The sequence below is a fragment of the Hemitrygon akajei genome, chromosome 31, assembly GCF_048418815.1.
Source record: "Hemitrygon akajei chromosome 31, sHemAka1.3, whole genome shotgun sequence".
In the NCBI taxonomy this organism is placed as follows: Eukaryota; Metazoa; Chordata; class Chondrichthyes; order Myliobatiformes; family Dasyatidae; genus Hemitrygon; species Hemitrygon akajei.
Genome location: NC_133154.1, coordinates 17,512,381 through 17,656,559, shown reverse-complemented (window position 1 = coordinate 17,656,559; position 144,179 = coordinate 17,512,381). Strand labels below are relative to the sequence as shown.

Genomic DNA, 144,179 nt, shown 5'->3' with positions numbered 1-144,179 from the left:
CACATTGACTGGCTCAGACTCAGAGACTGGGATCCCACATTGACTGGCTCAAACTCAGAGACTGGGATCCCACATCGACTGGCTCAGACTCAGAGACTGGGATCCCACATTGACTGGCTCAAACTCAGAGACTGGGATCCCACATCGACTGGCTCAGACTCAGAGACTGGGATCCCACATCGACTGGCTCAGACTCAGAGACTGGGATCCCACATCGACTGGCTCAGACTCAGAGACTGGGATCCCACATCGACTGGCTCAGACTCAGAGACTGGGATCCCACATTGACTGGCTCAAACTCAGAGACTGGGATCCCACATTGACTGGCTGAAGCTCAGAGACTGGGATCCCACATCGACTGGCTCAGACTCAGAGACTGGGATCCCACATCGACTGGCTCAGACTCAGAGACTGGGATCCCACATCGACTGGCTCAGACTCAGAGACTGGGATCCCACATCGACTGGCTCAGACTCAGAGACTGGGATCCCACATTGACTGGCTCAGACTCAGAGACTGGGATCCCACATTGACTGGCTCAGACTCAGAGACTGGGATCCCACATCGACTGGCTCAGACTCAGAGACTGGGATCCCACATCGACTGGCTCAGACTCAGACACTGGGATCCCACATCGACTGGCTCAAACTCAGAGACTGGGATCCCACATCGACTGGCTCAGACTCAGAGACTGGGATCCCACATCGACTGGCTCAGACAGAGACTGGGATCAAGACACTCCCGGGCCTTTCCGCACCATCTGTATCCTGGGGATAACTGACCCCAAACTCCACAGGGCGAGTGACGAGGGAAAGGCAGAGTCTGGGGATCCTGCAGTGACCGGCTCAGCCTGTGATGTTACAGTGCCTTTCCACGGTCACTGGGCGCGTGTGTGGGATTCCTCTCCGAGCACATCACCCCTTAACCCTTTGGTTCCGTTTGGCATTTCCCTGCAGCCTGGATCTTCCTCCCTCACTGCCGCATTGCTCAGTTGCACACTCACTGTATAACGAGCAGTGTTACAGCCGGACATCGGCTAACTGGTGATGGGTTTATTATCGCCCCCTGCACTGAGATACGGTGAACATTTTTTTGCACGTCACCCATACTGACCGTGGCAAGCACAACTATATCGAGATAATACAAAGGGAATCACTTTACCAGAGTGCTGAGTCTCGTGTTGTGATTACACTTACGGAGGAAGTGCAATCCAGGTAGACCAATAAGAAGCAAAGACCATAATGAAAGGTCACGAGTTCATCTTGACCTCACAAGAGGTCTGTTCGAGAGTCTCATAAGGGTTGATGAACTAAAAGTGGGACTGACCTACCAAAGAGAATTGAGGGACTGCTATGCACTCTGTCTCACGGAGATGTGGCTTACACCAGCTCCACCTGACTGTGCCTCTCAACCTGAGGATGGACCGTATGGTGACCTCGGACAAAGCAAGAGGCGGAGAGGGTCTACTTCCTAAACAACTCTCCGAGGGGCTTGGATGCGACGGTCCTGGTGAGTTCCTGTTCATCCGACTTGGAATTTCTGACAGTGACGTGCCAGCCGTACCACCTGCCTTGGGCGTTTGCTTCAGCTATCCTGATGGTCGTCTACAGTACATCCTGCCCCAGGCAGGCTGCAATCAATGAACTATACTCTCTGGTCAGCAGCCTTGATATGGGACATTCTGAAGCCTAGCACATCATTGCTGGTGACTTCCTCCAGGCCAACTTCAAGAGTGTGTTACCAAAATACTACCAACATGTCTCCTGTCCCACCAGAGGCCCAAACACCCCTGACCATTGCTACCCAACCATCAAAGATGTCTACCAAGCCAGTCCGACCCATACCTTGGTAAATCAGACTACCAGGCTGTTCTCCTTCTCCCTGCATACAAACAAGCTGAAATGGGAGTAAGAAAGCCATACAGTGCTGGTGTGAGGGAACAGGCGAGCTTTTACGTGACTGCTTTGAGTCAATAGTCTGGCTCAATGTTCAAAGACTCAGCCAACTTAGATAAGAACTTTATCAGGAAGTATGTGTAGCAAATAAGTCAATCCGAGTGTTTTCAAATTGGAAAACACAAATAAACCGGGAGATCTTCATTAAGAGTTCATTAGGATTTGAGGAAATTCGGTATGTCACCAAAGATTCTAGCAAATTTCTACAGATGTACCTATAGATCTGTAGAACATTCTGACTGGTTGCAACACCATCTGGGATGGACGTGTCAATGCACAGGATTGGAAGAAGTTGCAGAGGATTCTAGACTCGTCTATCTCCAAAATGGGCACTAGCCTCTCCATCATAGAGGTCATCTTCAAAGGAAGGTCCCTTAAGAAGGTGACATCCGTCATGAAGGACGTTACCATCCGGATATGGCCTGTTCTAATAACCACCCAATAGGAAGAGGTACAGGAGCCTCAAAACACAATGTCAACGCTTTAGGAACACCTTCTTCCTCTCCGCCTACAGATTTTTAAACAGTCCATGAACCAACCTCACCATTTTTCTCTCTTTCTGAACTATTTTTATATACTTTCATTGTAACTTACAGTAATTTTATGTATTGCACTGTCCTGCTGCAACAGCATGACAAATTTTGTTACATACGTCAGTGATAATAGACACCAATTCAGATTCTTTTACTAAAGTCCAGGACTGCAGCTTTCAAATCAGATTCCCTGACCTATACAAGAGTAACTCTCGCTTCAGCTAGCAGCTTAACATAGGGGATGATAACCGCCCGGCCAAGCTTAAGAAATCTCGTTTGGGTGGTTGCTGTGCAATGTATCCCCTGTTACAAATCAATACCACAAAATAACAAGCAGTACACAATATGTGATTAAACGATTGAGCTTTATAATTCTTAATTTGACTATATAGTTAGCAAAGAAAACAAAAGAAGAAAAGGGCCCATTCTCATTAAACATTCTAATGCACAGCGTTGAAGCTCACTGATGAGGCTGATCATCGACCATCAACCTCCTCCAATTGTCGCTGCTCCGTCTGGCAGCCTACCAACTCTCTCCACTCGCGTCTTCTCTCCTCATCGCTCCCTGGCAAAAGACCGCGAATTCCCGGCTCCCAGACACACAAGAAAAAACAACATCCCTCTCATTGGCTAGTGTGCCTTGTTATCTCTAGTTATAACCCAAACATTGCTGCTGCAGAGAAACCATTACCTCAGCAGTGGAACATTACAGAGAAACCATTATATTAGCAGTGAAACCTTACAGTGTGTTGCACAAGAAACTGAGATAACAGCTCCCATAAGGCTCTCGGATGCCAAGGGACAACACCAGTACAAAATCAAGTCCCAGACCAGCTCCCAATTGTGGCAAGACTTACACACTATAATGCAAATTCAGGCAGTATTGCTGACTAAGTGCATTCCGTCCTGATAAGCTCAACACGGTCTAGCAGGTTTTGAACAGAAGGGGACTGGAATGTCACTACCCTCCCCAGTACACCTGAATCTACAGTCGCCATTGCAGACATGAGATCAATCTTCCTGAGTAAACACAAGGAAAGCATCTGGCCCAGGTGATGTTCCTGGTCAGGTCTTTAGATCCTGCACACATTAGCTGGTGGGGGTATTTGCAGATATTTTAACCTCCCCCTACCTCAGTCTGAGGCTTCTACCTCATTTAAGAAAACCACTATCAACCTGGTAACTAAGAAAATGGAAGTAATGCCTTAATGACTACCACCCAGTGATTCAAACATCCTCCTTCATGGCATGCATCAGCTCCAGCCTCCCAGACAACACTGACCCACTGCATTTCACCTCCTACCAAAGTGGGTCTATGGCAGACACCATCTCCCTAGCCCTACACTCATCCCTGGAGCATTTGGACAGTAGGGACTCTCATATATCGACTTTAGCTCTCTCTTCAATACCATTATTCCATAAAATATAGGAGCAGAATTTAGGCCATTTGGCCTATCAAGTCTGCTCCACCATTTCTTCATGGCTGATCCAAATTTCCCCTCAGCCCCAATCTCTCCTCATCCCTTCATGCCCTGATCAAACAAGAATCTATCAACCTCTATCTTAAATATACATGAAGACTTGGCCTCCACAGCTGCCCGCGGCAAAGAGTTCCACAGATTCACCACTCTGTGGCTAAGGAAATTCCTCCTCATCGCCATTCTAAAAGGACGTCCCTCCATTCTGAGCAAACCGGCCTCCAGACTCCTAGACCTGATGCTCAGCATCTCCTTCTGCAACTGGATCCTCGACTTCCCAACGAACAGACCGCGATCAGCAAGGATTGGCAGGCGGTGAACCTGTGGAATTCATCGCCACGGACGGCCGTGCGGGCAAGTCATCGGGTGCATTTAAAGCGGAGGTCGTTGGGTTCTTGATTAGTCAGGGCATCACAGGTTACGGGGAGAAGGCAGGAGAATGGGGTTGAGAGGGATAGTAAATCAGTCATCATGGAATGGTGGAGCAGATGCAATGGGCAGAATGGCCTCATTCTGTTCCTTTGTCTTATGGACTAACACCTCCACCACAATAAACCTCAAGAAGGCTGTGTCCTCAGCTCCCTGCTTCACTCCCTATGTACTCCCAGCCGTAGTGGTTTAACTCCAGCTACACGTTCACAGATGGCACCTCTGAATTTCAAATAACAATGAGTCAATTGAGAGTCATCTCCCTCAATGAGTCCAGGAGGGAGATGGAGAGCCTCGTGACGCGGTGTCATGACAACAACCGTTCCTTCAATGTCAGCGTAAGAGCTGGTCACTGGCTTCAGGAAGGGGGCAGGGCCCATGCTCCGGAGCTGAAGTTGAGAGGGGTGTCTAAGATGTGAACATCACCAGTAGCCACGATGACGCCACACCAGCACCTCTAGTTGAGGACAAGGAAATCCTGCAGGTCCTGTCGACCCTCGCCAATTTTTATCGATGCACCTCAGAAAGCGAAGTATTTAGCTTGGTTAGGCAACTGCTGTGTACACGACGACAAGAAACTACAGGGAGTGTGGAGACAGCCCACCACGTCTCAGGGAACACCCTCCCCACCATGGACTCTGTCTCCCTGACTCAGTAAAGTGGGCAGGATAATCAAAGACTGGACCCCCACACTGGGCAGTCTCTCTTCTCGCCCCTCCTATGGGGTAGAGATACAAAAGCCTGAGAGCACGGACCACCAGGCTCACAGATACCTGTCCTGTTGTTATAAGATTATCGACTGGACCTCTTGTACAATCAGAAGGCCTTTTGATCTCACAATCTATCTCGTCATGGCCTTGGCACCTTATTGTCTGCCTGCACTGAGCTCTCTCTGCCACTGCTCCACTCTATTCTGCATTCTGCTTTTCTTCTCTCTCGTATCACCTCGATGTATTGATGTGAAGAATCTGATGCACTGGGTGACCTGCTGGACAACGTTTTTCACTGACAAGAGAAAATCTGCAGAGGCTGGGAATCCAAGCCACACAGACAAAATGCTGGAGGAACTCAGCAGGCCAGGCAGCGTCTATGGAAACGAATAAACGGTCGACGTTTAGGGCGGAGACCCTTTGTCAGGGCTGCAGCTCGGTACACGTCACAATAATAAACCAGTTTTCTGATTTACGGTGCGATAGGAGCTGTCCTTGCTGGAGGTCTGGGCTTTCAGGTACTTCTGCCTGATGGGAGAGTATGTCTAGTGTGCAGCTTGGGTCTTCAATAACGTTGGCCGCTTTACTGAGGCAGCGAGGTGTAGAAGGAGTCCATGGAGGGGAGGGTAGCTCCTGTGATGTGCTGAGCTGTGCCTCTCGTGGTCATGGGCAGAGCAGTTGCCCTACCCAGCCGTGATGCATCCGGGCAGAATTCTTTCTCTGGTGCGTCGATAGAAATCGATGAGGGTCTTCGGGGACAAGCCGAACTTCCTCAGTCTTCTGAAGAAGCAGAGGCGCCGGTGAGCTTTCACGCAAAGGCACGTAAGGAAGAGAAACACACACAGCTGGAAGCTCTCAGCAGGCCAGGCAGCGTCCTGGGGAGTCGACGCTTCATCGGAACCGGGGGAATGAGCTACCGAGCTGCCGGGAACGGGGGGAGGGGTGAAGAGGACAGAGGAAATGTCTCTGATAGGATGCAGACCCAAGTTGTCAAGGTAACAAATTACTTTAAGTGAATGGTAGTTGGAGACCGATTAGAGAAAAGCCCTGAATTGAAACAGAAAGGCTGAGAGAAGGGCTGGCCAGCTGAAATTGTTAGATATTGAATCCTGGTGACTGCAGTGTACCCAGATGCTGTTGCCTGAGGTTACACTGACCTTCGCTGGAGCAACGCAAGAGACTGGAGGGAGGAAGGTCGAAGTGGGAGTGGAACGGAGAATTAAAGGGACAGGCGACTGGATGCTCAGGTACACCTCTACAAACTGAAGTCTGCGCACTGCAGAGGAGTCACTCCAACTAACTGAGGTTTCTCCCGTGTAGAGGAGGTCACAGAGTGAAACAGACTACTCTGGAGGAAGTTCAAGTGAATCCCTGCTTCGCCTGGCAGGACTGTTCAGGTCCGTGGTCAGCGGGAAGGGAAGAGGGGAACGAATAGATGCCGCAGCTTCCATGGCTACGTTGGGAAGTTTGGTGGGAAGGTGGAGATGGAAGAGTGGACCAGCAAGTTGGACAGGGAACGTGGAAAATTGTGGGGAGGAAGTGTCAGATCAATGGCAGAACTTGTGGAGGGTGATGAGGAGAAAGGTGGGGAAATCCGTCCTTGCTCTTGCAGAGTGGGAGTGAAAGCTGGGGTAAAGCGAATGAAGGTAATGCAGTTGAGGTAAATGAGCAGTCGCTGTTTCGGGCTGAAAACTGATGAATTCTCAGCCCGAAATGTCAACTGTTCATTTCCTTCCGTCGACCGACACGCTGAGCTCCTCCAGTAATTTGTGTGTGTGTGTGTCGCTGAAGGTTTTCAGCATCTGCACCATCTCTTGTGTCTCTGTGATGTAGATGAAACACCTGGCGTCTCAAGTAGAGAGAAAAGGGAAGTCCGACTAAAGGAAACACAAGGAAATCTGCAGATGATAGGAATCTGAAGCAGCACACAAAATGCTGGAGGAACTCGGCAGGCCAGGCAGCATCTACGGAAATGAATAAGCAGTCGGCGTATCCGGCCGAGGCTCTTCCTCAGGACCCTTCATCTGTGCTGAACTGTCGGCCCGAAACATCGACAGCTTACTCTTTTCCAGAGATGCTGCCTGGCCTGCTGAGTTCCTCCAGCATTTTGTGTGTGTTGCCTCAGCTTAAAGGCAGTGACTTGGAAAGTCAACACAAGATACGTAGAATCATAGTTCTTGCAGTAAATAGGGTGAGAATAGGTATTGGAATTGTTTTTTATTATTTTCATGTGTACCAAGATATACTGAAAAACTTTGGGGGGTGACATCCATGAGACCATAAGACCATCAGTCATAAGAGCAGAATTATGCCATTCGGCCCATCAAGTCTGTTCTGCCATTCCATCATCATTGTGTATTATCCCCCTCATCCCCATTCTCTTGCTTTTTCCCCAAAACCTTTGGCGCCATCACTAATCCAGACTGATCGTAAGTACAGTGATGTAGTTAGAGAAGAAACAGAATGCAGAATATAGCGTAGCAGCTACAGAGAGAGAGCAGGTAAACAAACACAGTGAAAGGGCCACGGTTGGGTAGATTGTGAGATCAAGGATTCACCTACAATACGTGGGAGATCCGCTCAAGATAGCGGCGGGATAGGGGCTGGTGTGGAGAAAGTGTGGTCAGGATAGGTGTGGGATAGGGGCTGGTGTGGAGAAAGTGTGGTCAGGATAGGTGCGGGATATTGACTGGTGTGGAGAAAGTGTGGTCAGGATAGGTGCGGGATAGGGGCTGGTGTGGAGAAAGTGTGGTCAGGATAGGTGTGGGATAGGGGCTGGTGTGGAGAAAGTGTGGTCAGGATAGGTGTGGGATAGGGGCTGGTGTGGAGAAAGTGTGGTCAGGATAGGTGTGGGATAGGGGCTGGTGTGGAGAAAGTGGGGTCAGGATAGGTGTGGGATAGGGGCTGGTGTGGAGAAAGTGTGGTCAGGATAGGTGCAGGATAGGGGCTGGTGTGGAGAAAGTGTGGTCAGGATAGGTGTGGGATAGGGGCTGGTGTGGAGAAAGTGTGGTCAGGATAGGTGTGGGATAGGGGCTGGTGTGGAGAAAGTGTGGTCAGGATAGGTGTGGGATAGGGGCTGGTGTGGAGAAAGTGTGGTCAGGATAGGTGTGGGATAGGGGCTGGTGTGGAGAAAGTGTGGTCAGGATAGGTGTGGGATAGGGGCTGGTGTGGAGAAAGTGTGGTCAGGATAGGTGTGGGATAGGGGCTGGTGTGGAGAAAGTGTGGTCAGGATAGGTGTGGGATAGGGGCTGGTGTGGAGAAAGTGTGGTCAGGATAGGTGTGGGATGGGGCTGGTGTGGAGAAAGTGTGGTCAGGATAGGTGTGGGATAGGGGCTGGTGTGGAGAAAGTGTGGTCAGGATAGGTGTGGGATAGGGGCTGGTGTGGAGAAAGTGTGGTCAGGTTAGGTGTGGGATAGGGGCTGGTGTGGAGAAAGTGTGGTCAGGATAGGTGTGGGATAGGGGCTGGTGTGGAGAAAGTGTGGTCAGGATAGGTGTGGGATGGGGATGGTGTGGAGAAAGTGTGGTCAGGATAGGTGCGGGATATTGACTGGTGTGGAGAAAGTGTGGTCAGGATAGGTGTGGAATAGGGGCTGGTGTGGAGAAAGTGTGGTCAGGATAGGTGTGGGATAGGGGTTGGCTTGTCACGGATATCAGTAGCTAACCTATTCCCTGGGATGGGGATAGGATGTTCAGAAAGGGAAGGGAAGAGTCAGATGTGGGCCATGTGAGAGTATGGGTATGCTGGAGATAAACAGGAGAGGTAATGAAATGTTCAAGTTGTGAATGGATGCAGAAAGCAGCACTGATACAGTCATCGGCGTAGCAGAAGGCCTGAGGGTGGGGGTGTGAGGGTGGGGGTGTGGGGGTGGGGGGGGTGGGGGTGTGAGGGTGGGGGTGGGGGTGTGAGGGTGGGGGTGTGGGGGTGGGGGTGTGAGGGTGGGGGTGTGGGGGTTGCTGTGCAGGCCTGTCACTGGGGTTGTTTTACACATCCAGTGAAGAGACAGGCAACTTGGAGCCGAGGGAGTTCCCGGAACTCTGCTTTGGACATAGTGAGTGGGATGAATGTAGGAGTTGTTCAATGTGGGAATGAGCTTGGCTGGGCAAGTGAGAGCGGTGGTGGAAGCAAAACCGGTTGGGCATCTTCTGGAGGAAGAGGTGGAGGGCTCCCGGACCCTCCTGGTTTGGGATGGAGGTGTAACGGTTTGGGCATCTGTGTGAAAATCAGCCGGATGAAATCAGAAGACCAGAACCTGTCAAAGTGGAGGATGGTATGAAAGGTGGCAGGGGTGTAAGTGAGATGGAATGGACGAGAAGGGTGTCAAGATAGGAAGAACAGAGTGTTGAAAGGGAGAGCAGACCGGAATCCTACCTGTGGATCCTGGGCAGGAAGCAGGTGTGGGCTGGTCCCCTGAGATCAGTGACTGCCCGATGTTCAGTGATGGGCTCACCGCCCTCTGGGAGGTTTCAGGAGGTGCCTGAGGGACAACACTTTACCTCCGTCATGTAATGTGGAGCATTCCATGTCTCTGGGCCAGTTCTCAATGGAGATCAGAAGGACGAGTGGAGACCTCATGGGAACACGCTGAATACTGAACGGCTTGGACTGAGAAAGGATGCTTCCATTAGGATGAGAGTAAAGTGCCTCCCCTTAAAACTGAGATGAGGAGAAATCCCTCCAGACAGAGGGTGGTGAATCTGTGGAATTTGTTGCCACAGAGAGCAGTGGAGGCCAAGTCATTTATTTGAGGCATAGGTTCTTGATTAGAAAGGGAGTTAAGAACATTAAGTTAATGTTAAGTACAGCACAGTAACAGGCCATTCAGCCCACAATGTTGTGCTAAAAAGCAAATCAAAAAAACACCTGAACATCAATCCCTCCTACCTACACGATGTCCATATCCTTCCATCTTCCTCACATCCATGTGCCCATCCAAACGTCACTTAAAAGCCTCTAATGTATTTGCCTCTGCCACCATTCCAGGCAGTGCATTCCAGGCATCCACAACTGTGTAAAACATTTGCCCCTCACATTCCCCTTGAACCTACTCCCTCTCACTTTCAATGCGTGCCCTCTGGGATTAGACATTTCAACCCTGGGTAACAGATACACCCTGTCTACTCTATCTGTGCCTCTCATTATCTTGTAAACGTCTGTCAGATCTCCCCTCAGCCTCTGCCGCTCCAGAGAAAACAACCCAAGTTTATCCAGCCTCTCGTGATAGCACATGCCCCCTAAACCCCTTCTGCACCCTCTCCAAAGCCTCAATATCCTCCCTCTAGTGGGGCGACCAGAACAGTACACAATACTCCAGATGTGGCCTAACCTGAGTTTTATAAAGTTGTTACATGACAAGGGCTACCATAAGACCATATGGAGAGAAAGCAAGGGAATGGGGTTGAAAAAAAATCACAGTGGAGCAGACTCGATGGGCTGAATGGACTAATTCTGCCCCCGGCGACTGAGGCAGAGGACGGTACACCAAGGGACAACAGTACCATCATGGTCAGCAGATTGGACAACAATGTGGGGGCTGGTCCTTGCAGAGTGGAGCATCGTAGCTTCAGGGAGGGTGGGGTTGGGGAGCGTGGGTGAGGACTGTGAAAAAGCATTTGCAGTCTTTTAGTGCAGATACATATATAAAGTCTGTCAGAACAGATGGTGTGTTTTATCTTGCCTCTGTCGGTTCTGCTTGCAAATCAAAACTGTTGGTACGTTACATGCGAGTTAATGTCACCGTTCTCATCAGTATTCTTAAAGCAGCGTACGCACATGTATAATAGATATTGTCAGCTAATAATATCCCCTACAGTTAAGACAATGTCATTTATATAAGCATTGGCTGGGGTTGGTTTCCGTGGACCCCACCGTGCACTACCTGCCAACCACGAGGCTACTGGTGACCCACAAAATCTTTACTTCGTGCCACCAAAGTGACCTTTCTCCAACGTGCCGCTTTCCCTGAGATCACCTGGGATGTTGCTTATTTGATCAATGAGGGGCTCGTCAAGCACTTGGTGAAGATCAATTATCCTCCATTAGATGTTCCGCACTCAATCGACATCCAGGCACGGCCTCAGCTGCACCGACTATCCTTGATTCACCTCTGTCTGTGTGTCTGTTCCTCAGGAACTATCGTCCCACCACCCTCTCAGTCTGCTCCGCACCCCGTCACCACCCTCTCAGTCCTGCAACTCCAGTGCCTGCACCCTTTTCCCTGAGCCGTACCACACAGAAACGGGTGCTTCAGCCCCGCTCGTCCGTGCTGACTGCGATACTCATTGCCGTCCAAACCTCCTCTATCCTACGGGGCCGCCTCATTGGTGAGACCCTTCAGGAATCGGGGGGGGGGGGGGCCGCTTCGTCGAGCGCCTCGGCTCCATCCACCAAAAGTAGAATTTCACGGTTCCCATTCCCTTTCCGACATGTTGGTCCATGGCTTCTTGTGCCACGATGAGGCCAACCTCAGGGTGGAGGAGAAACACCTCATATTCCGTCTGGGTACCTCCAACCTGATGACATGAACATTGATTTCTCCTTCTGGGAAAAAAATTCCCTGCCCCTCCCCTCTTTTTCTATTTCCTATTCTGCGGTCTTACCTCTTCTCACCTGGCTATCACCCCACTCCCCCGGAACCCCCCTCCTTCCCTTACTCCTATGGTCCACTGTCCTCTCCTATCAGATTCTTTCCTCTCCAGCCCTTTACCCATCTGGCTTCACCTATCACCCTCTAGCTATCCTCCTTCCTCCCTCCCCACCCTGCCTTTTCACTCTGGCATCTCCCCCCTTCCTTCTCAGTCCTGTAGAAGGGTCTCGGCAAGAAACGTCGACTGTTTATTCATTTCCATAGATGCTGCCTGACCTGCTGAGTTTTGTGTGTGTTACTTTAGATTTCCAGCATCTGCAGAATTTCTCGTGTTTATCATCTACTTTTCTAGATGGCTTTTAATCTATCTATCTCACTAATCTGGCTACCTCCACCACAATTTCTGGCAACTCATTCCAGATACCCACCACCCTTTGTGTGAAGAAGCTGCCCCCTGATGTCCCTTTGACCTTATATTTATGTCTTCTTGTTTTTAATCATCCCATCTCTGGAAAAAAAAGACTGCTTTTACTTGAAGAAGGGTCTCGGCCTGAAACGTCGACTGTCTATTCATTTCCATAGATGCTGCCTGACCTGCTGAGTTCCTCCAGCATTTTGTGTGTGTTACATGGATTTCCAGCAGATTTATTCTTGTTTGTGCATTTACTCTGTCTATGGCCCTCTTGATCTTGTATACCTCTGTCAGGTTACTCCTCAATTGCCCGTATTCCAGGAAATAAAGTGCTAGTCTATGCAACATCTCCTTGTAACTCAGGCCCCCAAGTGCAGGCAACATCCTGGTACTCTCAACATCCTAGTCCTTCCAGGTGAGGCAACACTTCACTTGTGAGTCTGTTAGGGTAATCTATTGCATCCGGTGCTCCCGATGTGGCCTCCTCTACATCGGCGAGACCCGACGCAGACTGGGGGATCGCTTCGTCGAGCACCTCCGCTCCGTCCGCCACAACAGACAGGATCTCCCGGTTGCCACCCACTTCAACTCTGCTTCACATTCCCATTCGGATATGTCCATACATGGCCCCCGCTACTGCCATGATGAGGCCAAACTCAGGTTGGAGGAGCAACACCTCATATACTGTCTGGGTAGTCTCCAACCCCTTGGTATGAACATCGAATTCTCCAACTTCCGGTAAGTCCCTCCCTCTCCCTTCCCCCATCCCACTTTCACTCTGTCTCCTCTTCCAGCTGCCTATCACCTCTCTCATGATTCTGCCTTCTTCTACTACCCATAGTGCTTTCCCCTTACATTCCTTCTTCACCTCTCCCGCCTATCCCCTCCCTGCTTCTCCTCCCCCACCCTTGATCTTTCCTCTGATTGGTTTTCCACCCTCCCCCCCCCACCTTCTTTACACGGCCCCTGCCCCCTCCCTCTTCAGTCCTGACGAAGGGTCTCGGCCCGAAACGTCGACTGCTTATTTCAACGGATGCTGTCCGACCTGCTGAGTTCATCCAGCTTGTTTGTACGTCTTGATTTGACCACAGCATCTGCAGTGTACTTTGTGTTATCCTGGTACTCTTTCTAGTTTAATAACATCTTATAACAACGTGAACAAAACTGTGCACAATACTCGAAGCACAGCCTCTCCAATGCCTTACGTAACTGCAATACAAGTTCTCAACGTCTATAATCAATACCCGTGTGCCAAATGCCTTCTTATCGACCAGTGATGCCACTTTCCATGAACTATCCCCTTGCACTGCCTGCTCCCTCTTTTCCCTGACACTCCTCGTAGCTCTGCCATTCACTGTCTGAGTCGTATCCTGATTTGATCTCCAAAATGCACCTACATCTTGAGTGTCAATCCTCAGTCCAGCTACCGAGCTGATCCACATAATGTTCTACAACACCACGTATTTCAGTATCGTCTGCAGACTTGCTAAATATGCTTTGTATGTTCACATCCAAATTGTTTATATATGTTGCAAACAGAGGTCCCAGCACTGACCCCTGTGGTACACCACTAAACGCAGGCCTCCAGTACAAGAAACAGCCCTCGACTATCACACACAAAATGCTGGAGGAACTCAGCAGCACCTTTGGAAAAGTCGATGCTTTGGGCCAAGACCCTTCGGTAGGATCACCTTCTGCTTCCTACCACTGAGTCGATCATGAATTCAACCCGCTTTCTACCTCACCTTAGACCAGCCTATCATGTCAAAGCCACATTCTGCTATAACATCTTCCTCACATTTTGTCATCATTTCTTGGACCAATATTATCACACTCCCTCCTGTCTCACAGCTTGCCTCAAACGCACAGAGAGTGCTAGAGGAATTCAACTGGCCAGGCAGCATCTGTGGAGAGAAATGAACAGTCGACGTTTCTGGACGAGACCCTTTATCTGGGGTGAGGAAGTTGACATACAGCCTCTCATGCCTGATGTGCAATAGTATTTCAGAAACACCTGAGAAATATTGTAAATATATTGTTTGATTAAGCATTTATTACAGGTTATATGTAAAAGTATGTGAATGGCATACGTCATCACGCCACCGTGTCATATGCGTGCGCCTCACTGAAGTGAAACGAAGTAGACGTGCGTCACCCGGCATGTTTTCCTTTCGATTCGTTTCTGGAGTTACAACACATAACACTGCCCATGTTTCAACAAAGGCTCTTGTGTCACACTGTGCTCTCAGTTCTCTCAATTTATTACTAAGATTCCTTGCATTAAATTAAACCAGTTAACCACTGCCAAAAGAACATTTCCTTTTCCCCTCTGTCTTCCAAACTCATTCCTCAGTTTCCTAGACTTCTTCACTAAACTCCCAATCTTCCATGTCTAGCTTTGGACTTCCTTCTTCTGAAACTGCCCTGAGGTTCCCTGCCCCCTATCAAACAAGTCAAAACTCTCCCCAATGGTACTAGCAAAACTCCCTCCGAGGTTCTCCATTGAACCTTCTAAAGCCAAAAATTATCCCAAAGAGCTTTAACAAATAAAAGGTGGCTCAGAGCCAGGTAATACCAGGACCGGTGTTCAAAAGCTTGATCAAAGATGAGGAGACAGAGAGATTTAAGGAGTGATTACAGTTTAGGAAGTCAAGTAGGGGTAAGACATATACACTGAATGGTTGTGCATCAGGGAGTATTGAGGAACAGAGGAACGTTAGCGTTCCAGTCCGTAGAACTTCAAAGGTGGTGGCATGGGAAGGTATGGTGGTGAAGAAGACACCAGAATACTATACTTCATTGGCTGGGGAGAAGCTTATCAGAGCGAGGAAGCAATGGTGCAACTTTACAACCCATTGCTGATATCACAGCAGGAATGCTGCAAGCTGCTCTTGGTCTCCTTGCTATGGAAAGGACACGATCGTATTGGAGAGGTTCATCTGGACGTTTCCCAAGTTGGAGCGTTTTCAGTCCCGAAGAGAACCTGGACGGGCTGAGTTTGGAGCGGAGGAGACTGAGGAACCTTGTAAAGGTGTATAAAATTACGAAGGGCTTGGAGAGTGGACGAGGCATGAAACCTTCTCCCCACAGCAGTGTGCCTTTCAGCAGGCGGCGATAGGTTTGCTTAAGGTGAGGAGGCAGAGGTTTACAGGAGAGCTGAGGAAGAAAGGTTCCACCCAGAAGGTGATTGGAACCTGGAACACGTGGCCTGAGAAGGTGATGTAGACAGAGACCCTCACAGCACTGAAGAAGCCTATAGTCCAGCAGTTGAATAGCTGAGGCACTGAAGACTATGAACCAGGTTCCACAACCCAAGAACCTCACTTTCAAGTACTCTACAACTTATGTTCTCAGTATTATTTATTTACTTTTTTTTCCATTTTTAATTATTTCGTTGTATTTCTTCCTCTTACTGTGAACGCCTGCGAGAAAATGAATCTCAGGGTTGTACATGGTGACACAGACGTACTTCGATAATAAATTTACTTAGAACTTTGAAGAAAGTTCTGGTAAGTGGAATCAGTGTGTGGATAAATGCTCGCTGGTCAGCATGGATTTGCTGGGCTGAAGGGCCTGTTTTGTCTTGCATGCGTCTATGAATTCTGCAGCTCAAAGCTAGTGGGCGGACGGCTCAGCCCTTAGTGGCGGTGTGAGGCAAGGGGGAGGAGACAGGAGGGGCCAGATCCAGAGAAGGGCAGCTGTTCTCCCAGGGCTCCTGGACTGCCTGAGGTGACCCTAGGAAGCCAGGGTAACACCACCCATCGTCAAGGGCTGCCTGTTCCCACTTGCACAATAGAGGGAGGAACGTCAGGCAGAAGGCCTTGCCACTGGCTCACAGTCTGTATGACGTATTAGTCTCGCACAGGAAGGGAATTAAAGATGCACAAGTTGGAAAAGGGGGATAATTGAGAAACTAATCTCACTGATGTCACAGTGGCATATGGAAGCTGTCAGATGTGAGAACCTTCGTTACTGTTCAAAGCGTTTCGCCGTACAGTTACAATTGACACTGTATCAGCCCAAGATTTAATGACGTGTAATCATGACTTTACTAAGCCCAGCAGTGACAAATAGAGTCCCAGCAATGGCATTGATTCTATCCCGCAGCTAAATACAGAGGCAGAAGTCAAAAATAACCTCTTACTGAAATGGAAACTTCCCTCTAAACTGCTTCTTTACACATGCAAAGGTGCCCGTCTCTGTACTGCACATCTGTATGTCGGAGTACATACTCCACTGTGCCTGTACCTCTGTGAATGTGTGCATGACAGCAAAAACACGTGTGTCTGAAAGATCACAAACGAGAGACGATCTGCAGCTGCTGGAAATCTGAGCAACACACACAAAATGCTGGAGGAACTCGGCAGGCCAGTCCTAATAAACTGGCCACTGAGTGTATGCTCGTGGTCTTCTGCTGCTGTAGCCCATCCACTTCAAGGTTCAATGTGCTGTGCATTCAGAGATGCTCTTCTGCACACCACTGTTGTAATGTGTGTTTATTCGAGTTACTGTCACCTTCCTGTCAGCTTGAACCAGTCTGGCCGTTCGGCTCTGTCCTCTCTCATTAACAAGGCGTTTGCGCCCTCAGAAATGCTGCTCACTGCATGCTCTATTTTGTTTTCCGCACCATTCACCGTAAACTCCAGAGACTGTTGTGCATGAAAAACCCCGGAGATCAGCTGTTTCTGAGACACTCGAATCACCCCATCTGGCACCAACAGGTCCAAGTCACTTCAATCACATTTCTGATGTTTGGTCTGAACAACAGCTGAACCTCTTGACCATGTCTGCATGCTTTTTTTAATGTATTGAGTTGCTGCCAAATGATTGGCCGATTAGATATTTGCATTAACGAGCAGGTGCACAGGTGTACCTAATAAAGAGGCTACTGGGTTCATGTGTTTATGTGTGTGACCGTGTGTGTGTGTGTGCGTGCATTTATACATTTGCGTGTTTGTGTGATGGTGGAACGGAGTCACAGAGTCATAGAAAAGTACAGCACAGAACCAGGCCCTTCAGCCCATCTCATTCCTGCTGAACAATGGTTGTATTAGTTGTGGAGTAGCCAGGTTACAGGACTAACAATCTAAGGACCTAGGTTCAAATCCCACCACGACAGCGTGAAATTTAAATTCTGTGAAGAGCAACAATTAACCATATTTATCCGACCACAGAAACCACAGGATTGTTGTAAACCTCCTTGGTTTAGTAAGGGAGACCCAGGAGGCCGCCAGACGCTGGAATCTGGAGCAACAGGCAATCTACTGGAGCAAGTCAGTGGGCCATGGAGTCAAAGAGTAATACAGCATGGGTACAGGCCCTTCAGCCCAGCAAGCCCATGCTGACCATGGTGCCCTCCCAATTTCCTGTATTATCTCTCTACGCCCCACCTATCCACATGCGTCCTAAATGATAGAGCGGTGGCTGCCTCTGTGTGAAAGTTTTGCCCCCTCAGGTCCCTCTTAAATCCTTCCCTCTCACCCTAAACCTCTACCCTCCAGTCTCGGACACCCCTGCCCTGGGGAATAGCCCATACACACCATCTTATGTGCGTCTCTCACTGTTTTAAATGTTTCTCTGAGGTCGTCCCTCATGTTCCTCCGTTCCAAGGAACAAAAACCACGCCTGGTCGACCTTTCCCTGTAAGTAAAGCCCTTCATTGAGGCAACGTCCTGATGAATCGTTGCTGAACTCTTTGCAGTTTAACCTCGGGAAGGGTTTGTGGGAGGAAAGGATTTAAAGGCCCTAAACCAAGGCTTCAACCTGAAATGTCGCCCATTCCTTCCCTGCCCCACCCCCACAGACAATGCCTGACCCACAGAGTTCCTCCAGCAGATTGTTTGTTGGTTCAGTTACAATCTCTGGTCCTTATCCTGTCTGGGCCCACAGACTCTCGGGCACTCTATGAAAAGGGCAGTGCTATAAAACAGAGTCTGGTACAATGGTCACCTCTATCTATATCTTTGGTAGGTCGTATTAATGTTGTTAAAATGTATGTTCTCCCCAAATTTTTATACTTATTTCAATCTATCCCAATTTTTATTCCTAAATCTTTTTTTGATTCCTTAGACTCTATTATTTTGTCATATCTGTGGCAGAATAAGCGCTCTAGAATTAATAAAATCCACCTCCAAAAATCTAAAAAAGAGGGTGGCATGGCTTTACCTAACTTTCACATATTATTGGGCAGTTAATATACGTTGTGCTACCTTTTGGTCTTTCTTCCACGGCCAACCCGAGTGCCCTAACTGGGTGGTAATGGAGTTGAGCTCCACTAAAGAATTATCTATCTCTGCACTTCTTGGCTCTGCACTCCCTAGTAGTCTGCCCAGATCAATAGCTAATCCTCTGGTCAGACACACTTTGCGTATATGGGCTCAGTTCAGGAAATGCTATGGTTTCCAGGGGTTTTCTGTTTCCAGCCCTGTCGCACATAATCACCTTTTTTTACCTACTACGTACGATTCAGCATTCCATGTTTGGTATAGGAAGGGCATTAGACATTTTGAAGATCTTTTCATTGATAATCGCTTCGCTTCTTTTCAGCAGCTCTCTGTTAAGTTCAATCTGCCTAACGCTCATTTTTTCAGATATCTCCAAATCCGATACTTTATTGCTCCTTTAATTCCTAACTTTCCTGAAATGCCTGCGAAAAATGCTATGAACCTTTTTCTTTCCATTAATCCACTAGGTAAAGGCTTAATATCAATTATCCAAGATAAACTAGCAGCCTTACGACGGGCCCCTGTGGATAAAATTAAAATGGCCTGGGAGCAGGATTTAAATATCTCCTTATCCGAGGAGAGCTGGGACTCAGTTCTCAAATCGGTTAACTCAACCTCTCTTTGTGCCCACCATTGCCTTTTACAGTTTAAGATTGTTCATAGAGCCCATATGTCTAAATCTAAACTATCTCGATTCTACCCTGGCATTAGTCCGCTCTGTGATAAATGCAAGAGGGGCGTGGCCTCTCTCATCCATATGTACTGGCTCTGTCCTAGCTTGGAGAAATTCTGGAAAGATGTCTTCACTACGTTATCGTGTATTCTGAATCAGCACCTAGAACCAAACCCCTTAATTGCTCTGTTCGGTTTTTGGGGCGAGACAGATTTATGTCTGGGTCCGACCAAATGCCGAATACTATCCTTTGCCTCTCTCCTGGCGAGTCGCTTGATCCTCCTTAGATGGAGAGATGTTGCCCCGCCCACTCATGCGCAATAGCTTAACGACATTATGGCCTGCTTGGACCTTGAAAAAATTCATTATTCAGTTCTTAATTCGGATCTAAAGTTCCATAAGGTCTGGGGACCTTTTATCGAGTACTTTCATAACCTTCCTCTTGACTAGGGTTTTTTTCTTTTTCTTCTTTTCGGTCCCTTGCTTTCAGCTCCCTTTTTTTTCTGGTAGTAGGCATTATTGTCCTCTGTTGCTAAGTGTATTCACAGTCTGGGAGTTTGACTGTCCTGACCTATACTCTTTATATTGTGTGGTGGTTGGTCTGGAGGTGTTGTTGTTTTTTTCTTGTGTTGTGGGGTTTGGGGAGGACACTAAGCTCACTTGTCTTTAATTTAGGTGCTTTTTTGTTAAATTCTCTTCCTTTGTAGCATATTGTTATTGTATGCTTAATTTTGCACTGTATCAATGTTCCTCATTGGGATTTGGGGCTTTTAATTTGTAAAATGTTTTGGAAAACTAATAAAAAAAAATTTTTAAAAAAGAAAAGGGCAGGCAAGGCACTTCCACTCACCTCTTCCATAGGCACCGTCATTATGTGCCGTTTCACATGACATCATCATTATGTGCCATGCCGGATGACATCATCATTATGCGCTGTGTTGTATAACTTGAGCCAGCTGGTGGCATAGAGGCATCAGTGCCGGACTTTGGAGCGAAGGCTCCCGAGTTCGAATCCAGCCGGCCCCCTTGCAGGCTTTCCATCCGTGCTGGGTTGAGCATCGAGCTAGCAACTCAGCCTTGTAAAAATAAGAAAGCCTGCTAAAAAAATGCTGTCATGATGGTGTCCCGATGACTCCACTCAGAGTTAAGGACTTTCTTCTTCTGTATAACCTGGGCGATCATTGTCTTATCCATAACCGTGATTGTTCTTGGAAAATTTTTCTACAGAAGTGGTTTGCCATTGCCTCCTTCTGGGCAGTGTCTTTACAAGATGGGTGCCCCTGGCCATTATCAATACTCTTCAGAGATTGTCTGCCTGGCGTCAGTGGTGGCATTACCAGGAGTTGTGATCTGTATCAGCTGCTCATATGACAATCCGCCACCTGCTCCTGTGGCTTTACGTCACCCTGACCGCAGGGGTGTGGGGGGTCGGGAGAGGTGTCTGAACAGGTGCTACACCTTGCCCAAGGGCAAACCGCAGGCTAGCAGAGTGATGGAGAACCTTACACCTCCACCCCGCCACCCTTTCCATCAGGTAGAAGACACACAAGCTCCTGAAAACAACCCAGCCTCTACCCTGCTGCCATAGTTCCCTAGTATGATAAATTGGGCTCTTTACTTCACAATCCACCTGGTAGTGATCTTGCACCCCATTGCCTTCCCGGAGCTGCTACACTTTGTTCTGCATCTGTTATTACAATGAACTGTGTAACTTCATGAAGGATCCCACCCACCCTGCTCAAGGACTGGTTGTCCCATTCCCATCAGGGAGGAGGCGACGTAGCATCCACACCAGGACTGCCAGACTCAGAAACATTTACTGTCCACAAGCAGTGAGGGAACACTAACCCACCATCACTACTTCATCATTTCATGTTGGTCACCTTTCGTGCAGACGCTCCTGTGCCTAGCATCACTTAATGGGCAGACAATCAACCTATGTGTATAAGCTAACATATATATTTATGATAACTGTTTTTTATTATTGTGTTCTGTGTCCTATAGTGTTCTTTTTGCTGCACTGGATCTGGAGTAACAATCATTTCATTCTCCTTTACACTTGTGTAGTGGAAATGACATTAAACACTCTTGAAGCTGGAATCTTGATTGCTTTGATCTGTAGGAACAGTGTGTAAGACAAGCTTTTCACTGAACCTCTGTACATGCGACAATAATAAGCCAGTTCCAAATCCAATCCAGTTGTAGGTGACTCATCGGTCCCTTCTGAAGGGCATTTCGGGGTGGTTAATAAATGATGGCCTTGCCATTGACACATAGGTTCCCGAATTATAGACTTAAAAGGTCATTGGAGTGATAATAATCCCGAAAGAGGAAAAAAGACCAAGCAAAATCCGATCCCAGAGTTTTAAAAGAAACGGCTGCAGTAGTAGTGGATGATCAACGTTATCAAATCACACAACACAAGGACAGGCCACTCGGCCCATTGAGTCCATGCTGACCATCAAGTGCCCCCCCCATCCGCTAATATTACCACGAGATAATATTGCTGCTCTGTAAAGCTCTGGCTAGACCATGCTTGGAGTATCGTACTCAGCTCTGGTCGCCTCATTATGGGAAGGATGTGGAAGCTTTAGAGAGGGTGCAGAGGAGATTGACCAGGTTGCTGCCTGGATTGGAGAGCACGTCTTATAAGAAAGGGTTGAGCAAGCTGGGGCTTTTCTCTTCGGAGTGAAGGAGGGCGAGACACTGCTTGATAGAGGTTGTGTTGGCGCGTGGCCAAGTGGTTAAGGCTTTGGGCTGGCGATCTGAAGGTCGTTAGTTCGAGCCCCAGCCAAGGCAGCGTGTGTGTCCTTGAGCAAGGCACTGCTCCTGCACGGTTATAGCCCAGTGGTGCAGTATGGACAAGACAAGAGGTGGATAAGGTTATGAGAGGCATAGGTAGACCAGATCTTTTCTCCAGAGTGACAGTAGATACTACAGGAGGGAATACTTCTATGCTGATTGGAGGAAGGTATAGGGGGGGATGTCAGAGGTAGTTTATCACTCAGAGCGAGATAACACATGGAAAGTCCGCACTCTGCCAGGAGTGAAGGTGGAGGCAGATACATTGAGGACATCGAGGAAACTCTCAGACAGGTGTGTGGATGAAGGAACAATGGACGGCTATGAGGGAGGGAAGTGTTGGACTGATTTTGGAGTAGGTTAAAGGGTCAGCAGAACATTGTGGGCTGAAGGGCCTGTACTGTGCTGTTCTACATGTTCTATAACCTTATTCTCATCAACAGCCTCCCCCCCCCCCGCCCCGATTCTAACACTCACCTACATGGTGGGGGCCTCTTATAGCAGCTAATTAACCAACCAAATCCACACGTCTTTGAGATGTGGGGGGAAACTGCAGCGCCCAGAGGAAAGTCATGTGATCACAGGGAGAACGTGCGAACTCCACGCAGTCAGCGCCGGAGGTCAGGGTTCAACTTGGGTGTCTGGAGCTGCTCTACCAACTGCACTTTACTCGTCCCAACGCATCACACCACCCTGCGTGTGACCTTCCGAAGTTCCCTTGGTCCGTGAAGGGAACCAGCAAAGTAGAAAGCTGCAGATGAAAAGCTTGTGTCTGGAGAGGAGGGTGACTGAAAACAGGAACTCTGGCTTGTTAGCCCGATGTCATTCCCTTCAAAAATGCCTATTTATTTAGTTATTTAGCTAGTTAGTTAGTTAGTTAGTTAGAGATACAGTGCAGAGTAGGCCACTCTGGCCCTTTGAGACTCACTGCTCAGCAATCCCCCAAATTTTTTTTAATGCTAACCTATTCACTGGACAATTTACAATGACCAACTAACCTACCAACCGGTACGTCTCTGGACTGTGGGAGGAAACCTGAGCACCCGGAGGAAACCCACGCGGTCACGGGGAGAACGCGCAAGCTCCTCATATGGATACTAAAAACATTATCACACGATTCAGTAGCAGCAACGCAGGAGAAAGGGGAGGAGGCGATGGGCGGGTGAGGAGGAGAGAAGGGGTGAGAGGGAAGCCAGGATGGGGAATGGAGAAAGAGAGAAGGGGGAGGGCCGAGAAATGACCTGAAATCGATGTGATGCGTCTACTGTCAAAGTAAAGTTTATTGTCACATGCGCAAGTGCAAAGGGACACTTGGTCGCAGCGGCCCAGCCACATGGCATCATTCGCAAAGAAAAATCACAAACTACACAGAAATTATGCACACCTAAACAATAAAGAACATACTTAGAGCACCGTTCAGAAGTCTCTAAGCACATAAACTGTATAAAGCCAGGGTGCCTAAGACTTTTGCACATTACTGTACTGATTTGATGTACTGCTGCCTAACACAAAAACAAATTCCACGACATGTGTGAGTGATGATAAACCCGATTCTCTATTGTGAACTGGGAGTGGGAAGGGGCAGGGAGAGGGGAATCAGGGTTGGGAAAATGGGGAAGGGAGCGGGAAGCACCAGACAGACATTCTTTAATGATCAATAAACCAATAGTTTGGAATCAAATGACCTTGCCTGGTGTCTCAGGCTGGGCGTGTCTGCACCCGTGCCAACCCCTCACCACTGGCACTCCCTCTCTGCCACCTGTCCCACACCCCTTCCGCGGCGCTCCATCATCACCATTCCCAACTTCCTTTGCTCCCGCCAGATTTACAGAACTGGCTTCCGCTTCTTATTGATAAATACAGTATTGTGCAACAGTCTTAGGCACCCTAGATATATGTGTGTGTGTGTGTGTGTGTGTGCGCTGAAGACTTTTACACAGTACTATAGGTTAAAAAAAACAAAGTGCAGATTGGTTAAAGTGGCCGTCCTGTTGCTGCCCTGAGGTAGTGGTTAGGATAGTACAAATAACTGAGGAATTGGATTGTTGGCCCTTAGTACAAAGGATCCAGGGAAATCTTGCTGCAAGGTGACACCACACCACGAGCAGTGTAGTGGGTCTTTTGTCTAAGGAGAGATAGACCAGCACTGGGGTATTGGTGCAAAGTGATCATTGAGCTGATTCCTGCCTTATAAGGAAAGGGAGAGTACACCGGGACTTCTCACTCTGGGGATTCGAAGAATCGGTGGTAGTCTTATAACCACTTAACAATTACAGCACGGAAACAGGCCATCTCGGCCCTTCTAGTCCGTGCCGAACGCTTACTCTCACCTAGTCCCACCGACCTGCACTCAGCCCATAACCCTCCATTCCTTTCCTGTCCATATACCTATCCAATTTTTTTTCTAAATGACAATATCGAACCTGCCTCTACCACTTCTACTGGAAGCTCATTCCACACAGCTACCACTCTCTGAGTAAAGAAGTTCCCCCTCATGTTACCCCTAAACTTTTGCCCCCAACTCTCAACTCATGTCCTCTTGTTTGAATCTCCCCTACTCTCAATGCAAAAAGCCTATCCACGTCAACTCTATCTATCCCCCTCATAATTTTAAATACCTCTATCAAGTCCCCCCTCAACCTTCTACGCTCCAAAGAATAAAGACCTAACTTTCTCTGTAACTTAGGTGCTGAAACCCAGGTAACATTCTAGTAAATCTCCTCTATTTTGTTGAAGTATATGTGACTCTGGGGGTGCGGGGGTGGTAATTGATGGTGAGGGAGTGGATCCTAGTGAGGGTGTGTGGAGCAAGAATATAGATTCAGAATGAAGTCACCCATTTGTATTGTAATTGGTCTATCGTTGCAACATGTACCAAGATACGATGAAAAGCGGCCCTGCAAGCTGTTCATACAGATCAAGTTAGAGTGCATCCAATCAGAATAATATAAAACAGTAACAATGCAGAATAAAGTGTGTTACGAACTCCGTAACTGAGTCACTTACCAGCAAAGATAGATATGTCTGCTGAAGTCTGATGGTACTATTTTTAAACGTTTTTATTTATAAAGGGGCACAAAAGTAAGGTTAATACAAACATTCAGCTAATATAAGTCGTCACTACTCAATCTACAGCACAGGTATAGTAATAATCAATCAGAAATAAGCTCTATCATTGTCTAGGGGATAATACTGAGTCCAATTGAAATATAAAGAGTCACTCAGAAGTCTGCAGGCTTTTCCCTTTTGGGAACCGCTGGGGTTTCACGTTGTGGAGAGAGAGAGATGGTTGAGAAAGGATAAACACTTGCCTGTTGTCTTTACGGAGCAAATCCTTGGAATCAGGGGAGCAGGCTTCCCCGTTGTTAGTTAAAAGCGGTCTTCCGTTGGTTCCAGCCACAGATTCAAAATTCGGAATCTAACGCATGTGGCTTCCTTCAAAATGGCTTCCCGCTCCCACGGGAATCGGTATCGTGCTTCCTTGGTGTCTCCTTGGTGCGTCTGAGGCCCCGCCTCGGCAGCCCACCTTTTTATCTGGACTGGCAGGGTTGTAGATGTCCATCAGGGTAGGGGGGCGAGGCAATCCTTCCCCCATCACCCATCTCACATTGCCCTGAGATTTTGCACGTAGGCCAATTCCTTATCCCACAAAGGTGTCTCCCAAGACAATGGCTATGTCCGAGGCTTTTGTCTTGTTGAGAAACCAGCCCACTTTGCCCGAGGGCTCTCTCTCTCTTGCAATTCTCCCAAAGGAGGGGGCTGAGGTCATAACAAGTGTAACAGCTACAGAGAGAGGGCATTGCTGGTAGATGGTAAAGTGTGAGATCGTGATGAGGTCGATTGTGAGGTCAAGAGTCCGTTCAGGAGTCTGGTGACCAGAGGGATAGAAGCAGTCCTGGAGCCTGGCGGAAGGAGAACTTCCTGTCAGTGCGTGGAAGTTTGGAATTCTCTGCCCCAGAGAGCCATCAAATATGTTTGAGGCTTGAAGAGATGTTTAGAGTGATGGGGAGTTGGTGGGATCAGAGATCACAGTTGTATTGTAATGAGACGATGGTGAGAGAGTGACTGCCCTCCTGCTCACAAGCCTCTTGGTCTTCCCTGGACCTCAGACAAAGATGTTGGACTGGGCCCGGGCAGGTTGCGTCCAAGAGGGGTGTGAGGTGACCGGGGCACTGGCCCACTCCTGCGGAGAGGCAGGAGCTGTCAGCGGCTTCTTCTCTGCAGCGAAGGCAGAGGGAAAGCTTGGCAGAGGTGCTGGGAATGGCGAAGGGGAGTTTGGTAGGGTTAAGAAGGTGGCGGTTTGAGCACAGAGGTTGAAGAGCAAGAAACAAGAGAAGCAAGCCGATCGCCTTCTCTCAGAAGGCCGGTGTGGTCTGGGGATGAGCTGTTCACTCCTCATCCCAGGTTCCTGATGTTGGGACGGGGTGGGGGGGGTCCATGTGCATGCCAGTCTTTTTACCTTCTCTGACCCCTCCCAGATAGACCATACTGAAGGCCTCACCTGGGATGGCCCATGCAGCTTTCTCAAACACAAGGCTGTCTCTCTGATCGAGGTGTGTGCCGGACCGTCAGCTGGGCTGGGAGGAAGGGAGAATGCACGACACAAAGCGTTTATTGAGCCGGCTGCAATCAGTGTATAAATAGCTGGGAGCAGAAACAGCGTGGTTCAGAGATAGACACGGCCCAGATTTACGTCCCCGTGGATCTGGACTAGATCAGCACAGCAATTATTCACTGTTACGTGCTCCAGTTCAAGGCAAAACAAAGAGACAGGGCATCAAGGGGGGGAGAACAGGCCTTGGAGCCAATTGGCTGGATTCCGTGATGCTTCCCAGAGATATGTAGGGACAGACCGATCCTCACCACTACTGTACCCATGAATTCTGAATCCCAGACCCATTGCCACCAGTACTGTACCCATGAATTCTGAATCCCAGACCCATTGCCACCAGTACTGTACCCATGAATTCTGAATCCCAGACCCATTGCCACCAGTACTGTACCCATGAATTCTGAATCCCAGACCCATTGCCACCACTACTGTACCCATGAATTCTGAATCCCAGACCCATCCCCACCAGTACTGTACCCCAGTCTTATACAGACACGGACCCATCACTACCAGTCCTGTATCCCAGTGTTATACAGTGATAGACACTTCCCTACCAGAACTGTACCCCGGTGTCATACAGTTCCAGTTCCATACATGCTAGTACTGTACCTGTTACTAGTGACAGATCCATACATGCTAGTACTGTACTCGTTGTCGAACAGTTAGAGATCCTCCCACGCTGATACGGTTCCCCGTCGTTAAGCACAGAGCACCTCCCAAACCCGTGACCTTGATCTCTAGAAACCTCGGGCACACAGGAACACCATCTCTTAGAGCAGCAGTCCCAACCAGGGGACTGCGGACCCCTCAGCTAATGGTTGGTGTCCGTGGCGCAAAAAAGGTCGGGGACCCCTGACTTAGAGTTTCCCGCCCACGTGGCCCACCATCCCGACTTAGAAACAACTGCGCAGAACTCGCCGACTTCATCAACTCCGCTACCTACTTCCACCTCATCATCAAATTGACTTGGACACTACTCTCCCCTTTCCTGATCTCTCTGTCTCCATCTAAGGAGAGGGAGTACTCAGTGACACTTACTACAAACCCACGACTCCAAGCACCCCCTGGACTCCTCCTCCTCCTGGCTCTTGTAAGGTTGCCATTCTCATAAAGCAGTCTAGATGAAAGGTCTCAGCCTGGAACATCGGATGTCCATTTCCCCCACTGGTGCTTCTGACCCATTGAGTTCCTCCAGCAATTTGCCTTTTAGTTTAGTTTAGATCTGTGGAATTCTCTGCCCAACGAAGCAGTGGGGGCCACCTCAGTAAATACATTTAAGACAAGGCTGGATAGATTTTTGCACAGTAAGGGAATTAAGGGTTATGGGGGAAAAGGCAGGTAGGTGGAGATGAGCCCATGGTCAGATCAGCCATGATCTTATTGAATGGTGGAGCAGGTTCGACGGGCCAGATGGCCGACTCCTGCTCCTATTTCTTATGTTCTTATGTTCTTCAACCTGTCCTCACGGTTGAAGGGTTAAATTCCAGGAAGCCTCTCCCAGCAACGCTGTGGGAGCACCTTCACGAGAAGAGGTGTCCGAAGGTAGCTCGCCATCCCCTTCTGATTGTTAAGGATGGACAATAAACACTGGCCGTCCCACTGGTACCAGCTTCCAAAATATAGACAACCAAAGTAGGAAACGATCCTACAGAGTTATATATGTCCCAGCCGGTCAATATGAGTTTATTGTGATGTGCATATGTACAGGTACGATGGAAGATTTCCTTGCATCAGCTTCACAGGCTGATGGGTACAAACAACACATAGACTTCAATTAGACAAGACAGTGAAGAAAAAGATTGTGCATGACAAGGCAGTAGTGCAAAATTACGACTAGAGATACGTCTATAATAGTGCGAGAGGTGGTCCGAAGTGTTCTGTTGCTGAGGCAGGTTTTGGGCAGTTCAAGATCCTGATGGCTTTGTAGACAGCCGTCCCTGAACCTGGCGGACACACACAAAATGCTGGAGGAGCTCAGCAGGCCGGGCAGCCTCTGTGGAAAAGAGTAAACAGTCGACATTTCGGGACGAGACCCTTCATCAGGACTGGAGGAAAAAAGATGAGGAATAACATTAAAAGGTGGGGGACGGGGACTGAGAAACACAAGGTGAAAGGTGAAACCGGGAGGGGGAGGGGTGAAGTAAAGAGCTGGGAAGTTGATTGGTGAAAGAGATACAGTGCTGGAGAAGGGGGAATCTGACAGGAGAGGCCATGGAAGAAAGAAAAGGGGGGAGGAGCACCGGAGGGAGGCGATGGACAGGCAAGGAGATAAGGTGAGAGAGGGAAAGGGGAATGGGAATGGTGAAGTGGGGAGGGAGGATTTACCGGAAATTTGAGTAATCAATGTCCATGCCATGGGGTTGGAGGCTTCCCAGACAGAACACAAGGTGTTGTTCCTCCAACCTGAGCGTGGCCTCATTGCGGCAGTAGAGGAGGCCGTGGACTGACATATCAAATGGAAATTGGAATTAAAATGAGTGGCCATTGGGAGATCCCGCTTCTCCTGGTGGACAGAACTTCTGTACCTCCTGCCTGATGGTACCAGCGAGAAGAGTCCATGAGACGGATAGAGGGAATTCTTCAGAAAGAAGAGTCCACAAGACGTATAGAGGGAATTCTTCAGCGAGAAGAGTCCATGTCCCGGATAGAGGGAATTCTTGATGATAGATGTCACCTTCTGGAGGCCATGCCCTCTGTAAATTCTATTATGGGGGTGTTGCGTCCATGATTGGACGTCCATCGCCAGGTGTTCTTGTACATCAGTCAATGAAAGCAAGCATGCAGGTACAGCAGGCAGTGAAGAAAGCTAATGGCATGCTGGCCTTTATAACAAGAGGAATTGAGTATAGGAGTAAAGAGGTCCTTCTGCAGCTGTACAGGGCCCTGGTGAGACCACACCTGGAGTATTGTGTGCAGTTTTGGTCTCCAAATTTGAGGAAGGACATTCTTGCTATTGAGAAAGTGCAGCGTAGGTTCACAAGGTTAATTCCCGGAATGGCAGGACTGTCATATGTTGAAAGATTGGAGTGACTGGGCTTGTATACACTGGAATTTAGAAGGATGAGAGGGGATCTGATTGAAACATATAAGATTATTAAGGGATTGGACACACTGGAGGCAGGAAGCATGTTCCCGCTGATGGGTGAGTCCAGAACTAGAGGCCACAGTCTAAGAATAAGGGGTAGGCCATTTAGAACAGAGATGCGGAAAAATTTTTTCACCCAGAGAGTGGTGGATATGTGGAATGCTCTGCCCCAGAAGGCAGTGGAGGCCAGGTCTCTGGATGCATTCAAGAGAGAGTTAGATAAAGCTCTTATAGATAGCGGGGTCAAGGGATATGGGGAGAGGGCAGGAACGGGGTACTGATTGTGGTTGATCAGCCATGATCACAGTGAATGACGGTGCTGGCTAGAAGGGCTGAATGGCCTACTCCTGCACCTATTGTCTATTGTCTATTGATGGATCAGGCTGTGTCCACTACTCTCTGCATTCTTGTGCATTCAAATTGCCACACCAGGCTGTGATTCCATCAGTTAGGACACTTACTGCAGTAGATCTTGATGCACCATCAATAACTCTAGGAGACTGGAAGTGAACGATAGGCTTTTATTAACAGCGAAAAGGGAGCACGACCATGTCAAAGACTGTGGGAGGAGCAGTGCCCCAATCGCCTTTATACAGGGGTCTGTGGGAGGAGCCACAGGAGCAGTCAGCAGAGGGGCGTGTCCAGACAGGTATACATAGTTTACCACAGATCTGTAGGGATTTGTTAGCATATTTGGTGATATGATCTTCCAAATCAGCTTCTAAGAAAGTGCCCAGAGGCACTGACCCACCTTCTCTGTGAGGGTAAGGAAATTAAATTGAAGACAGCAGAAATCCACTGGGAGACATAAAACTGGACTGCAAAACCTTCCACAGGTACTTGCAAAGCAAAGTGTTGGTTAGCACAACGCTTTACAGTACCAGCGACCCGGGCTCAATTCCCGCTGCTGTCTGTGAGGAGTTTGTACGTTCTTCCCGTGACCGCGTGGGTTTCCTCCCACGGTCCAAAGACCTACCGGTTGGTAGATTAATTGGTCATTGTAAATTGTCCCGTGATTAGGCCAGGGTTTAATGGGGGATTGCTGGATGACCTAGTCTGCGCTGGATTTCAATCAATCAATCAATAGATAGACAGAGATATAGATAGGTAAATAATAAATAAATAGATAGATTGTGTGTGTGTGTGTGTGTGTGTGTGTGTGTGTGTGTGTGTGTGTGTGTGTGTGTGTGTGTGTGTGTGTGTGTGTGTGTGTGTGTGTGTGTGTAAAAAACTAAATGGATAACTACATAGATAAATAAATAAACATAGAAAGATAGATAAGCAGATAGATGCCTGTCCCCTAAAGCCACTCACTAATTTTTATAGATGCACCGTAGAAAGCATTCTTCTAGGGTGCATCACTACCTGGTCTGGAAGTTGTCCTGTCCAAGACTGGAAGAAGCTGCAGAAGATCGTGAACACAGCCCAGCACATCACACAAACCAATCTTCCACCCTTGGACTCACTTTACACCACACGCTGTCGGATCAGTGCTGCCAGCTGCCAGGATAATCAAGGACACGACCCACCCAGCCAACACACTTTTTGTCCCACTTCCCTCCGGGAGAAGGTTCAGGAGCTTGAAGATTCGTACAGACAGATTTGGGAACAGCTTCTTTCCAACTGTGATAAGACTGCCGAACGGATCCTGACCCGGATCTGGGCCGTACCTTCCAAATATCCGGACCTGTCTTGCACTACCTTACTTTCCCTTTTCTATTTTCTAATTATGATTTATAATTTAAATTTTTATTATATTTACTTCGATTTGTACTCCAGGGAGCACGAAGCGCAGAATCAAATATCACTGTGATTGTACTCTCTAGTATCAATTGTTTGGCGACAATAAAGTAAAGTTAAATAAACAGATAGATAGACAGATAGATAGATAAATAAATAAATGGATGAATGAATGAATGGAAAAAAATTAAAACAGGCCCCTTACTGGTGGAAGTAGGAATTATTTTGGGACACAAGGAACTGGCAGAAACATTAAACATACTGTATACTCAATGCAAAAAACAAAAGTGCTGGAGGAACTCAGCAGGCCGGGCAGCATCTGTGGAGGGAAACGGACAGCTAACATCCATTTGCCCTTTTGTTGCTGCAGATTTCCAGCATCTGCCACCTCCGCGTCAGTCGACGTGGAAGAGGCAAGGCAAACTCCGGGGAAACAGTGGGGAACAAAGGGAATGACGGAAGAGAATAAATGAAAGATATGAATATCAGTGAGAAAAGCTACGATAGAAAGTAATGGGACAAAAAAAAACAGTAACCCCCCCCCCCCCGAATGTGATGGCCTACACTTAATAATGATAATAACTGTTATAATAAGTGGTTACAGGAATTTAGAAAATTATACGTTCAAATATAGAAGATACAATTATTCGCAGAGGTGTGGGTAGTGAGGAATGTTGCCAAAGGACCCAGTAGATTATATATTAACTGGAAACTTGGGCAGAAGTTAATCTGGTCAAATGGCAGGTCAGATGCAAGAGGAAACTATACCATAAATGGCAGTACTCTTTGAAGAACTGACGTACGGAGGGATCTTGGGGTGTCGGTCTATAGCTCCCTGAAAGAGGCAAGTCAAAATAGACAGGGTGGTAAAGAAGGCCTAGAGTATGCTTGCCTTTGATGGTCGGGGCACTGAGTATAAAACTTGGTAAGTTATGTGGCAACTGTATAAAAGTTTAGTGAGGCCATGTTTGGAGTGTTGTGTGGACTCCTGGCTGACACACTATAGGAAGGATGTGGTGGCTTTGGGTGGGGTACAGAAGAGGGCTCACCAGGATGGTTTCTGGAATGGAGTGTAGAGAGGTTAGACAAGCCCAAGTTGTTTTCTGGGGAGCGTCAGAGGCTGAGGAGTGACCTGACAGAAGTATGTAAAATTATGAGAATCCTAGATAGGGTAGATGCCCAGTCTTTTCTCCACAGGATGAGAATGGCAAATACTAAAGATAGATTTAGGGTTAACAGGGGAGTTTAACGACGATGTGAGGAGTAAGTCTGTTTCACACAGATTTGTGGATTCCTGGAACATGCTGCCAGGGGAATCGTTAATGAGAGCAACCTTACTCTACTTGGACGGACTCCCTTTCGTGGCCTTCTGTTCTGAATGCTACTTCTTGTTTTTATTATTTGCGCGATTCGTTTCTTCTCTCTCTGCGCGTTTGGTGTTTGATGGTCTTTTTTTAATGAGTTATTTTGGGTTTCTTTGTCTCGGGGCTGGCTGTAAGGAGATTAAACTCAAGGTTGTATAATGAATACGTTCTTGGGTAGTTAATGTACTTTGAAATTTGAACTTTGTCTGGTCAAGACTTCTCCAGAAGAGGGAATACTTCTCTCTACCCGAATCAGGTGTGTTATCACAGTCTTAGACCATGTGAGATTTGTTGTTTCGTAGCAGCAGGCCAGAGCAAAGACATAAAATTTCCAAAAGTTACAAAATAAATCAAGAGCATCTCAATAATCCCCTTGAATGTATCAACGGTTTTTTTTGCCCTGTAAGGAGTAAGTGGGATGTAACTGTGTGTGTGTGTGTGTGTGTGTGTGTGTGTGTGTGTGTGTGTGTGTGTGTGTGTGTGTGTGTGTGTGTGTGTGTGTGTGTGTGTGTGTGTTTGTGTGTTTGTGTGTGTGTGTGTGTGTGTGTGGAGTTACACTTCCCATTCCCACACAGATATACTCTCTTAGTGTCTCCAACCTGACTGCATCGACATCGATTTCTCAACTTCCGGTAACCACTCAACCATTCCCCTCTGTTCAACCCTGCCCTCCCTCACCTACTTCTTTTTTCCTTTATCCCTTCTCTTTCCCCTCCTGCACCCTCCCAACCAGCCTATCACTCACATCTCCTCCTCCTGGAGCCCCACCCCCTTCCTTTGCCTATTGTCCTCTTCCATCAAATTGCTTCGCCTGCAGCCCTTTGCCCCTCCTAGCTTCTCACATTCCTCCAACTCCCTACCTTCCCCCTCGACTAGTCTCATCTATCACCTGTCTCCTCCCTCTCCTGCCTCTTTCTTTCCAGTTCTGATGAAGAGTCCCAGCCTGAAACGTCAAAGGTCCATTTCTCCAGCTGAGTTCCTCCAGCATTTTGCAAGGTGAATTTGAGTGCAGAGAAAATTCAGCGTTTATGGAAAGAAGTGACTGGTTGGGAGCAGGCAACCAATGTTTTAAAAACAGCTTCTTCCTCTCCACTGTCAGCTTTCTGAACGGTTCCTCAAACCATGAGCACAACTTGACTATTCCTCTTTAGAACAATTGCTTTTGTAATATATGGTCATTTTTACGTCTTACAGTGTACTTTTTTCCATGGAAGCTGCCTGGCCTGCTGAGTTCCTTCAGCGTGTGTGTGTGTGTGTGTGTGTGTGTGTGTGTGTGTGTGTGTGTGTGTGTGTGTGTGTGTGTGTGTGTGTGTGTGTGTGTGAGTGTGTGTGAGTGTGTGTGTGTGTGAGTGTGAGTGTGTGTGTGAGTGTGTGTGTGTGTGAGTGTGAGTGTGTGTGTGTGAGTGTGTGTGTGTGTGTGTGTGTGTGTGAGTGTGAGTGTGTGTGTGTGAGTGTGAGTGTGTGTGTGTGAGTGTGAGTGTGTGTGTGTGTGAGTGTGAGTGTGTGTGTGAGTGTGTGTGTGTGAGTGTGTGTGTGTGTGTGAGTGTGTGTGAGAGTGTGTGTATGTGTGTGTGTGTGAGTGTGTGTGAGAGTGTGTGTGTATGTGTGTGTATGTGTATGTGTGTGTGAGTGTGAGTGTGTGTGTGTGAGTGTGTGTGAGAGTGTGTGTGTATGTGTGTGTGAGTGTGAGTGTGTGTGTGTGAGTGTGAGTGAGTGTGTGTGTGTGAGTGTGTGTGTGTGTGAGTGTGAGTGTGTGTGTGAGTGTGTGTGTGAGTGTGAGTGTGTGTGTGTGAGTGTGTGAGTGAGTGTGTGAGTGTGAGTGTGTGTGAGTGTGTGTGTGTGAGTGTGAGTGTGTGTGTGTGTGTGAGTGTGTGAGTGTGAGTGTGTGTGTGTGTGTGAGAGTGTGTGTGTGTGAGTGTGAGTGTGTGTGTGAGTGTGAGTGTGTGTGTGTGAGTGTGAGTGTGAGTGTGTGTGTGTGTGAGTGTGAGTGTGTGAGTGTGTGTGTGTGTGTGTGTGTGTGTGTGTGTGTGTGTGTGTGTGTGTGTGTGTGTGTGTGAGTGTGTGTGTGAGTGTGTTGCTTGGATTTCCAGCACCTGCAGATTCTCTTATTTCTGATTTCCTCGCTGAGGTTGAGCGAGGCTAGAACTAGAGGTCATGGGCTAAGGGTGAAAGGTGAAATATTTAAGGGGAACTTCCTTCACTCAGAGGGTGGTGAGAGTGTGGAACGAGCTGCGGCAGAAATGGTGGATGCGGGTTCTGTTGCGCGTGTGGCCTCGTTACACAACAATGCTATTAATAAAAACGCTGGAGACGGGAGCTAAGGTTCATATTTCCTCACCGGTGGAAACTGAACTCAGCCACGCGTACAGATCAATACGCGCCTAGTAACGCATTCAACAACATGTTACCAAAACATAAAGTAGTCCTTATTATACTGTAGGCTATACGGTGCAGGTTCGATTTTAACAGCTGAGAGAAATTTGTTAAGTACATGAATGGGAGGGGTATGAAGGGCTATGGTCCATAGAACATAGAACATAGAATAGTACAGCACACTAAAGGCCCTTCGGCCCACAATGTTGTGCCGACCCTCAAACCCTGCCTCCCATATAAACCCCCACCTTAAATTCCTCCATATGCGGGTCAATGTAACAGGGTAGAATAACAGTTCAGTATGCACTAGATGGGCCAAAGAGCCTGTTTCTGGGCTGTAGCGTCCATGACTTTATGTGTGGCAATAATTCCTTTAACATACTCAATCACCAGAAGCTTGAGACCTGTCAATTCTCTCGATATTTATCTGCGTCGTCTTTACTTAAATTGAAGCGACCTTTTATCTTGAACTACCAATAGATCTTTAATTGAACAAGGGAGATAGGTGGAAGCAAAATGCAGACTGTGTCACCACACCTCCCCTTGTTCTTCGCACAAGGGCTTCAGGCCCCTGCCGCTGAGCGCCCCCTACAGGCCCCTCGGCCTATTACACCACGGCCCAGGAGCTGTCAGAGACTGCAGATGTATTCAGAATCTCAATCAGCTTCATTGTCACTGACACATGTTGTGAAATGTGTTGTTTTTCCGTAGCAGCAGTACAGTGTAAGACGTAAAAATTACCATACGTTACAAAAACAATTTGTTCTAAATGCTGGAGAAGGTGTGATAATATGTTGGCTGATCATTTTCATATTTTCTGGGAGCGTCCAAAGATTTTGTCTTATTGGTTAGATGTGGTAACAGAGATAAGGTCAATAATCAGCCCAGAGATTAATTTTGACTTTAACGTTATTTATTTGGGTAATGTACCAAATAGGCTCAAAAAGCATGAAAGATATTTGATACAAATACTACTAGCAGCTAGTAAGAAAGCGATGACCAGAAAATGGTTAAGCAAAGAGTCTCCTACAGTCCTGGAATGGATAGAAATAGTTCAAGAAATTTATGTTATGAAACAATTGACTTTCTCTCTGAGACATGCCACTAAAGAATTTGAAAGATACTAGGAAAATTGGACATTTTATTTGAGCCTGAAATGACTTCTTCACTGTACATTTATTTGGTTTGAAGAACTTTGTTTTATTTCTTCCTATGAGGGAACCTGTAGAATGGACTTTAAAGTCATGGATCTTAAGGTCCCCTGAGACTTTGAAGGACAATTATGGACTTAAGAGTTTAGTTAACCTTGATACAGCAATGTAACCCATTTCTCTATTCATTTTTTCTATTATAAGATACGGATTTTACTTCACCTATGATGACCCTGCCTGTCTGTTTGTTTTTATCCTGTTTGTTCTGTTATTGGCCAAACAATAAAAATAAAGTTTAAAAAAACCCAATGTTCTAAAGAGGAATAGTCAAGTTGTGCCCATAGTTTGAGGAACTGTTCAAAAATCTTTATCATTTCCTGTCAGAATCACCTCATGTACGGATACTCTTGTAATCGATAATGGCTGGGGTTACCCGTCTTGTGAAGACACTGCCCAGGAGAAGGCAATGGCAAACTATTTCTGTAAAAATATTTGCCAAGAACAATCATGCTCATGGAAAGACCATGATCGCCCATGTCATGGTCACGGATAAAGAAAAGAGGAAGAAAAGCAGCAAGGTCAGTCTTTCCCACAGGCAGATTAAAGATAGGTGGAAAACAATGATCGTCCACATCATCCAACATGACACATAACAAATGAACCAACATACACAGTACGTCACCGTATACAGTACATCACCATACACAGTACATCACCATACACAGTACGTCACCGTATACAGTACATCACCATACACAGTACATCACCATATACAGTACATCACCAGACACAGTACATCACCATACACAGTACGTCACCAGACACAGTACGTCACCATACACAGTACGTCACCGTATACAGTACGTCACCGTATACAGTACATCACCAGACACAGTACATCACCAGACACAGTACATCACCATACACAGTACGTCACCATACACAGTACATCACCATATACAGTACATCACCAGACACAGTACGTCACCATACACAGTACATCACCATACACAGTACGTCACCATACACAGTACATCACCAGACACAGTACGTCACCATACACAGTACGTCACCGTATACAGTACATCACCAGACACAGTACATCACCAGACACAGTATGTCACCATATACAGTATGTCACTATATACAGTACATCACCATACACAGTACGTCACCATATACAGTACATCACCATATACAGTACATCACCATACACAGTACATCACCATATACAGTACGTCACCATACACAGTACATCACCATACACAGTACGTCACCATACACAGTACGTCACCATATACAGTACGTCACCATATACAGTACATCACCAGACACAGTACATCACCATACACAGTACATCACCATATACAGTACGTCACCATATACAGTACATCACCATACACAGTACGTCACCATATACAGTACATCACCAGACACAGTACATCACCATACACAGTACATCACCATATACAGTACGTCACCATATACAGTACATCACCATACACAGTACGTCACCATATACAGTACATCACCAGACACAGTACATCACCATACACAGTACGTCACCATATACAGTACATCACCATACACAGTACGTCACCATATACAGTACATCACCATATACAGTACATCACCAGACACAGTACGTCACCATATACAGTACATCACCATACACAGTACGTCACCATACACAGTACATCACCATATACAGTACATCACCATACACAGTACATCACCATATACAGTACATCACCATATACAGTACGTTACCATACACAGTACGTCACCATATACAGTACATCACCATACACAGTACGTCACCATACACAGTACATCACCATATACAGTACATCACCATACACAGTACATCACCATATACAGTACATCACCATATACAGTACGTTACCATACACAGTACGTCACCATATACAGTACATCACCAGACACAGTACATCACCATATACAGTATGTCACCAGGCACAGTACATCACCATACACAGTACATCACCATATACAGTACGTCACCATACACAGTACGTCGCCATATACAGTACGTCACCATATACAGTACGTCACCAGGCACAGTACGTCACCATATACAGTACGTCACCATACACAGTATGTCACCGTACACAGTACGTCACCATACACAGTACATTACCATACACAGTATGTCACCGTATACAGTACATCACCATACACAGTACATCACCATACACAGTACGTCACCATACACAGTACATCACCATATACAGTACGTCACCGTATACAGTACATCACCAGACACAGTACATCACCATACACAGTACATCACCATACACAGTACGTCACCATACACAGTACATCACCATATACAGTACATCACCAGACACAGTACGTCACCATACACAGTACATCACTGTATACAGTACGTCACCGTATACAGTACATCACCAGACACAGTACATCACCATATACAGTACGTCACCAGACACAGTACATCACCATATACAGTACGTCACCAGACACAGTACATCACCATACACAGTACGTCACCATACACAGTACATCACCAGACACAGTACATCACCATATACAGTACGTCACCATACACAGTACGTCGCCATACACAGTACGTCACCATATACAGTACGTCACCAGACACAGTACATCACCATATACAGTACGTCACCAGACACAGTACATCACCATACACAGTACGTCACCATACACAGTACATCACCAGACACAGTACATCACCATATACAGTATGTCACCAGGCACAGTACATCACCATACACAGTACATCACCATATACAGTACGTCACCATACACAGTACGTCGCCATATACAGTACGTCACCATATACAGTACGTCACCAGGCACAGTACGTCACCATATACAGTACGTCACCATACACAGTATGTCACCGTACACAGTACGTCACCATACACAGTACATTACCATACACAGTATGTCACCGTATACAGTACATCACCATACACAGTACATCACCATACACAGTACGTCACCATACACAGTACATCACCATATACAGTACGTCACCGTATACAGTACATCACCAGACACAGTACATCACCATACACAGTACATCACCATACACAGTACGTCACCATACACAGTACATCACCATATACAGTACATCACCAGACACAGTACGTCACCATACACAGTACATCACTGTATACAGTACGTCACCGTATACAGTACATCACCAGACACAGTACATCACCATATACAGTACGTCACCATACACAGTACATCACCATACACAGTACGTCACCATATACAGTACGTCACTATATACAGTACATCACCATACACAGTACGTCACCATATACAGTACGTCACCATACACAGTACGTCACCATATACAGTACATCACCATATACAGTACATCACCATACCCAGTATGTCACCATATACAGTACATCACCATACACAGTACGTCACCATATACAGTACATCACCAGACACAGTACATCACCATATACAGTACATCACCATATACAGTACATCACCATACCCAGTATGTCACCATATACAGTACATCACCATACACAGTACGTCACCATATACAGTACGTCACCATACACAGTACATCACCAGACACAGTACATCACCAGACACAGTACGTCACCATATACAGTACATCACCATATACAGTACATCACCATACCCAGTATGTCACCATATACAGTACATCACCATACACAGTACGTCACCATATACAGTACATCACCAGACACAGTACATCACCATATACAGTACATCACCATACACAGTACGTCACCATACACAGTACATCACCATACACAGTACGTCACCATATACAGTACATCACCATATACAGTACATCACCATACCCAGTATGTCACCATATACAGTACATCACCATACACAGTACATCACCATATACAGTACGTCACCATATACAGTACATCACCAGACACAGTACATCACCATATACAGTACATCACCATACACAGTACGTCACCATACACAGTACATCACCATACACAGTACGTCACCATATACAGTACATCACCATACACAGTACGTCACCATACCCAGTATGTCACCATATACAGTACATCACCATACACAGTACGTCACCATATACAGTACATCACCAGACACAGTACATCACCATACACAGTACGTCACCATACACAGTACATCACCACAGTACATCACCATATACAGTACGTCACCATACACAGTACATCACCATACACAGTACGTCGCCATATACAGTACGTCACCATACACAGTACATCACCAGACACAGTACATCACCATATACAGTATGTCACCAGGCACAGTACATCACCATACACAGTACATCACCATATACAGTACGTCACCATACACAGTACGTCACCATACACAGTACGTCACCATATACAGTACGTCACCGTATACAGTACGTCACCATACACAGTACGTCACCATACACAGTACGTCACCATACACAGTACATCACCGTATACAGTACGTCACCGTATACAGTACGTCACCATACACAGTACGTCACCATACACAGTACGTCACCATATACAGTACGTCACCGTATACAGTACGTCACCATACACAGTACGTCACCATACACAGTACGTCACCATACACAGTACATCACCAGACACAGTACATCACCATATACAGTATGTCACCAGGCACAGTACATCACCATACACAGTACATCACCATATACAGTACGTCACCATACACAGTACGTCACCATACACAGTACGTCACCATATACAGTACGTCACCATACACAGTACGTCACCATATACAGTACGTCACCATACACAGTACGTCACCATACACAGTACGTCACCATATACAGTACGTCACCATACACAGTACATCACCATACACAGTACGTCGCCATATACAGTACGTCACCATACACAGTACGTCACCATACACAGTACATCACCAGACACAGTACATCACCATACACAGTACGTCACCATACACAGTACATCACCAGACACAGTACATCACCATATACAGTATGTCACCAGGCACAGTACATCACCATACACAGTACATCACCATATACAGTACGTCACCATACACAGTACGTCGCCATATACAGTACGTCACCATATACAGTACGTCACCATATACAGTACGTCACCGTACACAGTACGTCACCATACACAGTACATTACCGTACACAGTATGTCACCATATACAGTACGTCACCATATACAGTACGTCACCAGGCACAGTACGTCACCATATACAGTACGTCACCATATACAGTACATCACCAGACACAGTATGTCACCATACACAGTACATTACCGTACACAGTATGTCACCATATACAGTACGTCACCAGACACAGTACGTCACCATACACAGTACATTACCGTACACAGTATGTCACCATATACAGTACGTCACCATATACAGTACGTCACCAGACACAGTACGTCACCATACACAGTACATCACCATACCCAGTATGTCACCATATACAGTACATCACCATACACAGTACGTCACCAGGCACAGTACGTCACCATATACAGTACGTCACCATATACAGTACATCACCAGACACAGTATGTCACCATATACAGTACATCACCGTACACAGTACGTCACCAGACACAGTACGTCACCATACACAGTACGTCACCGTATACAGTACATCACCAGACACAGTATGTCACCATATACAGTACATCACCGTACACAGTACGTCACCATACACAGTACGTCACCATATACAGTACGTCACCATACACAGTACATCACCATACACAGTACGTCACCATATACAGTACGTCACCATACACAGTACATCACCATACACAGTACGTCACCATATACAGTACGTCACCATACACAGTACATCACCATACACAGTACGTCACCATATACAGTACATCACCATACACAGTACGTCACCATATACAGTACGTCACCATACACAGTACGTCACCATACACAGTACGTCACCATACACAGTACATCACCATACACAGTACGTCACCATATACAGTACGTCACCATACACAGTACATCACCAGACACAGTACGTCACCATACACAGTACGTCACCATACACAGTACGTCACCATACACAGTACATCACCATACACAGTACGTCACCATATACAGTACGTCACCATACACAGTACATCACCAGACACAGTACGTCACCATACACAGTACGTCACCATACACAGTACATCACCAGACACAGTACGTCACCATATGCTTCCTTGAGATTCACTTTCCTTGAAGCCATTCACAGGAAAACTGAGAAATCCAATAGAATTTATGAAAATCTAAATATAAGCAAGACTGACAAACAAGCAATGTGCAAAGGACAACAAATGGTGCATTTAAAAAATATAAAATGGAGGATCTGAGTTGTAGAGTCGTTGAAAGTGTAGGTTGTAGAGGTCGTTCAGAGTTGAGGTGAGTGAAGTCGTTAACACTGGTTCAAAAGCCTGATGGTTGAAGGGTGATAACTCTTCCTCAACCTGGTGATGAAGGACCTCAGGCTCCTGAACCCTCGGTGCTGGAACATTAGCATCCAGTCAACGGCCCCACTGCCTTTCCTATCTCACTGGCTGCAGATCAAATGCCCTGGCACACCTCTCATGACCTAATTGCCCCATAAATATACCGTAAAACTGCCCTACCAAGTGCACTGGTCCACACAATTATGAAATAACTACAGGAGATGCTCCTCCAGGAGGACCACAGCCTTGCCTTAGGGTTTGGTGGCTTGCGTGCCTCAGTGACCCGGAGTGTATGTTGGCTGGAGTCAAGGGTTTTATGATTACAGAGCGGCCATTACTTTAGCAGTGAAACCTTACAGCGCGTTACATATTTATATTTGCATTTGCACAGTTTGTAGTCCATTGTTTACGGTTACTCTTCTTCTATAGATTTGCTAAGAATGCCTGCAGAGAAAGAATCTCAGGGCCGTACGTGGTGACGCGTATGCACTCTGATAATAAATTTTACTTTCAACTTTGACTGTGTGTGTGATGGGCAGATGGAGAGGATGGGAGAGGGGAAAGAGTGAGGACAGCGGGAGCTGGTGGATCCGGAAGAGGGAAATGACAGAAGGGGAGCAATTACCGAAGGCTGGATAATGTGATGCTCACGACGACGGGTTGGAGACTATGAGCTGTTTTTATTTCTCTTTTTAACGAGATACCCTTCCAGCCCTGTGGGCATTGGGAGGAAACCAGGGCACCCGGAGGAAACCCTCGCAGTCACGGGGAGAACGGACAAACTCCTTACAGGCAAGGGCGGGAACTGAACCCGGGTCGCTTGTACTGTAAAGCGTTGTGCTAACCGCTATGCTACCCAGTTGTTCTGACAATTAATGTTTAGCCCCAACCTGCAAGTGGAGGAGGCCATGGACAGACATGTTAGTGCAGGAATGGGAGGTGGAATTAAAATGGCTGGCGACTGGTAAGAGCCAAATTACAGAGTCCACGTCCCCTCAGGTGCAAGTGTTGTGGAGGAGGCCGACACGACAGCACCTGTCTTCTGTGTAGTGACAGGAAAGGGAGGTGACCTCCGTGAAGCATGTTGCAATTCAAGTGACCTTGCAAGGGCTTGGGGAGGTGGTCAGTACAGAGAGGGGGGGAGATGTTCAGTACAGAGAGGGGAGATGGTCAGTACAGAGAGGGGGGGAGATGGTCAGTACAGAGAGGAGGGAGGTGGTCAGTACAGAGAGGGGGGGAGATGGTCAGTACAGAGAGGGGAGGTGGTCAGTACAGAGAGGGGTGATGGTCAGTACAGAGAGGGGAGATGGTCAGTACAGAGAGGGGGGAGGTGGTCAGTACAGAGAGGGGGGAGGTGGTCAGTACAGAGAGGGGGGGTGATGGTCAGTACAGAGAGGGGGGAGGTGGTCAGTACAGAGAGGGGGGATGGTCAGTACAGAGAGGGGGAGGTGGTCAGTACAGAGAGGGGAGATGGTCAGTACAGAGAGGGGGGGAGGTGGTCAGTACAGAGAGGGGGGAGGTGGTCAGTACAGAGAGGGGGGATGGTCAGTACAGAGAGGGGGAGGTGGTCAGTACAGAGAGGGGAGATGGTCAGTACAGAGAGGGGAGATGGTCAGTACAGAGAGGGGGGGAGGTGGTCAGTACAGAGAGGGGGGAGGTGGTCAGTACAGAGAGGGGAGATGGTCAGTAGAGGGGGGGTGGTCAGTACAGAGAGGGGAGATGGTCAGTACAGAGAGGGGAGATGGTCAGTAGAGGGGGGGTGGTCAGTACAGAGAGGGGAGATGGTCAGTAGAGGGGGGGTGGTCAGTACAGAGAGGGGGGATGGTCAGTACAGAGAGGGGAGATGGTCAGTACAGAGAGGGGAGATGGTCAGTAGAGGGGGGGGAGATGGTCAGTACAGAGAGGGGAGGTGGTCAGTACAGAGAGGGGAGATGGTCAGTACAGAGAGGGGAGATGGTCAGTAGAGGGGGGTGGTCAGTACAGAGAGGGGAGATGGTCAGTACAGAGAGGGGAGATGGTCAGTACAGAGAGGGGAGATGGTCAGTAGAGGGGGGGTGGTCAGTACAGAGAGGGGGGGAGATGGTCAGTAGAGGGGGGGGAGGTGGTCAGTACAGAGAGGGGGGGAGATGGTCAGTACCGAGAGGGGTGATGGTCAGTACAGAGAGGGGAGATGGTCAGTAGAGGGGGGGGAGGTGGTCAGTACAGAGAGGGGAGATGGTCAGTACAGAGAGGGGGGGAGGTGGTCAGTACAGAGAGGGGGGAGGTGGTCAGTACAGAGAGGGGGGGAGGTGGTCAGTACAGAGAGAGGGGAGATGGTCAGTACAGAGAGAGGGGAGATGGTCAGTACCGAGAGGGGTGATGGTCAGTACAGAGAGGGGGGGAGGTGATCAGTACAGAGAGGGGGGGAGGTGGTCAGTACAGAGAGGGGGGGAGATGGTCAGTACAGAGAGGGGAGATGGTCAGTAGAGGGGGGTGGTCAGTACAGAGAGGGGGGGAGGTGGTCAGTACAGAGAGAGGGGAGATGGTCAGTACCGAGAGGGGTGATGGTCAGTACAGAGAGGGGGGGAGGTGATCAGTACAGAGAGGGGGGGAGGTGGTCAGTACAGAGAGGGGGGGAGATGGTCAGTACAGAGAGGGGGAGAGATGGTCAGTACAGAGAGGGGGGGAGGTGGTCAGTACAGAGAGAGGGGAGATGGTCAGTACCGAGAGGGGTGATGGTCAGTACAGAGAGGGGGGGAGGTGATCAGTACAGAGAGGGGGGGAGGTGGTCAGTACAGAGAGGGGGGGAGATGGTCAGTACAGAGAGGGGGAGAGATGGTCAGTACAGAGAGGGGGGAGGCGGTCAGTACAGAGAGGGGGGGAGATGGTCAGTACAGAGAGGGGGGGAGGTGGTCAGTACAGAAAGGGGGGTGATGGTCAGTACAGAGAGGGGAGATGGTCAGTACAGAGAGGGGAGATGGTCAGTACAGAGAGGGGGGAGGCGGTCAGTACAGAGAGGGGGGGAGGTGGTCAGTACAGAGAGGGGGGAGGTGGTCAGTACAGAGAGGGGGGAGGCGGTCAGTACAGAGAGGGGGGGATGGTCAGTAGAGGGGGGGAGGTGGTCAGTACAGAGAGGGGAGATGGTCAGTACAGAGAGGGGGGAGGCGGTCAGTACAGAGAGGGGGGAGGCGGTCAGTACAGAGAGGGGAGATGGTCAGTACAGAGAGGGGAGATGGTCAGTACAGAGAGGGGAGATGGTCAGTACAGAGAGGGGGGGAGATGGTCAGTACAGAGAGGGGGGGAGATGGTCAGTACAGAGAGGGGGGGAGGTGGTCAGTACAGAAAGGGGGGTGATGGTCAGTACAGAGAGGGGAGATGGTCAGTACAGAGAGGGGAGATGGTCAGTACAGAGAGGGGGGAGGCGGTCAGTACAGAGAGGGGGGGAGGTGGTCAGTACAGAGAGGGGGGAGGTGGTCAGTACAGAGAGGGGGGAGGCGGTCAGTACAGAGAGGGGGGGATGGTCAGTAGAGGGGGGGAGGTGGTCAGTACAGAGAGGGGAGATGGTCAGTACAGAGAGGGGGGAGGCGGTCAGTACAGAGAGGGGGGAGGCGGTCAGTACAGAGAGGGGAGATGGTCAGTACAGAGAGGGGAGATGGTCAGTACAGAGAGGGGAGATGGTCAGTACAGAGAGGGGAGGAGATGGTCAGTAGAAGGGGGGGAGGTGGTCAGTACAGAGAGGGGAGGTGGTCAGTACAGAGAGGGGAGATGGTCAGTACAGAGAGGGGGGGAGGTGGTCAGTACAGAGAGGGGGGGAGGTGGTCAGTACAGAGAGGGGAGATGGTCAGTACAGAGAGGGGAGATGGTCAGTACAGAGAGGGGAGGAGATGGTCAGTAGAAGGGGGGGAGGTGGTCAGTACAGAGAGGGGAGGTGGTCAGTACGGAGAGGGGAGGTGGTCAGTACGGAGGGGGGAGATGGTCAGTAGAGAGGGGAGATGGTCAGTACAGAGAGGGGAGATGGTCAGTACAGAGAGGGGAGATGGTCAGTACAGAGATGGCCCAGTATCACGTACCTCAGTTGAGATGACTCTGCCCTTGAAGGTTGCTCCCCTGACGGGCACAGAGGAGAGGTACACTGAATGGAATGGGAAGATCTGGAGGACTGGTTTCACGCCAGGCGCGAGGCTCCACACACTGGAGGGCAGTTGGGGGAACGAGAGAGTGTTCAGGGAAGCAGAGTGCTGCAGTGCTTGCTCCCCCAGGATCAGGATCCACCCCTCGGTGCTCAGTGACTGGCAGGGCGGACTCCCTCGGCAAAAAAACGGCAGAGGACGGAGCTCTGAAATAAAGGTGAAAGTGCTGGAAACACTCGCTAGATCAGGCAGCGTCCGTGGAGATAGAAACTGTATCAATGTTTCAAGTCGAAGACCCTTGGTCAGATGTCCTAATTCTGTTTCTCCCCCCGGAGAGACACGGATGCCTTCCCCAGTGGGAAAATCCTTCCGGTGATGCCGTTCGGGGAGGGCCAGTACAGTCCAGCTTAATGAGGGACCATTGGCTGCCGGTACTGGTGGTAGGCAGTCACTCGTGCTGGTTACACCACACGCATCAAACCAAGTCCTCCGTACAGAGCTGGCAACCCCTCATGAGGGGCAAATTGGAGTCAAGTCAGAGGTGTGTGGACAAGAGCCCAAGGTGAGGAGGCCGAGAGTCACCTGACCGCCATAGAGAGACCAATCCAGACACAAGTGTACGACTGGTTATTCTGCATTGTGTTCCGCCTTAGAACATAGAAATCTACAGCACATTACAGGCCCTTCGGCCCACAATGTTGTACTAACAACGTAACCTTCTCTAGAAACTGCCTAGAATTTCCTTACTGCATAGCCCTCTATTATTCTAAGCTCCATGGACCCATCTAAGAGTCCCTTAAAGACCCTATTGTATCCGCCTCCACCACTGTCGCTGGCAGTGCGTTCCACATACTCACCACTCTCTGTGTGAAAAACTTACCTCTGACATCCCCCTTGTACCTACTTCCAAGCACCTTAAAACTATGCCCCCCTCGTGTTAGCCATTTCAGCCCTGGGAAAAAGCCTCTGGCTATCAATGTCGCTCACCATCTTATGCAAGGGGTGATTGATAAGTTCGTAGAAGGAGTCAATTTTAGAAAACCTAGCACATTTATTTTTCCTACAGTTGCACATTTAGTCCAGCGGTCGTGGAGCATACGGATCCTTTCTTTGTAGAAGTCGGCATCTTGGACCTCCTGAAGTGATCCGCAGCAGCGGTGATTGATAAGTCCGTGGCCTGAGTTAGAAGGAGATGAAGTTAATAACTAACCTCTAAGTTTCTGCATTTTCACTCAAAGAGTTGAACTGCACGTGCATATAACGAGAACTGTATAACTCATCTCCTTCTACCATGGGCCACGAACCTATCAATCACCCCTGCTGTGGATCACCTGGGGGTCCAAGATGCTCTCGTTACATGTGCATGCAGTTCAACTCTTTGAGTGATAACGCAGAAAGTTATGACTCATCTCCTTCTACCTTGGACCATGAATTTATCAATCGTCCCTGCTGTGGACCACTTCTACAAAGAAGGGATCCGTATGTTCCACGACCGCTGGACTAAGTGCGTAAATGCAGGGGACCATGTTGAAAAATAAACGTGCTGGGTTTTCTAAAAATGGCCCCTTCTACCCAAGGCCACGAACTTATCAATCACCCTGGTACACCTTGTTCTCGTTCAGTGCACTGTGAATGATACAGTCTGTGTGAACAGTAAGTAAGACAAACTTTTCACTGTGTCTTGGTACATGTGATACCAATATTGCAATTTAATAAACTAATCAATTCCCACAGAAACACCTTGTGCGAACACTTTGTTCGTTGAGGAGGGTGAGAAGAGCTGTCTTGTTGCTGAGGACTGTCCCGATGCAAGTTCCTGTTCTTCCCTGAATGGCCAGCAACGTCCTGCAATGGGGCACCGGCCGGCTCGACACACACGTAGAGTCAGCTGACTCCTCCTGGTGGTCCTGGAAGGAATAGCAGTGTGGAGGAACACAGGGATCTTGGGGTCCAAGTCCACATAGATCCTTCAAAGTTGCCGTGCAAGTTGACAGGGTGGTTAAAAAAGCGTGTGGTGAGGCGGCCTCCGTTAGTCAGTGGATTGAGTCCGAGAGTTACGAGGTAACGCTGCACCTCTGGTTTGACTACACTCAGCCGTCTGGTGGCATACAGGCAACTGCACCGGTCTTTGGGGTGAGTGGTCCCAAGTTCAAATCCGGCCGTCTCCGTGCACGTTTTCCACCCGTGCAGGGTTGGGAATCGAGCTAACAACTCGGCCTTGTAAAAATCAGGCAGAAGTGCTAAATAAACGGAATGGATGCTGTCAAGGCTGGGGCACTGTGCACTAAACAAAACATTGAAATTGTAGGGAAACCCCAGACGGGATTGTGTGAGAAATGTCAGGAAGAGGAGTCAGTGGAGCGTGTAGTTCTGAGTTGCAGGAAGTATGGGATACAGAGAGAGATGATGAGAATTAATCTAAGGGAATTGGGGAGAGCAGGAATTCACATTAAAAGGGTTACTGGGCATGGGTGAGAGGGCACAGGTCAGGGTTCTTTTAGCTTTCTTAAGGGGTACAAGGGTTTTTTTAATAGGATATGATGGATAAGCAGGAATAGGGTACTAGGATGGCCAAAGAAGGAAGGATAAAGTGTAGATTAGGGTGTGTGTGTGTGTGTGTGTGTGTGTGTGTGTGTGTGTGTGTGTGTGTGTGTGTGTGTGTGTGTGTGTGTGTGTGTGTGTGTGTGTGTGTGTGTGTGTGTGTGTGTGTGTGTGTGTGTGTGTGAGAGAATGGGTGAAGGGATTTAGAATGTAAGTCTACCGTCTGATCCATACTCCGGAGCAGAAGGTGGCGGTAATGCGCCACTAAGTTGGGTGCCAACCGCTGTAAAACAAGAAGAAGAAGGCATGGATGCTGCCCGACGTGCCACAAGGCGCAGAGAGAAACATCAAGGCTACACTTGGAATATTGTGTTCCATTGTAGTCACCTCATTACAGGAAGGATGTGGAAGCGTTATGGAGTTGTCAGGATGCTGCCCGGATTAGTCAATGTCTTTTGAGAAAAGTTTGAGCGGTTTTTTTCCCCTTTGGAGAGAAGGAAGGTGAGAGGCAACTTGACGGAGTTGTATAAGGTCGCTAGAGGAATAGGTAGAGAAGACAGCCAGCACCTTTCTCCCGGGGCAGCAATGGCCAGTTTCAGAGGGTTCCATTGAAAGTGAGTGGAGGAAGGATGAGGGTGGGTGTTTTTTTAAGCAGAGTGGTGGGTACATAGAGCTCACTGCTGGGGTGGTGGTAGAGATAGAACATTAGGGGTGTTTCAGACTCTGAGTTTGACACATGGAGGTAAAATAAAATGAAGACGTATAGGCTGAGTAGGAGGGAAAGGTTAGATTGATTGTGGACTAGGTTTATATCGGACAGCACAACATTGTGGGCTGAAGGGCCGGCACTGCGCTCTACCATTCTGTGTCCTCTGTTCTCTGTCCTACTGGGGCAGCTCAAGGAGAGTCACAGCACGGAGCCTCCACTCCGGATGAGGTCAGTAGGTGCAGAAATGTGCACAGCGTGACTTTAGCGGGCGGGAAGAGGTCAGGCACACGGTCGGAGATCCAATTCCACTTGGAACTAATCAGCAGTGTCCTTTCTGGCAAGAACAGAACTTGTGTTCTGTCGAAGCTGAACAGAATCAGAATCAGAATCAGGTTTATCATCACGGACATGTGTTGGAAAATGTGTTTTGTGCTGTGGGAGCAGTACAGTGCAATACATTAAAAAATGAACTCGATTCAAGATTCGAGAATGTTTAATGTCATTTCCAGTACACGAGTATAAAGGAGAACAAAATAATTGTTACTCCGGATAGGATGCAGCATAGAAAAAAAAGACAAAGAGCAATAATAAAAAAACACAATAAATATAAATACATAAGATAGTTTATATACATAGATTGATAGTATGTGACACTAGGCATGGGAGTGTCTGCACATAAGATGATTCTGACAGGAAATGGTGAAGTTGTGGAGGGGTGGGTTAGTGACTGGAGGCGTTGATCGGCTTTACTCCTTGGGGAAAGTAACTGTTTTTGAGTTTGGTGGTCCTACAGTGGATGCTACGAGGCCTCCTCCCTGATGGATGTGGGATAAACAGTCCATGAGCAGGGTGGCTTTGATCGCTCATGGTATTACTGGCCTTTTTCTGGTATTTTTCTGCATATACGTCTTTGTTACAGTAAGAAATAGATTTTTTTAAATAAATAAGTAGTGTACAAAGAGAGCAAAATAGTACGGTAGGATTCAGCCCGATTACAGAGGAGAGGAAGCTCTTCCTAAAACACAGAGTGTGCGTGTCTACGGGTTCCCTTGATGGTAGCAATGAGGAGAGGGCATGTCCCGGATGGATTCTGCCTCCTTGGGGCGTACTTTTTGAAGATGTGTGTCCAGCGCCCATGATGGAGTTGGCTGATCTCCGTAGCTCTCTTTTTTGATCCTGTGCATCGGAGCCTCCACGCCAAGCGGTGATGTAAACCTGTCAGAGTGCCCTCCACAGTGCATCTGCAGACTGTCCTTGGTGGTGGCGTACCAAATCTCCTCAGCTGGTGCTGTGTGGATCCGTGATCCAGTTTCTATCTGAGACTGCGAGAAGGGAAGACTTTTGGACCACGGGGTGGGGGGTGGGGGAGGGGAGTTAAGAGCTATTGGGCCAGGAGATGAGGTCAAAGGGCAGTCACAGCATAACAGCCCAGTAGGGAAAAATGTCATTCTCCTGCTCTTATTTCCTGCATTCCAACGTAGGGGTCTTTCTGGAGTGAACCCTCAGATTCTTGGACTGAACCCCCATCACCGATTTGGTGCCCAATATTAGATTCCAATTGAATTTCCTAATCTTCTGAAGAGGAGCAACACAGCCCCTTAAACCTCACTACAACGTAACAGAACAAGAGCAGGACTAGGCCACATGGCCCTTCAAACGTACTCAACCTTCAATGTGATCAGGCCTGATCTACCTCAGGCCTCACTCAGTTCCTGCTCTATGCCAGCTCCCCATCACCCTCGATCCCACTACATTACAAAAACTGATCACTTCAAACACTGAACAAGCTAACCTCCACAAACCTCTGGCAGAGAATTCAAGAGAGTCATCACCTTCCGAAAGAAAAAATTCATATGCACCTCAGTTATATTCCTCTTATCTTGAAACTATGTCCCCATATTTGAGACTCTCTCACTAATGAATACATCTCAACATCTCCCCTACCATGCCCTCTGATGATCTTAAATGTTTCACTAAGATCTCTCTTTGTTCTTCTAAACTCTCTTGATAGGATGACCCTCTCATCCCAGGAATTAACCTGGTGAATCTCCTCTGGATTGTCTCCAGTAAGATTATATCCCCTCTTGGGTAATGGGACCAAAACCGTGCATACCACTCCAGATGTTGCCTCACCAACGTCCTCTTCTGCCTTTCATTCAGGTCAGGCCTCATCTTGCCTGACAGCACGTTTAAAATTCTCACTGGGTTAAAAAACGACCTGCTTGATGGAAAGCTGTTGATTCCAGTTTTCAGAGTTCTTTGGGATTGAGTTAGGGATTCTCACTGGGGGCTGTTCTTAGGATGAGTGCTCTGAGCTCCCTGTGGTACAGGAGCCAAAATGGACTTGGACCTCCAGATGTGGACGAACCGGGTGTGATCATGGTATAGATTCAGATTCAGATTTACCACATACAGCAGAACATGCAGTGAAATGCATCATTTGTGTTAACAACCAACACAGCCAAGGATGTGCTGGGGGCAGCCCGCAAGTGGCACCTCACATTCCGCACCAACATATCATGCCCACGGTCCATCGTTGCCATGGCTACCCCTCAAGGTCGAGGATGATGGTCTTCGTTCCATTGATCTATATGTAGGCCACAGAGCGAAGACGCCTGTGCGTGTATCGGTTTAACGTGTACTTGATGTTGCACTCCAAGAAGCACACGATACTTCACAAATCAACCAACTGATTCCAGTGGCATGGAAACCATGACGATTGGAGCTGATGGATTTGATTTCATTCATCTTCATCCGCCTTCACAGCCATTGAGTTCGAAGTAACTTCGTCCGCCTGTTCCACCGTTGAGGTCTTGGTTGGATTGTTCTTCGTCGGGGACCTCACCCTCGACCTTACCACCATGGGTGACCCTACCAGGAGCATAGCTCCAGACGGCATCGCTCTCGGGATCTCAGAACCACACAAGCTTCTCCACCATGCCAAAGTGACAATCCATGGATTGTTCAACAGAACAATACAGACAACAACAACAGCAAAACAAATCAAGACAACAGCAGCAAAGGAGGCTCCATTGCCACCCCCCTTTTTTCACACACGTACTCAGACCTCCAACCCCAGGGCAGGCTGCCTCTGGGCCTCTAGGCCTTGGCCCCAAACCTTCAAATTCACATACATTGGGCCTTGAACCTCCTGCCCAACCTCGCAGACTCAACCCTCAGGCCTTTTACCTCCAGACTCACTGACTGTGGTCCTGGACCTTCAGACCTCTGCATCGGACCTGCTGAGCTCGGTCAGGGTTCCTCCCAGAGCAGCCGGTACTCACCTTCTGCATCGGCGGAGACTGCGAGTGGTTCTGAGAGTTTCCGAACGCGTGCTTCTCCGGTTTGATCTCCGTCACCCATCTCTCACTCTCTGCTTCAGCAGCCAAAGCATCATTATCTCCAGCCCTAACTATTCCCACACAGCCTGGATGGCCTCCCTGTCTCATTACCAGTGTCCCTTTCACCCAGGCCTGCTCTTCCCATAGACCCATCATTGATATTAGGACAGAATGTGGGCAGCACAGTAGGGTAAGGCTACTACGGTGCCAGCGACACAAGTTCAATTCCCACCGCTGTCTGTAAGGGGTTTGTACATTCTCCCCGTGACCGCATGGGCTTCCTGCAAATGCTCCTTCGTTAATTGGTGTAATTGGATATTGCAGGCTCGTTGAGCCAGAAGGCCTTGTTACAATGCTGTATCTCTAAATAAATCAAAAGAATTCGACCCTATTTTCCAATTTCTCCATTGCTTCGCCTTCCCACTCTTTGCCACCTCTTTCAAAGTAAATTTTACTATCACTTATACAACCCTGAGATTCATTTTCCTGCGGGCACACTCAGCAAATCTATAGGATAGTAGCTGTAACAGGATCAATGAAAGGTCAACCAGAGGGCAGAAGATAACAAACTGTGCAAGTGCAAATATAAAGAAGTAGCAATAAATAATGAGGACATGAGATAAAGAGTCTTTGATGGGAGATCATTGGTTGTGGGGACATCTGAGTGGATGGGCAAATGGAGTGTAGTTATCCCCTTTTGTTCAAGGACCTGATGGTTGAGGGGTAGTAACAGTTTCTTGAACCTGGTGGTGCGAACCCTGAGGCTCTTGTACCTTCTACCTGATGGCAGCAGCGAGAAAAAGGCCTGGACTGGGTGGTGGGGACCTCTGATGATGGATGCTGCTTTCCTGCGACAGTGTTTCATGTAGCTGTGCTCAGTTGTTGGGAGGGCCTCACCTCTGTGACATGTAACACCACAACCTCTGATTTTTCTTCATTCCCTCAACGCTGGCCTCTCTCTCCTCCTAGTTTTACTCACCTCACCAGTGACAGCTCGGGAAACCAGTTACATCACCAAACACCCCCATTTCTCTAACTCCGGGCCCAACAAATCTATTAGAAGTGGCTGCAGGCCATCTGGCCCTTTGAACCTGCTGCAGTGTACATTCAAGATCATTCAAAGTTCAAAGTAATTCTATTATTAAAGTCCATCTATGCCACCACATTCTACATTGAGACTCATTTTCTCGCAGGCGTCCACAGTAAAAATAAAGAAAAACAAAATAATGGAAAACTGAGAAAAACCGAGAAAAAGACTGAGAAACAACCAAAGTGCAAAAGGAGACTGACTACAAATAAAAAGGTAAATGATACTGAGAGCATGAGTTTCGGAGTGCTCGAAGGTTAATCTATAGGTTGTGGATTAGAGTTGAGGTGAGTGAAATGATCCACGCTGGTTTAGGAGCCTGAGGTTGAAGGGTAATAATTGGTTTTGAGCCTAGTGTTGTGGAACTGAAGGCTCCTATGTCTCATGCCCAATGGTAGTAATGAGAAGTGGACATGGCCTGGAGGTGAGGGACCTTGAGCATGGCTATTCTTCCAACTTTGGCATCGTTTTCCTGCCTTTACCCTCAAATCCATCGATTCTCTTAATATCCAGAAGTGTGTTTACCAAGGTTTGCCAGGGTGTTGTCTGGGTTAGCGGGCATTTGCTGTAAGGAGAAGTTGGACTAACTTGGGTTATTTTCTGTGGAGCTGCGGAGGCAATGGACATGTCCTAATAGAGGGAACAGATAGAGTAGAGAGCCAGCATCTTTTCCCCTGGGTTGAAATGTCTAATACTAGGGAACATGCATTTGGGGTGGGGGGGGGGGGGGAAGGAATAATTCAAAGGAGCTGTTGTGGGGCAAGTTTTTTTTTGCACAGACAGTGGTGGTAGTCAGGGAAGTGTGCTGCCAGGAGGGCAAATATAACAGAGCCGTTTAAGATTAGGCATGTAATTATGCAAAGAATGGAGAGATTTGGACATAAGGGGTTAGTTTAGTTAGGAGTTTAATTAAAAGTTTAATTGGCTCGGCACAACCGTGCGGGCGGAAAGGCCTGTTTCTGGGCTGTACTGTCCTACGTTCACTGATCTCCCTTCTGCTTGAACAGCGTCTGACCATCCAACGCCCTTGGGGGAGAAATTTCAAAGGTTAACGCTCTCTGAGTGAAAAACCTCTTGACGTCCCAGCCCTGAATAGTCTACCCCTTATCCTGAGACCCCCCCCTCCCTCGTTAACACTCCCCACCACACCTGCCGCACCTTTCCGAAAGCCAATCGCTGCCGGAGTTGAGAAATCTGAAATCGGAGACGCTCAGCGGGTCAGGCAGCATCTGCGGAGAGAAGCGTTTCAAGTTGGTGGCTGCTTGTTAAAACCCGAAGATCTCGTTGAGATCCGCCACCGATGGTTGGCCTCATCAGCGACGGTGATGAGACGGCGTACAAAGAGGAGGTAGAGTGGCGCGAGTCTCAACGTGGACAAGACCAAGGAGATGATTGTGGGCTTTAGGAAGGTACACTCCTCACCGCACGTAAACGGCTCCTCCTTGGAGAGAGTTAGGAGTTTCTGGGAGTGAACGTAATGAACAATCTCAGCTGGTCCATCAACACCGTCTCTTTGGTCAAGAAAGCAGGAGACTGAGTTGAGCGAGATTTCTCCTCTACTCCCTCCCCCCCATTTAACGGAGCACCGTCGCGAGTGGCCTGACCAGCTGTATCATTGCCTGGTACGGGAGTTGCAGGGCGTTTGACTGCAAGTCCCCACAAGGGCTGCTGAGAGGATCATTGGGGTCTCTCTTCCCCCCCCATCAGAGATAGTGAGCTAGAGAGCTGCATATGCAGCACTGTCAGTGATCTCTCCCATCTTTCCGATAATCTCTCCGGCCACCTGGCATCAGTCGGGAGGTACTGTAGCATTCAGTCAAGAACTGTTAGGAGGGGAAACAGCTTCTTCCTCCAGACTACTGAACTCTCTGTCACCACCCAGGTCTCGTCACCCATGAAGTGCTAGTAGCGTTTTACTGTTCACTTTTTAAGTTGAATCATAAATGCAACGTATTATTTGTTAATTTATTTGTGGATTCCGGTTAATTGGGACCCAGGCATTTTAGCACAATCAAGAGGCAGTCCATTTAGCTAATGTTTCATGGAATTAGTTTTAAAAAGACTTAACAAGTTGCATATTTAAATGCAATTCAGAACAAATTAGAATACTACCAATGTTAATGCAGTACTACATAACTGTGTATTAGCTCCTAATAGTTACTGACAGAAGAACTCATACTGTGTACACTGCAGTGTTTTTTCAATTGACTGTAAATGAACAAAATCAGTGCAGATAATGGACTGCCTACATTGACTTCCTGCATGATGCAGTGTCAGAAATCACTGCTTTTCACTTCAGAGAAGGTCGGCCCAAATGAATAACATAAGCATAAAGAAGCTATTTAAAACTGTTCGCTCTAAGCATGGCATAGTATGTGTATGCGACTGATGTTACTTAGAAGCTTCTGTATCCTCCAAATTTTCAATGTAATATTCAAGATGATTGTTGATAACTTCAAATCCTTTGTCGTTCCTAACTTGCTGATGTAGAGAGATTGCTTGATTTTCACCCCTGGCCGTTTCTCGCCTGAATGCTTGAAATCACATTGGGCAAAACGAGTCCAAATTGTTTTACTACTTATTTATTGCCAGCTATCAGTGACAAAATCACTGCTTTTTGAACACAAACACACATAACCGATGCTATAAAAACTTTGTTCTGAACACGGCGTAGTGTCAAACTGGCTCACAAGTGCACGTGACTGTCGCTAGTTAGAAACTGTTCAGCAATAGCAGCCTGCCCCAACTAAACAGCATAGTGTCCCAAATAAACAAATGGAATCTCAGCTATTTTCTCAATCATTTTTTTTTGTTCTTTAAGAATTGTCCCAAATTACCACTGGCCCAATTAACCAGAATCCGTTGGATTACTTCATGTATCGTGTGTGAGTTGTTTCAGTTGGCAGTATACATGTCAGGATCAGAATCAGGTTTATTATCACTGGCATGTGCGTGAAATTTGTTAACTTAGCAGCAGCAGTTCAAAGCAATACACAATATAGAAGAGGGGAAAAATAATAATAAATAAATCAATTACAGTGTAAATTTAGATTAAAAATCATGCAAAAAACAGAAAATAATATACAGTATGTATTTAAAAAGTGAGGTAGTGTTCAGGGGTTCAATGTCTATTTAGGAATCGGATGGCAGTGGGGAAGAAGCTGTTCCTGAATCGCTGAGTGTGTGCCTTCAGGCTTCTGCACCTCCTACCTGATGGTAACAGTGAGAAAAGGGCATGCCCTGGATACTGGAGGTCCTTAATAATGGACGCTGCCTTTCTGAGACACCACTCCTTGAAGATGTCCTGGGTACGTTGTAGGCTTGTACCCAAGATGGAGCCGACTAAATTTACAATTCTCTGCAGCTTCCTTCGGTCCCTTGCGGTAGCCGTCCTCTCCCAGACGGTGATGCAGCCTGTCAAAATGCTCTCCATGGTACATCTAGAGAAGTTTTTGAGTGTATTTGTTGACATACCAAATCTCTTTAAACTCTGAATGAAGTGTAGTTGCTGTCTTGCCTTCTTTATAACTACATCGATAAGTTGGGATCAGGTTAGATCCTCAGAGATCTTGACACCCAGGAACTTGAAACTGCTCACTCTCTCCACTTCTGATCTCTGTATGATTGAATGACAATCATGGTCTATGGCTGAATGACAATAAAATGATTTTAACTTAATAATTATCTCGTATTTTAAAGATACAGTAATTATTTGCATCGTGTTTAATTGCTTTAAAATGCCTCTAAATGTCAGAGACATTTGATATTCACCCTCAAATCACTGACAGCCAGCAAAGCTGGAGACGGACCACACCTGGTGTTAAAAGTTTCAGTGCCACTTCTTGGGAAAAGCTGATACAGTGTCAGTGATCAGTTCAAAGTTCAAAGTAAATTTCTTATCGAAGTACGTATATGTCACCACATAGAACCCTGAGATTCATTTACTTGTAGGCATTCTCAGTAAATCCAGGAAGCATAATAGAGCCAATGAAAGACCAACAGGGCAGAAAAGATTAAACTTAATTGTCATTCAACCCATGAATGCAGTCAAACAAAGCAGTGTTACTCCGGGGGTAAGATGCAACACACAGTGCTGACAGTCACCCCCAGCACAAGGCATACATAGCAGGTATAAGGTAGCAAGCAGATATAAGCTAGCAGTAAAATACAGTTAGTGTTGGTGCGTGGCCTAGTGGGCAAGGCATCAGACTAGTAACCTGAAGGTCACTGGTTCGAGCCTCAGCTGAGGCAGCAGGTTTGTGTCCTTGAGCAAGGCACTTAACAACACATTGCTCTGCGACGTCACCGGTGCCAAGCTGCATGGGTCCTAGTGCCCTTCCCTTGGACAACATCAGTGGCGTGGAGAGACTGCCGGTCTCCCATACAACCCTGCCTAGGCCTGCGCCCTGGAAACTCCAGGCGTAGATCCATGGTCTCTCAAGACCAACAGATGCCACCACCATAATATATTTAGTCCAAGGCCCTGAATCCATGAACGTTGCAGCAGTCTGCAGTTGACCACAATATTGCTTATCTTCTTCTGAGCGAACAGTGGCAGGGGGAGCAACACTGACTCCAGCTTGGATGCTGCACCACACTGCTTCCAAGGCCTCTCTCCTGGGTGGCTGTAAACAGGCGACACCGCGGCCCGAGGCCTAATCTCGCTACGACCGAGGCCACGCGGCTCCCTCGCCGTCCGCCAACAAATCAGTGAATCGGACTTGCTGCATTCCTCGTTGACAATTACTAACGGGGTCTTGCAATCACGAGAAATGGGACTAAGGTGATCACTCACTGTTAAACAAACAACCAGTGTGCAAAAGACAATAAAATGTGCAAATACAGAAGAGAATAACAGTAATAGTAATAATAAATAAGCAATAATCATTTATTGAATGGCTCTAGAAATCGTGGACACATTGGTAATCATTTTCCAATGTTCTATAGATTCAGGAACAGTTCCTGCTGATTGGAGGGTGGCTAATGTTGTCCCATTTTTCAAGAAAGGAGGGAGAGAGAAAACAGGGAATTATAGACCGGTTAGCCTGACGTCAGTGGTGGGAAAGATGCTGGAGTCAATTATAAAAGAGAAAATTACGACACATTTGGATAGCAGTAGAAGGATCAGTCCGAGTCAGCATGGATTTATGAAGGGAAAATCATGCTTGACTAATCTTCTGGAGCTTTTTGAGGATGTAACTATGAAAATGGACAAGGGAGAGCCAGTGGATGTAGTGTACCTGGACTTCCAGAAAGCTTTTGATAAAGTCCCACATAGGAGATTAGTGGGCAAAATTAGGGCACATGGTATTGGGGGCAGAGTACTGACATGGATTGAAAATTGGCTGGCTGACAGGAAACAAAGAGTAGTGATTAACTGGTCCCTTTCGGAATGGCAGGCTGTGAGCAGTGGGGTACCGCAAGGTTCGGTGCTGGGACCGCAGCTGTTTACAATATACATTAATGATTTAGATGAAGGGATTAAGAGTAACATTAGCAAATTTGCTGATGACACAAAGCTGAGTGGCAGTGTGAAATGTCAGGAGGATGTTATGAGAATGCAGGGTGACTTGGACAGGTTGGGTGAGTGGGCAAATGTATGGCAGATGCAGTTTAATGTGGATAAATGTGAGGTTATCCACTTTGGTGGCAAGAACAGGAAGGCAGATTACTATCTAAATGGAGTCAAGTTAGGAAAAGGGGAAGTACAACGAGATCTAGGTGTTCTTGTACATCAGTCAATGAAAGCAAGCATGCAGGTACAGCAGGCAGTAAAGAAAGCTAATGGCATGCTGGCTTTTATGACAAGAGGAATTGAGTATAGGAGTAAAGAGGTCCTTCTGCAGCTGTACAGGGCCCTGGTGAGACCCCACCTGGAGTATTGTGTGCAGTTTTGGTCTCCAAATTTGAGGAAGGACATTCTTGCTATTAAGGGAGTGCAGTGTCGGTTCACAAGGTTAATTCCCGGAATGGCGGGACTGTCATACGTTGAAAGATTGGAGCGACTGGGCTTGTATACACTAGAACTTAGAAGGATGAGAGGGGATCTGATTGAAACATATAAGATTATTAAGGGGTTGGACACACAGGAGGCAGGAAGCATGTTCCCACTGATGGATGAGTCCAGAACTAGAGGCCACAGTTTAAGAATAAGGGGTAGGCCATTTAGAACAGAGATGCGGAAAAACTTTTTCACCCAGAGAGTGGTGGATATGTGGAATGCTCTGCCCCAGAAGGCAGTGGAGGCCAAGTCTCTGGATGCATTCAAGAGAGAGTTAGATAGAGCTCTTATAGATAGCGGGGTCAAGGGATATGGGGAGAGGGCAGGAACGGGGTACTGACTGTGTATGATCAGCCATGATCACAGTGAATGGCGGTGTGGCTAGAAGGGCCGAATGGCCTACTCCGGCACCTACTGTCTATTGTCTATTATCATCGAGAACATGAGATGAAGAGTTCTTGAAAATGAGTGCATAGGTTGTAACTTGATTATCTGCACATCGAGCAGGTTACCATGGAGCCAGCCACTTCCTTCCCCATTGCCCTGGTTCCACCTCATTGGCTGAGATACTCTTGTAACTAGACACCTACCTGGGTGGCCTGGATTTTGGTGCACTGAAGCCCTCCTAAAGCTTGCATGTGCGACGAAAGCTGGCGTGGTAAACCCTGAGCAGGATGATGTTACAGTACTAGGCACATTATAACTAGGGGTGCCTAAGGCCTTTGCATAGTACTGTACTTATCAACGTGGAGCGGAGAGCGCATTTGTAAATCTGGCGGGAGCAAAAGATGTTGGGAACGGTGAGGGTGGAGCGCCGCGGGAGGGATGTGGGGCAGATGGCAGAGAAGGTGTCCTGGGGTTGGGTGAGGAGAGTTGGTGCGGGTGCAGACGTACCCACCTGATACACCGGACAAGGTCATTTGATTCCGAACTATTGGTTTATTGATCATTACAGAATGTCTCTCTGGTGCTTCCTGCTCCCTTCCCCATTTTCCGACCAAGATTCCCCTCTCCCTACCCCCTTCCCACTCTCAGTCCACAACAGAGACCCACATCAGAATCAGGTTTATCATCATTCACATATATCCTGAAATTTGCTTGTTTTTGCAGCAGCAATACAGTGTTGGCACGTGGCCAAGTGGTTAAGGCGTTCGCCTAGTTATCTGAAGGTTGCTAGTTCGAGCCTTGGCTGAGGCTGTGTGTGTGTGTCCTTGAGCAAGGCACTTGACCACACATTGCTCTGCGACGACACCGGTGCCAAGCTGTATTGGCCTAGTGCCCTTCCCTTGGACAACATTGGTGGTGTGGAGAGGGGAGACTTACAGCTTGGGCAACTGCCGGTCTCCCATTAAAAAAACCTTGCCCAGGCTTGGAAACTTTGGTTAGTCTCTATCGAGATATATAGACAGCGCTATGGATATGGAAACTAATAATTGGTTTATTATTGTCATACAGTAAAATAAATTGTTTTGTATTCAGATCATTTAATCTCATCGGTGCTTTGAGGTAGCAAAACTGTGACAATTACTGCGAAAGTGCAGTGCAGGCAGAGAATAAGGTGCAAGGCCACAACAAGGTAGATTTTGAGGTTGAGAGTCCACCATATGGTGTGGTATAAAGTGACATTCAATCAAATTATAACTGCAGGACAGAACCTGCTCTTGAGCCCGGTGGTATGTGATTTTGGGAGGAGAGCGAAGAGAGGACGTCTGGGGTGGTGCAGGGTTTTGACAGCACTGGCTGCTTTATCCAGGCAGCTTAAAGAGCAGGCAGAGTGAATGGAAGCATTTGTGAATGAAATGGTGTTTAGTAACATATTTCAGTAGGAAGAATAATGAGAATTGATATAATTCTGAAGAGACTGTGCAGGAAGAACAAATCTAAAGTGTTTATGTATAGGAACCTTTGATGTTAATGATTCATGTTTATAGAAAGTGTGGATTTTTTTTTGCAGGAAAAGCGTACAAAAGCTTGGCCCTTCTAGAAATGCATAGTACAAAAGCAAGTAGGTTGTTCTGAGCCTCTGAATAGGAATCTGCTTATTATTTACACCAGTTGTAGACATTTAATTCTGCTTCTTGCGAGCCACAATGGGTTGAATCGTCTCGAGTCATAACCTTTCTATGATTGTTCACTTCTTTCCCCGTTTTGCACTCCTCCTCCCCCCCCCCCGCTGTAGATATAACAGCACTCCTTTCTACCCCCTGCAGTCATCGTCCCCTGGAATTGTCTTCCCCTCTGTTAAAATCGAGATGGCAAGCCCGTTTTAGAAAGGATCGTTGCTAGCGGTTCTAACACCAGGACGGATGGGTGGTGTTCAGCCCACCCTGGAGCAATAAACCAGTGGAATCCTTCCACAGTCTCTCTCTCTCTCTCTCACACACACACACACACACACACACACTCACACTCACACACACACCTGATGGAACTCAATGAGTCAGGCAGCATATATGGAGGGAATTGAACATCAATGTTTTGGGCTGGAGAGGAAGGCAGCAACAGCCAGAATGAGGGGGGGGGGTAGGGGAAGGTGCAAGAGCTGGGAGGGGATAGGTGAGAACAAGCGAGAGGAAAGTGGGTGGGTGGGGAAAGGGGGATGAAGTGAGAAGCTGGGAGGGGATAGGTGGAACAGGCTAAAGAAAAGGGATGGAAGAGGAGAGGGCAGTGGACCATGCCAGAAAGGGAAGTGATGCACAGGTCAGAAGAGGAATGAGAGGGTAACCAGAATGGGGAATAGAAAAAGAGAGAAGAAGGGTGGAAGGAGGAATTAGCAGAAGTTGGAAAAATCCACGTTCACACCATCGGGTTGGAGGCTATTCAGACGCTGTATGTAGTGATTGTCGTTCAGCCTGAGTTGGGCTTCATAGACGGGGCCATGTCGGAATGGGAATGGGAAGTCGAATTGAAATGGGTGAATCTGTCTTTTGCAGTGCTTGACAAATCTGCGTCCGGTCTCACCGATATAGAGGTGGCCACCATGGGAGCAACGGACCCCCGGCAGGAGGAATGTCGCCTCACCTGGAAGAACTGCTTTGGGCCCTGAGTGGTGGCGAGGGAGGGAGGTGTAGGGGCAGGCGTGCCGCTTGCAAGGGGTAAGTGTCAGGAGGTAGATTAGTGGGGAGGGTCGAGTGGACAAGGGAGTCACGGAGAGCGGAGAGGCGGGGGGTTGGGGGAGAGATGTTGGATCCCTTTGGAAGTTACGGAGAACAATGCGCTGATTGCGGGCGCCCGTGGGGTGGAACCCGAGGGCAGGGAGCGCCTTATCGCTGTCATTGCGGCTGCGGGAAGTAGTGAAGGCAGCTGGACGGGAAATGGAGGAGACACGAGCGAGAGCAGCTGCTGATTTCAATATTCTCTTCGGTCCCCATGCTGATATGTTTTTGTTCTGAACCTGGACCCTGGTCGGGCAGCGGCCGTGGAGGGAAATCGGCCCTTCATTCGGACTGGAGACGCCGACTGTCCACAGATGCTGTCTCCATCGCCTTGTCTGTCGCTCTAGAATAAATAAATAAACCGAAATGTGGTAAATAAATGAACCCGAGTTAGACACCGGCACTTGCTGTGTCCTTATCTCTATCTTCTCGGCGGGCCTCCCCATCGGACCCTATCCAAATGGACTGGGAGATACATAAGGCATCAGGATCGGAATTCAAATCAGAATCAGGTTTATTGGCACTAAAATAAGGCGGGAAATATGTTGTCTCACGACCAAGTACAGTACAAGTATAACACATTACCATCAGTGGCGATGTAAAGAAATCAGCTCAAAGACATGGGTTCGTGGACCGTTCGGAAATCTCATTGCAGAGGGCAAAGAAGCTTTTCTTAAAACGTTTATTGTGGGTTTTGAGGGTCCCGTACCTCTTCCCCGGTGGTAGTAACGGGAAGAGAGCATGTTCCGGAATGGGCGAGGGCCTTTCGCGACGGTTGCCGCCTAATTATGAGGGGGATAGATAGAGTTGACGTGGATAGGCTTTTTCCATTGAGAGTAGGGGAGTTTCAAACAAGAGGACATGAGTTGAGAGTTAGGGGGCAGAAGTTTAGGGGTAACACGGGGGGGGGGAACTTCTTTATTCAGAGAGTGGTAGCTGTGTGGAACAAGCTTCCAGTAGAAGTGGTAGAGGCAAGTTCGATGTTGTCATTTATCTGGACAGGAAAGGAATGGAGGGTTATGGGCTGAGTGTAGGTCGGTGGGACTAGGTGAGAGTAAGCGTTCGGCACGGACTAGAAGGGCCGAGATGGCCTGTTTCTGAGCTGTAATTGTTATATGGTTACCGGAAGCACCTATGATGGGGAGGTTTGTGCCCGTGATGGAGCAGGCTGAAGAGACAGGTGGAGATAAGTTTGCAGGCAGGCTCAAGTTTTCCACAACATCAAAGAAAGCCGGTTACTCCCTCGATCTTGTGCTATCTCTTGCGCTGCGCCCAATCGGAACCAATCTCTTCCCTGGCGACCCCAGAGAGCGCGGATGCGGGATGGGATCGGGAGCAGCAAACTCTCTGCTGGAGGGTCTCGGCGGGCGGAGATGCACCGCTGAGGGAAAAGAAATGAGCGACGTTTCGGGTCGAAACCCCGCATCGGAACTCGAAACGTCGACAAGTCCTTTTCTCTTCGGCAGTACTGCTCGACCATCCCTCCCCGAGTTCCTCCAGCGGATCGTTCGTTGCGACCCCCCCCCCCCCACCTTCTCTTTCCACAGCAACGCGCACAAAATGCCGGAGGAAGCCAGCAGGTCAGGCAGCATCCGTGGAAGTGAATAAACAGTCGACGTTATCCTTATTAATCGATTATTTCAAACTGTGGCTAAGCGGGTTTCGTGAATGGGAGGAACCGGGTTCTAGAGCAGGGAGGAGACGGGCCGGCGTCCAAGACCTCGTTCCTCCCCCCCCCCCCCCCCCCATTTCAAAGCAAGTTTACCCTCTCGTCCTGGGCGATATTTATCCTTTTATCACTATCACTAACGGGTTAACCTGGTCATCGCCACCACACTGTGGTTTGTGACTCCTTTGGCCGTAGGTGAATGGTATCACGGTTATAACCGCAGTCTGTCAGTACTTCAGCCCCCATGAGGTGCTACCGGGGGTTTAATGATTGGGAATCTTAGTGGTTGTATAAACCGTGTATAAATGTGGAGGGGGGGCGTGCCCCTCTCCACACCGCACACCACCCCTCCCGTTCATTTATCCAGTTCCTTTTTTTTAAAAGTTACTACCGAACATGCTGCCACCAGCCTTTTACGGAACAGAGACTGCTGGAGGATGTTTTGAAAATTCGGAGATCTGGGGACTGCACAGAGCAGCGGAAAAAGAGAAGCTGAGAGATCTCCCCGTTCACACTGATCTCATTCCACATTAGTCTAACCATCCACTGAGGGCAAACTGTAAATCTGGGAACACGGGAATATACGGAAGCGGCTCCTCTCCCCTCCCACCCCCGCTGCTTTGCCTCTCAATCAAATGCGGGCTCGTCTATGCTTCGACACCATTCCCCTGTATATCGTTTATCGAACAAAAATCTCCACCTTGGTGGTGGCAAACGGCCCCCAACCCCCGCAGCTCCCACTGAGTTTTGGGGCCAAGTTTTTCCGCCTTCCACTACCCTTTGTGTGAGAGAAAGTAGCCCTGAAAGAGCAAGAGAATTGTGCCCCCGGAATCAAAGGAAATATTTTCTCTCTCTCGTCTCATTCCACCATCCTCGCACACCTAGATTACAACACCCGCAATCGTTTTAGAAACAAAGAACCTCGTTTATACACTCTCTGCCCATGATTTAAATTGTGACTCCCGGCATAATTCTGGCGGATGTGCACCGCACCCACCAACACCACGCACTTTTCCGCAAGATAACTCTATGCTGCCAGTTCCCAATTGCAAATGTGGGCTATTAAAACTGCGACTAGGAGGCTGTTCGGAAAATGGTTTCCAGTACTGAGGCGAGAGTGGCCTCCGTCCCCCAGATACATGTGATGATAGACAGCTCGCCCCCACGCCACCCCCCACAACCTTCCAGACTCGCCGGAGCGCAGAGCAATGGATGGGATTGGGAGCGAGCGACGCTCAGCCAGCCGGGTCTGGCAGCGGCGTGAAGCAAACCCGGAGCGCGGGGCGTCACGTGACGCGGAGCAGCAGCGGCGCCGCGGGAGGGGGAGCGCGAGCGGGAATGGAGGCGGCGCGAGCGGCGGTGAGTACCGGGGACCCGGGGAGGGCGAGGGGATGAGAACCGGGCCGAGCGGCCGCCGTCCCCGCTCTTTCCCCCCACCACCACCACCCTCACGTCCCCGCTCCTCAGTCAGTCAGACCCCGGGACGGCTGCTCCCCCTCCCGGGACGCGCTGATTCCCGGGAAAGGTAAACCTCTCTCCCCCCCCGCATAAAATTACGGGGGATGGGGCGTCCCGGTCAGCCGGCGCCCGGTTATATGTGTGTCTGTATCTCTGTGTATGGTGGGGGAGGGGGAGGGAGAGAGAAGAGGGAGGATCCAGGCCATCCATTCCCGCCGCTCCCCCCACATCCCCGGCGTTGGATCTGGCGAGGAATGGCGCGCAAGGCATCGGGCCCGGCTCATACCGCACACCGACCCCCTCCCCACGGCCCCGCCGGCCCACCTCGATCCCGCCGCAGCCTTCATCCCGTGGAATCGACGAGCAGGGCTGCAGCCCCCCACCCCCACCGCCCGGGCCGTCTCCGGTTCCTGAGCCTGACCTACCGCCGCCTCCTCCTCTCCACTCCCCGGAGGGATGTTCGCACCGGACCCCGCGGCAACCTTACACCCCACCGCCAAAACCCGTTCCAATTCCTTGTCTCCTATCTATGCTCTCTCACTTCTCCCCCCCCACCAAAGCTAGTTTCTTTTCCTTGCCTCCCCTCCCCATATACAAACTTGTAATCCGCTCTTCTCTTTCCCTCCTTACCTGACCTTGTAACTTGTTTCTTCCTCACACGCCCAACCTTGTTGTTCCTTGCTCAAAATCGTCTCATAAACTCTTTTGCTCCCAAAACAATTCTGCTCCCGGTTTCTTCCCCCCCCCCCGACTCCAAAACGGCACTATAATCCTCCCCCTTGCACCTTCTCGTCCCTGACCTGGCCTTTATTATCTTCCTCCCGGGGCCCTGCCCCCCTCCCCTCCATTTCCAGTAGCCTCAACTCCTTCTCCATGCTCCACAAACTTATCCCCTGAAACCTTGTCCCTGTCTCTCCAGTCCCACTAACTTCTGTTGTGGACTCACTGGTGGCTGAGTTTTACACAGAAAATACATGTTAGAAAATTGAGCCCTGTGGGTCACTTTACAACTGGTAACCTGATCCTCCTTGGTGTTTGAGAGGCCACCATCCAAGTAGTACCTTTCAGAACTTCAAGATGCTTTCCTGTGATTGCAAATACACAGCTCATGCTGATACCGGACCTGATGATTATGTGGGTAATGAGGGTGTGGAGGGGTAGCAGAAAAACGTTGGTGGATGTGGTAAATGTTGAGGGGCAAAAGTCTTTGGTAGAAATTTTTTTTGAGTTGTGAGGGATTGAAAGGTGTTGAGAGCATCTTGGTGTTATACACAAATCACTGAACATATAGGTACAACGTGCAGTTAAAAACAAATGCTACACAAATCTTTATTACAAGAAAGGTTGAGTATGAGTTGATGTGCCTTACTGTAGTTTTACAGAGTATTGATAAAACCACATCCGAAATATTGTGAACAAGCCTGGTTTAGTCAAATCTTCCCACCCCCCCATCCCTAAACCCAAGCAAAGATTTACTTGTAATAGAGAGAGAGTGTAAGTGAAGGTTCACCATATTGATTTCTGAGAGCATGCATTTGTCGCATGAGGAGTGATTAAGCAGATCTGGCGATGTTCTGTGGAAGAATGAGGGGTAATCTCTTCGAAAAGCCGTACCAGGATTGATATCTAGAATTTGATTGCAGTCTCAACGTATGAGATTGGCTATTTAGGGCAATGAAATTTTTCTTTACCCATTAAATCTTTGGAATTCTCTGCTGAGGAGGCTCAGTTTTTAAGTACATTTAAGACAATTTTTAAGATATAAGGGAATGTACTGATTTTTTTTGAAAACCAAAATATTGATTTCAGCGCGTATTGCTGTATGATATTTTGCATCTATCTGAGAGGGCAAATGTGGCCGTTGAAGGTTGGTAGTTCCAAAACTATAATGCTTTCTTGATACTAAAGTCACAAGTATATATGCAATGATAGTAAAAACTCTCGAGTCTGTTGTCCATGCTAAAGAATTTCAGAAGAGCAGATTGTGATTTCTGAAGGTGTCCATAGTTGGGAGTTTTGCTGGTCGATTCAAAATGCACTGATGATGTCTCATTGTTTAAGAAAAGAGAGTGGAACTGCGCTGCCTGCCGGTCTGAAAGATCAATGCCAGTGAAGAGATGATGAATTTGCCATCTGAGCAATTGAATGAGAATGAGCTGATCAGGAAGAAATAGTGTTGATTGAGAAGGATTGAACATTGCTTGTTTCAGCTGCCTGATGCTTTTGAAGAGGCTATTGGCATGGTCAATAGGGCATAATCAATAGATGTTTTCTGTTTCCATTCCCTGATGAAGTTCCATGCAAGAGATTAGGGAAAGTGTGTGGAATTTGTATGAGATACCACTCTGGGAAAAAAAATGCCTAGTCCATTTTTGTGATATTTATTTGCTTCATACTAGAAATTAAGGATTGAACTTATAAAATATCTATTACTTTCAGTCTATCACATCCATGTGTGGACCTGGTATATCAGTCCTGCCTTTACCCAATCTTTCCCTGAATATTATTTTCTTTAAAGGAAATGTTTAGATCCTTTTGATTCTGACTTTCTATTGTGTGCACAGACCTTGAATGGGCTGACCGTAAAAGATTTTATCACTGCCTGATATCCTACCTTCCACACTCGAGTCCTTTGTCCATTTCTTTTGATTCTGTATCCCGTGAAGAATCAGAATCAAGTTTAATATCACCGGCATATGTCGTGAAATTTGTTAACTTTGCAGCAGCAGTGCAATACAAATCATGATAATGTGGAGAAAAAATGCTGTTAATTACAGTAAGTATATATTTATACTAAATAGTTAAATTAAAAAAGTAGTGCAAAAAATAGAAATAAAAAGTAGTGAGGTAGTGTTCAAGCATTCACTAATTAGAACAGCCGCTCTTCACTTGCCCTGTCTGAACCTATCATGATCTTGTACATCTATGAAACCTCTGCTCCATTTGGGGGGAAAAATGTTTCTCCTTGGAGCAGAGTACGTTTAAGGAATGAATTAGTGGATGTGTTCAAAATTTAAAGCACAATAGAGGGAAAAAAATGTTTCCATGGGCATGTCCATCAGTAATCAGAGTGTGTTGATTTAAGCTAATTTGTAAAGAAAACAAAGGTAAAAGTGAATTTTATTTTGTACAGTAAGTTAGGATCTGGAATGCACTGCCTTCAAGGATGGCAGAAACAGAGTCGGCAGGAATATTCGAAAAGGAATTGGTGGATTTACAGGATTAAGTGGGAAGAAGAGGGTAGTGGGACTGGATTATTTGTTCAGAGAGTTGGGATAAGTGTGTGGTTTTCTGTACCACAAAGTTCTGTTCTAACCATGTATTATTGGGATCAGAGTGCTTGAACGTTTGAGCAAATATTGATGAGTAGAGAGAAACAACATCTAGTGATGAGTATATTGAAATCCACAAAGTCACGGTTCTTTTGCAGCATCTTACCTTTTCACTATTTATAAAAGATTTTACCTTTTCTTCCTTTAGTCGTAAAGGAAGCAACATGGTTTCTCACAGTGAACTCCATTCCTTGGCCGGAAGTGTTGACTGCTTATTCCTCTCCTTAGATGATGCCTGACCTGCTGAGTTCCACCAGCATTTTGTGTTTGTTACTCCATTTCTGCTGTTTTGTCCACTTTCTGATATAGCTCTTTAAGAAGGATTATTTATGTGTATAGACTGAAGGTGTTGGTTTTGCTCTCAGAGCGGAGACAGCTCAGATGTGATAACGGTATTCAGAATCATGAAGGTTTTGGATGGTACAGTAAAAGAAACTTCATTGGTTGAAGGGTAGGAAACTTGAATGAATAGATTTAAGGAGACCAAGAGGAAATTGTTTGACTATTGTAGCTAAATCTTACCAAGGGGGTCATCACCAGGACAAACAAGTACAGGTCTATTGTCTATATGGAGTCAGAATTATTATCACTGACATATGTTGTAAAATTTGTTGTTTTGCAACAACAGTACATAATGCAGCAATACATGAAATATTACAATAAGAAAATACATTATAACAAATAAGTCATGAAAAAAAGGAAAGCAAAAAAGGTAGTGTTCGTGGGTTCGTCATCTGTTCAGAAATCTGATGGCGAACAGGAAGAAGCCGTTCCTCAATTGTTGAGTGTGTGCTTTCAGGCTCCTGTACCATCTCCCTAATGGTAGTAATGGGAAAAGGGCATATCCTGGGTGGTGAGGATCCTTAATGGACACAACCTTTTGAAGATGGCTTTGATGGTGGGGAAGGCAAGTTGCCCGTGATGGAGCTGGCTGAGTTTACAACGCTCTGCAACTCTTTCTGATCCTGTGCTGTGGCCTCTCTATACCAGACAGTGATGTAACCAGTTAGAATGCTCTTCATGGTCCACCTATAGAAATTTGCTAGAGTCTTTGGTGACATACCAAATCTCCTCAATCTCATGCTGAAATATAGGCCTTCTTTGTAATTACATCAATATGTTGGGCTCAGGATAGGTCTTCAGAGATGTTGATACCCAGGAACTTGAAACTGCTCATCCTTTTCACTGGTTGGTTTTCTGATGGCGTTAGGTTCCTAGATTCCACTGTGAGAAAAACAGCAAAAGTAAATAAAATTGGTGGTAACATAAACATAGGGGATTAGTAGGAGTTGGCAACTCAGCCCCTCAGACTTCCTCTGCCCTATAATATAATCATGTCTAATCAGACCAGAATTTCAATTCTTCATTCCTGTTTACTTTGGTAACCTTTCTTTGGTCTCTATTTACCTCTTTGAAATATTGGAGAATTTTACTCCCAGTGCTTTGTGAGAAAGAGGCCCAATGACTCAATCCTCAGAAAAAGAAAATCACCTTTTTCATTGAGTGGACCTTTTAATTTGTTAGTGACCTTGTTTTAGATTCTCTACAGAAAGAAGCATCCTTTCCAGGCCCAGCTCATACAGACTTTTCAGGATGTTACGTTTCAATCAAATTTTCCCTCATTCATCTAAAATCCTGTGGATGTCCAATTTTTGTAAGGTATAATCTAGCTATCAAACTTGTAAACTTTATATAAGCTACATCTAAATAAGATGTTCAATACTGGACCTTGTATTCCAGATATGATCTCACCATTGTCCTTTATAACCAAAGCACAAAGTGGAGAGATTTTGTTTTGTGTTCAATTCCCCAAGAAATAAACATTATTAGTTTCCTAATTACTTAATTACTTGCTGTAGCTGCACACAAGTGACCCCCCCCCCTTCCCCCAACGTTATGGCAATTTGGCTAATAATAAATTTGCCTTTACGGAACTCACAATCCACTACTTAAAAGTATAATTAAAAATACTCTATGTAGTGGGGGTGAGAAGTAAATAAACACTTTTTTTCTTGTGCATGCATAGATAATATGGTTCATGTTACAGAAGATCATGATATGCACTCTTCTCTAGGAAAGTCCCCCACCCCTGTAACACAGGGTTTGACTGTACTAGCCTTTTGCAAATGATTCTTTAGGGCACCAAAGCTTCTCAGAGCTGCGATCTTCCACCATTTGGATAATGTCCTTGTTTCATTTTTCCTGCCAACTTGATTAATTTCATATTTTTTACATATTGTACTCCAGCTCTAGACCTATGCCCAAATAACTTAACCTTTGTAGCTGCCTTCTGTTCTCTTCACAACAAGATTTCAGATCTATCTATACTAGTAAGTTAAGTGACTGTAGCTTTCTGTCATTCAAGTTAGTTATTAATGCATTGATTTTGTTTGGATTGATTTGGGGATGACATGCAGAGAGCACAGAATGTTTGGAAGGAATGAATGGCTATGGTGTTGATAAGGTGCCAGTCAGGTCAGCTGCTTTGCTCTGGCAGATGAGTTTTAGGCAAATAGGGAGGGATGGAGGTTGCTGGAAAGGCTTTGGGGTGTCAGGCAGAGTGAGTCAGTCTTTTGCTGAGGAATACCTAGCTTCTGAGCTACTCTGTCATCACAGTATTTTATGTGGCTGATCTGGTTGCCTTTCTGATCAATGGTTCACCTGTAACAGTTGATGGTGAGAGTTGGGCTGTGATATGTCAATGAGGGGTAACAAGGGATGAAAAGTTCCATATCCAAAGTTTTTGCTGAAGAGTTCGGTTGCAAGTTGTGTAAATGGAATTGAGCTTTAAAAGGGTCATAAAATTAAAGAATGCTACAGCATTGGAAGATCCTGTTTGGTTCAAAGGGTCAACCTAATTCTTTCATAGGAAATCCAATTAATTTCTTGTTTCTCCCCCCATTATCTTACAATTATTTTTATAATTATTGATCCAGTTTCTTTTGAAGATCTTTCTTTGTTAGGTTGGCAGAGGCAAATTCAGAGCATCTAAATGCCAATTGCTCATTGTATTCGTAAAATAGCTGGTCTCATTCTGTTTCTGCTCTTTACCTTAAATCAGTTCCCTTAAGTTTTCTACTCTTTAACCGTTGTAAATGTGTTTAAATCTAGAAATGGCACAATTTTGAAAAGAGTAATCAAATCTCTTAACCTTCTCCAAGGAGTATAATGTCAATCTCTTTAGTCTATCTCTATTACTAATCCTAGCTAAAATAGATTGCAGTATACAATGGAAAATTGAGTTCAATGTGAGAAGGCATCATGAGAGGTAATCAAAAAGTTTAAAATATCAAACCAGTGATCAAGTAGATACTATTTCCTCTGGTGGCAAATTCAAAAATTAGAAGAGTGAAATTAGGAGATTTTTTTATTCACACGTGGATTGTTGAAAATCTGGAATACCATCCTCCATTTTGGAGGAGTCATTAGGAGTTTTTAAGATTAATATTCATTTAGCAAATTTCTAGAAATAATGAAGAGTAAAGAGTTACTAGTCAATTGGATATAATTGCATGGATGAACAAATTGTAGGTGCTGAATGACCATAGGGTGCAAATGCAATTTGTCCAAGCTCCTTTGACATGCTTCATCTTTTAATAAAAATTCATCTTGGATCTAATATTTGGCCTCTATTGGTATCCTTAATCTTGTTCTTTCTCAGTGCTTTTTGCTTGTGGTGTGGGTATCTGTGTTCCCTACAAGGTCAGTCTTTGCTCCAGTTGCTTTTTACAGATTTTCTTCAGATGCTCGTTTTCTGTTGTATCTCCAGTCTTGAGCACTCTCATTTTAATCAGAGCCTAGTGTCGTGTATGTGCCCTTCTCAGTGCCGTGTGGTACAGATTCTGTCCTAGCTAAGTGCAGTGGAGGCCCGCATTCCTCCACCTCCTCCTCTGACCGTGGCCCCATGTGGCTGTTGACAAGCTGACAGTTTCTGACGGCTATGAATTGTAAATGTGCTCTCCGTTCATGCAGTTCACTGTACTAAGATGGGCTGCCTGAGGCTGTACGTACCAGTTTGTAAATGTATGGCAAAATATTGTCATTTTTCATACTGGGGTACAGTGCTGGTGGTTATGGGTTTGTCACTCTTTTAAATGCTGTTTTCCTATGCTAGACTTGACTAGACGAGATTTCTCATGTTCAATCAGAATTTCTCAAGCATCTAAAATATGGCTGATTTAGATGATCAGAAATTGGGTATCCTGTTATTTTTCTCTCCCTTTTGAGGATTAAAACAAATAAATTTGAAATTGAGCTAAATTTTAAGCAATGTTTAAAAAGGTGGAAGGGGGAAAACCAGTTTAACACTGATAGTGCTGAAATCCATCACCAGCCTCAATGATTGCTAATAGGTGAACAAATATAAGGCAATAAAGTTGCACAAATTTGTGAAGGGCAGTTCATTTCAGTATGTGTGTGTGTATGGCTTTCCACAGGACATTTAAAAAGGACTCATGCAGAAAAACTGCTGGTAAAAACATCTGGTATTGGAGGTTGGTAACTGGTTGACAGATAGTTGGAATAAAAAGAATGTACTCCAGTAGGTTGGCAAGTGCAGCTTTGAAGCTTCTGTTGTTGAGCATATGTGTAAATGCTTTGAAGGAAAGAGAACAGCATATCCAAGGTTATAGATGACAATAAATTGTGAGCCACAGTAAATATAAATGGATTTGGGGAGCTGCAAAGAGATACAATACAAGGGTATAGAGCAGCAGTGAACCATACAGTAGAAATGATAGGAAGTTAGTCTTTTTTAATTAGTGTAAGATTGAAAGATTTTTGTGTTCCGATAGACCTTGTACACAAATCATTCAGTCATTTGCAGGTATGTCGCAAGTAACTGGGAAGACAAATGGCAAGTTAGCCTTTACTGTGGGAGTAGAAATGTTTTGCTCCACTTGAATCTGAATATGGAATATTATGTACTGGTCTGGTTTTCCTACCTAAGGAAGGATATACACTCAGTGACCATCTATTAGGTACAGGAGTGAGTCTCTGTCGTAACTTCTCCACTTGTGCGTTCAGAGTTACTCTTCTGCACACCACTGTTGTAACGCATAGTTATCTGAGTTACTGTCGCCTTCCTGTCAGCTTGAACTTGTCTGGCCATTCTTCTCTGACCTCTCTCATTAACAGGGTATTTTTGTCCACAGAACTGATGCTTTTTGTTTATCACACCATTCTTTGTAAACTCGAGAGACTTGTGCACATTGAAAATCCCAAGAGATCAGCATTTTTTGAGATACTCAAACTACCCCATCTGGCACCAACAATCATTCCACAGTCAAAGTCACTTAGATCATATTTCTTCCCCATTCTGATGTTTGGTCTGAACAACAACTGAACCTCTTGACCGTGCTTGCTTTTATGTATGAATTGCTGGCATTTGATTGGCTGATTAGATATTTGCGTTAACAAGCAGGTGGCCACTGTGTACGTTCAAAGCAAAAATTTATTTTTGTATCAAAGATCAAGGGGTATGGGTTTGTGCAGGAAAGTGGCATTGAGATAAAAGGTCAGCTGTGATCTTATTGAATGGTGGGAAAAGCACAAGGGAACAGGTGATATTCCTTTTGATGTATATTTTTATCTGATTCTGCAAATCTCCTTTGCCATTATCTTAGATTGTATCTGATTCTTAACATCACATCCTCTTTTCCACCCACTCATTCATGGGTAAAGGCATCACTGAGAAGGTTAAGGTTTATTACCAATTCCCATGTTTTTTTTAGTGGTAAACTCCCATCTTGAGCTGTTGCAGCTTAAACTATAAAGGTACTTTTGCAATAACTCTGAAACAGGAATTCAGAATTTAGCTCTGAATGTCTTGATTGTTTTGAATATGCTGGATCATTCCATATCCTCAGTCCAAAGCATTCACAGGCCTTTAAAGAAAGATTTCTCATCTTAGTTTTAACTGGTAGATTGTTATGCTGACACTGAATTTTGCACACTCCAGTCAGGGGAAAAAATATCTCAGCATGTAATCTACCAATTTTTCTCAGAATCTTCAGTGAGAGCACTTCAATATTCTAAAGCCTGACCTACAGAGTCATTGAAAACTTACAACACACAAGGCCATAGTTCAGCCCATGTCTCTGCAATTGGACAAAGCCTTAGCCAACCTAATTGCAGCACTGTGTCTCTAGCCCTGCAGGTCACAGCTCTTCAGGTACATATCCAAGTAGTTTTTAAGTGTTCTGAAGGCCTTTACCTCCACCATCCTTTCAAGCAGTGAGTTCTGAGACCCCCATTTTATCTCCCCTCAATCCACCTATCTGTAACTTTCTGCCCACCCCCTGGATTTTGGTCACACAATTATGTGAAATGCATCCTTCCCGTATACTCTGAGATTCCTCATAATTTTATTTATCTCAGTGAAATCTTCCCTTAGCCTCCTCTGTTCCATGTAAAATAACCCAAGCTTATCCAATTTCATAGCTAAAATTACATCCTAATAAATCTCCTGTACACTCTGTATCATGCAAGTGCACCTGTCCTATAACGTGGTGACCAGAATAGAGTCCAGAGTTGTACGGTGCGGAAACTCACTATATACATGCCTGCCATTCTGCTTGCTTGTTTATTTATTTATTTATTTATTTCGTGATACAGCATGGAGTAAGCCCTTCAAGCCATGCCACTCCAGCAACCCAACAATATCGATTAACCCTACCTAATTGTAGGACAATTTGATAATGAAGAGTTAACCTACCTGTACGTGATTGGACTGTGGGAGGAAGCTGGAGCACCCAGGGAAAACCAAACCTAGGGAGGACGCACAGAGACTCCTTACAGAACGGGAACATGCCGACCTGTAATAGCATGGCACTAACTGCTAAGCCATCATGGCTAATCTCTAATAATTGGCAATTCAGGTTATTGTCTAGATGCTTCTTAAATGTTGTGAGAATATCTGCTTCTTACATCAGATTCAGGTTTATTTATTTATCCCATGTGCATCCAAACATACAGTGAAATACTTTGTGTTAACAGCCAGCACAACACAAGGATATGTGGAGGGGCAGCCCGCAAGTGTTACCACACTTTCTGACGCTAACATAGCATGCCCTCAGCATTCAGCAAAGCATCAAAACAAAGTACAACAAGTGCTTTTACTTTGTAAAATAAGTACTGTACTTGGCTAGACAAGTCCTTTTCACACTCTCCCATCCACCCATAGGGCTCCAGCCACAAGACAGGCCATCTATGGGCCTCCAGCCTTCAGTCCCTGGCCTGGACTCAGACATTGAACGTGCTGACCCAGGTACTTTGACTTTTGGACTTCCATCTCCAAAATCAACATCTTCAGTCTTCAACCTTTAGCTTCAGCCTCCGGTTTCGACCCCAGACCTCACTGATCATGGGACCTTGACCTCTGGACTTTCATGGACCTCTGATGCTGGGACTCATTGACTTGGCCCTCCTGGACCTGTGACCCCAGAATTCACTGACCTGGAGGGATCACCAGTGCTTGTTCTTGGGGCCTCCTAATCATGGTCCTTGGTACATAGTTCGCTATTCTTTGTCCTTGGCGCTTGCCAACCCAGCTCCCAGAGATCACTAGACTTCGACCACAGAGTGCCCCCAACCTAGGTTCCAACCACCAGCTCCTACCCTTAACTGCCCCTGACCTCTAATGCCCCTTTGTCCCTATCTCTAAACCCTCACCTGGCCCCTAAATCTATGCATGATGAACATTGCAGCCTGGCACCACCTTGAAAATCACCTTGGGCACTGCAACAGGCTCCTGAAACCACTTCTTCTATGATGGTTGAGTGCAAATTTAGTGCCCTGATCTGGTTTGGTGCTCAATTAGAATCAGAAGACTAGACCTGAAAACGTGTTAAATCTCAGTCCTTCGTACTTCAACCCTGTAATCCATTAATCAATATTGTAAGCAGTCCTTCCAATACCTCCAAGAAAAGTATAGATGTAGAGAGCAAGACTACTGCAGTGGTGCATGACTTTTTTTCTGGGAAAAGTTTTATTGACAATCAAAACACTTAAATGCCATTGTAATGGCAACTCCTATTCTGACTTCAGTGTTGTGCAGTTAAATAGAGATAATACATCTTATTTGGGAAATCTGAAAGCTAAAAGGATGTCTGGTTAGTCATTGACTTTCAATGGATAGTAATGGATTTTCATGAGAGTGGCAAGTTTCAAGTCATTTTCATTGAATTGTTTGGGTTAACAGGTGTACCTTCAGTCTTCTACTTTTTTACTGTTGTTAATTTTGACTAATTTTAATTTTTGATTTTGTTTTAATGTGACTGTAAGCACCTTTCAGAGATATTCAAAGAGTTCTGGCAGCTGGTTTTGCCTGGGGGGGTGTGTGTGTGTGCGATTTTACCAGCTGTCAAACTGGTAAAAGACCACACACTTTCCTACCACACTATATTCCATCTGCCACTTCTTTGCTCTGTCTTCTAATTTCAATAGGTAAACTTAATGTCAGAGAAATGTATACAATATACATCCTGAAATTCTTATTATATAATAAGCATCCACAAAAACAGAGGAGTGCCCCAAAGAATGAATGACAGTCAAATGTTAGAACCCCAAAGCTCCCAGCAAAAAGGCATTGGTGCCCTTCTCCGAGCACTCAAGCGTGCATCAAAGCATCAATAAAGACACAGACTTGCAGTACCCCAAAGACGACTCGTTCACCCAGTAATTTAACATACCACAGGCTCTCTCTCTGTCCCTAATAAGGGAAAAAGAGATATCCCCGTGTCATTGCAAGAGGGGAGACATAACAAACAACTGGCGGATTTATGATGTTAAAAGTCTGTTGTGTCGCTTTTTCTAAGCTTTGCACCCAGAGAGGCTCAGGTCTCTGGGCACACAGCTCATGGCAGCTAACTTGCTGTTCCTGATGTTCTGTGTTCTCACACTCGCCTCACTCAGGGGCACTGAGTTAGAATCAGCCCGTCTCCAGAGCCATGAAAATCTGGCACTCTGAAGGCGCACTAGCCTTCCAGGCCGAGTCCTTGGGATATTAAAAAGGGGCCAGTCATGAGGCCCTGAGAGCGGTTCCCATTCCCACAAAGAACTGAAGTCAGAGTGTAACTCCAGGTCAGGGTCTTCAAAAGAATCTTGAAAAGAAAAAAAAGATATCAAAGATAGAAACAGAGCTGTTTCTGAAGATGCAAGCAAGGGAGTTGCTGTTTTAGCTCCTAATTTGTCTAAGTCCTCCTGCAAACTTCCTGATTCCTCACTCACCTCTCCATTTATCTTTGTATTGTATGCAAACAAGACCATCAATTCTGTCATTCAAATCATTAACATATAATGTGGTCTCAACACTGACCCCTCTGGAGCACCACTTGTCATCAACAACCAACCAGAATAGGCCCCTTTTATTTCCACTCTTTGCCTCCTGCCAGTCAGCCAATCTGCTAGTATCTTTCCTGTAATTCCATGGGCTCTTAACATATTAAACATCCTCATGTGTGGCACCTTGTAAAAGGCCTTCTGAAAACCAAGTAAACAACTTCCACCGACTCTCCTTTGTCTACCCGATCTGTTATTTCCTCAAAGAATTCCAACAGATTTGTCAGGCAAGATTTCCCCTTAAGGAAGCCATGCTCACTTTGGCCTCTTTGATAGTGTCCCCATCTAATCAACTTTGCCCAGCTCGTCTCATGCCTCTGTAATTCCCTTTACTTCCACTGTAATGCTGATATATCTGATCTTATTTTCTGCCTCTCAAGCTACTCTGTGAATACTATCATATTATGATCACTGCCTCCACTTCCTTTACCTTAAGCTCCCTAATGAAGTCTGGTTCATTACATAACATCTATACCAGAATTGACTTTACCTTAGTGGGCTCAATCACAAGCTGTTTTAAAAAGCCAACTTGTAGGTATTCTACAGATTCTCTCTTTTGGGACCCTACATATTAAAATCTTCCATCACTATCGTAGCATTGACCTTTTTACATGCATTTTCTATGTCTCACTGTAATTTGTACCCCATATCCTGGCTACTGTTTGGAGGTCTGTATGTAGCTTCCATCAAGGTCTTTTTACCATTACAGTTTCTTAACTCTCCTCACCCGGATTCTACATCTTCCAATCCTATGTCACCTCTTTCTAAAGAATTGATTTCATTTTTTTTTTACCAACAGAGCCACCCCACCCCATCTGCCTACCTACCTGTCTTTTCAATACGATGCGTGTTCCAGGATGTTCAGCTCCCAACTACGATCTTCCTTCAGCCGTGACTCAATGATACCCACAGCTTCATATTTGCCAATATCTAACTCTGCTATAAGATCATCTACTTTATTCCGTATACTGCATGCATTCAAATATAACGCCTTCAGCCCTGTATTCATCATCCTTTTCAATTTTACCCCAGTGTTACATTTCAACTCATCCTACTGACTGCAATTTTGCCCTATCATCTGTCTGTCCTACCTCACAGACTTACTATAGGGTATAAAGGCTGTCCCATCCTCAGCCCTATCACTCAGGTTCCCCTCCCCCCGTAAATTATTTTAGACCCTCGCCAACAGTTCTAACAAACTGTCCACAAGGATATTGGTCCTCCTTGGTTTCAAGGGTAACCCATCTTTTTTATACAGGTCATATGTTTCCCAGAAGAGATCCCAATGATCGCGAAATCTGAAAGCTTACCCCTGCATCACTTCCTCAGCCACTCATTCATCTGTACTATCTTCCTTTTCTTGTTGCTGAGGGGAATTGCCACAGGGGCGCCCTGCACTGACTGCATTACCAGAAGTTTGAGAAATCGATGTTCATGCCATCAGGTTGGAGACTGCCCAGACGGAACATAAGGTGTTCCTCCAACCTGATGGTGGCTTCATCACGACAGTAGAGAAGGCCATAGATTGACATTTTGGAATGCGAATAGGAAGTGGAATTAAAATGGGTGGCCACTGTGAGATCCCGGCAAAATGGTCTCCCAATCTGTGTTGGCTCTCACTGATATGCAGGAGGCCACTCTGAGAGCACTGGACATAGTATATGATCCCAACAGACTCATAGGTGAAGTGTCGCCTCACCTGGAAGGACTGTTTGGGGCCCTGAATGGTAGTGAGGGAGACTGTGGAGGGGCAGTTGTGGTACTTGTTCTGCTTGCAAGGGTAAGTGCCAGGAGAGAGATCATTTATGATTTTAGTTTTAAGAGTTGGACTTGAATGGCTATTCAATCTCCAATTTAAAGATGCATGCTGTCATTTTAAAATTCCTATTGTTAATTCCGCTGCTACTTTTAGGCTATGTATTTTGACATCCCTGTTCCTGTGGGTAGTGGTAATTCTCCTGTCAATCAAGCTTCTGGAACAAAGTGACTAGGAATTATTTTGCACATATTGTAAAATTATTCTTCACTATTGGAAAAAGTGAGATGGCAGGATGGAGATGCATCTCTGCTAAAGGAAGTGAAAGGCGCTCCTTTCCCTTCGCTAGCCTGCAGGTCACCCTTGGGCAAGGTGTAGCACCTGCTTAGCCCCCGATCAGGGTCACGTTAAGCCATGGGAGCAGGTGGTGGACGGCTGTATGAGCAGCTGGTACGTATGACAAGTCCTGGTTATGCGACCACTCACGCCAGGCAGACACACTCTGAAGAGTGTTGATAATGGTTGGGATCACACATCTTGTAAAGACACTGCCCAGAGAAGGCAATGGCAAACCGCTTCTGTAGAAAAGATTGCCAAGAACAGTCATAGTCACCTATGTCATATGACACAGCAGATAATGATGATTTTAAGAAGAGGTATTTTTGTGGGGAGACGAAACACTTTTTATAGATGGTGTGGAATAGATCATTTGCCCCAATGTATTTGGGTAACAATAGTTGAATAGATTTTAATAAATAAATTAATGGATTAAAATCCGCTTTGAATTACACTGAGAGAGTCGTGCTGCAAGTTCCAGTCCACAATCAGTTGTGTGGCTGACAATGCTGTCATTACACACTTTGCACACGATGGAATCCGGCCATGTAACCATATCACAGTAATTACACCCTTCTGTCTTTGTTGTTGCTGTTTCACCACTAAGCAGAGTTTAGCTACAGTATTAGAAACTCATGCAGGGAAACTCCTAATATGCATTTAAAATTTTTAGATAAATAATACACAGGCATTCTCTTAATTTATTTATAGAAAATTAATTCATGGCCTTTTCCTTACTTTTGAAATGTTGGTATTGTCAGTAAATTAATGTCCATTTCACAAGGCCTCGAGAAGGTAATGGTGAACTGCCACTATGAACCGTTGTATTCATTTGGTTCAGATGTGGAGGGAGCCATTGTATTTAGGCAGCTATGAGGTAACAAGAATATTATTCCAAGTTGGTACGTCTCTTTACGGGAAAGAGTTGGCCGGCAAGGAAAATTTCAGTTGCTCAGTTGGCAGGCAAGGAAAATTTCAGTTGGTTCTTTGGTAGTAAAGGTTTCTACTTTGGAAGGTGTCATCGATGTAAAATACCAACTGCAGTATAGAGTGTAAATGATACACTGCAGCAATAATATATGGATACTTTTCCTGGATGCCAATGAACTTGCGTTATTGGGGTTCTTCAATGAGACAAGTGGGAAGTACTCTTTCCATTTCCTGACTTGCACCTTGTGGATGGTGAAGGGGATTTGGGAAGTTGGGAGGTAAGAACCTGCTGTAGAGACTCAGGCCTCGGACCATTTCTCATACCAACAGCATTTGTATTACTAATCCAATAAAATTTAGAGTCAGTAGTTGCATCATTAATTCGGAACCTTGATGTTATGATTAGCATATTTTCACTATAGTTTATGACCCTATTGAAACCAATGGAGTAGAATACTGGGTGTCTGTCAAATAGTTCGAATTTTCTTGGTACCATCCCAGAGGTTCTTCCACTATTTTGAACAAGGGATTCCTAGGAATTGATGGGTTGTTACACTTTTACAAGGAGGCGTCAAAATCATCCATGTTTTTTCTCTCTCCATTCGGTGATCTCTAAAGTTTGCTAATGATCACTGCCTCCTGGTGGGCCATTGTTCGGAGTCAGAGATCATTCTATTGAAACACCCGTTTTCTCAGGTGACTAAAAGCTGTGTTGATGCACTGAAAAAGGTGGTGAATTTCATCACTGGTGCTGAGTCATTGGTAGCTCCTGAGGTATGAGAACTGGTCCATATGTTTAATCAGAGTAGGATGTTAAGTATAAGACCCATCCTTGTACACTTGACTGAACAAGTTAGCAATGACCTAACCCAGAAAATTGCCTTGAGGAATTCCTACAGTAATGTTCTGAGATCAAATAGTTGATCTCCAACAACATAACTATGAGGGATATATTACTCTAGACATTGAGTTTATTCTTCATGTCCCATTGGCCAGGTCTGTTAGGGCTCCTCAAAGTTACAATCTGTCAACTTAGCCTTGATTTCAAAGAGTCATTCTTATCTCACCATTGGAGTTCAGCTCTTTTGTGACACAAGTTCAGTCGATGTAGTTATTAGAGGATGACTTTTTGGCAAGATGCCAACATGTTAAATTTGGTAATTTAAGGTATGCGGAATATGCCTATCAACCATGTCCCACAGGATTATTATAAAGTATTTGAATTAACAAGTAAAATATATTGATCAGCACCTTACAGCCAATGTCATACTATTGAAGTTACTATCTTGGTAGTGCAATGCAGCTGATATTTTTGCAGATCTTAGCACTGACTGTAAGTCCAACCATTGACGTACAAAATGTGCTGTACTGTGGAGATGGGAATTAATGACGGCGATGATTGATGCTGTAGTGTTTTTGTGTGGAGCCTGGGAATGATTTGGTGGATCTTACTCAGAAGTTGCATGCTGGTCTTGTCAAGGGCTGCCAGCTAATACTGTCGTTATTTATTTGTATGGTAGCCTTGGGATTGATGCTGAACTGTTGGAAATTCTCTTCAGATTATTTTTGGAGCCTTTGTACAGATAACCTTTCTTTTTCTACCCTGCCATCCTTTCAATTATGAGATCCAGTTGTTCAATCCACCCAAGTGTTCATTTTTAAACAGTGCATGTAAAGTGTCCAAGCTATTTAACAAGCTGTGAAAAGATTGCACTATACCATAAAAACATAAAATCATTGTAGAGCTCGATAAAAAGATGACACATGTTCAGTAGATTGAGGATTGTTCAGCCCTAGGAACTTGGAGTGGAGATGGTACTGATCCACATTTTTCAAATATTGGCAAGTCAGACATGGGGATATCATAATGGGATACAGGTTATAGCAAGAATTTTTGTTGAGATCAAAGACAAGGTAAAAGAGCTGAGATATTTTAGAAAACCTTCAAAAGTGACTTGAAGGATGTTGTGTCAGAGGACCATCAGGAGACCATGGTCACTCCATAAGAAATCTTGCAGCATCCTGAACTTTGCGCATTCAAAGAGCCATTGAAGCAAGAACATATTTATTTTTCTTGATCGAAGGGTTTTAAGATTATATATGAAGAACAAATTAAAGAGCATTAGGGCATGATGTAACAGCTTTTCTCCATTTAAAATTTCAAACACATATAAATCATCTCCTCTGGAGAGCATTGAAAAATGACAAAAGAATTTCAGATGTTGGAAATCTGGAATATAAACAAAGTGATGAAAATACTCAATAAATCTGCCAGTGTCTGTGCAGAGCAAAATCGAGTTTATGTTTCAGGTTGATGACCCTTCGTCAGGACTGAACAAGTCAGTGCTCTGGAGAATATTTGCCCAGACTTGGATGGAATTACTGATTTTCATATTTTTGGGATAACCCAGCTAATGTAGAGCAGGGGTTCCCAATGCTTTTATACCAAGGACCGTTAACCGAGGTGTCTGTGGACCCCAGGTTGGGAACCCCTGATGTAGAGGTGTGATGATGTAGATATCCGTTTGCATACTTGTGATAACGTGTTAAAAATCAAGTAATCAGATTGATGATTTGAATGGGACATAGGTAGAATTCCTTTGATCGTTAACTAACTGCATGGTTTTTTTGCATACTAAAGGAGGTCTCTGTTTAATATCTCTACCGAATGATGACACCCCTGACAGTACAGCAATCCCTCAGTACTGCTGTGGCATATCAATCAATGGACTGTGACTTAAGCCCACAGCATACTGACTTGAGGTAAGAGTAACCCGCTTAGCTACAGCCGATGTTTTTTTTTGCTCCCATTGTGCCATTTGGTTAAGCTGGAATCTGATTTCCCGTGCACAGAGCTGATTGTAAATTTGGTAAATGATAGAAGACGTTTACCTAGCCAGTGCCAATTACAGCCAAGGGTTGAGTTATTGGGATTTATACTGGGGCTCTGGAAGGATGAATTGAAGCCAAGTTGCCTGTTGGTTTCTTTGGGTGGACTGTGGCAAACACAGGTAGTGTTTTAGACTGGAATTATTCCTGGCACGTCTGTGTTTATTAGCGGCCTCTTTATGTAATCGAAACCTAGTCTTCAGTGATAACGAGCTTGGATCAGCATTCAGTTTGCATGCAGATTCGTGGTGTACCTTGTGCTCTTCACACCCACCGTGGATGGTCATGGTCTTGTTGGTAAGTTGAATAACATTGTAACTCCCAGCAGGGCAGAGAGTACTGCACTGTGAGGACATGTTGGAGATGAGATTGAGGGTGCTGGGCCACTGGGGGAATGGTTGGGCATGAAGATGTGCTCCACAGCCAAGGATCACTATTTTGAATAAAGTAGGAGAGAAACAGTAAACGTTTTCTGCTTCTCAGTGAATGCAAGGAATTCCATGGTGCTGTTCAAAGAACGGCAAAGCTCTCCCTGGTGTAAAAGCTATTATTCATTTCTTAACCACCATCACTCGAAATAAACCACATAATCATTTAGCTTATGGGGGAATTTTTTTTAATATAAGTTAGCTGCTGGTGTGCAACAATGATTACATGACGAAAAAACTTCAGTGATTGTAAAATTTGGAGCAATCTTGGCATAAAAAAAATTGTATTAATGTAGTCATCATGACCTTCTTTGGACATTGTTTCTCAGTGTCTGGTTGTATCAGGATTTAGTTCTGTGGCACCGACCTTGACCCAGGTCACCATTTGCAGGCCGAAGCAGTGTGTGGTATAATTGATGGGAGGGAACAGGTGTTGGGGGGAAAAAAGCGATGGGGATTTTGCGTGTATAATTACTCTCCCACCAAACCCACACTCTTGTGTTCACTTCCATTTGGGAAGGCGGATGGATAGTTAAAGATCAAAAAAAAAAAAAAGTTGATGATTTAGCAAAGTGGTGAATCTTTTCCGGCATTATGCAGAAATAGATCCCACTTGTAGCCCATGGGGAAATCTTTTTGACAAAATTGCTAGAGCTCTTTGAGGATATAACAAGCAGAATGTTAAAAAAGGCAATGTTTTTGGATTTCCAGAAGGCATTCTTGTGTGCTGCATTAAAAATTAATATACAAATTAAAAGCTACTGGCATTGACAGTAATATATTAGCATGAGAGAAGAATTGGCAAACGGACTAGTTGAGATAAATGGGTCATTTCATGTCAGCAAACGGGTGTCACAGTGAACTGTGCCGGGGCCTCAACTGTTTATATTAATGACTTTGATGAGGGACCCAGTTCACTGTAGCCAAACTCACTGATGCTGCAAAGATGGGAAAGCAAGTAATGAAGACAGGGCTTATCTTAAGAAGAAAGGTTGAGCCAGTTTTCATATTTGCTATGACATAGACTTAATGAATGACTCTTTTGTCTGCTCACAGAGCAATCAAACACACACTCACTCACTCACTCCCTGTAACTTTTCTTGCACATTCCCATCAACTTCCTTAGATTCTACTACTCACCCACCCAACAGGGTCAACTTTTGTTTGGTGTCCAATTAGCATACCAGTATTTGTGATGTACGAGGAACCAGGAGCCACACAGTCACTGGCTCTGCAAACTCCACACAGACTACACTGGAAATTGAGTTTGAATCTGGGCTGCTGGAACTGAGGCAGCAGGTCTGCGCTGCCTGGACTATGCCATACCATGGGGTTTGGAAGAATGAGGGCAGTTAATTGAAATGAGAATCTCAGAGGGGGATTGACACGACAGGTGCTGAATGGATGTTTCCACTTAAAGACCTCTCAGTTTTCATGAATAATGGGCCATCCACTAAGATGGAGAAAAGGAATTTATTTTCTAAGGGTTGTGACTCTTTGGACTTCTACCTGGGAGAGATGTGAAGGCCATGTCATTTATCATCTTCAAGGCTGAGACAGATATTTGGTGTATTGGGAAACTGGGACAGTGAAACAGAAACTAAGATAGGGATGATTGTAAAAGAGAGATGTAGCATGGAAGCGGACGTTTCACCTCAAGTCCCTGGCAACCATCAGTACTAATCCTCCCTTGATCCCATTAATATTCTCTACATCCCCATCAGCTGGCCCAATAGTACCACTTGCTTGTACAGTAGGTGCAACTTTGTGATTAATTAACCTTCCAGATACCACCTTTGAGATGTGTGGGAGGCAGGCATCAACCTACACAGTCGCAGGGAGAACATGAAAACTTCACGCAGGCAGCGTCCAAAGCCAGGATTGAACTTGGGTCTCAGGCATTGCGAACCAGTGACTTGTTTAACTGTGCTGCTACCAACTGACTATTTCTGTTACCAGCTGCGACTTGACTAGTCATAGAGCCTAGTCCAATTTACCTTCAATTAATGCTGTATTGATGAAATTGCAGTGAAGATTTAAAGGGCCATATTGACATCTCATTTGTTATGTTGCTCTGTTAGAGTGAGTTGTGGGAAGTGTAGTGGTCACATTACTGGACATAGACACCACACTGGAGAGATGACCGGTTCTTTGAGCTCTGTGCTGGGAGAAACTGCTCAATGCTGAGTCACCAGGTGGAAGAAGGCCAAATGAACCACACCTTAAATTCCCTGGCACAGGAAGGGTGAGGAGGCTGCTCGCTCACAGACATGATTTAGGCCTGCAGTTGTCATGGCAACAGCTGCACTGACACCAAAGGTTTTGGAGGGAGTGTGTTCACTGCCGGTCCCAGGGGAAGGCAGTTTGTGGTATGTCTCATTGCATAGCTCTTGGCTTTTGCCATTGCTCTGGGCAAGACCTAAGCTGTGCAGCCAGCCTTATATATATAAACAGTTCTGCTCTCGTGCTGATGTGATGGTTGAGAGAAAGAAGGGAGGCTTTTGGACTCTCTTCTGGGTTTTGTTGCCATAGTGATATGGTGGTCAGATTCAGTTTTGCCCTTCTCTCCTCTTTGAAAATGTCATTTCGGAGCTGTGAGTCCAGTCTTCTGGGTTGTTTTTCCTGGCTATTTCTGGAGCGTAGACCCAGTGAGCTCCTTCATTGCAGGCAGCTGTTAGATCATGGAGGGGCCTGACTGGGGCAGACTCTGAGTTGCAGTTTGTTTTACTTCCTTTGTGTGAACAGACCAGGACTGCAGCAAGGTTTAACCCTGGTTGTATTTCCTACTCAGTGAACACTAGGTGCTGCAGCCTGCTGTATCTGGCAGTTTACATGGAAGCTCTCTTTAATTGGACCCACAAACTCTGTTTTAAAACTTCCTTTTTTTTTATTTAAAGGGCTCTCAAACACAACTGTAGGTTGAAAGCTGTGTCAGCTGCAGTGGTAACTTGATCATTCTGGTATGACACTGAATCATTCACATGAGGATAATCTCGGATTAAATCCCTGGTTTGATTTGAATTTGCTGCTCTTGTACAAGGATTGCAGCCTGGATGTGAGAGCCTCCATGCTGGTGGTATAAAGAGGAAAAGTCACCCAGGGTCTGCCTCCTGGTTGTTGTTTGCTGACCTTGTTGAGTAGGCAACTGACCAGGGCAGTTGCTTCCATTTGCCTGTCACTTTAATTTTCCATCCCATTTCCACTCTGACCTCTGTCTTCAGATTCATACATTCCTCCAACAATGTCCAACCTATGCTTGAGAAACAGCAGCTCATCTTCTGTTTGGACACGTTGCGGTCCACTGCACTCAATACTGAATTCAGCAATTTCAAGTAATCACCTTCTTTTTCCCTCCACAAATGTGGCTATACCTCTTTGTTTCTATTTTTTTCCCTCGGTCTCTTAACTGCTGGCTGTTAAAGTAGTTGTTACCTTGACAACTTGGGTCTGCACCCTATCAGAGATTTTCCCTCTGTTCTCTCCACCCCTCCCCCCTGCAACTTGAAACAGGCTTGTTTTCTCACTTTTCCAGTTCTGCTGAAGGGTCCTTGACCTGAAACAGTGATTCTGCTTCTTTCCCCAGGACACTGCCTGACCTGCTGAGTGCTTGCAGCATTTTCTGCTTTTGTTTAAGCTATAAGAGTCAGGGTAGCTCCTTTAACTCATCCTTTCATGACAGAACACGAGGATGGTTCAGGTCATTCAGCCCCTCTGCCATTTAATTAAATTGTGACGGATGTGTATCTGAAGTCCACTTACCTGTTTTTGTTCCATTCCCTGTAATGCAAGCCAACAACAAAACAATCACTTTGCTTTGGAAACAGCAGTTGTCCGTCCACCTCCATAATTGCCAAGGGTCCATCCCTCAGGTAATTCTCCCTTCCTACAGCCATATGGAAAGGGTGCATTTGATTCATCTTAATTCACCATCAGTTCTTACTATCGTTTTAGTGACTCCATAATTCTTAAGAATGGAATAAAAAAATCAGTTTCACATCCTTGCAATTTCTTTTTTTCCTTTTTTTGGAAAAAAAAATCATTGATAAAATAAAATTTTTTGCTGATTAAAATCATTGAAATGTTCTGCACATCGTGTCTGTACTGGCCTGTTAGCTGTTAATGCTGCGATACCTGGAAGTCTGTGAAAGTTTTAAAGTCTTTATCGAATTCCCTCTTAAAGATTACTGAAGCCACCAGCCAATCAGGCAGTGATTTCCAAATCCTAATCCCTCACTGTACGAAGATTTTCCTTATGTTACTTTTGGTTCTTGAGCCAGTCAGGTTAACTCGGTGTCCTCTTTTTTTTTCGACTGTTCAACTACTGGAATTGATTTAACTTTATTTCCTCTACCCTCTCTGCTTTAAGAACAAACCCTTGTTTTTCAGCTTGTTCACATAACTAATCCCTCATCTTGCCCTCGCCCTTGTGCTTTAGTGGGAGGACAGGTTTATGCAGGTTGGATAGCGGGAGTGCAGGAACTGTCAAACTGATGTGGAGTTCTTGGTATTTGTTAAAATAATTTATCCTTGAGATGTGGGCCTTATTGGTAAGGTCGATATTTTGTCCATTACAGCATCCTGCAAGTTTGATATTTCAGTGTCTTACAAAGCCCACTGTGGGCTTTCAGCTTCAGTTGCACTGGAACACAGGAATTTATCACATGGGAAGGATTGCTTCCCTTAAAAATTATTGAGCTTGGTGGGTTTTTATAACAATCCAAAGGCATCTGCTCATTTTTACTGTTGCTAGGTTGTTATTTACAGATTTAAAATACAGTGGATTCTGGTTAATTGGGACATAACGGGACCAGTACATTTTGGCCCAATTAAGCGACTGCCCCAATTAGCCAAAGTTTCATGGAAATAGTTATTAAGGTATAAAAAAGAAAAACTACCGTTTAATCAGTAACAAATTATGTATTTAAGCGAAATGCTGAATAAATTAGAATACTACCAGAACTACTACAGTACTATAAAACTGCATTAGTCCCCAGTAGTAATGTCAGAAGAATTCATCCAGTGTACGCTGATATTTTCTTTTGATTGACAGTAAATGAACAAAATCTGTGCAGACACCGAGTGCGGATAATGGACTGCCCATCGATTAGCGGTTTTGGCGGTTGCATCCCCAAATCTTCATTTTAATTGTAACATTCAAGATGATTGTCGATACCTTCAAATTCTTCATAGTTCCTAACTTGAAGCAGTAAAATTGTTTCATTTTCACTCCCGGCTGTTTCTGGCATCTCCAAGCCTGAATGCTTGAAATCGTACTGAGCAAAACAGTTGTGAATTGTCTTACTGTTTATACTTGCCAACTATCAGTGACAAAATTCACTGCTTTTGGGATATAAACATGCAATTTGTATTTAAAAACTGTTCATTCTAAGCACAATGTAGTGTCTTAACGGCCACACAATGTGCACACGACTGATGCTAGTTAGAAAATGTTCAAGAGTAGTCGCTTGCCCCAATTAAGTGGCATAGTGTCCCAATATAATCAAAGGGAATCCGGGCTATTTTCTTGCATTGTTTTTGTTCTTTAAGAATTACCCCTCAGAATGACTGCTTTGATTAACTGATGGCCAAATTAACCAGAATCCACTGTGTGATACAATTTCTTAAACTGTGTGTTTTAGTTTGAGCTAAAATTCTTGAATTGCTGATACAAACCCTCTAAACACCTTAGCCCTGTGGGTAACATACCCCCGAGTCAGAAGGCAGTAAGTTATGGGGACCATTCCAGAGCTTTGATGTAAGTGTGCAAAACTGTGGAATGGAAATCTAAAATAGATAATAAATTCAGTTGGAAATTGTAGAGAAAAAATACTTTTATCCAGTAAGTTGTAAGAATGTGAAGCTTGCCACAATACTGAAAAGGTTGAGGCCCACAACAGAGAAAGGAACCTGGATTCCTCGAAGAATGGAATAAAAAATGTTGGAAATGTTGAAGGCAGTATTTGTCAGGAAAGGTAACAATTGCAGGAAGGTTTACAGCATGGAAGGATCTGTGCAACAAATCGTGTTCATGCCAGCTTTATACATGAGCAGCCTAGGCGGTTGCAATCCACTGTTCACTCCCCATTATCTAATGCCTTTTACAGTGATTGAGGCTGCTTCTGCTACCACCCTGCTGGTTTAGTCAGGACCCTAAAATTTGTCTTCATTCAGCTTTTGTTCTTTTATTTTAAGACCTTAACCTTTTTCTTTAGTGTGGTACCCTGTCCTGGACACAGTAATACAGTGCTGGCAGAACAACTAGTCTACCATCAGAATTAGAGAATGTGAAACACGCAGAAAAAGAGTTAGACAGCTTCCAGTCTCCTGATTTGAGTTTATCAATTTCAGATTATCTACGTGCTGGTACCACTTACACCTCTTGCCCATCCCCATTTCTTCATTTAATTGACCCTTCCTTTCTCAGTGTCTCTCTTTCTAACCTCAACCTGGACCTTCCCTTTTATTCTTTTCTCTCTTCAACATCCATTTTTGCCCACTATCTTGATCAGTTAGAAAGATGGGCTGAGAAATGGCAAATGGATTTCAACTTGGATAAGTGTGAGATAATGATTTTTGGACTTTCAAACCAAGGTAGGACCTATACAGTGAAGGCAAGGCACTGATGAACTGTACGCTGATCCCGCTGATCGACAACACTCATCAGAAGTCCAATGCACTTTGCCAAGGATGTACTCCCACAGTTTCCAGGGTGGTAAAGAAAGCATTTAGCATGCTCACCTTCATCATTCAGGGCATTGAATTTAGGAGTAGACATATTAAGCTGCTGTTATACAAGTCAATGGTGGGAACGCTTTTGGAGTATTGCATACAGTTTAGGTCACACTGTATGGGAAAGACATTGTCAAGCAGGACAGGGTGCAGAAGAAATTTATAAGGATATTGACTAAAGTAAAAGGCCTGAGTGATAGGGAGAGGTTGTCCATACTGGATGTTAAGTCCCTGGTGCAGGAGAGTGAGAAGTGACTGTCTAAAAGTTTATAAATCATGAGGGGTATGGATAAAGTGGGTAATCATAGTTTTTTCTCCCCAATGGTTGGGGAGTCCAAAATTAGGATAAGAGAGAAAAGATCCAAGAGACCTGAGAGGGAGCAACTGTACACAGTTGGTAGTGAATATGTTAAGCAGATGGTACAATTGCAGCATTTAACAGGCATTTGGATAGAAATTGTGGAGGGGAAAGGCTTGGAGGATTCTGATCCAAACGCAGGCAATTGAGGCTAGCAGGAAGGATGTGGTGGTTGGCATGGACCAGTTGGGTTGAGGGGCTGTTTTCCATGCTGGATTACTCTAACGACTCCCCAAGTTTCTTGGCATCCTAAAGACTTAGAAGATCTAACATTTTCCCATTCTGATTACCTGAAAAGTTGTTTTCATTCTCTCAGAAGTGATCTGCTCTGCTAACTATTTTCACCATTTTCCACTTTGTTTGGGATTTCTGTACTTGCTGTATTTTGTAACAAAGAATAAAATGATGTGCTGTAGGATGGAAGGGGGGGAGGAATAACAGACAAAAACGTATTTGGCTGAGTGGTTCACGAACACAGGTACCAGAGGCTGCTGAGAAGCCCCTTGACAATTTTCACTGCATTAAACCCACAATTCAAATACCAATTATTGTTACAAACATAGGCTCTGGTGCTGTGTTAATTATCTGTTCTGCTTCCAGCCTTTGTAGATTTTGAGCTATTCGTTGTTTGTCTCTGCAGCTCCAGCATATTTCCAGATGTGCAAGCAAGTGTTCCTAGGAAGAGACACAAGAGCTTGTATTCTAGCTGGTAAAGTTCCAGACCATCAGACAGACAGCCCTATTACAATGGGTGCCTCGTGGCAAGTCTGAAGATACAAGAGTGAAGGAATGGAATTGAATGGTGAGTGCTGATTTCCCATGAGGCATACGTAAATGACAAGAAGACAGGAAAATGAGGTTGAGAGGGATAGTAAATCAGCCTTGATGGGATGGCAGAGCAGACTTGTTGGGCCAAATGGCCTGATTCTTCTCCTGTGTTTTGTGGTCTAACCTATTTAGCTTGGTAGAAAGGTTCCTGTATAAACCAGGGCTTGACTCTCTGTGAACTTGGGTTTCTCGTTTCTGAGAGGGGTTAAACTAGATTTTCAAGTTGTCAATAAATTTGATAGGGTAAATTACAAACAAAAGGCATTTGGCAAGGGAGAGGGAAAAAGCTTTCAGCTGCATCTAGAGAATTGACATTTTAGGTCGATGACTGTTTTAATGAAGGGAGATTGGAAATGTTAACTCTTTATTAGAGGGGCCCCCAACCTTGGGTCCATGGACCCCTTGCTTAATGGCACTGGTCCATGGGATAAAAAATGTTAGGAGCCCTTGCTCTAGTGAACGCCATCTTTCCTGCTGAGTATTTGCTGTTTTTTTTTCTCAGAATTTCAAAATCTGCAGTATTTTGCTCCTGGGCTCCCTTTTTAAGGAGCTTCCTGAGAAAGGAAGATAAAGTATAACCCACAGTTAGAGCAGAATAGCACAGAATAACACAGGAGTCTGGGTCGAGGTCAGTGCAGTCATGCTACATTCCCAAGGGGAAGATTAGTCGGTCCTCGTTAATTACAAAAAGCTGACACTGGATATCTGGAGGGAATGCTGGGAATAGCATTGTGCGAAGGGATGGTTTTATTTTCATTGTAGAAATGAATGTGGTGAGATTTGAGGTTAAAGGGTGTCGATAAAAGTATTTAAGGAAATACTGGTTCCATTACCTGGTGAGCCAGTTACCATGGGAACCAGATTTAAGATGTTTGATAACAGAATCTGAAAGTGAAAGGTAGAATGTTGAGTACTGAGTTGCGCTCAGGTGCATTCTACCTGAAAAGCAGATTCCATAGTGAGACCAATCATTTAGCACCATAACAGGGCTGGCACAGTCAAACAATGGACAATGTGGCCTTCCATGCCACATGGTTTTGTTACTAAATTGTTCAGAATCAGGTTTAATATCACCAACATAGATCATGAAATTTGTTGTCTTTGTGGCAGCAGAGCAGTACAATACATTATAGGAAAAAAACACCTGAATTACAGTAAGTATGTATGTGTGTGTGTGTATATATATATATATATATTAAAATATTTAAATTAAATAAGTAGTGCAAAAATAGAAATAAGAAAAGTAGTGAGGTAGTGTTCATGGGTTCAGTGTCCATTCAGAAATCAGCCAACAGAGGGGAAGAAGCTGTTCCTGAATTGTTGAATATATACTTTCAGGCTTCTGTACCTACTTTCTGATGGTAGCAATGAGAATAAGGCATGACCTGGGCACTGAGTGTCCTTAACGATGGATGCTGCCTTTTTGAGGCACCGCTCCTTATAGATGTCTTGGATACTACAGAGGCTAGTACCCATGACAGAGGTGATTTGTTTACAACTCTCAGCAGCTTATTTTGCTCCTGTGCAGTACCCACCCCTCGTATCAGATGGTGATGCAGCCGATTAGAACGCTCTCCACAGTACATCAGTAGAAATTTGCAAGTGTCTTAGGTAACATACTAAATCTCAAACTATTAATGAAATATAGCCACTGTCGTGCCTTCTTTGAGGTTGCATCGATATATTGGGTCCAGGTTAGATCCTTGGAGATATTGATACCCAGGAACTTGAAATCTCTCACTCTTTCCACTTCAGATCCCTCTGCGAGGATTGGTGCATGTTCCCTCATCTTACCCTTTCTGAACTCCTAAAGATCTGAAGTGTACCCAAAGTTATTGAAGGTTCTATGGGAAGCAGCCATTTTGGGATATGTTGTGACAACCGGTTTCATGGATGTAGAGTGAGAATCAGGTTTATTATTAATAAACAAGAAAATTTGCAGATGCTAGAAATCAAAGTAACACATACAAAATGCTGGAGGAACTCAGCAGGCCAGGCAGCATCTACGGAAAAAAGTCATCACTATTATTACTTGGGTATGATGTCAAGATGTGTCATACAGTGTGGGAATTATGGGTAGTAGGGGTTTTACTAGAATAGAGTACAGTTCCAAGGCACAATGCAGTTCAGACGTGAACTCATTTTACAAAACTTCCTCAACAAACACGGCCATAGCAGAAGACAGCAAACCTCAAGAGTGTGAGATCACCGTGCTCTGGCCAAACCAAAAAAATCCAAACAATATAAAGACAACTGCTGTGTGCCAGTGAATTGGTATTGAAGAGGTTGCTATTATTAAATAACAGAGTGTGATTCTGTCCTCCGTGATACTAGTAGTCACCTGAACAGTTGATACTAACGTGGGTAATATTTTTAGGTTGGGCATGAAGGAATTTACAGCTGAGGCAGGCAAGGGGTGTTAAGTAGAAACCAGCTAATGGCATGACAGTACATCCTGGTGGTATAATGTGAAATCTGAAAGATTCCAGAATCAGTGGAGCATAAATATCTGGAGAAACCCAGCAAAATGAAAGTTGGGGAGATGAACATTTGTAAACTGTCAAAGCATTGGCAGATTGGGTGCTGAGATAGGGCACAAGCTTGGATGCTACAGGGAAGTCGGTAGGGAAATGGAACTGATGCATTGGAAGGTCAAAAGCTATTTTATAAGAAAATAACACATGACGGGTTCCAAGCTGGGAATTAAAATATGTCTGCAGAGAATTGCCTGAATGAGACAGAGCAGCATATGAATAAATCGGCAGGAACGATGAAAAGTATGTAACAAATGTTGGGAGTGAGGTGGGGGGATCCTTAGTGTCAGGGTGAGTGCCTTCTCCTGTATGAATGGGCTTTGGATTGGGGAGGATTGGACAGAAGAGTAAAGCAGAAAGCATCTATTGAGGAATACAAATGCTGTTCCTCCAGTCAGCGAATGGTTCAAGCTTGATGTGTTCTGGCAAGTGTGAGTATACTGTACGTTCTTCCTGTTCCAGAATATGTAATGCTCAGCCTTTGAGTGTAACTTCTGATATGTTTGAGTTTATCTTCTATCCGAGCAAAAATTGCAAGGCTCTGGAAAATCACTCTCAGCCTTGTGCTTCTCCTCTGTTCTTTACCTGTCCCCATGAACCCCACCTCTCCATCTGGATACCTCTGTACTTGGGCAGGGACTTTGAGTGTTGGGAGACAACATTAGCTGGATCTGACTTGGCTTCTATCTAGACCCACTCAGAGCGCGCTCAATTGCAGGAGTCCCTATAATGTTGAGCTCCTATTCCCTGATAGCCTTTCAGACATAAGCACCATTTCAGCCTTTTTTATTCCAAAATGTGCTTTGTCTGTAGTTTATGCAGTAAAAGCAATTGGGATGTGTTTTACTCTATGATTATGGTATCATCAATTCAATACTCCCTCTAAAAAGAACATTTGAGCTGTAGTTTATTTCAGGGTGATATGGGGCAGGGATAAGGATATTAGCAAAAGAAGCAGGAATACAGATACATCTGCTTCACCTTTCATTAGGATTATGGCTGGTCTTTTACTATTGTATAATTTCCCCACACTAATCCATAAACCTTGATTATTTTAATATGTATAAATCTATTAATTTTCACAGCCCTCTAGGTTGACACTTGCAAAAATCTTGTCCTGTATCTATCCCGAATGCCCAGCCTCTTACCTTGAGGATCTTTCCTAGTTTTTGACACCAGCCTGGAGAAATTTCACTGCTCCTTACATCTCCCTTGGTCCCTTTAAGAATTTTAGAACATAGGAAAGTACAGCACAGGAACAGGCCATTCGCCCACTGTGTTGTGCTGTACCAGCTAAAAAGCAAATCAAAAACATCCAACAATAATCCCTCCTACTCTCACAATGTCCATTTCCCTCCACCGTCCTTATGTCTATGTGCCTACCCAAACTTCTCTTTAAAAACCTCCTGATGTATTTGTCTCTACCATGATACCAGGCAGCGCATTCCAGGCATCCACCACTCTCAAAGTAAAAAAACTTAACCTGCCTTGAACCTACCCCTTCTTGCCTTCATTGCGTGCCCTCTAGTATTAGGCTTTTCAGCTCTGAGAAACAGATAGTCCCCGTTTACTCTATGCCTCTCATAATCTTATAAACTTATCTCAGAGCTTCCCCTCAGCCTCCGACGCTCCAGAGAAACAACTGAAGTTTGTCCACCCTCTCATAATGGCACATGCCCTCTAAACCAGACAGCATGCTCTTCTGCACCCTCTCCAAAGCCTCAACAAAAATTGTGACAAAAGCTCTTGACTTTTGAACTCATTGCCTCGATATTTGTATGTCTTAATGAACTCATTCTTATTCCATAAATCTTCCTAGGGTATAGATCCAGTTCTTTTCAATCACTTGCTGTACGATAAACTACCCATTTCAGGAATCAGTCTGGTGAAACTTTGTTCCACTCTTATCATAAGCATATCCTTACCCTGAGTAAGGAGAGCAGACTGATACACAGTGTGCTAGAGGATTTTGGTAGAAAGCACTGTTTGTCTTCTAATTACTTGTTGTGTCTGTATGTTAAACAAGGGCATACACACGTCCCTCTGCACACCTATTTTTTTCCGGAACCTCACCATTCAAATGCTCTGCTTTTCTACCATTTTTCTCCAAGGAAATGAAATGACAGAATAGAATAGAATATGGAAAAATGTGAGGTCACATGTTTTAATAGAAACAAAGAAAAGAATCTGGCATTTCAGTGAGAGATTGAAACATGTTGGTGATGAGACCCAAGTGTGTTAGGGAACAAATCATTTTAAAATTATCATGCTTGTACAGTAAGCAATACCTTTTGCTAATCTTTTCCATTTTGCTTATCTATAAAAACTTTCATAGTCTGTTATTTTTCTGTTTCTCATTAGATCATTCATATTCTTTTCCCCTTATCAGTGTCTTGGTGTTCTTTGCTGATTTTGCTTCCGGACTCTGAGCGAATTGTTCAGGAGCCAAGAATTGGCCTTCACTTTGACCATGAATGCTCAGTTTGTTTCTAACCTTCAACACAATTTTATTTTGAAAACATAAGCTTTTTTGTAAAATTGGACAATTATGAATGGACCTGAATCTAATGCTAGGATTTTTATTAATTTCTCAATCGGCATTCAATAAATGTTATTAATCGTAGATTGTAATAACTACTCTAAGTCACCCTATGGAGTTAATGATTACCCCTTGCACTGAATAAACTGTGCAGGTGCGCCAACTGACCCTTGCTTTGAGTAAATAACCAATCTTTACTGATGCATAGTGAGCAAGTTTGCTGAATAAAGTTACTGGGGCAAGCCCCCTGAATAAACAGTGCCTGTGTAAAATCAATTTATGTCAACCTTAAACACAAGAGATTCTGCAGATGCTGGAAATCCTGAGCAACACACACAAAATGCTAGAGGAACTCAGCAGGTCGGGCAGCATCTATGGAAAATAATAGATGAATAACCTGGTTCCATAGATGCTGCCTGATCTGCTGAGTTCCTCCAGCATTTTGCTTGGTAACATTGCCTACCCTCATCTTTTGCAAAGCTAACCTTATTTGGCAACGTGAATGAAAGGGCAGTGGAAAGGGTGTCTGAAAATCCTAACACAAGCCTGTCATCTTCAGTCACTTGAGGGTCAAAGTTACAGAAAGCCCATGTAAGAGAGTTGTGCCTTTTTAATTTATTTATATGTTGTCTGTGTGTGTGACACTGGCTGGGCAGAATTCATTGCCCTTCCCTCTACAATGAGTTGTATTTCAGAGTGAAGTACATCTGGTGCCACAAAAGGAAAAGTTTCCTACTTTGAATGACTTTGAATCAGAGGAGCCTTAATGTTAATCATGTTCACTATTGCTGAAACATTTTTGTGCAGGTATATTTAATTGAATTTAGATTCCATCACTGTTGCAGTGGGATGGACCTCATTTCTGATCAATTTTACAGGCCTCTGGATGCTATACCATACAGCCATACTTGATATTTTGTTTTCCTGCGTGCTTCATCAATTTGACATTGGTCATTGCTCACTCCCCAGCAAATTTTGAATCCTCGTCCCAATTATCCACTCCCCTTATCTCAGATTTCTACCCTCTCCCCATTTTCTATCACCCTCTAGCCCTTGCCCTGGTTTAGGAGTTAGTGATCATGAATTTTAAGAGCATAAGTCACAGGAGCAGGGGAATACCATTCTCACCCTTGATACTGCTCTACCATTCAAGATAATGGTTGAATTCCTACTTTAAAACTATTTCCTGTCCTTGCAAGGAGTGTAGAGCACAAGAATAGGAAAGTTTTGAAGTAACTTGCTGCGGTTAAGACAAAACATAAACTTAGTCTCTGTATTTAAGGAAGGATACACTAGCAATGGAGAGCAGGTTCACTGTTGCTTGGCATATGAAGTGTGACCAACTTGGATCTATAGTCATTTGTATTTGGAAGAATGAAGGGTGACCTTATTGAAGTACCAGATTTTGATTGGGGGGGGTGGATTAAGAGTAGATGAAGGGGCTGGTGGGGGATGCTTCCCCCCAGTGACATACCTAGAATGGAATAATTGTATTTTCAGAATAAGGAATCACCCATTTAACAGAGTTATGGAGAAATTTCTTCTGCGGGTTGTGACTCAGAACCATGGAAACAGAATCATTGAATATATTCAAAGTGGAGGGACTGGTGTATTTGATCTACAAGGGAGCTGGAGCATATGGGAAAAGCTGGAAGTAGTGTTAAGGCCAGACTGCATTGGCCTTGATTTCATTGAATACTGGAGCAGGCTGAGCAACTGATTTATCTACCCCAGTTTCTTATGCATTAAATCTGTGAACAAAATATTCAATGTTTAGGAAGGCTATAGAATGGAAAAGGGGTTGTTAAGGGATGGCATCGATCGATTAATTGAAAGGGAACTTGGCATGGTAGATTACAGCTAGAGTTAGAATCAATTTAGGTTGAGCTATGATTCGGCAAGGGACAGAAATCATCGGTTGAAATTGCTTGTAGGCCTCCAGTTAGTGGTTGCGTTGCAGGACACAGTATAAAAATATCATTCTGCAGAGGGATCCCTCAAAGTATCTTCATAATATAATAGAGTTTGCAAGTAGTGCAAAAGTGGTTTTCACTGTGAAGCCTGGGTTTTCTATCTCAGCAAAGTTTTGAGGGGCGGGTTGGCTGTCTTGGAATACAAAACCACATTAAAATATATGTTATTGAACAGCCGTAGCAGATGTTTTTTTTTAAAGTACAATTGAACAAATGTGCATTCCTTTAAGTCACAAAGACACAACATTGGTTCAACCATGGGCTATAGAGAAAAGTAAATCTAAGAAAAAAGTATTGCAGAGCTACCTGAATAAACAGTAAGCTGAAAATTGGCAGGATTTTGGAATTCTGCAAAAGAGGCACAAGAAGTTATAAAGAAAGGGAAAATAGAATGAGAGTAAATTGAAAAGCTTCAGTTCTTGGACTCAAGCAACACACATAAACTGCTGGTGGAACGCAGCAGGTCAGGCAGCATCTATAGGGAGAAGCACTGTCGACGTTTCGGGCCGACCCTTCATCAGGACTGACAACGTCGACAGTGCTTCTCCCTATAGATGCTACCTGACCTGCTGCGTTCCACCAGCATTTTGTGTCTGTTGCTTGAATTTCCAGCATCTGCAGATTTCCTTGTGTAGTTCTTGGACTCGCCTCTTTTAGAGTCGTAGTGTCGCACAGCTGAGAAACCAGCCATGCGGCCCAACAAGTCACACCAAACGTCAACCACTCATTTTCACTAAATCCACGGTAGTATAGTGGTTAGCACAACTCTTTACAGTACCAGTGATCCGGGTTCATTTCCTGACGCTGGACTTAAGGAGTTTGTGTGTTCTCCCTGTGACCACATAGGTTTCCTCTGGGGGCTCTGGTTTACTCCCACAGTCTAAAGACGCATCGGTTGGTAGATTAATTGTAAATTGGGCTAGGGTTAAATCGGGGGTTGCTGGGCAGCACGGCTTGAAGGGCTGGGAGGGTCTATTCCACGCTGTATCTCAATAAATAAATAAGCAAACAGGCTTTCACATCAACACCCTCAGATTCTACCACTCACTTCACTCTAAACCAAAATACAGTAGTCAGTTATCATGCCAAGCTGCAGTTCTTGGGAACGTGGGAAGAAATTAAAACGTGGGTCACAGAGAGAATCTACAAGCTGCACACAGGCAGCATCTGAGGTGTGATTGAGCTTTGGTCAGTTGAGTTGTTTTTGTAACTGAGCTACTGTGCTACCTGTTGGCAACTTTATAAACCTTTTCCTTGAATTTGATAATATTTTACTTATGAATGCATATATCAGCTCTTTTTCTATTTATTTGTTGTACCCAAGTGAAAGTGTATTTGGTGCAAATATGCATTATTTCTCTAAATTTCCATTACCCATGCTGTCAAACCCATTAGTGTTCTCTCAATTTACCTCAACCAACCTGGCCTTACCATTTGAAAAATTAAAAAAACAAGTACAGATGCTGGAAAGCCAAACTCAACAGAAGTTGCTGGGATACTCAATAAGTCAAGCAGTATTTGTGGAGACGGAATCGGTTGGCATTCCAAGACAGTGATGCTTATCACAACAGTCTGCTGTCTATTTCAAGCACTTTTTGTTCATTCATTTGTTTCTTAGTTTCACATTGAACTACAGTACAGACAAGGTTAAATTTTCTTTTCCTATGGTTAATCTTTCCTAGCGGCTGCTTTATAAATGACTTTTAATTAACTGTACAGGGACAAGATCTAAAATGGCCAGTTTCCTAGTTGGTTCTTCAAACTAAAACCCATCTCTTGTTACAATCCAGGGGTTTATCTACTTTCTTGGTAATAGTTTGATTTTCTCTGTATGTAAGTCGAGTCTCCTATGATTACTGGGGCCCCAGTTAGCTCCCTGACTTCTATCCTGCATTACAATAACTATTTAGAGGGCTACAAACAGTCTACACTCTGCTGCTTAGCTGTGATTATCCCTGCCCTGGCGAAATGATTCTTGCTGCATGTCTCTGGGTACTCTGGATATTGCCGATACTTATTTTTGTTTAACAATCTCGACTCTGCTTGATTTCTGCAGAACCTGCTGGGGTACGAACCGTGCAACACCGCAGCATGCAGTCCTACCGGGAGCAGAGCAGTTACCACGGGAGCCAAAGGCTGCTGCACCAGGAGGCCCAGGAGTCCACCCGCCTGAGCGACTATAACCAGCACCACCAGGGCCCAATTTACAGCGGCTACGGCAACCGACCAGTCAGCGAGGGCTGTGACCAACAGCTGTACCCGCCCTTCCGCAGGGAGCCCACCGATTACTATTACTCAAGGGGGAAAGAACTGACCAGCAGCCAGGTTCAGCGCAGGTTGGGTGGGGGACTACAGAGTGGCTACGGCGCGCAGCAGGCTGGCAGCTACTCGGTGCAGTACCTGAGCGAGGGCCAGTGGCGACCTCCACCCACCTCCATGCCAGGCTATGGACACTTTGAGCAGGACGTATACACCAGTCAGTTTTCTCCAGGTACCTCTCAGCAACAGCTGCGACACCAGTCCTTCCAAGCAACCCCCAGCAGCCAAGGACTGGCCCAAGCCCCTTCCTCCACTGCTCACCTTTCCCAGCTTGTCCACCAGGCTGGTTTGAGCCTGCAGGCCAAGTTCCAGCACCGTGCAGCCCAGTACAACCCCCAGCAGTTCCAGCCCTCCTCCACCACCTCTACCACCACAACCACCACCTCCTCCTCCTCCTCCTCCTCCTCCTACCTGTCTCCTCAAGGCTACAGCCAGCCCCCTGGTCAGGCGTTTGATGGCTACCATGCCAGTGCCAGCAGCCAGTGCGATGGCTACACAGTCAATGCTGCAGTTGCCCCCGGTTACGGTACCCAGGCTGGCTACAGCTACCAGCCACCTGTAGCCAAGCCCTGCTTCGAACAGGCAAAACCACCGTCAGGCCAGCAGCACACCCACCGAAACCTGCAGTACCCCGCCACAGCCAAGATGGCCCTGCTCAACCAGCAGTTTGGTTCCTATTGCACAGCCGACATTCCTGCCAAATCGCCGATGCCATTCCACCAGAATTTTAGCCCCGGTTCCAACCCCTCTCCAGCCACCCCTGTGGCCCAGTCCCCCTCTTGCAGCTCCACCCCGTCCCCCCTGCTGGTCGGCGGTGACAGCCTTCAGTGCAGTGCCGGGTCCATAGGCATCGGGGCAAGGGGCCGCCTCCTACAACAGATGCCCCACCCCAGCCCCACCCCAGCAGGGCTGATGTCCAGCCCCAGCTCCCAGTCCGCTACTTACGAAGGCTTCGGCCTGGAGGGCGGAGGAGAGAAGAGGGCGCCGGACCTGGGCCTCAGCAGCCTGACTGCTCTGAGCTCGCAGGTGGCCAACATCCCCAACACGGTGCAGCACCTGCTCCTCTCCGACTCGCTGGCCCTGCAGCGCAGGCATGCCCGCCGTTCCGCCAAGAGAGCGGGAGCCCCAGGAGAGCTGCCGGGCCTGGAGGAGCAGCTGAAGTCGCCCCGGGCGGACTCCCTGGACGGAGGCTGCTCCAGCTCCTCAGAGGACCATGCGGAGCGGGTCCGCCAGCTCAGCGGGCAGAGTGGCTGCTCGGAGCGGGCCCTGAAGCCACGCCACCCCGAGGCTGCCAACGCCACCTGCTCGCCGGCCGGCTCCCATGGCGACGGGCGGCCACTCTCCAAGGAGGAGCTGATGGCCCAGATGTGTCAGGAGGGCAAAGGCAATGCTGTGGCAACACTGGCGGAGCCAGGACCCCAGCGAGGCGAGAAGCCGGTGGGTGTCATCGTGTCACGGGAAACTGTGGCTGGGAGAGCAGAAGCAATGGGCATAGCTGGGCAAGAAGACGAGCACGCCTACACTGTCGGTAGCGAGAAGGTGCCTGGCCGTGGCCAGCAACCCAACAGTAGCCGCAACACCACGGCAAGATCAGCAGCCCAGAACGGCAACGGCCTGGGGCACCAAGGTCATCCGGGGCCTGGTGACCCCATGGCTACAAGGTTGGACTCCTCCAAGTCCCCCAGCTGCTTAGCTTACGGTTTCCGGGACATGCCCAGAAATGAAGGGGGGTACCATCAATTGCAGTACCCCAGCACTCCTTATGGCCAGCTGGAGACTGAGCAGTTCACTTCTGGGGACAGGAAGGTCATCCCAAATAAGGCTGAGAAGAGCCACAGTTTGCTCCAGGAAGCCCTGCAAGCCAACTATCCCGCAAGGAAGTTCCATCCAAACTATGTCCCTGACCTGCAATATTCGGGATTCATGGATCCCTCGCTGCAGCCTGGCTACCCCATGCGGCAGATGGCTGAGGTGGCGAGGAAAGACGTCCCAGGTCATGCCACACCCTTGCCCTCTGGTTGGGTAGATGGGAGAGCACAGGTTCCTGGCTTTGGCACGGAGCAGGGCAGGGCTGACCTGGAGACCCAGCTTGAAGGCGGGATGTCAGAGAGGAAGTCCGTCATCTGCGACTTCTCCCCGTCAAGGCCATTTGGCCGTAGCTCTACACCTTTAACCTGTGGCCAGTCTCATGATCAGGAATTTCTCCGGAGCGTGAAGGGTGACAAATTTTGCAAAGCAGGACAGTCGGTTATCCAGACAGGTCTTCCTGTGATGTCAGAAACACGAATTAAAGGTGAGATGGGCCAAAGTCTAGGTCAGCAAAGGGCTATTGGACACCACGATGACAGGGACCCAAGGACACTGTCACCCCACTGGAAGTACGATACTTCACAGATGGTCAGGGGTTCCACAATGATTTCCACTCCAATGCCCATGGGACCTGCCAGTAACTTTCCCCATCAGCCCCTGAACAACCGATCCGCCAGGGCAAGACGTCCCTATGGCAGGGGAGCAGGCAGAGGCGGGGTGAGGAGAAGAGGCTCAACAAGGGCAGATGGCAATGCTTTCCTGACAAGGGCACCACTTATCAAACAGGAAGGTATGCTGGAAGTTGGCAGAGCCGGGCACCTTGGCCAATCTCGTGAACACCTGCCAGCCTTATTGGACAAGATCGCCATGTATCCTGGTTCTACAAACTCAGATACACTTTCCTCCCTGTTAACCAAGCAAATGAATGCTTGTTCCTCGGGTATGGAGTCGGAAGGCACAGTCAGATATCCAATTCATCCACCGAAGCAGATGTACAATCCTAAAGGTGTGGGTGATTGGACTAACGCAAATGACGTGAAAATGCCTGCTGCAGAGATGTGCAGGAGCAGGATTCAGAAAGAGCCGAGACTCCCTGATGCCACGCAGCAGGAAGCAGGTAGCCACCCTTCGCTCCAAATGTATTTGCCTCAGAGTCACGAGGCCCAAAGCCCACAGCTGGATGATCAGTCTGCGTCCATGGGCAAGCATTTGCCTAAAAAGCAAAACAATACGAGTCAGGAGGACTCATCGGTTCAGTCCTCTATTTTGTCAAGGAGAAGGATAAGATCTTTTATATCACCAATTCCAGCCAAGAGATTTTGCCAAGAGCCAAAATCCAAGGACCCCCTACACCAGTGTGACCCTATCGACTCTCCGTGCAGCACCAGCCTGACCCCCGTACAAAAGCCTGAGGCTGCCGATGAATCCCTGCAGGTGAACGACGAGAAGGGCAGCCCGGGTGGGAGCCTTTCTCCAGCTGCTTCCCTTGCCAGTCCCGGTAAAACTAAGACACTGCCACCGCGGAAGGGCCGAGGCCTAAAGCTGGAAGCCATCGTGCAGAAGATCACGTCACCCAATGGGAGGAAGTTTCCACCAACTGGGATGCTTGATGGGGCCTCAGACGGTCTGACCCTAGAAGACATCCTGTCCGTCAAAGAGGCAGGTTGGGAGAGAGGCAGCGGGGCAATGGTGCAGGCTGGGTACAAGATGGATAGAGATCCCAAGGAAGGGGCTGAAGAACAGGCTCGGGGCCCTGGGGCTACCTGCCAGGAGCGACACCCCAACTGCTCCCAGCTCTGTGGACCCTCCTCACCATCTGCTCGGGCTTCACATCATCCCGACTCCAATCAGTGTGGTGCTGTGTGCCCTCTGCCCTGCCCCCTGGCACACCAGGCTGAGGAAGGGACCACTGGTGTCACCCCTAAGGCGGAAATTGTGGTTGCAAAGGGATACTTCCCATCTGGCAAAAAGCGAGGGAGACCTCTGGGGAGCATCAACAAGCAGAAACGCCTCCGGCAGGAGTGCTCAGGCCCCCGGGCTCAGGACGAGGCAGAGGAGGAGAAGGCCAAGGCTAAGGTGAGGCCGGAGAGGAAGAAACCAGTCTCCCACCCAAGGAGGCGCCGCAAGCGGCTCGATGGCCCCGTCGTGCTGCCCCAGGAACCGGAAATCAAACTGAAACACACTGCTCGAGTGACACGCAGGAGGCGGGGGGAGTCCCAGGATAAGGGCTTCTCTCCCTACGTGTTGCTGGAGAGGAATCGTGAGGTGGCGCTCTGCACCATAATCAACACCCAGGATGATCAGAACAGTATCCAGAAAGGAGTTAAGGGTCACCAGGGGCCAACCTCCACCCCACCGCCCAGTTGTGCTGGCAAAGCCTTACCAACATCCTCACACATGGTGCAAGGCCCACTGGTGACTGACTCCCCCACCCTTGGCGTCTTGGTCTGCTGCTTGTGTGGCAAATGTGCCAATCACAGGGACCTGGGTGACCTCTTTGGACCCTACTACCCTCACCAGTATGCTAGCACCCTGCCCAAGAACCCACCTCCGAAGAAGATAGCACCAGTGCAGAGCCGAGTGGTGAGGCACAGGAGCATGCCCGACCTGCTAAAGACTGGCCAGTCGGGAGATGAGGGCAAGGAGTTTGGGACTGTCCTGGGGCACCCCAGGTTCAAAAGACGTCACTACAGTGAAGATTGCACCCCTTCCTGGGCCAGTCCCAGGAGCAGCAAAGGGCACCGTCGCTGCTACTGCTGCATAAAGACTTCTTCTGTCGACTTACGGACTCAGAGATTTAAAAGTGAGCTCGGCCCGCAGATGGAGCTACAGCTCCCTCAACTACCTCTAGACCCCAATGAACTGTGGATCCATGAGTCCTGTGTGCTCTGGGCCAGTGGGGTCTACCTGATCTCTGGGAGACTCTATGGACTGCAAGAAGCTGTAGAAATGGCTAGAGAGACGGTAAGGATTGCTGCCATGTTTTGTGAGGTTGTTGCCAGTGGTTGGGTGGGGATAGAGTGCAAGTAAGTGGCTATGCTTTGAGAGGGCCCAAACCTTCCTATTCCGTATGAATTATCCTACCCCTTCTCCAGGAAGAACTATTCTTTCTCTTCAATTTTATTTAAGGATTTTTTTCTCCGTAGGCCCCAAAATTGTGTCCATTAGACAGCACTTCCAGCAAGGATTGAGTAGCCCTATCTTCAGATCCCATTCCCTCTGCCATCCCATTGGGTACATGTTCAGGATTTCTCCTCAACTCTCTTCACCTCTCTACTACCCTTTAAACTTAATTCTTCACCCAAGCTTTTGCTCACCTCTCCTAATATCTCCCTCTGTAGACCATGTTAATTATTTGTCAAGCAACACACAAAATGCTGGAGGAACTCAGCAGGCCAGGCATCATCTATGGAAAAGAGTACAGTTGACGTTTTGGGCTGAGACCCTTTGGCAGGACTGGAGAGAAAAGGCTGAGTAGATTTAAAAGATGAGGGAGGGGAGAGAAATACAAGGTGATAGGTGAAACCTGGAGGGGGAGGAATGAGGCAAAGAGCTGGGAAGTTGATTGGTGACAGAAGGCCATGGAAGAAAGTAAAAGGGGGAGGGACACCAGAGGGAGGTGATGGCAAGGGAATAAAGTGAGAGAGGGAAAAGGGTATTGGAAATGGTGAAGGAGAGGGGGTGTTGGGGGGCATTACCATAAGAAATCAATGTTCATGCCATCAGGTTGGAGACTACCCAGATGGAATATAAGGTGTTGTTCCTTCAACTAAGTGTGGCATCATCACAACAGTGGAGGAGGCCAGGGATAGACATATTTGAATAGGAATGGGAAGGGGAATTAAAATGGGTGGCCTCTGAGATATCTGGTTTTAATTTTTTTTTAATCTCCTGTGAAGCACTTTGGTTTGTTTTTCTTCACTGGTAATGTATTTCTGAATCCTGTTTTAAACTAACTGCCTGTTCACAACAACCCTCACAATATTTGTTACAGTCATACCTGGGATTCAGCATTGGATTCTACAGAGCTACCTTGTAGGACAGATGGGCCAGAGCTGAGAACTATTTTTGATTATTTCTCTCACTTTCAAAATTTCCATGTTCTGCCCGTTCCCTCATTCAGTACTGTGGATGTGGAAAAACTTTTCCCTAAACTGTACCTAAGTGTTTGTCAGTATCATTTGTCATTGGTGCAGTTATACTGAGTGTTATTTTGTTAGACCTGCATCTCGACTGTTACTGTGTTATATGGTGTCAGATCTAATTTACCCTGCACCCAGTACTGGCCTCTGTTGTTACACACTGACAGATCGATGCCTTCTGTTTATTTAGTACGTCAATATTGCCAATGACGGATATCAGTACTGTAGCTCTTGTATGGTGACACAGCCACGTCCATGTACCTCTCTTGCCTCAGTGGAAGACCTGTGCCACAGTATCATACCTTAGTGGTGGTTCTGAGCCCTCAGAGCCATATCGATGGTGTTGTACCTGTGTTCCCAATGTCAACCTGAAATTATTAACCTGCTCAGTTGAGGAAAAACACCAGAGACACGAAATTACCTCTGAAACGGTTTTTATTCTGAGAGGAGTTCGCAGCCCCACACACTTCGGGTGTAAGGTAGCCAACTCCCAATTTGTCGGTTTACAAAGGTCATACTTATACCCAAAAGCAGGGTACTACATTCACAAATATGGTTACCGATTCAAATTAATCAATTGATTGGCTATTGCATAGCTAAGCACGTGAAATACTCGGAATAAGCATAGAAGCAAGCGTAATACTCGGAATGGGTATGGACGCAAGCAAAACACTCAAAATAGGTATATAGCTCAAAGTACTTTGCCGGACACTCTGTCTTGTGGTCCTAGGTTCCCTTTTCTTTGTGGTTGCCACCTGCTATCTGGAATCTTATCTTAGCTACTTCCCCAATAACGTATCCTCTCACTGGTCCTGTCTACATATTTTGCTACACTTACCCCTTACCCACCCCTTCTACACGTACCCCTTACCCTCTTCACATTCTCACCAAAGCTGTGCCTCTTGGATAGTGACATACCTCTGTGGTATCTCCATGGTCTGCAGTGACAAACCTGTGTTCCCAATATTGTACCTTGTTCAACATCCATGGATATTTACCCATGTTCTACCATGTCAAATGTATTCCTGGTGGTGTGTAGCTGTATGTTTGTGTATAGTGGCCGACCTGTATCTCACTGCGCAGTGAGGAATCTGAGTTCTCCTTGTTGAGCGGTGATTATCTGTGATAAATCTGATCCCTGTATTGTACCCCAGGGTTATATAAGACCATGAGACCTTAAGATATAGGAGCACAATTAAGCCATTTGGCCCATTGACTCTTCTCCACCATTTCATCACAGCTGATCCATTTCCCTCTCAATCCCAATCTCCTGCCTTCTCCCCGTATTCCTTCATGCCCTGATTAATCAAGAATCTATCAACCTCTGCTTTAAATATACCCAATGACTTGGCCTCCATAGCCAAGTCCCTCTATTCAATGGATGTCCCTCTTTTCTGAGACTGTGTCATCTGGTCTTAGACTCTCCCACCATAGGAAACATTCCCCCCCCATGTCCACTCTATCGAGGCCTTTCAACGTTCGGTAGATTTTAATGAGACTCCCCCTTCCCAGCAGTCATACTTATAAATACAGCCCCAGAGCCATCCAATACTTCTCATATGATAAGCCTTTCATTCCTGGAATCATTTTCATTAACCTCCTTTGAACCTTGTCCAATGCCAGCACATCCTTTCTTAGAGAAGTAGCCCAAAACTGCCCTCAATACTCCAAGTGAAGCTTATAAACCCTCAACATTATATCTTTTATATCTAATCTTCTCGGCAAATTTATTGTACAATACTATTTTGTTGTATTGTGGAAAATCTGTGACCATGCTGTTTGTTATACCACTGTTAAGTAGTGACAAAGCTATCCCCAATGCTGTATCTATAATGTAAATGAAGTACCTATTGCCCTTTTGTTGTCAGGGTTCTGATGGATTTGACTCTACCTTTGCCCTCCTGAAAGATTTGATTCCTAAAACTGTAGCTCAAAACTGTATAGTACTGGGTCTGCATCCTCCATGTTGTGCTTAATCAGATCTGTGTCCATAAATGGACCTCAAAAAGGCATGAAATACTCAGTAGGTCAGGTGACACCCGTAGAAAGAGTCACTCATTCTGTATCTTAGTATTGTGCAGTGACTGATTTGTGTCCATTAGTGTTATACCTCTGCTGCACAGTGACATGGCTGTGCCATTGTTGTTGGGTATCAGTTTGTGTCATGGCATAATCTGTGCCCCAGTACTCTGTCCCTCTGTATAGTGATAATCAGGTCTTCAGTATTGTACCTCAAAGCTGTATGAGAACTTATATGGTTGTGCCCCCATAACTCTTCATTTATCAAGGCATTGCTGTAGCCTCAGTACAACTGTTTCTGAATGTGAAGGTCCAGTAATACACTTCAGTATTGTCTAGTGTCTGATCGTTATCTCCAATGCTGTGTCTCAATTGTATTATTACTTTCTTCTGTGGAAGCCCCTGAAGATCAGTGACACGTTTTCACTCTTAGTTCTAATGACACCAATGAGGGTATCACAGACTCTGCCACAAATAAAACAAAGTCCTTGACAGGTCAAGGAGATGTTTCCCAACAAAGGGACTCAAGGTTCTCAATGCCCTCCCAAATTCTGCTGCTCTACTTTCAGTGACCATTGCTAAGGAAATCCAACAAGGCAGGAATATTATTTTTTAAGAAGATGTTGCAAGTATCCTTAAATCACTTCCTCTGACCCTACAGAAAAGTGTTCTCTTGCCATGATAGAGTTCCTTGGTCATTTCTGGTGTCGGTTATTGTGTGTGGCTTGCCCAGTGGAGTGACTGTTGTGAGATCAGCGCTGGGTGAGGTTGATGTAGGTTCACCTGCCAGTAGATCTGGAGGATTTTGCTGGTACCTCTATAAATGTCTGACGTGTCTAGAACAATAATGTCATGTATAATAGTTGGTACTGCATTTCTCTTGGAGATCATGTCTAGTGTGACTGGGCAGAATCTGCATTGCAGTTTGGGATGCAACTCTCTCGCTGCTGGGAGGAAGCAGTTGAAGAAAATCCTGACTATCTCTCTCTAATCACAATCACAAACAGATTTATTTATTTTCTTTAAGATCTTCAAGATTGCAGCATCTCTGAGGTCCCTTGAGTTATTCTTCTCTTCCCAATCGCTTGTGGAGTGCAGGTGAAGCTGCTAGGTAGTTTGACCTGGAATGGAGTCAAGACTTACTGTCTCAAGGTCAGATTCACAGTCCAGGAGTTATTCCTGTTCCATTGGGCTGTGCACCTCTGTCCTTGATATGTTCTCCCCCGTACTCGGCTCTCAGTGTGGTGGACCCAAGGTGTCTGGACTCTTAAGTCATCTTATGAGGTCATGGGAAGGTGGGAGTGTTCTGGTGAGGGGAAATTTTGGAAGTTAGAACATGGGCAAAAGTAATAGGGCAGCTATGTAAAATGGGTAATGATAACCAGTGTGAGTCAGGATATCTCCGGTTGGAATCAGCAAGGGAACATAGAACATAATACAGCACAGGAGCAGTCTCTTTGTCTCACAATGTTGTACTGCACCAATTGAATTAGTAATCAAAAGGCCAACTAAATTCATCTCAAAAATAGCGAAAAGGCAAAATAAAGACTCTTGTCTGAATGCATATTTGTACAAGGATGAGAGAATTAATGGTAAATAAATGGTCAGATCTAATAGCTAATACAGATCCACACTTCTGAAGTGGCCAAGGTTAGGAAATGAATATTTCAAGGTCTTTTTCTTTTATAAGAGAGGTAGAATAGAAAAAGAAGATAGTCCTGATATCAAAGAACAAGATAAAGGCAGTAGAGTGAAATTACTTTTGATCAGAAAATTGAAAGGTTCACTCATACAACGTAGGACAATTTCAGCTAGTAAGTCAAGGGTCTGGGATCCAGAGTGACATTGCAAAGTGGAGAGTCTAAATCATTCATTTTTTAAACAAAAACAAGCAAGTCCAATTGGCAGACTGGACAATACTATGAGTGTGACCTAAACAAAATTTTATACAGCTGCAACATGACTTCCCATATTGTACCGGGTGCCTTGACCTATAAAGACAAACCTACCATATGCAGCTTTTACCACCCTGTTCACCTGTGTTACTGCTTTTAGGGAGCTTGAGACTTGTGCCCCAAGATCCCTCTATATATCAATGCTCCTAAGAGCCCTGCCATTCACTTTATATAGACAAAGGGGTAGGGAAGCAAGCAAGATTAGGTAGATTTAACTGCATTTACTTTAATGAAAGGAACATCATAGCTAAGGTGGATCAGCATGCAGAATTATGATAATGCACTACTCATGGAAAGATGGTTGAGTGAAGAGCAGGAGTGGCAGCTCAGTGTTCCAGGGCATAAAGGTTTTATCTACAGCAGAGGGGTTGCAAAAGGGGAGGGGTGTAGTACTACTGATCAGGGCAAGCATTATAGCAGTGCTTAGGGAGGATACATTGGAGACATTAGCCAATGAGGCTGTAAACATAGAACTTAGAAATAAGAAAAGGGCCATTGTTTTCAACTATACATTTCCCAATGGTCAGCAGGACCCACAAGACCATATATGTAAGTAATCACAGTAAGGTGTAAAAACGATAAGGTCGTGATAATGGAGTTTTAACTATCCCAATATTGACTAGGATTGCCTTAGTATAAGAGGTTTAGATAGGGTAGAATTCTTGAAAGTTCATTCAAGAGGGGTTTTAAAAATAGTATGTTGAGAGTCCTAATAGGAAAGAAGCTATTCTTGACCTTCATGGTGGACATGGCTGTATGTCAAAGTAGTCAGTGAAAAAGATAAGGTTGGTAGTGGAATTCAGGTCTTAAATTGAAGGAGGGCAGTTTTCAGTAGTATAAGGCAAAATCTGGTGTGAGTTTGAAATGATCACAATGCCAATCTAAACTAATTGCATCTGCATACACGTGGTCCACCTCCCTTTGTTCCTTATCTGTTCGTGTCTGAATCAGAATCAGGTTTATTATCACTGACATATACTGTGTCATGAAATTTGTTTTCTAATAGCTGTACAGTGCAAGACAAAAAATACTATGAATTACAATAAATATATTTTTTTTAATTAAGTAGTGCAAAAATAGTGAGGTAGTATTCATGAGTTCATTGTCTGTTCAGAAGTCTAATGATGGAGGGGAAGAAACCGTTTTTAAAACATTGAATGTCTGTGTGTTCAGGCTCTTGTACCTCCTCTCTGGTAGTAATGAGAAGGCAGGTCCTGGGTGTTGTGAGTCCTTAGTGATGAATGTTGTCTTTTTGAAGATGTCCTCGATGGTGTAAAGGCTAATGCCCATGGTGGAGCTGGCTGAGTTTAAACGCTTCTGCAGCATTTCCAATCCTGTACCAGACAGTGATGCAACCAGTTAGAATGCTCTCCATGGTACATCTGTAGATGTAAAGTCTTTGGTGACATACCAAATCTCCTCAAACTCCTGATGAAATATAGCCTCTTACATGTCTTCTTTGTAATTGCATAATATGCTGGGCCCAGGGTTGATCTTCAGAGATGTTGACACCCAAGAACACAGTCTGCTCACCTTTCCACTGATGATCCCTTGATGAGGATTGCTGTGTGTTTCCTCAACTTCCTCTTCCTCAAGCCCACAATCAATTCCATGGTCTTATTAACATTGAGTGCAATATTGTTGTTGCAACACCACTCAACCATCTGATATAGCTCACTCCTGTACACATGCTCTTCACCTTCTGAGATTATGCCAACATTGATGAATTTATTGATGGCATTTACAATGTGCCAAGTCACACATTCGTGTGTAGCGAGGGGCTAAGCATGCATCCTTGAAGTGCTCTGGTGTTGATTGTCAGTGAGGAGATGTTATTTCCGATTCACACTGACTGTAGTCTCCTGACGAGGAAGTCAAGGATTCAGTTGCAGTGGGAGGTATAGAGGTCCAGATTTTGAAGCTTATTGATTAGTACTGAGAGGGTGATGGTGTTGAGCACTAAGCTGAACTAAATAAATATACAGTGATCTGATGTTGGTATTACTCTTGTCCAGGCGATATAAGGCTAAGTAGAGAACTAGTAAGATTGCAGCTGCTGTAGATGTATTGTGGCAACAGGCAAATTGCAGCTTGCTTGGGCAGGAATTAATTTAACCAACCTTTTAAAGTACTTTATCACAGTAGATATGAGTGCTACTGGGCAATATTCGCTGAGGCAGCTCACTCTGCTTTTCCTGGGCACCAGTACAATTGATGACCTTTTGAAGTTGGTGAGAACTTCCAACTGCAACATCTCCTTTATACTTTTCTTCTCACTGTAAACTTATGCCTTTTTGTATTTGACGTTTACATCTTGGGAAAAAGACTGAGAGGGACAGAGAGTGGTCAGTACAGAAATTTGTCCTTCCATACTGACCTTTTTGCCCATCTGCACAAATCCCAGTTGGCCACATTAGGACTTTATCCTTCTATGCCTTGCATATATAACTACCAGTCTAAATCTCTCTTAAGCATAGTGATTTTACCTGATTCCACCATTTCCTCTGGATATCAGATCCACTTTAAGAGCTCTTTCCTCTTCTCGTGCGTCTATATCCTCTTGTTTTTGATGCCCTTAATATGGAGACAAGATTTTGACAGTGTACCCTATCCAGGCTTCTCTCAATCTTAATATACCTCATTCAAGTCAACCCTTAGTCTCCAACATTCCAAACAAAGCAATCCAAGTTTGTCCAGCCTACTACACTCCAGTCCAGGCAACATCCTGGTGAACCACTTCCGCACTGTTTCCATTCTTCCTTTAGTGTGGTGACTGGAGCTGCACAAGGTACTACAAACATGACCTAACCAAAGCTTCATGCAGTTGCAACGTGACTTCTAATATTATACTGAGGTCCCTGACTGATTAAGGCAGGCGTACCCACGAATGCTGTCCTTACCACCCTGTCCACCTGTGTTAAACAAGAGAAAATCTGCAGATGCTGGAAATCCATGCAACACACACAAAATGCTGGTGGAACTCAGCAGGCCAGGCAGCATCTATGGAAAAGAGTAAATGTTTCGAGCTGAGACCCTTAATTAGGACTGGTGAAGGGTCTCAGCCTGAAACTGTTTACTCTTTTCCATAGATGCTGCCTGGCCTGCTGAGTTCCTGCGGCATTTTGTGTGTGCTACTATCCACCTGTGTTGCCACTTTCAGGATGCAATGGACTTGCATCCCAAGATCCCTTTGTGCATCAATAGTGCTGCGATTCACTACATACAGGTGATCCCTGCATTATGGGAGTGTGATTGAGTTAATAGAAAATGGAGTGTTTTGATTTTTCCATAACATAAAACAATGCTGTTCGCGCATCCATATTGAATTACGAGTTGATTTTTAAAAAATTGTTTCACTTGATTTATTTACTTTTCACAAATTCCAGAGATAAATTTTATTCTGGATCTCACAGATATGGGTGATTTGTGAATTCTTTAAGGGTAGATTTCTATGATCTGAATGGTTTTAATACAGCTATTACCTGTACGTCCCTTCTACATTTGACCTTTCAGAATGCATCGCCTCACATTTCTCTGGATTAAACCCTTATCTGCCCTTCCTCCTCTCAAGTTTCCATTGGTCTTTGACAGCCTTCCTCATAATTTCACAAATCTTTCACTAATTCCACTAATTTTAATGTTTTCAGACTACCTATATTTTTGCCTAAGTCATCAATAGATGTTAGATGTTACAAACAACTGAGATCCCAGCACTGATTATTGCAGGGTACCACTGGTCAAAGGCCTCCAATCAGAAAAAACAGCCCTCTCCTCCCATGCTTCCCTCTGTATACTGTGGTCGATCTCATCTGGGAACTTATCCACATTAACTGATTTTCAAGACATCCAACACAAACACCAGAATATTTGCATACCACTCCCAAATCTGACCATCATCCACGTCCTTGGTGACTACTGATATGAAATGCTTATTGAGGTCCTGACCCACTTCTCTGGCTCGAGTCATAAATTCTTTCCTATGTCCTTCAGTAGATCTACCCTTTCCATAGCTACCTTCATGATTCTAGTATACGTATAAAATGCTTTCAGATTCTCCTTAATCTTACTTGTCAAGGATATTTCATGGCTCCTTTTAGCTCCCAAAATTCTTTGTCTTTCTCTGCTTCCTTTATACAGTATCCCTCAAGGTCCTTGTCCAATATCAGCTTCCTAAACTTTACATATGCTTCCATGTTCTTTTTTGACTAAACTTGTCATCATTGGCTTTCATCCTGACAGGAGCAGGTTGGTCTTAAATTCTTATCACCTCGCCTTCTAAAGACTGGTACATGTTAGATGTGGGTTTTCCCCAATAATGCCACTTCCAATCTTTTTTCAGTTCCTGTCTAATAATGTGATAATTAGCCTTTCCCCAATTTAGCACTTTTACCAGAGGACAAATCTTATCCTTGTCCATAAAGATCTTAAAACTTGTACAATTATGGGCACTGTTCCCAACATGCTCTGCAGCTGAAACTTTGATCACTTGGGTAGGCCCATTCCTCAATAAATGCTTTAGTACTGCACCATCCCTAGTAGAACTATCTATACATTAGAGCATAGAACAGCACGAGCCATAGAATGTACATAGAACATTGCGCAGCATGAGCCATTTTGGCCTATGATATTGTGCAGACCTCATAAAAACCTACTCCATGATTAATCTAGCCCTTCCCTTCTACACAGCCCATAAACAGTTTTTCTTACATCCATGTGCCTACCTAAAGAGTCTCTTAAATGTTTCTATTCTACCAGCCTCTACATTTCAGGCACCTGTCACGGTCTGTGTTTAAAAAATATTATCCCCAACATCCACTTAAACTTTCCTCCACCTACCGTAAATAGATGTCCTCTGGTATTGGCCATTGCCACTCTGGGAAAAAGTTGCTGACTGTCCACTGTGTCTATGCCTGTCATGATCTATACACCTCTATCAAGTTGTTTTTTTTATCCTCCTTTCTCACTCTACCTCTAATCCAGGCAGTATCTTTATAAATCCTTCCACCCACTAAAGTTTCCACATCATTCCTATAATGCTGCAACCAGAACTGGACACAATATTCCAAATGTGGTCTAACCTCATAGCTTATGAACTTAATTCCCCGACTATCGAAGACCATCACACCTTATGCTGCTTTAATCACAATATCATTTTGCATGGCAGCTTTGATGGATTCATGGACTTGGACTCCAAGAGCCCTGTGTTCCTCCACACTCCATCCTGCCATTAACCTTGTACTCTGCCTTCCAATTTGACCTTCCAGAGTATATGGCTTCATGCTTTTCAAGATTGAATTCCACCTGCCAATTCTTTGCCCAGCTCCACATCCTGTATATGTGTTGTAGCCCACGACAACCTACACTAGCCACAATATCAGTAACCTTCTTGTCATCTGCTAACTGACTAAGCCACCCTTCCACTTCCTCATCCAAGTCATTTATTAAATCACATAGAGCAGAAGTCCCAGAACAGATCCCTGTGGCACACACCTTAATCACAGACCTTCAGGCAGAATATATCCACTACCACCCTTTGTCTTCTGTGGGCATGCTGTTTTAAATCCACAGAGCCAAGTTTCCATTGATCCCATGCCTGGTGACTTTCTGGATGAGCCTAACAAGGGAGGGAGTCTAGTCAAATACCTCACTGAAATCCATGTACACCACATTCACCAATCCACGTTCCTCAATTTGTTTTACCACTTCCTCGAAACACTCAGCTGGCTACCCCTAAAGAGACTTTGCTTCTGCAAATGCTCATAACTCCTGTCCCTAATAATTCAACCCATTAGTTTGCAAATTGTTTTTCAAAACTCTCCTGGATGCACTGATGAATTCTGCTTCATCTAAGCAGAGTAAGGGAGTCCCAGTCAATATTAGGGAAGTTAGTATTCTTGATAACTAAAACTTGTTTTTAACATCTGCCTGCATATCTCTTCCTCTAGTTACCTCTGACTATCAGGAGGCCCATAGTGTAGGTCCATCATACAGATTGCAACTGAGTTCTACCTGTGTTATCTTGCTGAATGAGCCCTCCAAGTGATGACATTAATGCAAACCTCTCTGTCACATGTGAAACATACATGCCCTAGAATGCTGAGCTGACCAGACCTGCCTTTCTCTCAATCATTTTTTTAATGGCTACAGTTTCATAGCTTGAGGTATGATTAGGCTCAAAGCTAATCTGCTTTACCCATTGTACTGCATGTATTAAAATAAATAGAAGGGACAGGTAGCTTAGATGCAGTATTGTGCCATGAGAAGGGATTTATTGGTGATTTTGTAGTTAAAGGATCAAAATATTAAAGTTTTATTCAAATATAGTTTGTTAGAAACATTAGAAAGCATGAGGCACGAGGTCATGCTCATCAATTGGAAAGCTACATTAAATATGTCCGTTAACTAGCAATGGCTAATGTTTTCTTAAAAAATATTTACAGTTTACGAGTGTGATGGAATACTTTCCACTCGTCTGGGTGAGTGCGGCTTCAGCAATACTCAAGAAGTTTGACACCCTAAGTTTGAACATAGCAGCCTGTTTGATAGGCACCTCATCCACAAGCATTCACCACCAGTGCATGGTAGCAGCTGTTTGTACTATCTACAGGGTGTACCGCAAGAACTCACCAAAACTCCTTAAACAACATCTTCAAAACCTCTGCCAATTAGGACAGAGCAGGCAGAAACAACACCACATGGAAGTTGCCATCCAAACTGCACACCATCCTGACTTGGAAATGTATTGTCATATCTTCACCACTGGGTCAAAATCTTCGAGCTCCATCCCCAACAGCATTATGGGTACATCCATACCTGGAGGATAGCATGGTTCAGGTAGGCAGCTCAGCACCAATTTCTCAAGGACAATTAGGATTGGTAATTAATTTGCTTACAAAGCCCACATCCATAAGGCCATAATACATAGGAGCAGAATTAGGCTATTCTGCCATGCCATCATGGCTGATCCTGCATCCAGACTTGAATGGATATATATGTATTTTTCTTTTTAAAGAAGATAGAAGAACAGGTGCCACAAGTGTGCCAGTCAGGAGAAGTTGAAGGTAGATTTTGCTCAAAGTAGTGACACCAAAGCCTGAGGTTTGAGAAAATTTCAGTTTATCAAGGCAAACAGACTTGAGTTTGTATAGATAGAGGAAGAGATTAATGTGCACCCACTAGACTGAAGTAAGGTATTAAATTGGTTGAGTAGGGGTTTACTTTGAGAGGAACTAGCAGAGAAATTTTGTTGCATCTTTGTGGACAAAGACATGGCAACCCACCTGGAGATAATGAAGATCAACAGCTCTAAAGTAAATGAAGCATGCAAAGAAATCAGTGTTCATTTGGAGAAATTGATGGGAATGAAAGATGATAAATCCCTGGGATCTGGTGACCTTCAGACAAGTGGATGCACTAATTGTCATCTTCTGAAATTCCGTCAATTCTTGTGTAGTTCCTGCAAATTGGAAGGTAGCAAAGATAACCTTTAAAGAGAAAGTTAACAATTTTTAGACCAGTTAGTGTGGCATCATCATGGTAGGGAACACGTTAGAATCTGCCATGTAAAGTGGTAGTGATAACAATACCCTCAAATAATGAGAACAAGTGGGGAATTGACAGGAACTTGAGAATTGGAAATCATATTTGACAAAGTCGTGTTAGCTTCTTGAGGAGGTAACTAGATAACCAGTAAATCTTGTGTTTTTAAATGGTGTGAAAATGGATGGGCTCGTCTCAGAGGGACCCTTGTGTCCTTGTTCAAAAATCACACAGTTAATTAGCAAGTAGTTATTAGGGACAATAAAGTGAGAAATTACTGGAAATCACAGGTCAGGCAGCATCATTTGGAGAGAAACAGTTAATGTTTCAGGTTGATGATGAAGGGTAATTTACATGAAATATATAACTCTGCTTTTCTCTCTGTAGATGCTTCCTGACACAAATATTTCCAGCATTCCCCATTTCATTTCTCATTTCCATTTCCTGATTTCCATTTATCATTGACCTTTATTGCAAGACAATTTGAATATAAAAGTAAGCATGTTTTGTTCCAATTATATAGAGCAGTAGTGAGATTACAACTATAACATTATGTTAAGGTCTGGCTTAACTAAATGAAGGATACATTTATAATGGGGGGATTCCACGGAAGTTTACCAAATTAATTCCTGTAAGTGGCAGATTTGTGAAATGAGAAATTAATCACATTGATCCTGTACTGTAGTATTTAGAAGATCAAAGTGTAACCTTGTTGAAATCTGGAAAATTCTTAAGAGAATACCTTAAAACCCTGCAGGTGCTGAATCTGAAATGAAAACAAAAATTGCGGGTTAGGCAGCTTCTGTAGTTTAAAGTTTCAGTTTAAAAATCCTTCAACAACACCCACATGGAGGGTCTGCAACATGAAGCGTTAACTCTTTGTTTCTCCATAGATGCCCACATGAGTGTTGCTAGCATTTTGTTTTTGAATTCTTGAGGGGCTTGGCAGCATGGAATTGGAGTTGATGTTTCCCCTTGCTAAGGTGTCTAGAACCAGGCGACACAGACTGGGGGAAAATGGGGTTGGCATTTAGAAAAGAGAGAGTGTAATAAATCTTTAGGACTCTCTGACCAAGATGGACATGGAGGCTGAATATATTCACAACAGGTCAATAAATCTTTAAATTTAAAGATCATAGGGTTAATGATTATCCACGATCTTAATAAATGGAAGAGCAGACACGTGCTTCTCCATGCTATGGTCGTAGATTTTTGTGTTGATGGCATGGAAGAATCTGTGCCTGTTCTGGGTAATTTGAGTTGCTGACCCTTCTGTGGTATTTCTACCCACCACCTGTTCCTTAGGTCACAGGTTTTCTGTCGTCCTTGGCCTGAAGGAGCTTGTGGAGCTGTTTTCTTCTTGAGAAAGTGCTGGAATTTCCAATCCAAGCACACCTCACACCTCTGGATAATTACCCTGCATTTCAGCAGCCAAAAATCTCTTCGTAGGTATTGGTCATCAGAACTAGAACCAGGTTTAATGTCACTGGCAAATGTTGTGAAATGTGTTGTTTGCAGCAGCAGTACAGTGCAATACATTAAATACTGTAAATTACAATAATATACACATACAATTAAATAAGTAGTGCAGAAAGAGAGCAGAAACAGTGACGTGATTAGTGTTCATGGGTCGGTTCATTGTTCAGAAATCTAGAGGTGGAGGGGGAAAAGAAATGTAAGACATAGGAGCAGAATTAGGCCGCTCCACCATTCCATCATGGCTGATTTCTTAATCCCTCTCAACCCAATTCTCCTGCCTCCTTGTAATCAATTAAGAACATATCAATCTCCACTTTAAATATGCTCAATGACTTGGCCTTCACAGCCGTGCCACAGATTCAGCAGACTCTGGCTAAAGAAATTCCTCCTCATCTCTGATCTAAATGGATGTCTTTCTATTTTGAGACTGAGCCCTCAGGTCCTAGACTCATCCACTATAGGAAATATCCACTGCACATTCATTCTATCTAGGCCTTTTAATATTGAATAGGTTTCAATGTGATTCCACACCCCCCCCCCCCGCCCCTTCTTCTCAACCCTAACAAGTACAGGCCCAGAGCCATCAACACTCCTTATACGTTAACCTTTTCATTCCAGGAATCATTCTTGTGAACCTCCCCTGGACCCTCTCCAATGCCAGCACATCCTTTCTTGGATAAGGGGCCCAAAACTGCTCACAGTACTCCAAGTGCAGTCTGACCAATGTCCTATAAATCCTTACCATCACATTCTTGCTCTAATACTCTACTCTTGAAATGAATGCCAATACTGCAATTGCCTTCCTTGTCTCTGACTGAACTTGTAGGGAATCCTGCACAAGGACTCCCAATACACTATATTCCATCGGCCACTTCTTTACCCATTCTCCCAATTTGTTCAAGTCATTCTGCAGACTCCCTACTTTCTCAACACTAGCTGCTGTTCCACCCATCTTTGTATCGTCTGCAAATTTTCAATGGTTCCATTTAATATCAGGGAAATTATACAATGTACAACCTGAAACTCTCACTCTCCACAGACATCCTCAAAGCAAAATGCCCCAAAGAATGATAGACAGAAAAAAAATGCAAGAACCCCAAAGCCCCTACCCTCTCCCATGTACAAGCAGCATTAACCCTTCCCCCTCCCCACACTTATTCCAGTTTAAGCAACAGCATTCCCACCACCCAGTATACAAGCAACAGCAAAGCCCCCAAAGGGAGACCATGGACTACAGTGAATCAAAAAAATCTGTTCATTCCAACATTTCAACATCTCTTAGGCTCTCTCTCTCACTGACAAAGGAGAGACAGATATTGCACCTTCCACAGTGAGAGAGGAGACAAACAGTTACTGTTTTGATGTTCCAGTCAGTCTGAAGTGTTTTTTGTTATTTCGCGTTTCCTGACTCTAGAATCAACAACAAACTCTCATTCACCATTGAGAAAGAGAAAGCGATCGATCACTGAGTGCAGTACAGAGGCCCCCAACAGCTGCTCTCACTATCCTCAATGTTCCGGCTCCCACTGCACTTCGATTCACGACACTGGTGAGAATTCACGTCCGCAGGGCTGCACAAAGCCGCACCTGAAAATGTTGGAAACGTGGCCGATCAGGGAGCTCCAAGAACGCCAACATGCTGCCATGCCAAACCGCAGTTTGAGAGCCGCTGTAGATCAAAGACCCTAACAGGGCCTCAGCTACCCAGAAAAAGAAAGTAGAGACATTAGAAGAGGAAGAAACCAATTATGTCATCCACATTGTTCACATATAAAGAAGTGGTCCCAATACAGACCCTTACAGAACACCACCAGTCACTGGCAGCCAGTCAGCCAATGCTCTATAGATGTTAGAATCTTTCCTGTATATATTATGGGACCTTATCTTGTTGAGCAGCTAACCATTTTGTCAGGCAAGAATTCTCCTTTAGGAAACCATGCTGACTTTGGCCTTCTTTATCCTGCGCTTCCAAGTACCCCAAAATGTCCTTAGTAATAGACTCTGATATCTTCCCAACCACTGAAATCAGACTAGCTGGCCTATAATTTCATTTCTTCTTCCTTCCCTCCGTTTTTAAAGAGTGGAGTGACATTTTCAATTTTGCAGTCCTCCAGAGCCATTCCAGAATCAAATGATTCTTAAAATATCATTACTAATGCCTTCACAATCTCTTCAACTCTTGCTTTCACAACCCTGTAGAGTAGACCATGAAGAAGCTCTAGAAGCTGTTCATAAGATGTTGAGTGTGTGTCTTCCAGGCTCTTGTACCCCATCTCTGATGGTAGTAATACGAAGAAATCATGTCCTGAGTGATGGGGATCCTTAATGATGAATGATCGATACTGAACACTTCAAAAGGTGATGTCTACAATGGAGCTCATTGAATTTGCAACCTGTGCAGCCTTTTCGGATCCCGTGTAGCGGCCCCTCCATGCTGGACAGACATGGTGACTTATGGGGCAGTACAGATGCTGTGGGCACTGTGGTCCTGTTGGTGAGGTTACTTGTGAGATGCTTTCTGAAAAGACATACCTGTTCTGGGTCTTTGAGATTTTTCTGTAGCTGCCTGTGTTTTAGCACCGGGCTGATGGTGATAAGTGGATTAGATGGTGGTCATTAATATCTGTCATGGCAAGGGAAAAGCGTACATCACTTGGATGATATAATTGAAGAGTTTTCGTAGCTGGCAGACAGCAACATCATGTGCAGGAACCCTCACACTCGTTAGGAGCACTCTACCATTTAACAAACTGGAAAGAGTGCCAGGACTCCTCCACTCCTGTGTTGGTTTGTTCAGCATCTGTTCACTTGTCACTGGGCCTGCACAGATAGAATTGACTGACCATTGCAGAGCATTAAGCGTGATCCCCTGTATAAATAACAATCCTCCATTGGAGTTCAAAGTAAATTTAATGTCGAAGTACATATATGTCACCTTATGCTACCCTGAGATTAATTTTCTTGCTTGCATTTACAATAGAACAAAGAAATACAATAGAATCAATGAAAAACTACACACACACACACACACACACACACACACACACACACACACACACACACACACACACACACACACACACACACACACTCACACACATGCAAAAGAAGACAGTGTGCAAGTATATAAAAAAAAAGACAAATAATAACAACAATAAATAAATAAATACTGAGAAGATGAGTTGTAGAGTCCTTGAAATTGATTCCATATGTTGTGGAATCAGTTCAGAATCTGAATCAGGTTTAATATCACCGGCATGTGTCATGCAATTTATTAACTTAGCAGCTGCAATGCAATACATGATAAATATGGAAAAAAAATAAAGCAATTACAATAATTATCTATGCTCAGACCCAACTTAACGCTGAGGGTGTGTTCCTCAGGTGGAGTGCAGGGTCAGTGTTGTGCAGGGTCAGTGTTGTGCAGGGTCATTATAAAATTATGTAAATGAACAAACATGCCTGTTTTTTTAAAAAAAGCAAACCTGAAATGTATGTTATTTTATGTATACCCAGTAATTCTTGGAGTAGCAAGCACGCAAATAGACCTAATCTGGACATAGGTGGAGCAGCAACACATCGCAGCAGCGGTGGAGGGAATTGGGTGGTGGTTACATCTTAGAGGAGGGTACTCTGTGGGTACTCCTCCAACTTCGGTTTCTTCTTCAAGTAGCTGTCGAGATTTGACTGCCTTTTAAGTTTCCTCTCATGAAGCGATTCTCAGTAGCAGGAAGTCATGTTGAGAACACCTCTCTTTGCCTTATTGCTTCGGTCCCAGTCAGGGTCATTATCAATGATCACTGCAAATTTCAAAGAGGTGCCAGCATTAATCAGACACTCACCAGCTTCCAAACGCTGTATTGCTTGCAGTTTCACATCCATGCTAATGCTTTTCCTAGACATCTTAGATGTACTGCCTTCACTGGAAGTTGCTGACCATTTTCCAGACATTATGGGTGAAAAAAATGGAATAAATTGGCAAGGGAGCAAAAATGTTTATGTACACGGGGGAGGCAGAGCGTGAACTAATATGTGATTGGTTGTGAGTGCCTTAAAGCGTATGTAAAGTGCTCTCATTGGCTGATTGAATGTTATGGTGCTTCCTCTTGAGAGGTTTTAAGTGTTTAGTATGAAATTTTATCATTAAAAAAAAAATTCAATAAAGAATTGAATAACCGTGTTGTAACATCAGCGCTATGCAGGGTGTGTGTGTGTGTGTGCATTTAAGTGAGTGACGTTATCCACACTGGTCCAGGAGCCTGATGGTTGAAGGGTAAGAACTGTTCCTGAACTGGCTGCTATAGGCCCTAAGGCCACCTTCCCAATGGCAGCAGTGAGAAAAAAGCACGGCCTGGACAGCGGGAGTCCTTGATGATGGAAGTTGCTTTCTTTTGACATCGTTCCTTGTAGTGGTGAGGAATAAGAGTGATCAGTAGTCAGGTTATTAAATGTGATGGTGATCAGAAACCTCTGCAAATCATAGGGGAAATTAGTACTTAGACAACTGTTATAAATTCTTTTGATCTCTTAAGTTTATGTTAGTACTGTTGCATTGTCCTGTAAAACTAGCATTCATCTGGAAGTTCCCCTCCTGACTTGGAAATGTATTGCCATTTGTTCACTGTCAAATTCTTGCAGTTCTGAACAGCATTGCAGGTACATCCACACCTCAAGGACTACAGCTGTTCAAGGCAGCTCACACCACCTTTTCCAGCAATTAAGTTTTGGCTCAGCCTGCAAAATCCAATTCTTTTGCATGAATAAAGAAAAATTGTCCCAGTTTTCACACTCTACATACCATTCCTTTCTCTCTGCATTAGTTTGTTTTTTTGTAAGATTCTGCTCACTTGCGTCTCCTGTCAGTTGGTCCACCTGGTCTCCCAATCTGCCTGCCTCTTTCCTCCTCGTTCCTTTTTCCCTAATCTAGCCTCTTTGACCTTTGTGCTATCTTGTTTCCCTCTAGCTTACCCACTGCTGGGAATGAAGCATTAAACTTGTACCTAAGAGGGTACCACTTCTTCTCTTTGTATATTGAAAGTACCCTTCCCCGGTAAGAAGTGGTGCCACTGAAATTTACCAAGTGTCGTGATATAAACATATAAAGTGCCAGTGGTGCAAGTGCTGGTGGAAGAAAGGTTTCTAAAGGGCCACTGCTTGCTAGCGTGCTGCAATCACACTTTTAATCCACTGCTCTGATACTTGAGCTCTCCCTCACTTCTGTGTCCTCTTATCTTCCCCCAGAAATGCTCACACTGCCAGGAGCCTGGCGCTACCCTGGGCTGCTACTGCAAGGGATGCCCACTCAACTATCACTACATCTGTGCTCTGGAAGCAGGTAATTATGGTGAGGACCGGGTGGGTGATGGTCTTGATCACAGGTTGAGAAGTTGGTCTGCCTGCTAGGAAAGGCATGCTTACAGTGCAGCTAGAGCAGCCCGAGACGCTGCTAAAAGGCTGTGAGACTGTGGAACCGATCTAAATTAAATGAGTCCCACACTGCTCCTATACAGCTCAGTACAGGTCTTGTCATATGGTACATCTATTCATGACTATCGGCTCCTGTAACATTGCCAATGCACAGACTGTCATAATAAAGTACCATTCAGCCCATCTTTATCAAATTAGCTTAGAGCTATTGTACTTAATCTGATATCCATAACTTGCATGTTCCTCATCCTCCTGTACTACAGCTGGGCCAGTGGGGTCAGAGATCTAGTGGCAAAGGTAAATTGAGTGTCTTTTTGTTAATCTGGTGAGAAGAGATTCTGGTGATAATGTTATGAATCTGAAGGCAGTGGCATTATAAAATTAGGAAAACATAGTTTAAAGAAAAAAGGAAGTTGTAAAAGAATTATAGCATAAAAAAACTATTGTAGGTGTATGCAAGTACCTGGATAATGATGCTAAAAATGGATAGAATAATATTTGGAAACATTTAAAACAATGATGAAGAGAATCCGGGAAAAGAGTAATAAGATTCTCCTACCTATAACAGTGTTAATGAATGAAGGATTAAAATAGGAAGAAAAATCAAACTAGGCAGACAAAGTATAGAATTAAATTACTGGAGGATACAAAGTTCTCTATAAATGCTACAGGTCAAATAAAAAATAACGATAGCTTACAAGATTGACCTTGAAATGGTAGTAATATTAATAAGTTACTGGTAATAGGCAGGATAGACAGATGTGTTGTTGGTACCACATATGAAAGAGTAAGTAGTTTTATCCAGGGTAGACAACACAATGGATGTGGTGTTGGAACAACACCCAAAGGATATTTAAGTATTTAAATTAGTAAGTAGAGAAATAATTGATAAAAGTTAACCAGACTTGTTCAGGTCTACTATATTTGCATATTGAAAGAAGGTAGGACATAGTTGCTGCCCATATCCTATAAATGTTAAAGCAGTCATGTCTGAGGAATGATGAACAACTGATGTGATTGCCATAGTTAAAATGGGAAATAGAACCAACAAACACTTAAAACCTGTTAGATTAAAACTGATGACAGGAAAAATAATTAAAATGGGTTTTTAAAAATATTAATAACCAACAAAGATGCAAACAAAATTCAGGAATGAACAGAATAGGGAAATAAAATTGAATGAGATGCAGATCACTATAGCTGGCAAAATGGGGCATTGTTTTTTAAGAAATGTGAATGAAAGTCTAGTTCCTAGAGAGAGGACTGAAGAGTAGAGAAGTACTGTTAAACATAAAAATTCTTTAATGATCATTTACTGTCCTCTGAATAGTTCTGGGTTTTGTATTTAAACCTATGTGGAGACAAAAGTGAAGATGCTTTAAATAAAAGATTCACATGAGCAAGCAGAATGAGACTTTTCTGGAGTAAGGGCACAATAAGGAATGAACTAACAGAGGTCTTTAAGATTATGGCAAACGGTAGCATAGGTACAGAAAGGGAGTTTTGTTTTTGTAAACATCATACATTGGGAGAGAACTTTGAACAAGATTCTTCACCAGATTGCTGAGGGGTCTGGAAGTTGCTCCTGTAGGAGTGTCCAAATAAAAAGAAAAATAGATGAACACACGATTGAAAGGTATGTTGTCCTATATGGAACATAAAAGCCTGCTGTAGAACATTTGGCCAAAAACACTCCCAATTCCAAATATTTAGTGTGACACTCCTTCAGTTTCTATCCTCCTGGGCTGTACCCTCCCAGCTTCTAACTTTAGTTTGTTTAAATTTAGGAAACCACAGCAGTTTAGCGGTTAGTACAACATACTTCGGGCTCAGGGCATCAGAATTCATTGTTCAGTTCCTGTGCCATTTCTGTGTCCTTCCCATGAGCCCAAGGGTTTCTTCCAGGTGCTCCGGTTTCCTCCCACATTCCAAAGACATACTGGTTAATAAGTTAATTGGACCTTGTAAGTTGTCCTGTGATTAGGCTAGGGTTAAGTAGGTGGGTTGCTCAGCAGGGCAGCTTATTGGGCCGAAGGGCCTATTTCATTCTGTATCATTAAGTAAAGCTTAAAAGAATGAACTCTTCCCTGGGATTCAGAATTAGCTTACACCATCTCATCACAATGTTTTTCTCTTTCAGATTGCTTTCTGAATGAAGAGAATTTCTCCATGAAATGCCCCAAACACAAGGTAAGTAATTTCAACCTGGTAATCTTTATTCCACAATGGGAGACAGCTGGAGGATGAAGCTCTGTGATCCTTCCCCACCTTTCCCACCACTTCACCCCAGGGCAGATCCATCATGGCTTGGATACGGAGGTGAAAGACAGGTGTCACAACACTGACCATCTTCCTGTCCTGTGTGAACAAGTTATCTGTGCCACCCCATCAGTATGCTTCCTAGTTTGTGCAATGCTCTGAGTCTTGGGATTGATTCCTCCATGTTTCGGATGTCGGGGGAGGGTGTTTTGTCAAGAGCCCCTACCCAGGAGATGTACCTGCTTCTGGGAACATCTTTTGGCTTGCTCTAACAAAGAGCTGTAAGTAGTTCTTTCCAGTGTGTTTATCCAAAGTTTTCTCTCAGTTCTCAGTGGTTCTCACCTGATTGTAATTGTTCATTAGATATTCCCCTGCACCCCTATTGCTCTCAAGTCACTCTTTGGCATATTAAACACAAAGGCACAGGAGGATCTCAAAAGGAGGGATAGAAGGGTCAGGCAGCATCTATGGAGGGAAATAGACAGTCAACCTGAAACATAATTTATCCATTTTCCTTCATTGATTCTGTCTGATCTACTGCATCCCTCCAGTGTCTGTGTGTTGCTTCAGATTTCCAGCACTTTCAGCCTCTCATATCTCCTCTTGCCTTATGAAATTTGTTTCATTCAGCCTTTTGAAATTATCCCTCGTTGTTTCAACTTCTCAAATAAAGACCTCCATCAAATCTCCTCAAAGCTACTTGTAGCCTTTGTGGTAAATCTGTGTTGTGCCTTCTACCAGGCTTGTGTATCCATAAAACTGATACTACGAATTGGCCACAACACTGTAGCTCAAGCCATGCTGGTGGATTATTTTCCTTTCATTATACTCCCTGGCTTTTGTCTCCACATTCAGCCCAACGAGTGCTCCATCGTTCGATCATGGCTAATTTATTCTCAACTTCTCCCTGTAAAACATTGATCATTGCAGGGTACCACTGGTCAAAGGCCTCTAATCAGAAAACCAGCCCCCTACCTCTACCCTCTGTCATCTATAATCAAGCTAGTTTTGGATCCAGTTTACCAGCTCACCATGTGACTTAATCTTCTGGACCAGCACAGACTTCTGCATTTCACCTGTGGCTAGAAAGGATACAAAGATCCCAGCCATCTCCTCCCTTGGTTTCCTCAGTATACTGGGGTAGAGCTCATCTGGGAACTTAGCCACATTACTGTTTTTCAAGACATCCAATGCAAACACCACCTTAATATTAATACAGCCTAGAATATTTGCAATCTACTCCCAAGTCTGACCATCAGCCACGTCCTTGGTGAATACTGATGAAGATCAGACCACATTTTATGAGTAATTAATGCAGAAAACCAGGTAATTGCAAAGGGTTCACAAACTTTTTTCTTGCACTATTCATAATGTCACCATATACAATTCTGAGATTCGTTTTCTTGTGGGCATACACAATAAATCCAAATCCAGTAACCACAATAGAATCAATGAAAGACTGCACCAAACAGAGCAGGCAACCAGTGGGTAAAGACAGCAAACTGTGCAAATACAAAAGAAATGATATTCATAAGTAAAAATGCAATAAACATGGAGGACATGAGATGAAGAGTCCTTGAAAATGAGTGCATCACTTTCAAGTGTGTGTCTTCAGCCTCTTGTACCACGTCTCTGATGATAGCAATGAGAAAAGGGTATGTCCCGGGCGAGGGGGTTCCTTAATGATGGATGCTGCCTTTTTGAGGCATTGCTGCTTAAAGATGCCCTGGATGCTGGGGAGGCTGGAACTGGCTGAGTGTACAGCTTTTTCCAATCCTTTTAACAATTGCATTTTTAAAAATTGACACCATATTCTGCATTCCATTATTGCTTTCCCCTTGTACTATCTCAGTGTATTGTGCTATGAAATGATCTGTACGGATGACATTGAAAACCGTTTTCACTGTAACTCAGTACATTTGACAATGCCGAACTAATTGCCTCCCACCAGCCTGCGTCATGTGTTACAAAGGAAGGAATGATTTAAATTGCAGGGCTTTTTTCTCTCCAGCACAGGGCTACAAAAGGTAGCAGTACAGAGCAGTCGGAGCGAGGCTGAGCAGAGGCCTCCAATTCTCCACGGACACAGCACAAGCAGGTGAGCAGGCCATGAATAACTCGTGAAGAAGGGGAAAGCACCAAGTAAATTTGGGAGAGGAATGAGGAAGCAGGTAAATTTTGGCAGATGACTTTAGGAGGCAGTTTGTGGGTGTGCAGTTTGCTGGGTGCAGAGTGAGAGGCGTCAAGAGTACAGAAGCTGTGTGTGTGAGTTTGGAGGTTGAGTGGGTGTGCTGTTATAAGAGACAGGCGTGATGTTAGGGTAAGATGAAGAGCAGGGGTTGATCAGTGGGAAGGGGCACCCATGCGGGGTTATGAGGTCACAGCAGAATCATCTGATTCCTTTTTTTTCCTGGCTTATTCCCTGCAGGTCCTCCTGTTGAAAGACGGTGAATCCGACATGATTCTGGTATCGGACAGGGTGACTCCATGGGTGTGTCTTCAGCCCCGGACGCCCACTGTTTACTGCAACCACAAAGAACTGCCGGTTAAAGGACTTGGAGCAAAAATAACCCTGGACCTGTGCGCTTGCAGCCCCGATATCTTGAAACCACAGGGCAGTGAACAAAACAACAAGAAGACATCCTGACTGGAAAGGGTGGGGTATCCAGGGTGGGGATAGGGGGGATTCTACTGAAACCACCCCCTTCCCCCTAACCTTGCAGAGACCCAGAGCTGAGACCTCGCACCCTGGATCGTTCTTGGCTCAATCTTCTAATGTAAATGGCTTCAGTCTGAGAGGATGGACTGCCTAGATTCTATATTTTATTTTTTATTTTAAATATATCAGTGACTCTTGGTTTTCAAATACCTTTTTTTCCTGTTTCTCTGTCCCTTCCTCCTCCATTGGCTGACCATGGCAGGACAGTATAGTGGTGAGAGCTCGCCCATGTATGTTCAGTGTTATTTTGGGTGTTTTATTCAATATATATATATTATATTATATTATATATAGTTATTAAATTGTTTACAACAGTAATAGAATTTGCTGATGATTGTGCATTGGTCCCTGTTGGATGCGGCCAATAAGACCCAGGGTCCAGATTTTGCTACCTATCCCTGACTCCCCATGTCTTGGCCTTAGATGTGTATTTCTGATGTGACAAAGCAAACTTGTACTTCTTGTCATCATTTCCAGACGTTGATGGGGCTGAGTCTGCAAAAGTATGTCCAGTTTTGGTCAATCTACACTAGAAAAGGTAGAGGAGATTTGCAAGGATGTTGCTGGAACTCGAAGGACCAGGTTATGTTGGAGGTTGAGCTGTTGGATCTTAAGAGAATAAGGGGTCTTCTTTTAGAACCATAGAAAACCTACAACACAACATAGGTCTTTCGGCCCACAAAACTGTGCCGAACATGTCCTTAGAAATTACCTAGGGTTACCCATAGCCCTCTTATTTTTCTGACCTCCATGTACCTGTCCAGGAGTGTCTTAAAAGACCCCATCGTATCCACATCTACCACTGTCACCAACAACCCATTCCACACACACACCACTCTTTGTGTGAAAAACTTACCCCTGACATCTCCTCTGTACCTACGGCCAAGCACCTTAAAACTTTGTCCTCTTGCGCTAGCCATTTCAGCTCTGGGAAAAAGCCTCTGACTATGTACACGATCAATGCCTCTCATCATCTTGTACTCCTCTATCAGGTCACGTCTCATCCTCTGTTGCTCCAAAGAAAAAAGGCTGAGTTCACTCAACCCATTCTCATAAGGCATGCTCCCCAATCCAGGCAACATGGTTCTATGGTTTCTGCATCCTTCCTATAGTGAGGCCAACAGAACTGAGCACAGTACTCCAAGTGGGGTCTGACCAGGGTCCTATAGAGCTGCAACATTACCTCTCGGTTCCTAAACTCAATCCCACGATTATGAAGGCCAGTGCACTGTATGCTTTCTTAACCACAGAGCCAACCTGCACAGCAGCTTTGAGTGTCCTATGGATTTGGACCCCAAGATCTCTCTGATCCTCCACACTGCCAAGAATCTCACCTTTTAGAGGTGAATAAAATTATGAAGGTCATAGTGTGAATGCACACAATCTTTTTCTTAGGGTTGGCTAATCAAGCACTAGAGGTGATAGGTTTAAGGTGAGAGGGGAAAGATATAATAAGAACCAGAGAGGCAACTTTTTTCACCCGGGGGTGTTCAGTCTATGGAATGAGCTGCAGAAATGATTAAGGCAGTTACATCAACAACATCAAGCAGGTGCATGGAAAGAAAAGGTTTAGAGGGATATGGGTTTGGTCAGCATGGACTAGTAGGGCTGAAGAGACCATTTCCTCACTCTATAATATTTTTATAGTACAAGACCAACAGTGATTTAACAATGAGACAGATTGCTCAAACAGTTACTGTAGGGCCAGGTGTTTTATAACTGGTTAAATATAGCAGGGCAGAAATAATTAGTATGAGATCCTTTTGAGGGAGTCTGATCAGAATATGATTAAAGTTTTACATTCAGTCTGAGAGTGAAGGCCATATCCTGAAGACAGTGACATGGGTGTGAATGGAGTTAGGTGATAGTGGATGGAAATTAGATATTAAAAGTCAAAGTGGGAGATAAGCAGTGCTCGTAATGAATGAAATACTGCATTATTCTCATCAAAATATGTAAAAGGGAAAAGCTAGGCTAAATTAAAAGTTAGTAATGATAAGAATAGGGGTTGTGAGAACTTTAGAAAACAACAGTGACTAACTAAGAGAACAAACAGTCTGCTGGAGGAACTCAGTGGGTTGAGCAGTTTCTGTGGGAGGAAAGGAATTGTCGACATTTCAGGTCAAAACCCTGCATCAGGGCTGCAGATTTCAGCATCAGCTGTCTCCAGTATTCTCTAAAACTTTGGTAACTGAGGATGAGAGTAAGCCACCAAGAAATGTAACGGTCTGAGTAAAGGAAGGGACTGGCAAAAGTAAGTGCTGGTCCTCTAGTAGTAGAAGTGGGAATTAATGGCGAATAAGGAAATGTTAAATAATTTGTATTTGTCTTCACACAACCTCTAGCTTATCATGGATATTTGCTTCTGCTGAAAGGTCATCAGCCTGAATTATTAACTCTTTCTCACTACGCGATGCTGCCCGTCCTGAGGATTTCCAGATATTTCTGTTTTTATTCTTAATTTGAGGTACCTGCTGTTTTTTTTTAACCTAACGTTGGTCCTGGGGTCCATCATAAAGAAATAGTAGCAGCGTGCCTAGAAAATGATGTTGCAGTTAGAGTGAACATGGACTTATGAAAGAGAAATAGTATTTTTATAATGTTGATTTTGTTCAAGTTGTAACCACAAAGTCAGTGTGATCATCTAGATTTCCCAAAACAATCCACAGAAAGATTTGTTCATGAGATCACTTTAAGGGAATATCAAAGACTAGCATACTTACAAAACCATAGGGATGAACAAGTCACTTCTAGATTGTTCATGATCGATTGAAGTAAGTTGCAAGGAGGGTACAGAGTGCTGAACATAGCACTGATCTTCTTTAGCTTCACTTGATAAATTCCTGTTTTAAGTATGGCAGTGGAGTTAAAAATGTCAGTTGATGTTCCTAAAGCAAAAGTTCTGGGGGTGGGGGAGGGATTGTTCACTGGATGGATGTTGTGAGGTTGTTTCCCTCAGCAAAGAATCTAAAATCAGAGTATATAGTCTCAGGATAGGAGGACCCCCATACAAGATGGACGAGAAGGATCTTCTCAGGTTTCTGAATCATTGTAATTTTTCATCTTACCACTGTGGATGTGGATTCCCAAGGACAGATTGGAGAATATCATAAAATGTATGATGGACACATTCCCCAAAATGGGCATCAGGGAGGAAATCTGGAATTGCTCTGCACAGATATCTGTAAGTGCAGTCTAGATCAATGAATGGGAAATGGCCAGAGAAAATCAAGAACAACCTCACACTCAAAAGTCAGGAATTGATTGTGAACTTCAGGAAGGAGAAGTCAGAACACACTTTAGTTCCCATTGAGGGGTCAGTGGTAGAAAGGGTGAGCAGCATGAAGATCTTGAAAGATATATCCTGGGCCCAACATGTTGATGCAACCACAAAGAAGACATACTTGCAACTCTACTTAGGAGTGAGGAGATTCTGTTTGTCACTGAAGACGCCAACAAATTTTTATGCATGTTCAGCGGAGAGGAATTTGATGGTTTGCATTACAACCAGCTCCATCAGAAGTACAACCCTCCTCACCATCGAGGACATTTTCAACAGATGGTACTTCAAGAAGGCAGCATCCATCACTAAGAACTCTTACCATCCAGGAAATGCCACCTCCTCATTGCTACCATCAGGAAGGAGGTACAGGAGCCTGAAGACCTGTACTGAAAAATTCAGGAACAGCTTCTTCACCTCTGCCATCAGATTTCTGAACCATCCTTGAACACTAACTACGTTTTTTTTCGTAACTTACAGACTTTTTGTATCTTTGCTGCAAAACAAATTTCACACCATATAAGTCAGTGATGATTGAGCAGCTGTGATCTGTGCCTGCTGCTCCTGTTCCTATTTCTAATTTCCATTTTCCTGCCAATCATCTCAGTCAGACTTTGCCTCCCTGTTCCTCAGCCTGTAAGGCTGGACTCTGATGAGCTGGTTGATTTTTCCTTTAGGATGACAACTTTGAAGATGGCTGCAGCTTTCAACGAGTAAAAGCCAGAGTAGGACAGGCCAACTCCAGGAAAGAATGAAGAGTCCTCCCTTTCTGCGGTTGATGGGTTAAATGTGGAGAAGAACCCAAGAGGGAAAAGTCGGCAAAACTCACTTCTGAGTCCTCTGAGGTCAGCTGTGATCAGCAGCCATAGGGTAGGGCACTATCACATTTGCTGATCAAATCTACAAGCTGAAGGGGGTAAGTGGTGATCAGCAATTGGTGACCCATCACACCGTTGGATGTGCCTGTACTGTACCCTGCAGGAAATCCTCTGGTCTTGCACTGCTAATGGGTATCATCACTTCGTGTGGGATGGGAGCAGACGCTCAAGTTCACGAATAGGAAAGGTTCAGAGGGATCTAGGCAAATGGAACGAACTCGGGTCTTATTCTTCAGCACTGATGAGTTGGTCTGAAAGGCCATTTTCCATGTTTTACTAATCTTATGATTGGTGCCTGATCATCTTGAACCAGAAGAGGGTCTTTGACTGAATACCACATACATATATGGTGGACATGCTCTGGGCTTTGAGGAGAGAATCCGAATTGTGTTTACCTGTTCTACGCAGATATCCAAGTACAATTCAATTTAATGGGTGGGAAATAAAGCTTCCCCATCAATTCTGGTCAGACAGGGTTATTCACTCTCCCAGGTTTATGTTGAGCATAAAACCCTTTGGCAAATCCAGTGGAAAGTACAAGTGCAGAAGAGAGGTGACTTCGCAGTCAGAGTAGGCACCCGGATTAAAATCTCCCTGTAAATGGATGTCGTCACCACATTCTGTTTGAGACCATGTTCTGCAGATTAATAGCATCTGCATCCAGTTGGAAGCAGCCTAACCTAATATCTTTTGATCTTTAAAAATGTATTCACCTCCAGCTTGAATATATTGTGACGGAGCCTCCAATTTTGTCTTGGCCAGAGAATTCCAAATTTCACCTAGAGGGTAGATTCACTACCCTCTAAGTGAAAATGTTTTTCTCATCTCTGCCCTGAATGGATGCCTTCTTTGAGTCTGTGAACCCTGGTTCCAGATATCTCAGTCAAAAGGGAACACTGTAAGACCATAGGTCATAGGAGTAAAATTTAGCCCATTGAGCTGCACGCCATTCCATCATGGCGGATTTATTATCCCTCTCAACCCCATTCTCCTGCCTTCTTCCAGTAACCTTTGCTGCCCTGTTTAACCAAGAACATAACAACTATACTCAACATATAAATATACTCAATGACTTGGCCTCCACAGCTGCCTGTGGCAATGAATTCCACAGATTCACCACCCTGTGGCTAAAGAAATTCCTTCTTATGCCTGTTCTAAATAAATGTTCCTCTAATGAGGCTGTGCCCTCTGACTCACCCACTGTAGGAAACATCCTCTCCACATCCACTCTGTCTAGACCTTCTAATATTCAATATGGTTCAATGAGATACCTCTTCATTCTTCTAAACGCTAACGAATACAGGCTCAGAGCCATCAAATACTCCTCATACATTAACCTTTTCATAAACCTCCTTGGGCTCTCTCCAACGCCAGTACACCTTTTCTTAGAAAAGGGGCTCTAAACCGTTCACAGTACTCCCAAGTGTGGTCTAACCAATGCCTTATAAAGCCTCAGCATCACATTCTTGCTCATATTCTAGTGCTCTCAAAAATAAAGTCCCTTCGCAGCTCTGATTTTTGTATTTTCTTCCAGTTTAGAAAATCGTCTATGCCTTCTACCAAGGTGCATGACTGTGCACTTCCCGACTCTATTCCATCTGCCACTTCTTTGCCCATTCTCCCAATCTGTCCAAGTACTTCTGCAGACTCCCTGCTTCCTCAACACTACCTACCCATCACCTATCTTTGTATCATCTGCAAACTAGGCCACAAAGCTATCAATTCTGTCATCCAAAACATTAACATATAGCGTGAAAAGAAGTTATAATACAGACCCCTGCTGAGCACCACTTGTTACAGGCAGCCAACCAGAATAGACCACCTTTATTGGCCAATTAGCCAATCTATCCATGCTAGTATGTTTCCTGTGCTCTTGTCAAGCCACCTCATGTGGGACCTAGTCAAAAGCCAGAAAATCCAAGTACACAACATCCACTGACTCCTTTGTCTATTCTGCCTGTTATTTCCTCAAAGAATTCCAACAGATTTGCCAGACAAGATTTCCCTTTAAAAAAACCATGCTGACATAGGTCTAATATGTCATGCACCACCAAGTACCTTGAAACCTCATCCTTAATAATGGATTCCAATACCTTCCCAATCACTGTAATCAGGCTAATTGATGTATAATTTCCTTTCTTCTGCCTCCCTTAAAGAGTGGAGTGACATTTGCAATTTTCCAATCCTGTACCATTCCAGAATCTAGTGATTCGTGAAAGAACAATGCTAATGCATTCACAATCTCATTGGCTACCCATTTCAGAACTCTGGGGTGTCAAGCATCTGGTCCAGGTGACTTGCCTACCTTCAGATATTTCAGCTTCCCAAACACCTCAGTAATAGCAGCTACACTCATGTCTGCCCCTTGACACTCTAATTCCTGACATACTGCTTGTGTCCTCCACAGTGAAGGTTGATGCAAAATACTTATTGTTTGTCCACTATTTCTTTGTTCCCATTGCTATCTCTTCAGTGTTTTTTTTTATGCATTCCAATATCCACTCTCACCCCTCTTTTACTCTTCATTCCGTGCAGAAGTCTTGTGCTCAGATATATAGCTAGGGTGCCTAAGAATTTTGCACAATAATGCATTTGTCCTTGTAGAGTGGAGAGCAAGTTTGTAAATCTGGCAGGACAAAGGATTTTGGGAATAGTGAGGGTGGAGCACTATGAGAGGGTTGTGGGACAGGTGGTAAAGAAGGAATGCCGGGGTGCAGACATACCCATCCCTAAGACATCAGGCAAGGTCATATGATTCTAAACAATTGGCTATTGATCATTACAGAATGTCTCTGGTGCTTCCCCTTTTCCCAACCACAATTCCCCTCTCCCTGCCCCCTTCCCACTCTCAGTTCACAATAGAGACTCATATAATCAGGTTTATCATCACTCACATGTCATGATTTTTTTAGTGCCAGCAGTACAGAGCAATACATTAAATTACAGTACTATGCAAAGGTCTTAGGCACCCTATATATATGTGCCTAAGACATTTACACAGTACTGCCTATCTGGGGAAAAAAACTTGCTATCCTCTGATATTTTAGGCTAGCTTGCCTTCATTTTCTTCTTTTCTCTCCTTATGGGTTTTTTGTTTCCTTCTGGTGGTTTTTAAAAGCTTCCCAATTCTCTAACTTCCCACTAATTTTTGTGATATTATGCACCTTCTCATTTGCTTTCATGCTGTCTTTGACTTTCCTTGCCAGCCATGGTTGGTTTGTACTCCTTTAGAATACTTCAGCTTTGAGATGTATCTTTCGAATTGCCCCCAGAAACCCCTGCCATTGCTGTTCTGCCATCATCACTGCTAGTGACCCCTTCCAATCAAATTTGGCCAGCTCTGCAATCCCCTTTACTCTGCAGTAATACTAGTACATCTGACTTTACCTTCTCCCTCTCAATGAATACTATCATACAGAATATGATCACTGCCTCCCAAGGGTTCCTTTACCTTCAGCTCCCTAATCAAATCTGGTTCATTACACAAACCCAATCCAGAATTTCTTTTTCTCTTAATGAGCTCAACCACAGGCTGCTCTAAATAGCCACCTCATAGGCATTCTACAAATTCCCTCTCTTAGGATCTAGCACCAACCTGATTATTCCAATCTCTCTGCATATTGAAATTTGCAGATTATTGTAACATTGCCCTTTTCACATGCCTTTCCAGTTCCTGCTGAAATTTATCTCCCATATCCTGGCAACTGCTCAGGGCCTGTATATAACTGTCTTCTTTTTGCCCTTGTAGTTTCTTAACTCTGCCCTCAAGGATTCTACATCTGATTCTATGTGACTTCTTTCCAAGGATTTGATTTGATTTTTTTACCAACAGAGCCACCCCGCCCCCACTGCCCACCTGCCTGACCTTTCGATACAAGGAGGATCCTTGGGTGTAAAGCTCCCAACTATGAAATTCTTTCATCCATATTTCAGTGATGCCCACAAAATCATACCTGCCAATCTCTCAACTGCGCTACAAGAATTATCTACCTTATTCCATATACTGCGTGCATTCACTATAATACCTCGGTCCTGTATTCATCACCCTTTAAGAGTTTGCCCCAATGTTACATTTCACCTCATTCAACTGTCTGCAATTTTGCTCTATCATCCGCCTGTCCATCCTCACAGTCCCACTACACACTGCATCGACTTGTATACCAACTGCCCCATCCTCAGCCCTATCACTCCGGTTCCCAACCCCCTGCCAAATTAGTTTAAACCCTCCCAACCACTCTAGCAAACCTACTCACAAGGATATTGGTGCCCTTCAGGTTCCGACGTAACCCATACTTCTTGTACAGGTCATACCTTCCCCAAAAGAGATCTCAATGTTCCAGAAATCTGGAACTCTGCCCCCTGCACCACTTCCACCCACTATGATGAAGTATGTGCAGAACTCTGACTGCAACAGCCCTTCCTGTATGCTTCAAGGCCTTGCAGGAGGAGGAGACAGATTCTGTGCGATTGCTCCCTGAACAGCTTGTCAGAGCTGCTTGGCAGATTGCCTCACTGACTGGTGACGAAAGGAGCCCTCCCCATCGTCTCCTTTCTGTATAGTCAAGGCCTCGGGCTCAGTGCAGGCTTCCCTCGAGGTGGTTATCCCTCTGCTTGGGGACTGTGAGTTTGCCAGGAATGACTGGCAAGGAATGCAGTGTAGCTTGGTTCAGATTCATCCTGAGCAGCAGAAGTAACTTGTGGAGTTAACCAGCAGACGTTACACTCCACCCAAGTACATCACAGGCATTGAAACAAACACCAGTTGCTGTCTGGCGTGGCGGACCTTGCTGGTCCTCCAGTAGAAGGAGCTGTCTGTCCACAGACACTGGGCCCGGGAGCATGAGCTGAGGGATGCGCTGAAGCTGGGTTCAGCCACTCCAAAGATTCTGCGGGAAATGGGTTGGTGCCCTCCCTCCCTCGGCATAATGAGGGGCTGGAATCTGTGTGGGGAAAATTCTTGGGCTTCAATAAAGTGGAACGGTGTTGCCGTCCAATGTATATGAATGAAGTGTACTTTTGGAAAACAAACTGGTCTCGGTGCAGATAAGCGGGGGGGGGGGGGGGTCAACCTGATTTAATTTTGATCAGGAAGTTAAATGTGATTGTGAGTTCCTTGTACTTTAATTCCCTGTTACATTTCAACCACTCTGTTGGGGTCAAGGAGAAGTGGGGGAGGTATGCTGGAAATGGTCATTGGGTCAGGTACCATCAATGGATGAAAAAACAGGCGTTTCAGGCAAGAGTCCTTCATCTAACCTTACTTTCCTCTGTCCTTAGTCTTATCTTCCAACAATGTACCAACTCTGCACCAGGAACAGCACCTCTTTTTCCGATTAAGTACATTCTAATCTTCCAGACTAAGTATTGAAGTCAGCAGTTTCATAAGAACATAAGATATAGGAGCAGAATTAGGCCATTTGGCCCATAAAGTCTGCTCCGTCATTTCATCATGGCTGATGCAATTTTCCTCTCAGCCCCAATCTCCTGCCTTCTCCCCATATTCCTTCATGCCCTGACCAATCACAAATCTATCAACTTCTGCCTGAAATATACATAAAGAATTGACCTCCAAGGCTGCCTGTTGCAAAGAATTCCACAGATTCACCACTCTCTGGCTAAAGAAATTCCTCCTCATCTCCATTCCAAAAGGATGTCTCTCTATTCTGAGGCTGTGTCCACATCTACTGTATCAAAGCCTTTCACTATTTGATAGGTTTCGATGAGGTCACCCCTCATTTTTCTCAATTCCTGTGAATACAGACCCAGAGCCATCAAATGCTCTTCATATGACAATCCTTTCGTGAACCTCTTTTGAACCCTTTCTAGTTTCAACACATTCTTTCTAAAATAAGGAGCCCAAAACCACAAGATACTCCAAGTGCAGCCTCACCAGTGCTTTATAAAGTCTCAACATTACATCTTTGCTTTTCTATTCTAGTCCTCTTGAAATAAATGTTAACATCGCATTTGCCTTCCTTACCACAGACTCAATCTGCAAATTAACCTTTCAGGAATCATGCACAAGGACTCCCAAGTCCCTTTGTGTCTCAGTTTTTTCTTTGTATTTTCTCTCCATTTAGAAAATAGTCTACCTTTTCATTTATTTTACCAAAGTGCATAACTGTAACTTCCCGACACTGTATTTCATCTGCCACCACTTCGCCCATTCTCCTAATCTGTCTAAGTCCTTCTGAAGCCTCCTCTGTACTTAAAACTATCTTCATATTGTCTGCAAACTTTGCAACAAAGCCATCAATTACATCATCCAAATCTTTGACATATAACATAAAAAAAATCAGTCCCAACACAGACTCCTGTGAAACATCACTAGTACTGGACCCTGCCTCTACCTTTCCCTCTTCTATTCTGTCACGTAAGGACCTGTAGCAGATGCATTCAGTATGTTAAGCCCTTTACTTCCACAGGACATACTTGTAGCACATAGTCAGCAGTGGCCCACACTAACCCAATTCATTCAACGCCTACGCAGTTGCCTGCAGGCTGCTGGAAGCCATGCCTATTGTTGGTCTTCAAGCTTAGCTGTTTAGAACTCTGCTGATTCAACAGAAATGGACAATAGAAGAGGAAAAAGTTTAGTTTAGACAAATGCAAGTCCCTTACAGATAGAAATGTATTATTTATAAGGTGCAATAGTGTATGTTCCCATACACTATTGAGATTAATTTTGTTTATTTTATGTATTTAGAGATGCAGCAATGGATAACCCTTCCAGCTCAACGAGCTGTGACACCCAGCAACCCAGCTATTTTAACACTAGCCTAATCACAGGACTATCTACTGTTTAATAACCAATGAGCCTACTAACCGGTATGTGTTTGGACTCTGGAAGGAAGCCATACAGTCACGGGGAGAATGTACAAACATCCCGAGCAGTAAAAGCGTCACGCTCACCGCTAGGCCCCCATGGCCCCTTGCAGGCATTTACAGGGGGAAATAAAAGGAATACAATAGAGTTTTTGCAAATACGGTATACGGGAACAAAAACCAATGTGCAAAAGAAGACAAATTGTACGAGTTGTAAGGAGACCTTGAAAGTGAGTCTGTGGGTTGTAGAATCAGTTCATAGCTGTAGTGATTGAAGTTATTCACAGCAGTTCAGGAGCCTGATGGTTGTGGGGTAATAACTGTTCCTAAATCTGGTGGTATTGAGAACTAAGGTTTCTGTACCTCCGGCCCAATGGTAATAGTGAAAAGGGGGCATTGTCTGGATGGTAGGGGGCTTTCATGGGTGCTGTTTTCTTGTAGGATCACTCCATGTGGATGTGCTCAGTGGAAGGGAGGGCTTTTCCTGTGAAGGGCTGGGCTGTATCCACCACTTTTTAAATTCCTGGGCATTGGTGTTTCCTTACCAGGCTGTGATGCCACCGGTCAGAGCACTCTCCACTGTGCATCTTCAGAACTTTGTCAAAGAAATGCAGAACATACAGGCCCTTTGGCCCACAATGTCTGTACTAACCATGAAGCCAAATTAAACTGATCCCATTGGTCCTCAGTTGATCCGTATCCCTCCATTCCCTGCCTGTTCATGTACCTGTCTAAGTACCTCTTATCTGCTACACTACCTCCCTGCAGCTCCTTCCTAGCACTCTCTGTATAGGGTGTGGCGGGGAAAAAACTTGCCAGGCACATTTCATTTAAACTGTCCCCACCCACTCACCTTAAGCCAAGCCTTC

At 45.2% G+C, this 144,179-nt stretch overlaps 1 protein-coding gene across 4 annotated transcripts; it reads left to right on the top strand.

The window, feature by feature from the left end:
• Window positions 1-66,480: 66,480 nt before the first annotated feature.
• tcf20 (transcription factor 20) lies at window positions 66,481-133,224 on the top strand. Of its 4 annotated transcripts, none has more exons than XR_012096867.1 (8): window positions 66,482-66,590; window positions 85,024-85,145; window positions 93,427-93,588; window positions 102,717-107,752; window positions 127,164-127,257; window positions 129,490-129,539; window positions 131,625-131,706; window positions 132,037-133,224. XR_012096867.1 is itself a non-coding variant. In XM_073033563.1 (8 exons), the coding sequence occupies exons 3-7, from the start codon at window positions 93,576-93,578 to the stop codon at window positions 131,665-131,667; spliced, it is 5,241 nt and encodes a 1,746-aa protein (XP_072889664.1). In that variant the 5' UTR covers window positions 66,482-66,590; window positions 85,024-85,145; window positions 93,427-93,575; the 3' UTR covers window positions 131,668-131,706; window positions 132,037-133,222. The 4 variants fall into 4 exon arrangements, 3 of the variants coding, with proteins under 3 accessions (XP_072889666.1, XP_072889664.1, XP_072889667.1); XM_073033563.1 differs by having other exon boundaries at window positions 131,620-131,706; window positions 132,037-133,222; XM_073033565.1 differs by lacking the exon at window positions 85,024-85,145 and having other exon boundaries at window positions 66,481-66,590; window positions 131,620-131,706; window positions 132,037-133,222.
• The last annotated feature ends 10,955 nt before the right edge of the window (window positions 133,225-144,179 follow it).

Excerpts from the sequence above, each read along its gene's own strand:
- tcf20 (XM_073033565.1), top strand. Across the intron at positions 107,753-127,163 it reads TAGAAATGGCTAGAGAGACG|AAATGCTCACACTGCCAGGA; the intron begins GTAAGGATTGCT and ends ATCTTCCCCCAG. Across the intron at positions 127,258-129,489 it reads CATCTGTGCTCTGGAAGCAG|ATTGCTTTCTGAATGAAGAG; the intron begins GTAATTATGGTG and ends TTTCTCTTTCAG.